The sequence below is a fragment of the Bactrocera oleae genome, chromosome 2 (assembly GCF_042242935.1).
Source record: "Bactrocera oleae isolate idBacOlea1 chromosome 2, idBacOlea1, whole genome shotgun sequence".
In the NCBI taxonomy this organism is placed as follows: Eukaryota; Metazoa; Arthropoda; class Insecta; order Diptera; family Tephritidae; genus Bactrocera; species Bactrocera oleae.
The window spans coordinates 9,261,532-9,383,427 of NC_091536.1; the positions used below are offsets into that span (position 1 = coordinate 9,261,532).

Genomic DNA, 121,896 nt, shown 5'->3' on the forward strand with positions numbered 1-121,896 from the left:
GACTCTACAATGTAATATTTTACATTATAGTCGGGAAACTTCTAAAGAAATACATGAACTTCATACGAGGTCAAATGACCATCCGTGGTACGTAAGGTAGGTACAGAATTTTTGCTCGCTAGTGATCCTTGAATTGTTTAACTATTTTCAACTACCATCCAAAAAAACTGATTAGAGTTGATTGTAATATTTTGTGATACAGATCGAATCCGTCAGTACTGGTGAGTAAGACGGATGGCTATATAATACCATTCTACAAGATCATGGTATTCTCCAGAGATCAAACTTCTTCCTACATGTACAATATATGATTAAAGCTTGCTTTTTGAGGCGCACGTCTGATGTGAAATTAAATATATTATAGTTTAAAAAACTAAAAAATCACACCTTAAAGGAATTTTAAAACCTCCTCCTATTAAGCTCTTCCCTACCATCTCGTTTGTGAAAATTAATGCTTATGGCGCATTTATTTGGTCAGTTATCGCATTTTTAGTATATTTTAACATAACTGTTATATGGGAAGTGGGCGTGGTTATTATCTGATTTTGCGTATGAAAAAGGGCTAAAAGGGTTGAGTTAGCTTTAGCGGTTTGGAAGATATATACATTGAAATTTAGGGGCGGGGTGACGCCCACCTTTAAAGTAATGCGAAACTGTTATTAAATTATTGCATTGTCATCGGTCTTTGACACGTCTGCAAAGTTTCAAGTTGATCAGACTTCTGGAAACCGGTGAAAATTGAGCTCTAAGATTCCATTACATACATACAACCCAAGCTAATAAAAGCGTATCAAAAAAGAAATCGAATTTTTTATATTTGGATAAGTTACTGCATTAAAAATAACATACCAAAAGTTTAAATTGATACCTCATATAGTTTTTGAGTTACAGTCTATGTTCTGTTAATAGTTGTCCATAAAGTGTCGTACTAGTTTTTGGTCTGATTATTTTGGCAGGTCAAAAACGAGCAAACCTGTAGGTTGAGTTCAACTTTTTTGGCAGTGTTTTAGCCAGTTTCTTAATTTTTGTTTTTTTATTTCGACTTCAGATCATTGTACGGACAATATCTTCTTGTAGAGCAATTTCAGTTTAGGTTTCATGCACGGAGAGGGTCGGAATCACTGCTGCAGTGGAGATGTTTTTTAAAGCGCCGTCGAAGATAGCTTGTAACTCGACAAATATTTAATTTCTACTGTGTATTCTTAAATTTGTTGATTCTTACTTTTTTAATTCCCCAAAACCCACAACACTAGGTGTGCCCCTCAATAACAATTATCTCATTTCTCCAAAGTATATATATGCTTGTATTTTCATCTATCTTCTATCGGAGTACTTTCAAAATTTGGTAAAGCCAAAGCTTTGCCACTTGCCACAAAATTGTCACCACATTATGTCAGCTATGCTGTTTAAAACCAAAGTTTCGACAAACTTGTTGCAAGTCGTTGTCAGTTTGGCAACTGTTGTGGTGGCATTCAGCTGTTCTACTCTCTGGTATTTTAAAGCATTTTCTATGTCTCCTTTGTCACAACATCTCTACATACCAAAAATTGTTTGAACACAACTACATTTGTGTCTTTGTGTGTGTGTGGCGACTTTTCAGGGCACCCAACAACTTGTTGAACAACCGATATTGTCTAAAAGGGGCAAGTGGTCAACTAGAATGCGCCAGGCGCAGGCGCATGCAACACTTGTCGTATATAATTTATGCAGTTACATACAGATATATATATAGCTGTGTTTGTATTTGTTTGTGCACATTTGTGCAATGTATTTGTCGCCATGCACGCATTAATGCGGTTGTGGCAAGTTGGTGCTCGCTAAAAAACCAGATTTGCACATTGGGTCACCGCTTTGCAACGCATGCATATATTTTCGTCATAGTCATTACACACAACAACAACAACTGGAACAGGCAACAAACGCCGAATTGGGGATATGAAACATAATGAACTTCACGGAATGCAACAATAACAATTGCAACAGGTGTAGTGAAGGTAAAGCAGTTTGCGAATTGCAAAATCATGTAACGGTATTACGTGGAAATTTTATATATAGTATATATACATATATATATTTAGATATATATGCTTTCACATGTGTGCATTCATTTGTAAAAAATATGTGAGTTAATATAACATTTTTAATTCTGTCACAGTATTTTATTTGGTGTGGCAGCAACAAATGAGATTTTTATTTTTCCAAAAATTTTTATAAGTTCTCAAAATAGGCTCCTTTCTGAACTTATGTTAAATTTTGTGAAGAAATACTTTTAAATAAAAGATTTTCCAAACACGTACCTGCTTTTGTTTGATCAGTTTGTATGACAGTTATATGCTATAGTAATCCGATCTAGTTAATTTACTCAGAGATTGTAGCGATGTTTGGGATAATAACCGGTGCCAAATTTGTGAAGATATCTCGTCATATGAAAAATTTTTCCATACAATTACTTGATTCCGATCGTTCAGTTTGTACGGCATCTATATGCCATAGTGGTCGGATATCAGCGGTTTTGACAAATAAGCAACATCTTGAAAAGTTTCAAATCAATATCTCAAATACTGAGCGATTAGTTCGCAGATATACAGGCAAACATTTTATGTATATATTGTATAAGATCGCCGACTGTTATTTCGGGTTATTACAAGTTTCGTGGCAAAACCTAACATAACTTGTTCAAGATATAACAACCTCAAGGCCCTTAAAATTTTAATTTGATTCAGTAATGCCTATCCAAAAGACTTACTTACCGATCATCAGAGAGTACGCCTCACAGCTAAGGTTGCTATAAACTTAACAGTGTCGTCTTCGATTCGCCATTTCGCGCAATCGTGTTACGCTGCTCTTAACAAAGTTAGTCAGTTGAAATTGATACAAGAGATGATAAACGACTGTCAAAAATGAAACTTTAAATATTTTTTATTGCCTTTAAACACTTATGACTTAAAACTACTGTATATGAAAAATGTAAGTTATAGAGTCTGGTCGAAATCAAGGGGTTACCAAAAAGTTATTTGGTGAGGAAAGAAGCATTTCTACAGAAAAAACAGAGCGCATCGCAGTTCATTGGAGAACATGTTAGCAAGAGGTTGCTGGCAGTCTGTTTAAAACGTGGGTATAGTTTGTAAGATTCGGTACTTTCTATCGTTTGATAATCGAAGACATGTAATGTCTATATAATTATCAATTCAGTCCAGTGGAAAATCGGCTACATAATACCGATACATATACAGTACAGTATAAATCACTCCTAATACGTTTGACACAAATGATCGTGGTTTGTTAGTTGAAATTACTTGGATTTCTCTTTTTCGTCCATTAAACTTTGAAACTAAAACTAACTTAACTTTATTGATTTTGAACTATTCAAAATAGTTAATCGTTAATGACTTCTTTCTACAATATATTTAAATATTCTCTACAGTTATCTGAATGGATATTTATGGCTGGAAGGTTTTCTGATCAAAATCTTATCTAATCCGGTTACAGTTTTATAGTCAGCATGATTGGACCGGACCAAGTCTTGACTTTCTACAGTTTCTTTTTTGCTAATGTAACTAACACATGTAAGATTTAAGATTAAGATCAATTAAAATGTATGCAATATATTGTCTGAAGTCCTTCATATATCGCCAAAAATAAAATGGTAGCCATTTCTGGTTTTTTTTAGTTCTTTCAGAGTACTCACCATTTTATGCTTCTCAGTTAAAGAATTTTACATGATCTGAGCGATCTTACGACGATCTTGAAGTGATTGGATTTTGTTGTTGCTCTACGAATGAAAGAGTTTATTTAATTATTCGGACGAAATCAGAGGTTAGGCATATCTTGGATTTTAGAATTAATTCAAAAATTTTTATGTTTATGGATTTTCCTTTCGATTGGGTTCGAACTTATCCCCCACGAGTGGTAGTAACTCATTGAATGCAAACATTGGGATCTTCCTTGGGCGTAAAAAATACGATATGTGATCGAGTAGAGATATATTTATAAAAAAAATGAGAAAACTTCTATTCAAATACTTAAATTCCGCTTTTAGATTCTGGATTCCTAAGCGATGCAGAAATATACTTTAATTTTCCATTCTTTCAAATAATTTTTTTCATATTTCTTTATAATATTTGTATTTTTACATACACTGTTATCTTCTGCGATGCTTCTTCTTCTGTTTCTGAAAAACACGCACTTATTTCGCCACTTAAGCGACGATTTGCTATGTGCGATTAATGTTGCTGCAACCACCACGCGCACAACAACAATTATATCTACAATAACACAGAAGCTAGCCACTTCATCGTGAGCAAAATTTATTTCAAATATCGATTTTCTGCTGCGGCCTCCGCAATTTTCCGATCAGCGCGCGCATTCGCATTTCGCTTGTCGCTTATCGCGGCTGTCAATCATGTGTCCACATGGCCTGCCGATAGAACGACTGTTATTATATGCGCTGTGCTGCGTGTGCGCATTTTTCTCTGCAACGCGAACTTGTATGCGTTTATGGATTGGCTTCTGCGACAGTTTACCGATAACGGAGCGCATGCATTTTGCGGTACGAATGCGGCTAAAAATAATAACACGCGGTTGTAAAAGTTTATGCAGGTTTGTATTGCAACCAGAGAGACCATTTTTCATAAATAGAGTATCCATGAGGTAGTCTATTAAAGCATCAACTGGTGAATCCGTAATAGAACTATAGAGATTTCATCGTTTCATCATTTTAACTTTACATGTGGAGAAATATAATGAAACATGCTTAAATTGTCCCAGTAATTTTTTTAACTGTGTTTTTTTTAGTGTAATAATAGTGTGTGGTGATTTGAATATAATTAGAATGTGTGAAAAGGAGGCTATAGGAGACGCAGTGTAGTCAAGGTTATGTGAAAGTACATTACTGTTGATTCGGGGATGCTTTGTTACGTGTTTAAACTTACAATTTCGCGAAAAAAATATTTTCATAACAATAATTTTACTCAAAGATAATCCAACGACAAATGGACGGACCACTACTGATGCACTTTACGCCAGAAAAATTAATAAGATAGAAACTAAATATCTCATATCTTATTTTAACTATCATAAACCACCAAATATTATTAATATGAATACAGCGCCCGCTAAAAGTGAGAATTAAATTAAAAAAACTGGTTTGTTGAAAAAAAAAAAATTTGTGTTTGCTAAAAATAGGGTGTTATAATAACATTGATTTTAATCCTTTCATGTTTCCGATTTGCCATCATGGAGTTTCACTGCTTCCGCGCGGAGGGACTCCACGTACCTTGCTCTAACATACTTAGTAGTATGGCCCTTAAGAAACTATTTTTATTACGAATTAATTTAAATAGTTTCTACAAATATACTCAATTACTGCTGAATGTAAGCAAAAAGAAAGAGAGAGCAGAAGTCACTCTACTATTTCCTTATAGAACAAACCGCAGTTAGGTAACGTTAAATATTTCTGTTAAAGAAAAAGCTTAGCTTATTCTTTCCAACATTTGTTAAATACTACCTGTATGACACTTCTCAGTCTGCCTGAGTCTCAGGCATATTAAACTTTTTAGTTGAAGTCGAAAATAGTTATAATAGTATCCAGTTCGTATTCTTCTCTAAGAACTTGGAACTTTGTACGAGTGGTTATTTCTAGTGCGGATGGTCGATCTCCTGTTCCATCTGGCAGCACTAAAAGCAATACTAGGTATATTATACTTCGGTATATGTTCCAATTTTCTATATGAATCTGTTAGATAGAATCCTTCGAAATCCAAAACCAATGGAAATTTTAGACTTTAGATATATTGTTGTTGAGGTCGCATCCTGCTCATTATATTAATCTGTAAACTGAGAAAAAACATATATTATATAAAAGGCTACTTTTGAAGCCTAAACATAGTTACACTTTTTTTTTCTTTAGAACGTTTATTGGGCTTAAAAAATATACTAACAAGAGGCGCAGATACTAGACTATATCGACTGGGGAATATTATATATGGCATATTCTGAACTAGGGAGCAACAAAAACGTAAACGATCGATACATAAAGTTGTAATCACCATAAAATTACTCAATTACTTCCTGTTCAATTAATTTTTACAATATCTAGTATGTATTCGGAATGAATTTTATGCTCTTATAATGGACAGAAGATAGTGCTTAGTTTGCGTGGAAAAAAATTAAAACTTTAGTTATGCATTTTTATATAAGTTTTTTTATTACTGACATCAGATACGCTTCGTTTTGAGCGATTAAATAGTTTTAATTATATACATTTGTATTCAAGTATATAAAATATATGCGTATGTGTCTGCTTACTTAAGCTATAAATTGATGGTAATCAAAATAAATTGAATCACGGGAAAACTGCCTTCACACAATATGTGCCTGTTTAGAAGCATTTTCGTTATTAAACCCTGTAAGAAATTTCAATGATTTTAGTAGCTCCCTTCTGTTGTCGTATAATGCATATATTCTTTCGTAATATACATTTTGAAAATGGTTGTTTATCGCTTGGAAGGCTTGACAACGAGTAAACTGATTTTTTGAATTTTTTTAGGGATTCCTGATGTGTTTTTAATATAAACATAAAGATCAAAATTATTCTGAAGAATATAAAATATACTACAAAACTGTCAAAACTGTTCTGGAAATCTTTAATTAAGGTTTCATTTTAAATAAATTGACACATATTGGAAAAGAATATTAATTCGATATATTTTAAGTTTGACAACTTTTCGAATGGGGTTGCCACCTATTGGAAAAAGTTAAACTTATATGTATCTAATTTTAAGTTGGAAAAGTATTTCTGAAAAGTATTCGTGTGTCGAATAAATTGGACATATATGGAGAAAGCTAAAACTGAATAATAATATGTTACAATTTCCTTGCCGACATATTTAAAGAAAAGTATTCGTAAATTTGGTACAAGTGCTGAATTAAAAAAAAAATTTCATTCTTTATCTTTTTTAAAATATAAAAATCGAAATTATATCTATACGACGGTTGCTTTTTATACATCGGGATTAGAGAACAAAAACAAATATTAATCATCGAAATGGGTTTAACGCTTGATTAAGGTATCTCCAAAACATGCGTTCTGAATGCATCAACTCTTCAGGTGTCGAAACACGTTATCTCCTTAGTTTATTCACTCGACACGAACCTGTGTTTGAGTGATTGACAATCGGAATCCAACGTGAATAAATTTTTTCTGCAATCAAATGTTTATGCAATATTGAATGTATGCCTATAGTTGTCTCAATCTCACGATAGGTCACATGACGATTATTGACGGCCTTCACAAAACCCGTTTCGGAGTGATCTACGTCTTCGATTGAATTCACCATATCATCGATAAACCCAGGTCCTTGATGTAGCTTCATCACTAAAAATTTGATTCAGTCCATTGATGCACTGTTGCTGAGTTAATCCACGTCGAAAGTTGTAAGAAATAATCGCGTAAATTTAATTTTTTGAATGAATGAATATTTTAATTTACTGTAAACAACACAAATATCGCTCGTATGTCAAAATGTTCAGAGTATGTTTAACATCAAAAATGTCATACTTTATGATAAGGTTGTGAGCTGCGAGATTGCAACACTAGAGTTGCCAAATTCCAAAAGCAAATCGAATTTTAATTATGAAGGAGATTATTGAAATAAAAGTATAATTTTAAGAGCGCCAAGCCGACCATTCATTTGAGAGGGTTTAAACAGGGCGTGAGTAAATACTGATGTTAGTCTAACTATATATTCTCAATTGAGTTCTGTTATGAAAATTAAATTAAATTTTTCTGTAAATATTCTACATACAAAAAGGCCACGTAGTTTTAAACCATATATACATAGATCACATTTTTGAATTTAAGAAATTGATTTTAATAAATATTTGCTGAAATTAAGAAAAACTATAGTGATAAATTTTTGATTCTAGTAAAATTTCAAAATATTACTAAAATTTATCCTGGGATTTGAGAACAATGCCTGGCGCCTATTGGATTAAGGCTCTGCGATTGCCATTAAATAGAAAATTAATTTGAAATTTTAAAGAATACCGACGATAATACAATATATAATAAAGTTTTTTGAAGAAACTGTGCCGAATCACATTCCCTTCGCAACAGCTTATTCAAATTTTTTCCTGCAGGGCAACTTCATACAAACTTGTACATACGTAATTACATACCCATGTTAAGTGTTTGGGTGGTCGCATCTCATGCAAGTGGCAATCCATTTCTATACTTCTTTCGTTATCCACCTTTCATTCGCTGGCGCGCTGTGACCTGCACTGCAGCTGGCTTTTTATCTCTCAAATTTGTTTGTTTATCTCACATAAATTACATATTTTAAATGGATTGATATTGCCACGTTGTTGTTTTATTAGAAATCTTAGTGACAATATTAATCATTAAGTAAAACTAACGGCATAGACGCTTTAAGTGACAGTCACAAAAAGCATTTAGTGCCATTGGCTAGTCGTGCAATGAGCGGCAAGCTTACATTTTTCTCGACTTGATGCGCCTTTGAGGGAAAATGTATGCAGATGAGTCAGCTGGTCGTGGATTTGATTGATAAGGACTAACGTGCCATTAGCTTGACATAATGAACGTCATACAGTGTCGTCGATATATTAGTATGTGTATTGCAATTAATTTGTTTAGATGGAAATTAATATATTTTTAAACTAACTGTGTTGGCTACTAAGTCCAATTTCATTTTTATAATGTTATAATTAGTTTTCAAATATTAAAATTAAATACTGGTAGAACTTTAGTCAAAACCAAATGATTTGAAATTCAATATCCAACAAGAAAAAACGTTAACTTCGGTTGCACTGAAGCTATAATATCTTTCACAAATACAAAAGATTCCTTACAAGAACAGCTATATGCTATAGTGGCTCGATCTGAAAAATTTCTTCGAAGATTTCCTTGTTGCCCTGGACAGTAACTTACACCAAATTTGCTGAAGATATCTCGTCAAATGGACAAGTTTTCCATATATGCTATAGTAGTCCGATATTGGCCGTTTCAAGCAATGAGCAGCTTATTGGTGAGAAAAGAACGGATGAAAATTTTCAGATCGATTTCTCAAAACCTGAGGAACTAGTTCGTATATATACAGACGGACAGACAGACCGACATGGCTAAAACGACGCATCTCGTCATGCTGTTCAATTATATACAAACAAAGTAGGTGAAGTCACAACGATCAGCAAAGAAGGTTATGGCATCAGTTTTTTGGGAAGCAAAAGGAATTTTGTCGATTGATTATCTGCAGAAAGGTAAAACAATAAACTCTGAATATTATTGCAGCCTTTTGGATCAGCTGGATGAACAAATTCGTGAGAAAAGACCTGGTTGGCAGCACAAAAACATCATTTTTCATCAAGACACTGCACCTGCTCACAAGAGTGTTTTAACAATGACAAAATTCAACGAATTAAAGTATGAATTGCTTAAGCATCCACCATATTCACCAAATTTGGCTTTCAGCGACTACTAGCTCTTCAGAAACCTGAAAAAATTCCTTCGTTGACAGCGTTTTTCGTCAAATGAAGAAGCTATTATAGCCGTAGACAGGTATTTTGTAGCGCTTCCGGAAAGTCATTATAGAGATAACATAAAATTTTTGGAGGGTCATTGGAATAAATGAAGTTAAGAGAGATTATATTGAATAAAAAAATATATTTCGTACCAAAAACAGTATTTTTTCATTTCGAGTGCAGAAACTTTTCAACCCACCTGTATATATTGTATGGTGGATACTAGTATATCCCCAGTGGCAAACCCAGCTTTAGTACCTCAACTGTGCATATATTCATATTATATTCCTGCAGATCATTGGTTTGATGTTCTGCAGTTATGTTTCACGTATATTAATAATTTTATTCCAGTAACTTAAAAATTTGCGTCAAACACCGTGGTATATGTCTAAAACATGAAAACCTACTACTTATGTATGTCGCAACTATGTGATATTGTATGTGACGTCTGATTCTCCCTTTAAAACTAACACATACCACATAGACCCCATATTGAAAACATCGATAATGTGAGCTAAGTGTGTACTTGAGAATCAATCTCTTTTCAACAAAATTTATATTTGAACACAGTTATCCATTTTTAGTCAATAGAAGAGAGTGCCGTAAAAGTTCCTCTTTGTCGTGATTTAAACTCTTGCTATGCTTCCTGTATGTAATTATGCTAGTGCATAGTTTTTGATAGTTAAATGAATTGTTCGATTCGCCACTCCATAAGGTTTGGCAAACTGGAGACAGCTTCTATTTAATTAAGAATAATTCTAAGTCACCAATAAGCGGTACAGAAACTTGGACACTGGTAAAACTATATGACTTTAGGACCTAAATTTTAATTTGGTTTTAACATATATATGTCTGTATATATGCGAACTACTCCATCAGTTTTGAGATCGGAATTAATTGCTTGTACAAAAAGCTTTATAATTTGATGAGATATCTTCAAAAAATTTGGTGTGGATTATTGTCTAAGGCAGTTGTGTAGTCTCCGGAGAAATTGTTCAGATTGGACCATGCTATAGTGGTATAGCTGCCCTATAAATTGACAGATCAAAATCGAGATATAGATCTTTTTGTACTCCCTTATGCTAAACAAAAATGCACCTGTGGAGGGTATTATACCTTATACTTATTACCGAAGTTAACGTTTTTTCTTGTTTTTGCTCTCTCAAAAGAGTTCAACTAGATTCTAGATTAATTTCAAAGTTATCTTTGTTAGTAAAGTCAGTATTTTTTAGCAAAGTACAGCCTTTACTCTCTAACATCACAAATGTACTCGATTAGGGTTCCAATTAGGCCAATAAAGGAAAACAGGCTAATCGGTCGGTTAGCTGATTATATACGTATAGTTACACAAGATCGTTAAGGTCTGCGGGAAATATTCGGATGCAGACGAAGGCACAATATACGTGACTGATCCATTAAAATTGCACGCGCAAACCGAATCGATAGAAAAGTTTCGACAAGCGAGGCCGCGAAAGACATTCTTTACAACTTAGTTGAGAACCGTAGAATAATCAAACACATCATTACTGTTGACGAAATGTGGGGTTATGAACATGACGTCGAAACTGTCCAAATATCTAGCGAATGGTTTCCAAAAATTGAGACTTATAATTTGTGTATGGAAATTTAGATTAAGCGTTAGCATGTTTGCAATGGCTCAAAAGGAACCTATTTAAAAGGAGATAATAAAGGTTTGTATTAAAACATGTGAAAATGTGAGTTCTTCGTCAATCCGGGTCACAACTGATCAGATGGTTTCGACATCGGTTCTCGAAGTACTAAAAATCTATAAAAAAACATACATTTCACCAACTGCATGTTCCTTTTATGCATTTTCTATGAAGAAAAGCATACATTTTGCAATTTGCCAATCGTGTGGCATCCTCGTTGCACACTGTGCAATAATTGTTTGTCTGCTGGTGGCATGTACAACGAATGACTGTTGTTGCTTTATTGTGACCGTTGCTTCATGCCGAGCAAATAACTACATTGTTAAGAAGAAAAATTAACATGTAGGCAATATAAAAAGCAACAATATTTATACATATGCGAATACGTGAGTGTGTGTGTGTGAGTATTTAGAGGATGCGCGTTAAAGATACGGCAAATCAAAATATGCAACAAAACATAATAACAATTTTTTAACAAATACGTGTAAAGATAGTGAATACAACAACAAATGCAACAACATCAAGCAGTAGATTGCGAAAAATTGAGATTAATTATGATTAATTAAATAAAATCGAGAGGAAATACATGCATTACCTGCAGATGAACAGTTATCGCTGTTGTTGTTGTACAAATTACAACAATTCTCTAACATACATATGTGTGTGTGTGTGCTTGCGGCGTCTTGCTAAGCAAATGTAACTTTGTTAGCGCTGACGATAAAGTTGTAGTCAACAGTGTGGCAATAAAAGTGCAGCAATAACAACCACAAAAACAAAAATAACAACAATAGCTAAGCATCTAACAAATTTTCAGTTGTTGCCTAGCTGTTGGGAGAAAACCGAAACAGCAACACAATCGCGGTGAAGGTGTATTGTGAAACAGGTGTTGCATGCACGCCGGTGGCATGCCACACTGTCAGTTCGCAATTGTGGCGTCTGCTGTATACTTGTATGTATACCTACTTGCCTTTAGGCATTTAGCTCCCTCTCACATGAAATTCGTGTAATGGGCTTTTTCAGCTTTATTTGGCTTTCAAGCGCATGCGCTCGACAGTAACTATCATACATATGCTTGCTGGTGTGTGTATGTCTGGTTCTAGTAGCACATAGTTTACACAACGCTGGCGGCTATAGCGCTTGCTTGCGCTACCTTGCCGGTACATACCCGCCAATTGCCACACCATTAGCCACGCCACCGCAGCACTGAGCTTCGAGCGCCACTCAGTGAGGGTCGCAGCGACATGATCAAAAGCTATTAGCAACAACACCAAGAACAATTGCCGATTGACGTTAGGCGCATTATGTACGCGGCGGCTGGTAAGCGCGCAGCGCCTTCTAATCGTATTGCCGAACGCTGCAAGAACTCGGCGCTGACGCTTTATTTGCTTATGTCGCTTTGCGCCACACAGCTAGCTATCGCGCCGACTGGCTGGTTAGTTGCCGCCGTTCGCCTTGCGGCAGGTTCCCGGGGTCACGTTTTTAGCATGCGGCCAAACGGAATGGAAAATCCGAAGAAGCCATGAAATAATCCCGAAAGAAAGCCATGCAAAAAGCGCAATTTTTTTAGACGTGCATATGGTGCAAGGTAGGAGCACAGCATCGCTGTATTGTGAACGCGCACAGCCTATTTTGGCTCTAGTTACTTAGTATCAGCTGCATGGCCAACTCGCGTGTGCGCAACTTGCAAGAACTGCTTGGTTCTACCACATTTTACCTACCGCTTCACGTTGCAACCACATTTTGTTGATAGTGCTGGCGCTGTTGATGGCGCAGACGCTGATGCATAGTCAATGCCGAAATGCAGAGAAGACACCCACAAAAAGACTTGCCTCCTTCCGCACGGCGCCAGAGGCACGCGCGTGCATGCACAACTGGCCGTTGCATGGTTCGTGCTTGATATGCGTTCCGCGCGCCAATTGTTGGCCAGTAAATGTTGTGGGGGTTCGGTGTTAGTTGGTTCATACTTTTTTTCCGCGACCTTAGAAAATAAATAAATAATTTGGCGTGAAACGGAAGCTGCTTGCAATTTGCATGCCTTCCTCTGCATCCTGCCAACCGCTCATGCTAAAGCCTGTGATTTTGCCAACATCGCTCAAATGCTGTTGTTGCCTTAAATTAGAGTTGCTTAGTGTAGGTGTTTGCTTGTGTGTGTGTGGTGTATATGTGTGTAGCACAAGAAAATTGGCAGTTAACACAGATAAATGAAATTAGTTGCAGAAAATTGCAATCATTTTGTGGCATCCGGCAGCAATATCGACAAATGCGTTTCTTATACGCCGAAAAATTGTAATGTGTGGTAAAAGTTAATAATATACGAGCAATTTTATATGTACCTATGCATATGTGCCAAATTGTTTAGGTTTTTTCTATGTTTTATTAAGATTGTAGAAAATTTAACGGAGGAGTAGAGAAAATTAATTTTTTTCATGGGTAGTTTCATAAATGTGCAACCTTTTGAATAAACAGTATAAATATTCGGCAGCTTACACCTTAGATGCAAGGCTGAACACATTCTCTAATTTATGATGTACGGCTGATGGATTCCTTGGGACAACCTCCTTCTGTAATCATAGAGACCTAACGAGTTTACAACGAAGTGCCCTGGATGTGTTCACCCTTTTAAACCTTTATACTGCTATCGACAATAGCAGCCACCGAATCGTTCTAATTTAGTAGCTTTTCATCCCGATATATATAATATATAGGGTGAACCATTTTGATGTTTTCTACTTTTCTGTAAAAAAAGATGCAGAAAATTCAAATTATATGTGGAATAATTCAAAAGAACATTCTTTGGCATTTATTTTTTGAAGATTATCTTTGGGATTGTCCGCATAAACTTTAGACTACCCCGCATCATTTTTGAAGAAATATGGACCGATGATTTCACTGGCCAACAATCCACACTAAACCGTTGTTTTTTCTGGATGAAATGAAACCTCTTGAATCTCTTCAGATTGCTCTTCGTCCCACTATCCATGGTCTTCGCGTAAACTCTCAGCTACGGCCGCTATATTTTCTTCACTGCGTGCTCAAAACACATTCTTTACAAAACTTGAATTTTCGTAATACATCTGAACGATTTGTAAATGCCAAACAATACTGGATACAAATAACATAACAGCTTGACACGACTCACGAGTGATCTGTCAAAAAAGGCAATTGAAAAAAGTATCTCTATTTGGATCACCCGTTAGTATTTGCTTTTCTCTACTTTGCTTTGAATTAATGTTGAACCTGCCCCGTAAATTCACAATGCAAGACATTAATATTCATATCACATTTTTCAAACTATTAGGACCAATAAGGAACAAATGAACTGAAAAAAATTCGACACTATCTTTAAACCTGTTAGGAAAACAGTATGTTTTTCATATGAACCTTAATCAAGAAAATTTTGAAAACGCTACCTATGAAATGTCATCTGAATGTCAGAATGAGCCTGAAATCTAGAAGTTAAAAGAGAACTTTTCGCAAAACGTATCCAGTCTTAAATGCCAAATGATTTTCCAAAGAAAGTTCTGGAGTACGAGTTGAAGGAAGGGTATCTCAGCCTCATAACTAATTGGGCGGCCGGAACTCAGATGGTTTTATTTACTAGAAGATACAAGATCGCGGGTTTTAAGCATGTGCCTTCAATCAGTTAATACAGTGAAGTATTTAGGGCTCGTCCTAAAAAGAAAGCTTTCATGGAATTACCTTATACTGTTGCAGAGGAGCAATTGGCAAAGGTGAGGTATCTTACCGAAAATAGTTCTTTGGCTCTACGACACTAGCACTTAATGGTATTTTGCATATAGTGCCCTTAGATATCGGCGGAAGGTGGTTGGCCGCGAAAGTTGCTATCAGACTCAGAGAATATGAGCTTGTAAATGAAGGGAGTTGTGGGAAGGTTAAAGCCGTTGGAGGAGAGGGGCAGAGTCTTTACAAATGGGTTAAAGCTTGGTGGGGGTTATATTGTCAGGAACTGCCTATTAACTTCAGTTTCAGACTTCCTGACTCCTGCTGAAAAGTGACTATTCACTCTGATAGCAGGGCGGCGATACCAGCCTTGAACTCACTGACCGTGCGTTCAGAGCTGTTTGAGGAATACCTAAACGCGAATGGAACGGGTTCCGGTGCTCCCCTCTGCTCGTGTGTTCTACATAGATGGGCTACGCGGCAACTTTCCTAACGCTGGACTACCATCGGTTCATGTGCTGTTGCTAGATCTTTTTGGTCCAAGATTGATCGTAAGAGAACAAAGTTATACACTTTTTCGATAAACATGTTCACTAAAATATTATATATTTATATTTATATATTTATATTTATATAAAAAAATATTTATATTTATACTTCAACTTTTGTTTCAATTGTTGGACCGGCGATTAAGAATTAGAAATTGAAAAATAAATAAAAATTAAGTTTTATACTTCTAACATATTTACAACAACTAAAGCATATTCCATGGTCTTTTAACTTCTGACCAGTGAACAACCTTGAGTCCATTTGCAACAGTATACATGTATGCACATGTCTACACGAGAGTGATGGCGGCCGCTAAAAGTTTTGATGAGCTCGCGGCAAGCACGTAACAAATTATTTAATTGACTAAAATGACTAACAAAGAATGCGCGAGAAATGAAGAAAAATGTGCTGGCAAATGGAAGGAGGCAAGAATCAGTCGTTAAAAACAGTAAATTCCGCCAAACATTTGATGTGAATGTTCATGTGTAAGCACGCTATATATATATATATATATATATCTATGCACATGTGTTTGTGTTTGCGTATGAAATGCGGCTGTTTTCAACGGAGCCTCCGCTTGTTCGTTACATATGTGCAAATTGTGCGGCTGATCGGGCGCTTTCAGCCTCTAATGATCCTGCTGGTGTGGTCAATATAAAGCAAAGAAGGAAATTAAATAAAAAGTAAAAAAAAAAACGAAAAAAAAGTGTAAAAAATTGCGCTGAAAAACTTCAACTCATTTTCCGACAGCTCAAAAAGAAACAGGAAAATAAAAACAACAATATATACACACACACATATACACATACATAAATATACAGCCATACATATGTGTATTCTGGAAAAAAAGTAACAAGTGCTCTAACAATTGTTGTTGTTGCAATAACAGCCAGTACATCAACAACAATAACCGGAGTAGTTAGTCCAACCTGTTTGTTGGCGGTGGACCGAGTCGAGGCTTTGCTGAATTGGCCGCCTTGCGGTTGCCTCCTGATTTCCCAGCAACAGTTGACCATCCATCGAAGTGGTGAACGAAAACGAAAAAAATGAGCATCGCAGCTCCTGCAGACAACAACATGTTGCTGGCGCGATGTGGCTGGCGATGGCGGCAACAGCAAAGCAGCTGGTGGGGGCAAACTGTAATCGGTGTTTGACTCTTTGCCGGCATTAGTGTGGTTGTTGTTGTTATTTTTCTCATTGTGGTTGTTCTTGCTAGATTTTTGTTGTTGTGTTGTTGCTATTTTACTGCTTGTTTCTGTTATTGTTTTTATTTTTGTTGTTGTTGGCTATTTTGTTGTAGTTGTTGGTGGTGATTTCGTTGTAGTAAGCGCTGATCGTAGGCAACGTCGACGTCCGTTTATTGCGCTAAACACTTTGAACTTGTTGTTGTTGTTGTTGTTGTTGGCTACATATATCCGTACATACCTGCTCGTACACATGTGCTCGCACAGAAAACACCGGCGCATTTCTCATGAGAAATAAATAGTCACATTGCCTTTAAAACGCCGTTAGTTGTGTAGCATCACGTAACTAGAGCTGGAGCCGAGGAATGATAAGATGGCAATAAAATAGAGTAAAGTAAAGTTATATAGAAATATGACTGGGAGCAGGTATTATCAGTTGGAGGAAACAATAAATAGTCGATGTGAAGAAAAGGAATACAGTCAACACTCCTATAACGCTATACACTCAGAACGCGGTCTCCGTCAACAGCATTCCATAAGTTCCTTCCAGTACGAGCAGGCAGTGGGATCTCATGGTAACTAGATATATTTATATAAAGATTATCTCCGGCTTATCTCATCATTTATAATTGTGTTATTTATCCTGGCAGTGAAAACCCATACGATGGAAAAAAATTTGTATTTCAAAGTTTTATTGGTTCTTGATAACGCTGGTTGCCACAACATACAACTGGATCATCCAAATGTAAAAATTGTCTTCCTTCCTCCTAACTGCACGTCATTAATACAACCTTTGGACCAAGGAGTCATTCAAACTTTAAAAACGTATTACACACGCTAAGTTTTCCAAACCATTTTCGACAGATTGGAAAGTAGTGAAAATAAAACTCTTACCCAAGTTTGGATGGAATTTTCTATTTTAGATTGTATTACAACCGTGTCATCGGCTTGCGTGGAAATTAAACCATCAACGCTTAATGCGTGTGGGAAACCCCTTTTACCTGAAATGGTTCAAGCAATACAAGATGATTCTACAATTTCACTCCCAGTTACAGAAATAGTAAACATTGCTTCTCATTTAGGCGATGAAGAATTTACGATAAACCATCAGGAGAACTCGTACTCGGGGAAGAAATTTTAGATGAGGATGAACTTATGGATTTAATTGCTTAAGCTATAATAACTAAATTCGCTCGAAACAAATCGATGATAACGATTAAATTTCACCTCCGAGATGGTAGGTGAAGACTTTAAGGCCGCGGTCAAAATTGGACGATTTGCGGTGAAATCACATATCTCGGGACCTGCTTAACCAATTTCAACCAAATTCGGTACATAAAATTCTTCTGATATTCCTATGTCACAAATCAAGCACCAATAAACCGTGCCACCTTGAGACCAAAACTTGTCGAAATCGAACCAAAACTGTTCTAGCACTTTGTGACCGGATGTGTGGATCCCAGTAAATGTAGTTGATAAGTAAGATGTATGAAATTCAGAGAGTTTCCTTTCCTGATACTAGTATGATTGTGTGTCAAAAATGGGTTGAATCGGGTCAATACTTCTCTTAGCCCCCATATACCTAATATAAAGATTTTTGAACTTCTGTGTGATTTTATACCGTATATATCGGCGAATATGCGAGTTATCTCAATGAAAATGAGGGAGTGTGTGTTACTCATAACAAGGTATCTTTGTGCCTAAAATGGATCAAATCGGGTGAAAATTTTACTTAACCCTCATGTATTGTATAATTAAAATCAGGATTTTCGAACATTCGTCTAATTTTACTCCATATGATTGGTGATGATATGTGAGGTACTCCCATGAAACCCTAGGAGCATTTTATTAATCTGTGGCATGTTAGTAGTATGTGGTATTGGCACAATTTGATAAAATTGGGGCAATACTACCACCAACTCCCATATACCCATACAATGATTTCGGTCTTTCCACCCGTCTTTTAACAGTTTAGGTTGGTCAAAATGTTTGATATTATATTTTAGTGAAATTAAGTGGACAAGTTTTCTTCAAAATTGTGTGGATTAGCGTTAAATTACAATGGAATTGGTCTATACCTTGTTCTAAACCTCATATCCCTCATATATTGACTTCCGACCTTCCGGAATAAAACTAAAACTAAAGTTATCGCCTTCAATATAAGTCAAAAAGATACTAAATTTGATTGTAATTTATTCACGATTTCATCGAGTAATGGATATTTGGTTATTTCGCAACATTTTTTAATATAAAATTTTTCCAGTACCTGAAAAAATTTCCCGAGCCTTGGTTGTTGAAAGTTGCAAACGTATAAAATGTTCGGTTTCATCCAAGCTTGACGCTTCCTTACTTGCTCCAACTACTTTTTGCAACTTAGATAGATTAGATTGTAGATATTTACCCTAGCCGAGATTCACCTTATTCTAGTGCTGTTTGCTTTAATGTTATTTATTGAAGGAGGAAAAAAACTTTTTCCATGACAAAAATTAGACTCAGAGAATTTCTATTGGCTATTGGGCGGTGACTATTTCAAAAAACACGTTTAAAATTAGTCACGAAACAGAGATGGATCGCACGTTTTACTGCTTGGTTTGGCATATTTCTAACGTGGCCTTATGGGAGTCAACACTGGCAGTATCTTACAAATATATTCAGGAGATATCAGAGCAACTAAAGGCTTTTTACCAGCAACTTTTAGATTAGTCCTTCTCTTTTCTCTGTCGCAATGAAAGAAAGGAGCAAGAGAGTTTTATGTGTCTACCTGTAGCTAACAAATTTTACCAGAATGATCCCCAGTGATCAATTAAGTTATGTTTTGGCTTATTACATGCTTTGATTTGAACTTAAAGAGTGAATAGATTAAGATTTAGGTTATGGGTTGATTTAAGCGCTCAGTTAGAGCACTTTTCAGAACATTCGAAGGGTGCGTACTAGTCGCAGCATAGTCGATTTGGGTTTGCTAGTATTGTACGAGTTAAGAAGTTTAACATATTCTATTAAGTTAAAATCTATAATCACAGATTCAGTATTTTTAAGCCGCCGCTTAAGTTTCTTGGGTAAAGTTTAGAATAGGAAGAGCCTTCAAATACGCCGTTAGTTTACTACGACATTGTATTTGTTGTTCTTTCAGCTATACCTGTTTCATTTAGTAGCGTTCGGACGTTGCCAATTTGACTTGTCGCTTGATTAATTGCCTACTGTGCGTAGCTACAGCGCAACATGTTGCTGGCCATCATTTACGCACGGTAAAGAATCTAGAAAGATGACAACAACCGTAAGCGGGCACAAGCGCCGAGTGGTGGCATATAAATAAGTGGGTAAAGCGCAAAGGCAGCAAGCAAAACAACAAAAAAAAATAAATAGTCAGAACAACGCAAAAAACAGGAAGAGGCTAAAGTAAATTGTAAATAGTAACCGTTACATAATCTCAATCCGTAAGATATGCCAGCGAGTGACATTTGTCGGATACGCAACATTGCCAGCTGCAGCAACAGTGAATGTCTCATCATCTTCCGGCAGCAGTAACAGGAACAAGTTGTGCCAACAACAACAATAACCAATCAACTATTGATAACTAACTGGCTGGCTAGAAGCCAGCACCTAGAAGGCGAGCGGAAAGAAAAATGAATGACAGGAATTCATGAAATCGTTGCCAATGGTGAGACTAAGCGCAAATAAAGGCGAAGGGATGTGCAAAAGGGGCTGCGCGCCGCAAGGTGGGAAAAGGTGAGTAACAACCATTGCACATTAAGCACCTGAAAGCACGTGGAACCTGTAAATGAGAGGCAGAGTGCTACGCAGCGACATACGTAAATGGACAACAACGGGTTAACAAGTTGAACAACATGAAAACAGCAGCGCAAAAACGAGAACTACAGCAACAAGAACGGTCGCAACATTACTGTTGACAATGCTGCCTAGAAAAAGGAGCGCAGAAAGGGGCCAAACTGATGACACGCAACAAGATGCGATGGCGTCAAGTACCGAGTACACGAGAACAACTGTTGGCGATTGTGGCCAAAGCCCAAGGCAAGAAGCTGCGTGAAACATGATATCAATAACAACAACAAAATAAAATTAAACTGAGCAGAGCAAAGCAGCTGCTGCAAATCTGACATGGCAACATCATTAATATTTGTTTACGACAACGACAACAACAGCAGCAAGAAATCATAAGTACAACTAATACAACTTACAAGAGTTTTACAAACAGCGCAGCAGCAAAATTCACTGACAATACAGCGGCGCCAGCGATATCAGCAACAATCAAGCATTAAGTGATAAGAAACATTCACAAATTGCTTGCTCGCGCAGCGCAAAAAGAGCTGAGTATCGCTGGATACAAGAGCGCATCGCAAAATTACAAGAGTGACCCAGCAAAGAGCAAGTGAGTTGTGCTCTAAGAGAGGAGATGTGTACGGAAGAGAATAACCGACTTCATTGATAAATCATGGAGCCAACATTTGTTGTTAAGCAACATGGTAACCGATCGTGTGTTTAGCAACATTCAAGCAGAAGGGAATTTAACTAACGGGAATTCGGGTGCTTTGGACGGCAGTTGTTAAATATGAAAACTATTATTTTCATAGGTTTACTAAAAATCCTTTGACTTGACATAATTTTTCACAACATAGAGGAAATGGTTAGCAAAATTCTTTCTAATTAAGTGAGATCAAAATTGCTGTTAAGAAGGTCGTGAGGTTTGCTGCACTTTTGCCATCCGTAAAAAGTTTCTTTTTATACTCTAAACTGGGTATATTAAGTTTACCACGAAGTTTATAACACCCAGAACGGAATATCGGAGACCCTATACAAGTTAAATGTACACATATATGAATGATCAGCATGACGAGCTGAGTCGATTTAGCTGTCTGTTCTTCCGTCTGTCTATATATGTATTGATCTGAAATTTTGCACCCATTTTTTCTCCTCAAGAAGCTTCTCATTTTTCAGAATCGTCGATATCAGAACACTGTTGCCATGTAAACTGAACGATTGAGATCAAGTGCTTTTATAGAAAACGTTTTCATTGGACGAGATATCTTTAAGAAATTAGGCATGGATTATTTCCCCAGTTATCGATGCAATCTCCGCAGAAATTGTTTACATCGGATCACTATAGCATATATCAGAAACAGTCTTTCATTGTGTGATTCCAAGCTTTTATAGGTATACTAGAAGAGAGTTAGAGGTTAAAATAAGAATTGCTAAAAAGACCACTAAATGCTGCATGAATATATCGAAAATTCACTTGAAAAAGCTTCTCATATATTACCTATGTGTGGGCAGTGGAGATGAGTTGCTTTATTTGGATACTCAATTGAAGTAAAAATTCCGCAAATATTAGTTTTATATAACTTGTAACAGGTCGTTGTGGGTTATTATCTCAGTCAGGGTTGCGGAGTGATTTTTATAAATGCACACTGCTTATATTACAATAGTGGTATAATCTGATTGATGACATTAGACTAACATCCATGGTTATTTTATCGATAGAAGAACATTTAAAATTCCAACAGGTTGTCAGTTCAGCATACAATGAGTATTGAAACATTCTTGAAGTTGCTGCAACCGAAATTAATACAAATATATCTTCTGTTACAATCACTCTTTCAAATAACTTGTTACCTTTTCGAAGGTAATTTTATAAGCTTCTATTGAGGTGAATATTTCACCAACATAATGATTCACCATAGCCATTCATCACTTAGTGCCACGTCCAAACTATGAGATGAGTGCATACGAATATTCCAACCAAGCTCTCGGAGCTTCTGGCGAGTCACTATCGAAGGGTGTGACCTGGCGTTGGTTTTGCTCCAGTAATGATGCAAAAAAACTTTATAGGAGCCAAGATCAAAATTGGGCAATGGGCGTGGCACCGCCCATATTTAGGCGAAACCCCATATCTCGTGACCTGCTCGACCAATTTCAACTACATTAGGTTCATATTTTGTCCTGACATTCCTATATTACGGTGCGAAAATGAGCAAACTCGGACTACAACCACGCCTACTTTCCATATAGCACAATTTTAGACTCCATCTGATTCTTTCCCTTTCCAGTATACAAATCAAGCTGCAATGAATGTGTTAGGATAAATCTTTGCACGAATAGTGCCACCTGATGACCAAAAATTGTCAAACTCGGTCTACAAATATTCAGGAGTCAGATACCGAATATGTGGATCCAAGTTTCAATTGCGAACTTTTTATCAAAAATATCGGTCAATTTGCGAGTTATATTATTGAAGTTCGGAAAGATTGCAAGAGTATGAAAGATTCGATTAGCGAACTTAGCTCTTACTTGTTTATTCATTATTTTCAAAAATTGGTATGCCCGAGCATGGTGTATTTTGACATCAAAATTACCGGTACGAAATCGAAGAAACCAAAATTGCGCATGATTGACTCATACAGAACCATAAACTGTATTCTTATCTCAGCCGCTTAGCTTGCGTTTTCGCTTTTATTGAAGAAAAATGTAACACGAGATAAATATTAATAAAACCATCTATTGTAGAAATAATGCATTTCTTTTTTCCAAGCCTAGTATTATATATTCAAAATTTTTTATTTTTTTTTCAAGTCATATATCAAAAATGATTCCTGGTGACCATAAGCCATGTTCAGACGATTTTTCAATACCCGTCAAAAAAAGAAAAAGCCTAATGGATTGAAAAATTTGAGTGAGCTTTGAGATGAGAAATATTAAGCTCTGCGTCAGGTGAAGTAACCAAACTATATACATAAGCAGCGAAGAGAAACAATCCAGTTTACTTCTGGAAAAGACTGTTACGAACAAAAAAAAAACTCCACAAAAGGATTTTGGATGACTAAAACGTAGAGTTCTTTCAATTAGCTGACACTCTAAAGTTATTAAAGGAACATGTTAAGCACATTGTTCATGAATAATAATCTATTAAAAACACTAGCATTAAAGTAAATTGCAATTTAAAACAGTTAACCCTTTAAAATAGACTTAAATTATGACAAACAGCTGCTAAATTCACTTATAATTATGGCAACATTTTAAAAAATATATAAATATGCGTAAATGCTTCTGTGCGACAACAACAAAACAATAGTTTTCATACAAATTACCCTTACATAATCAAAACATCTCCACAGCGTCAGTAGTATGCTTGTTGACCTTTGAAAACTCCCGCGACTAATTAAAAGTAATCATTTGGCAGTCGAAAAGAGCATTTTTATGACTCAACTAACTGGCTTGCGCGAGTCATTGAACCACCTTTATTGTGTCGTTGCAAGCATATCATAACTCATTAAGTGGAGCAAACAAGAGATGACTAAACAAAACACAACACAAAACAAGCGAACAACAACGATAAGTATGTAAGCAGAAAAAAAGTAATCAGCCCATTTCTGTTGACCTTCTGCGTTGGGATAACACGCAACCCAAGACCAAGCCCAGCATAAATATGAAACAAAGGCAAGATGTATAAAACTGAAGAAAAGCGAAGGAAAAAATCTGATTCTTTCAATTTGTCGCTATTAACTTGTTAGTGAAATGCGTATAAAGAGTTGAAAGCCCTTAGTGAACAATAATTATTGTGGCGGAGGAGAGTAAAAATATGGCTGCAGAACAAATAATAACTAAAACAAGAAAACACTTTAACTTTGGTTGCACCGGAGCTACAATACCCTTCCCAAATGTACTTGTACCTATATGTATAAGACCCTTCACAAATACAAAATATTTTTAACAGGAACTTAATTTTTGTTGATGTTTGAGTACATTAGGCTTACTTATTGGCGAATAATCCCTCGAGACCTTGAATGATTTAAATAAATTTTTTTTACGTTTATTTCATTTTAACATCCTGTTTTTTATACCATACCGCATACACCCCATTTTATCACTTTTAAACATTATATTTGAAAGTTTTGTTTTTATTGTTTTTGTTGCTTTTGCATTCTAATTTTGTTTTAGTTTATATTATTGATGTTTTGCTCTTTGAAATAACCTTAGTTTTTAGTTGTTAATTTCATTGATCCTTTCTGAATACTTTAATACAAATTGACTATACTAAAGACTTAAGACACGAACGCGATATTTATTTCTGTATAGGAAATATTCAGACCAAGGTAGATCATATTTGAAAACAAATAAAAATCATAGTAGGATGAAACCTATTGCAAACGAGATAAATATAATCATTTACGGGCGATCTGAGTGTGGGAAAAGGAAGGGGAGGGGCTTGTTTGAATTCGTTAAAGGTTAAAAACAGTTTATGTCGATTTCCGGTAAAACTACGAGTACCATAGTAAAGTAGTTATATGACACTGTTATTGGTAATGATAAAATCTATAACTTTTGTTTCGTGACTTTTTTCACATAATCATTTTTTTATGTGAAAAATGCAAACAACTAAGTTTTTGCGGTTTTTTTATTTTTAACTTGTACAAAAAACTGTCGTTTTTCAAGAAATTTGGTGTTAACTTACAATCTTATGCTCCAAACACACTGTATTTCTTTTAATTTAAAAAAATTAATTTTTTCTCCTTATATTGAGCTAATATCGAAAAAAAACTATAATTTTCTATCAAAACTTTTCAAGTCAAAATATCAGATTTTTTTTAAAAAGTCAGTGCTATTTGCTGAAATCTCTTTATTTTACTTGTACAAAAGTTAAATACATTCCTATGGTAAATTTTCTCATAAAATGCAAAAAAAGACGCCATCGGTGCTTTGTTTTTACCAAAAATGGCTTTATAGTAAAATCTGCTAAAATTTATTTGCAATTAAACGCCGTTAGTCAACTTTTTCATCTAAAGCATCTCAACAAACGCAAACACATATGTTACACATACAAACTCGTATACACATATATGTGTATAATAAATATTCACTTTCAATATTATTTATACTTCGTTGCTTCAGCAGTGCATGAACCTATGAACCAGAAGCGGTATGCCACACAAAAGCACACCAGTTCATCCTACACACACCTAAAGAATAATTAGCAATATATGCAATACATGCAACAAAGCAGCAACCTGTCGCGCTAGCGCGCCACATCCATGAAATTGTGCAGCAGCATTTGAAGTATTCCGCGGTTGAACTGATATGCTACGTACATATGTAGCTATAAATAACGGTATGTGTTAGCACTTTTACTGTAACGCCTTTTTTTCTCATAACAATTTTGAGGAACACTTTTCATTTTGTTGGATCACGCTGTGCTCATACAAAGCAATTAAGCGGACGCACATCGGCGAGAGGGGGCCGATCTATTTGGGCAACGCATTCACGGTAGCAAACGTAGTGCGCCACATGACGTTAATGTAGCGTTGCGGCAGCAGAAATCGCAACAGCATTACAAGTACAATGCAATGTTGTGGCAGGCAATCCTTTACGGCAACAGTAGCAAGCGCAGTCACTCCGCGTCAATTGTGGCAACTCTCACCTTTCATAGCGCGCTAATGATCAGTTATGCGCTGTGCCTAAATGCTGAGCGCGCGTTGTTGGCCAAAGTGTGGCCGCTAAAGCGTTGATCGACATTGAAATTATACTAAACGCGCATACACACACATATACATACATAGTGTGCACGCATACATGAATACGATTTGGTAAAAGCGCATGAATTACCGTTTTAGTCCTGATCTGCTATTAATTATAAAATCGGACTTCTGCTTATAAGTTTTATTCTTTTGCACCTCACACACACACACACACATACATACTCATATCAACAATTGCTGTTAGGTTTGTATGATGTTTGTAAGCAATAACAACTTGATTGATAAATTTGAAAAGTAAAATTACTTTCGTTGCTTTTCTTTAGCACAAATATTTGCTATTAATTCGATTTCGCCCTTTTACAACGCATTTATAATCGCCGGCGCAGTACTACTAAAATATGAAAGCGTAAATCATTATGGTGAAATGCAACGGTTAAAGTTTATTTACAAAATATAACTGGTTTTTTATTTAGTCATCATAGAGTAACGAAGAAAAGAATGGCTGAATTTGAGTGAATCGTATATCTTATATCTTATGGGTCATTAAAAACCAAGCGTGTATTCTGATACCTTCTACCACGTAAAATTTGGCTACTATCCCCTTTCCCACAAAGTTCGCAGACCCTATAAAATATATACATAAATAAAATAATCATTTACCTTTATTCGGTATATGTATCTATTAGCGCCTACTTGTAAAAATGGCGAAAGCGTTCTAGTTCTGAACTCCATGCCGAGCAATTACTTTAGTAAAAACAAAACTCTGCACCCGTTAACTATTGACGTTTGAAATGTGCAACAAAATCGCCAAAGCAAAATTTAGAGAAAAAAACAACAATAACATGCTAGAAAGAAGTAAAAGTATCGTTAAAGCTAATAGAATGTTCCTTTTCACTTTGTGAATGGTAAAGTGCAGCAAATTGAGTTAAATAACTGTATTATAAATATACAGGAAATGAAAGAGAAAATTAACAACGAAAAAATGCGGGAAATTCCGAAATGCATAAAATTGATGGAACCGCACTGCAGCTGCTGACTTTGAAAAGTGAGTGAAATGTGCGGCAAGTTGTCCGTGTGCTGCGCAACGCATGCGCAACAGCAGGTATACTGATATGTACCAACAAATGCTTAATTATGGCTACGCACTTGGAAAAAGATTTTATTGCAATGACGGCGATGTGGAGCGATTTCAATTCCTTGCAAACGGCTGTAGAATGCTTAACTCTTTCCCCAAGTTGATGCAAGTGTATGTGTGTGCGGCGCGTTAATGATTCCACAGCTACCGTTAACTGGTTACTATATGACTGCACACATAGTAAAGCAGAAATATGTATATTCACATATGTATTTACGTGTACATATATATATATATAAATATCGTATGTAGATGATAAAATTACTCCACTTGCCACATGCCACAAATGTGCCATTCAACGCATCCGTTGGCAATTCATTAGAATCGATGCGTGATTAATTTTACGAGCGCAGCACTGGCAGACAGCTGCTGATTAATCGAATGCGTAAGTCCGATATCCAGCTTGAATATGCTCGTCTCACGAAATACTTTTTACGCGTGTACATATTCTTCTACAAGTGGTTTATAGAAAGTTAAAGAGAATAGTTGTGCAAAATCTCCTTTGTTTTCAGATCAACAGGTGGCTTGAAGTGTTATGTCTCCAAATCTGAATTCAATTGAGGCGTGGTAAAACTGGTCCTTCCGAAATTGAACTTCCAAAAAATATAAAAAATCTAAAAAAAAATTATTATTGTCAAAATCTTATTACTTTGTTCAATATCCGACAAATATATTTAAAAAGATCGTGAGAAAATTTCAAACCAATGGCTCCGATTCGGAGAAAATATTGCTCATCGAAACACCGTTACGAGAAAAACGCGTTTATAGGTTGGGCAGCCAATTGCGCAAAATTAAAATTTCGAGAAATCTCACGGTCTTCGAAACTGTTTGCCTGATCGACTTAAAACTTTCAGAGAATACTCAGATATATTTGTATATTAAGGTTAGAAAGTTTTCGAAAATTGTTGGCCCACAATTCCGGCCGTTTACGACGGATGTTATCGCGCAAACGCCTCAAAACGCTCAAATAATACTCTTTATTGACCGTCTTGGAACTAATTCATGATGAACGAAACCGCGAATATCGCAATAAAACTTTCTGTCCATGTTACAACATGTTGCTACAGAGTATAATAGAGATTTTAAGACCAAAAACTCATTCAATACCGTCGATCAACCAACGGTTTCACCGGAATTGGCTCCATGCGACTTTTTTTGGTTATAAAACTCAAGTTACCACTTCGTAGAACCCGTTTCGACTCGATTGATTCCGTAAAATAAAATTCGCAGAGGGAATTGACGGCGATCGCGAACCCGGACCTATAAGGCATGTTTCGATGATTGGAAAAAGAGGTTGCAATGTGTTAGAAGGAATGTTGTTGGCTTTTTACAACAACTAGCAATGAATATTCTACAACATCAAATAGTTGATTTACTTACAAGTACATCACCCAATGGTCGAGGATTATCTAAAGATTGATTATAGCTAAAGCAAATTTATGTGGGTACTGTGACCAAGAATCATCAGGGTCGCTAAGAATATAATATATACTCTTTTTGATTCGAATCGTAATTTGAAGAAGACTGTATAACATTTTATAAGCACTCTTTGCATTTGCGAAAAATTTCGTTTAGTTCAAAAATAAATCTATATAAAATTACGCTAACAAAAAAGTTTGTGTTCCCTTTTGACTGTGTTGTCGCTGACATATATGGATAAAATTTATACCTTTGGAAAGAAGAAGTCGTGCAGTTTTCATTGGTCGATGTTGTTTCTCTTTTGCGCGTCACACTTAACACAGTCGTATACAGAAGTTCATTTCGTAGCTGTTCTGTATAAGTTGCAAATACAATTTCGATTTTTTTCCACTTCTAATTGTGCTTGGACTTTGCGTGTTGCAACACTGAATTCTGTTACAATAACATTTTTTACGCACATTAAATTTCAAGTGAAAAAAAACACTTTGAAGTGAAATAACATTTGATACCATTCATTTTACTTTGATGAGTTAGAAATTTTTAGGTAAATTTCAAGCGCATTGTTTTATAGTTAAATTTGTTACCATTTATTTCCAAGGTTAATTAGTTGGTAGAATCGACATCAACAACACTTCAATTCGAGAGCTAATATATTTGTGTGTTTTGACGATATCCCATTACTTCTCTTATTATTTTTGAGTTTATTTTTTTCTTTACTTTCAATTTGTAAACAAAATTGTGAACATAATTTGTCTGTTCGGCAGGCGATATTTATTGCTAATCAGTCATTTATTAAATTAATAAAATTTTTTTTTGGAAGTGTAGTGTCAATGCGCACACATACATCTATTGCGTAATGCCTTACCGTAAATCGCTTACAGGAAGAGTAAGAAGAAAGATAAAGAATTAGAGAAAATATCAATAAAATTTTAATAATATAAACGTTTTTAATAAATTTTAATCTCTGTTGGTCGAATTTTGAACACTGGCGATCCTAGTATAATTTAATGAATAATTGACGTAGTGCATTATATTAAACAATCAAAATATACACGTTGGCAGTACTAACTATTTTTATCTCTCTCATTCCGTTTGAAGCATGATGCAAATTTTGAATGGAAAACCTCACCTGGAATTTGTTGCTGTGTACGCTGCTGGAAACGATCTTAAATATGGAAATATAGGCAATACTAATAATCATAACTATCTTTTTAAAACATGTGATTAAAAAATATTAATATTTTCTACAATTTTAAGCGGCTCTATTTTTTCATTTTACTTCCCTATTTATATTTTTGAAAAGAAATAACTAATAAATAATTGCTCACGAAATATCTTCTTTATCTACCAATCAAAAATCTATGAGTTTTCTGCTCCGTATTTAAATTTGCTTGAGTTCTAAAAAAGTATTCCATACAAATAATTGAAATTCAAAGAGTATTTTATTAGCCTTATAAGAATAATAACTCATATTTCATTTATGTTATGCAGAAAATATTTTTTACAAGTGTTTGCGCATGTAATTTAATACAAATTAACATGAACATTTTTTGGCAATTGAAGCAGCAAGTAATTCCCTTTCAATTTCAATAACTTTCTCTGAAGAATTTCAAATTCTCGTAACTGTGGGGATTATTGACACCTGTCACTGCTCTTAATGTAAGTAAGTGTTGGAAAGGTAAAATATGCTAAAAAAGAATCCACAAAAATAGTTGTCAAAATTCATAAATGCTTTTAAGCAGACATATGTATATTCATACACACACACGAGATCTCTGCAACATTTCTCCAATACTTTGCTTTGTTGCTCGTTGACATGACAAATTTGGTTGAATTTATCGCTGTCATAAACTGAAATATCTTGGTGTGAACAAGCTTAAATTTGTAACGAAATATTTATGTAACTTTCACACCACGAAAAAATGTCAAAGACAGATTTTTTTGCGAGCAAAATAGCTTTTCTAGTGGAATGATAAATTTCATTACAATAATTGTATTTTTGTTGTGATAAAGTTGTCGTTAAAAGCAGTCACGTTGCCGCTAATTGAATGAATTTTGACGAACGTGTATTTGCCATTTACATATTTACAGTTTTATGTACACACATCAGGTCTGGCCCCTTGATGATTATCACCACCATTTGCTGATTTTAATACATGATTTGATTTCGAAATTACTATGCTTTGATTTCTAGCTCCACACGGTCTAACACGACTGCCTTAACTATGCACGAATGAGTGGCAAATCAAATTTTGATTGTGAAATACAGTGTTTAAATATTGGTTGACAATATATTTAAAAAATAAATATTTCTCAAAAATTTTTCATTTCTGGTAAAACTGGAAATGAAAACATAAAATTAGAAAGTTTTGTGAAACTATTCTACATATTTAGTGGTCTTATCTTACATTATGTCTTGTTATAATTTGAATTTTGTGAAATTTGGCAACTTTAACCAATTTATATATGCCTGAGATACCTTTTATTAAAATTTCAGTGTACTCGAATAAGTGCTAAAGCGGATAAAAAATAGTAGTTTTCATTATATCCACAGCGCCAAGCATTGGTTTTCACTTATACCGGAGTGACTTTTACAGGCGTACTCGCTAGGAGATCAAATTAAATAATGCAATTATATATATACAAGTAGATAGTTTTAAATGCATATTTGGCCTTTGTTCCATATATATTAACTTGTAAGTAATTTTTTTTTAATAATATTGTTGAATTTTAACATGTTGACTATTTTTTTGTTCTTCACTTCCAATTTTCAAAGATATGACAATATTTGTATAACCACGCATCTTTAAAATTTGACAATTTGTTGCATATATTTACGAAAAATTGGATTTTTTAAAATGTGGCAACACTGCTTTTATTTTGTTTTAATTTTATTATTATTACTTATAATTTAAAAAAAAATATTATATAAACTTTCAAAAATGGCAACCTTATATATTCTTCGATTCTAATTTTCGATATAAAATTGTATAATTAAATAGTTTTGAAATATAGCATTTCATTGTACATATATATACTGCATAAAATTTTTCAAAATATGGCAACGTTCTTTATACCCTGAACAGGTTATATTAAGTTTGCCACGAAGTTTGTAACACCCAGAAGGTAACGTCGGAGATCTTATAATATATATACATAAATGGTCTGCATGATGAGTTGAGTTCATGTAGCCATGTCCGTCTGTCTGTCTGTCGGTCTGTCTGTATATATACAAACTAGTCCCTTAGTTTTTAAGCTATCGATCCGAAATTTTACATCTTATCTCTCCTCGCTAAGAAGCTGCTGATTTGTCGGAACGATATCGGATCAATATAGCATATAGCTGCCATACAAACTGAACAATCGGAATAAAGCCCTTGCATGGAAAACGAGCTATCTTCACGAAATTAGACCGAGATCAAGTTCTTTGTATTTGTGAAGGGTATTATAGCTCCGGTGCAACTGAACTGAACGTTTTTTATTGTTTTATATAATTTATTATTATTACTTAAGAATTTTCCACAAATATATTATAATATTATTTTATAATTATTTCAAAAAACATTTTTAATGTTTTTGAACAATGCCCACATGAAATTCCAAATTTACCCACTGTGCAACCTTTGCTTATTCATACATACATCCATACGCATCTGCATATCCATCTAAAATCAGAATTCAGCACCACGATTAGGCAAGTACATATGTTTCCACACCTACACTTACATACGCACACATGTCCCACACTCGTGCTGATTTAAGACAATAAAACCCACCTAATTCGTGTGTTGTTACGCTTTAAATGAATTGAAGCTTCCTCGTACGCTTAAAAATTTTTGCGCTACTTTTGACACTTTTGCATACGTTTTCTGACATTCTTGCTCTCTGCACATCTTTGCATTATGTCTGGTTTTCTTTTTTACATTTGCATGTCATGTGTTTTTCTTCTTCTTCTTCGTCTTTTTTGGTGGGTCTAATGAACTCTGCATTTTGTGGCAAATGCTCGTATAATTTAAATAAATTCAACAACAAACACAAAAATAGAAGTAAATGCGCGCTGATTTGTTGCTTCCTCACACACGATTGGACTGGGTGAGTTTAATTTTTAATTGAGATGGATGTGTGTGTGTGTTGTGTTTGCTTGCTCTAAACTTGGCTAGATTCAAATCGATTTGCTATGCTTGTAGCAATAAAAATGCGCGTGCTTCTTGTTATTGTTGTTGTCTTTGGGGCTTTTTTCCTTGCGCTGAACTTATCCACCGTGTGAGCAGCGGTGAGAAAATCTTTGCTTAATTACTGGACTTAATACAGTATTATAACGGCTCGACGAACATTAAAAGTTATAAAACTGTGCAAAAATAACAAAAACAAAACAATAGTGCATAGGAAAAAATAAAATTCTTGAATGACAACAAAGACAAATGCAAATTTCCCAGCACTCGCTCTCTAAATGAATGCGAGCAGTTTTGAAGTTGACTGGTTGGGTCTGGGCGTTCAACTTTGTATTTTGACGACGTGTTTTCATTAATGGGTGGGTTTATTTTTTATTTTTGTTTTGGGTGTGTATGCTAATGTGTGTGCAGTAAAACAAATAAATTGAAAAAAATTCCATTTAGCAGGAAATTCTCATAATATTTGTAAGCGAAATAAAATTTGTTAATAAAATGAAAATTTTAAATTCAATCTAAACAATGAGTATACGAGGATTATTACTATAAATTTCTTCAAAGTCTAAGTTCTTTATAACCACATGATTTAAGGTCAATTTACTGGTTCATTGCTATAAGAGATAACGTCAAATGAGAGCAAAGGATCATATTCACTAAAATGTTGCTTCATATTTTTCCAAAACCAAAGCAAAGGTGATTGCCGATTAAGAGTGTAATTTATGCGCTGAGCTTATTTTGATGTTAGGGCTTAAAAAAATAGATTTTTTAATAAAATTTTTGAAACAAAAAAATTAAATATTTTTTGAGTTACACGCGATCTCAGTAATTCCGGCCTTTATGTGGATGAAACCGTACAAAAAAGTAGTACTACTTGTAGAAGATATTGTTCGTAAAATGATCTACGGGTGAAAAAAGTCAAAAATTGACAAGTCTAGCTTGTCTTGTCTCTGATGTACAGCAAGATATCTCTAATTAGTGTTAGCTATCCTGGTTGTCACTTATTTATTCCGTAGAACTTATTTCGAAAACATCGGAAGGTATTGGTGCAGGTATCCGATTACCAAACTTTCCTTACCTATACAACGTTTTCCGAGCAGACGTCTTTGCTATAAGTCGGTATGTAGAGTTGAACCGTCAACGCAACTTTTGCAGTGAAAGTATCGTCCTACTCAGCAATAGTCAAACGGCACTTGAAGCGATAACAGATTTCGAGATAAAATCGCTATTGGTGCAGAAGTGCATAGCACAGCTGCATTGTCTATCAATTCGCAATCAAGTGCACTTCAGCTGAGTGCCAGGTCCCAAAGGTATAAGGAATGAACTGGCTGATGAGCTTACCAGCTCTGCAGCTATTACTAGTATGGTAGATCCGGAACGTTAAATAATGGCGGTATTAAGTTTTTTCTTTAGTCTTCAAGCTTATCAGTTCTTCTCCTGGTTCCAGAGATATTTTGCCAAGCCAAAAATGATCACTTCGGAGAATACTTAATGGGTTATGATAATTGTGAAATTTATATATTTAAAAAGAAAAGCTGACTATATTAGCTTCAAATTAGATATATTTGAAAAAAAGCTGTTTGTTTCGTTCATTAGAAAACTAAAAAATTGCACCATATACCAATGTGTTTTGTAAGATTATAGAATGGCCACTAAATCTTTCTATCCAAACGCTGCTTTCCCTTCACCTACTCCGGCAAGCTTATTTATTACAAGATATTACCAAAACAGTCATACTTCAGTCGCTTATCTCAGCTAATTATTTTTACTAATTTCAACCAAAAATCGTTCGAATTTATTTATTTTGTGTATGTTTTTTTTTATCAATTTCAAAATCGTTGAAAAACAAATCATTCGATAAGTACCGCATTAAGAGTCATTTGCAAATGTCAAAAGCAACGGCAAATGCAACAACAACTACTAAGAACAGTTAAACTGTTTGTTAGATAACAGTTAAGTGCAGAGTTAACAAGCAATAAAAATGTAAGAATAATAATAAAAGGAAATAAGAAAAATATACCAATAATTACAGTTAGTTGGCGCACAGTAGGTGGTAAGCTATTTTGCTGAGCGATTTATATGGAGATCACATAAATTGTTGTCAATATATAAATCAAAAGTGACGCAAATGTGCGCTACTTTAGTGTGAACGCATATTATTCTGATAATGAATGCCTGCAACCACAAAGGCGTGGCGGCAAAGTGAATGGTGAGAATGAAATTTGCTGAATTAAATTTGATAGGCGAAATATGTAAAATTATGGAAATTTTTTTATATAATACGCGAGAAACACATATGTATACACCTGTGTAAATGTCGGTTGTAGAGGAAATGCTGATGGCTTGACACAATTTGGCGTAAGGAGAGATAGCAGTTGTTTAAAATACCGTCAAGACTAAAAGAATAATAATTGAAATAATAAATGTGATATATAAGAGTTGAATAAAGAACACTAACAGCAAATAATATAGAATAAGAGAAAAAAAATAGATAAATGAAACAAGTAAGGAAGTGCTAAGTTCGGGTGCAACCGAACATTTTACACTCGCAAGGTCAAACGGTATACTCGTTTGAAATTTCTTTATATATTTTGCTTGATTTGCATAGTGGAAAGTGAAAGAATCAGATAGAATTTGAGATTGTGTTATATGGGAAAAAGGCCGATTTCGCCCATTTTTGCATTATAACACAGAAATATAAAAATAATGTTAAGTACCGAATTTGGTTCAAATTGGTTAAGTAGATCTCAGGATATGGGCGGTGCCACGCCCACTATCTAATTTTGAAGTCAGTTCCTATAAAGTCATCTCATACCATCCCAGAGATAAAATTTAATGTCTCTGACTTGTTTAGTCTTGGTTTATCGCTTTTAGTAGTTTTTAACAGTACCGTTATATAGGGAGTGCGCGGCGTTGTCATCCGATTGCGCCTATCTGCAATATCAACCGTTTTATGGTTCTAAGAAACATGTATACCATAAAGTTATCTCAATTTTTACTCAAGTTATAGCTTGCACAGACGGGCGGACGGACGGACAGACGGACATACAGCCACCCGAATTACAACTCGTCTCTTCATCCTGATCATATATATATATATAACCCTATATCTAACTCGATTAGTTTTACGTGATACAAACAACTCTTAGGTGAACAAAACTATTATACTCTGTAGCAACATGTAGCAAAAGTATAAAAATTTTGCGAAAGAATTAAATATCCATTACTCGATGAAATCATGAATAAATTACAATCAAATTTGGTATCGTCTTGACTTATATTAAAGGCCATACTTAAACTTAATTTTATTGCTATATATTAGTTCGCGTCAGCTAAAATTATATTAAAAACACCTTCAAATGAGATATATGTATATGATATTAACTCCAACGAAGAAGCTAAATTTAATATATTGAGTTGATGTGAAAAACGTCAACCGTAGGGTAGGAATTCATTATATGAGGCCCAAGGTATAGAAAAATTCCATTGTAATTCACCGCTAAACCATACAACTTTGAAGAAAACTTGTCTACTTAATTTCACTAAAATATCACACAATTTGACCAACCTAAACGGTTAAAAGACAGGTGGAAAGACCAAGATCATTTTATGGGGTATATTGGTGATAGAGAAAGGTACGGGCTGATTGCATTAATTTTGAAAATTTGGTCAGATATACTCGAGAAAATAGTTTGAAGAGTATTTATATATAAATAGTGTGTATTATTATACGGACATATTAAGTATAAAACTTGTTATAACGGAAATCATTATAAGTAGTATATGGAAGTAAGCAATTATCGAGTATATCCACTTAAGGTGCAAAGATACACTGTTAAGAGTAAAACACGCTCTCTAATTTTCCTTGGGATAACGAATAATGGATATTTTATAGGCACATAATTTTTGAAAACAAAAAAATCATAAAACGATGAAACCCAGTACAAACGAAAGATAAAGTAGCCGAACATTTCATGCTCTTTCAACTTGCATGGAAAAAAGGCGGAGAATACCTTTAGGTTTTGGCAAAACTTTATATCAAACTAAGCAACATAATGTCGTGATTTTATCCATTTGGCTCTGAATTTCATTAAGATTTTTTATATACAAGTATTGACCGATAGATGCGATATAATGTGAACCGGAGGTTCGAAAATTTTTATGTTAGCTATATGAGGAAGCAGTTCAACACGCTTTTACCCATTTTTGGCACAAATTATAGTGCAATTTTGACAATTTTTGAACGCAACATGAAATACTTTGAGAGCACTATTTGGGCACAGTTTTAATCTGATAACTTTATTGATTTTTGATTTGTATAATATAAAGTGAAAGAATCAGATGGATTTCAAAAGTTTGTTATAGGGGAACTAGGCGTGGTTGTCATGCGATTTCGCCCATTTTCGCAGTGGCCCAAGGAATGCTTGGGCAACCTCACACACCAAATTTAGTTGATGGTATAAAAAAACTGAGCAAATTTACCATAGTAATGTATATATTTGTTAAACCATCAGAAAGTAGAGATTTCAACAATATATAACCAATTGATTTTTTAAAAAATTCGAAACTTTAATATAAGAACTTTTAATTGAAAATCAGGATTTTTTCGTTTTTAAGTCGAAATAAGGTTTCCTCTTTAATGTGTTAAATTAAAAAAATACATTATGTTTAGAACATAAGAAGGTAAGTTTACACCAACTCTGACAAAAGAAAAATATTTTTTGTACATTAGCATACATTTTAAGGTTATGTGAAATTATTTTCCTATAAAGTGTGCTATTCTATCTTTAATTTAATAATATCCGATATGTTTCAACCTAATATGAATTTCTTTATTTTTTAAAATTTTCAAAGGCTTTTGTACTAGCCTAATAAAGTAGTATAGTATAAAGAATTCAATTCAAATAAATATCGCACATTTGTTAATTTTTAAATGAAATAAATAAAAAACAAGTAATAACGAAACAAATACTGTTACAAATATTTACTTTTTTAAGACTTCATTCAAGATCCTAATTAATTTCCGCGAACTCGTACACAGCAAATCAGTTGACAGGCAAGTGAGTCATGAAGTAAACCATTTGCTTAATAAGCAAGTGAAATTTGTTGCAAAATCTTGCATTAGCTGACATTTCCGATTGCAACATTCGCAAACAATAACAAAATACAACAAAGTTGTATAGTCATAGCCGTACACACGCATACGCTTGCGCATAGGTAAATCTATAAAATCTCTTAACAAGTCTGCGGCGGCGGCAGCGACGACGACATTGAAAGTTTCAAAAGTGTAAACAAATGACGCAGCGGCAGCGCTGAGCGACGTACAGAGCAAACAGTCAATAGCGCTTGTGATAATCAAAGCGTCAGCAACAAAAAAGTTATAAACAAAACTTATAGCGGCAAACGGTAAATCGATAGGTAAATTATATATAGACGGAATTTCCGAATTTACGTTTAATTGCGAGTGACGAAATTTCTTGCTGTAGTGCTGCCGCCAATTGTATTGGCGTTGGCATATAAAAGACTTAAGGCACGAACTTGCTTGTGAGGGAAGTAAATAGTTTAGGAGTTGGAGGGCGAAATTTTGCTATTTAAATTTTGATGTCAAATTTTTTTATAAAATGTGTGATAATAATTTATTGTTACATATTTTGTATAGATAAGTATATTTGTATATTTGTATTTGTGATTTCAGGTAAATAAAATTGTCGGTTGTATTGGCAGTGATTGAATAAGACAGCAGCTTCGAGAAATATTAGCAATATACTACTTTTTTAGGCAAACTATTCCGATATATGTTATTACTTTTCTGTTAAAAAACGCGGCAGGTCATGCTAGCAACCAATTATTCATAAGGATAGCATATATAATACTCTCCGATTTTCTTTCAATTTATAATTAATTTCTCAATTGTTTCGAAGTATTTAAACAAATTTATAGAGAAAGGCGGCAAAATGGTGTGCGGGGTCTCAAAAATCTTTAATAGTTTTAGCAGGGTAGATATAATGATCGGAGTACAAAATATATTATGAAATGCAAGTGATTTGTTTACTTCGCTTAACATTTACTTTCTACAACCTCCTTCCAGCTTACATTATCTACCCACAAACCACTCGACTCACATAACATATTGACTAAGTATTCGAAATCATAACTGTTTTAGATACATCGATTTTTAAGATTTTCGAAATTTTTTATATTTTGGCAAAACATTTTTTTTACCATGCTATACATAAATGAGAAAAATTAATTTTTTTTTTTTTAAATACTGAGCCAATCAATCGAAAAACTGTCAAAGACAAACTTTTAGCGCGAATAAACTCATTTTCAGCGCCGTATAGTATGACATGATGCGACACGCAACACTAGTACTATGGAAAATAACGTCATCTGTAAGATAAAAACCGAAGGAACTTTTTACTTTACCTAATATATGAGAAAAATTAATTTTTTTTTTTAAATATTTATATATTATATGATTTTTCCAGTTCTTGAATTATAACAAAATTTTGTCGAACATTTTTTAAAAAGTATATATGTCATAAATTATTTAATACTTTTAAGACCCGAAAATATTTTTCTAATATTCTAAAATTAGATTGGCATTTTTCTACGAAAGCCTCACTTTAGTCTAGTAGCCATTATAAAACTATGCCTATACCTCATTTATAACCACAATGGGCAAGTGTACACATAAATCAGTAACTCAGCGTGTGAAAAAAGTGATGAATAGTTAATTGTAGGTAGTTTTGATACATGCACGTACCGCCCTACGCTCCCAGGCGTGGAGTAGAGTGACTAGCAATTTGTTTTCAATTGAGCGCAGATTGTCTGCAAATACACTAAATGATGAGCAAAATCAGTGATAAACCAAATGTTTGCTGCTACAAAACACACAGCTGGGAAACTGGCAGCATAAAAAAAGAGAAAAGTGAGTAAAGTGTTTAAAGAGAAAACGTATATTTTTAAGAGAGTTATTTGGTGGCAAATATTCTGTCCTTAAGTTTGAGTTTTATTTCGATGATTGAATTTTGACAGGATAATATAAAGAAGGATTAAGAGTGTCGTTGTGAAAGCTTTAGTGGTGCTTTCACTGTAGAGCTTGCAAAAGCTGCATGAAAGCTGCAGTGACTTCGAACACCATTTTTGATATCTTTGTTTCTTAAGGAAAGGACTGGGATAGAATAATAGAAATATAATAGCAAACCTAAATACTTTAGAGAAGAACTTAAGGAACCTTAATATGCTAATTTTAGAAGGTAACTTTACTTCCTACACACCATCAAAAATGTCAAATTTTCTCTTGCATTCTATGTCACATGCTTCATTTCTCTTGCACTTTGAATACATACAACTATTGCGATCACTCTCTCACAATCTCCACAGCAACTCTTTCATTAACTCTTTCTCGTTTGCAATCCGGCTCACGGAGGCGCTACGCATTGCCGCTTTCATTCACCGCTCATATTTTCTTACCAGTCTTGCAACTTTCCAGAGCGTCTCCGTGTTGGTTCAGTTTTTCTTTGCAGCGCACAATTTTCGTTGCGCTTACAAAATCTGCCGAAGCATTTTCTAGTCGAGACTTGCTTTCGAGCTGGTTTTATGCACTGCGCCGGCTTTACCAATTGCCAGTTCCAGCTTGAACGCGCCAGCGTGCGGTACACTTTCGAGCGTCTCATCCGATTTGCACGGTTCGCATTCGCGTTAACCGCTCGGCTTAAAGTGCTCACATCACATTGTTGTGCGTTTGTTGTTGTGTCTGCCAATCGCGTTTATTATTATTTTTTTTCATTATTTTTAATTACATGACATCGCTTATGGTTTTGTGGAGCATATTTGAATAAATGTCTTGATAAAATACTTACGTACATCTGCAGAGACGCTAATAAACGCATAGCTGGTTAATGAAAACTTGCTACAGGTGTCACAAGCAGTGCTACAGGATTCTCTATGCTGTTCGAATTGCACAAACAGGTGGGCAAGGAACGAGCTTTACACGTTGTTATTGTATTTTCTATGTGCAAAATTATAAAAACTTTTTTAAAGGTGTATCTGCTGTGCTAATTAATTTTGTGCGAAAAGCAAATGTATAAAGCGGCAGCATAAAAAGTTGAAGTGTTTTTTTTTCAATAAAAGCAAAATCATAAAAAAATTCTTAAAAAAGTATTAAGTTTTTCAGAAAAAGTTAATTCTCTGAACTTCTAGTAAAACAATAAAAATGTTTAAAAAATGTAACATAAAAAATTGCTCAGTTCAGTGAAAATGACTAAAAAAATTTTAGAGTTTTGATAAAATATTATAAAAAATATACCTTGTGCAATAAACAATTTACTAAACTTAAATTGCAGCAAAAAACAAATAAGTGCCACTAGGTAGCTCCACTTTTTAATTTTCAAAAAAATATATATATATATTGTATATAACTTGAAAATATTGAGATAAATATTAAAACCAACATATTATAAATTATGCAATACAATTTTTAAGATAATAAATTACACAGTACTAATAAAATTAAAAGGGATTATAAATCATATAATAAAATTAAAACCGATATTCCAAATTATTTGAAAAAATTACAGCTAATAATAAAAATATTAAAAATATATGTCATATTATAATAAGGAAAAATAAGAAGAAATATACAAAATTTAAAAAATTGCTGAAATATTTCTTTTTAACATAACATAAATTATATACTGTGAGTTCGACATTTTGTCGAAAGTGATAAGAATATAGCTAAACAAGACAAGCAACTTTAATTCAATTGTATCGGCTAAGAAGATTAAATACGACAAAATAAAAATAATAATAATCTTAACCAAAAATGGTTTAAAAAGCAAAAAAATTGTTATTTGGGTTCAGGGTTGCAAATAATGCATTAAAAACTTATTGCATTAGCATATGAAATAAATGTTTTTTTTATAGTTTGTAATCCCAAATACGGGACTAAAATGAAAAAAAAAAGTTTTATCCCACATACCGGAGTGAAAAATAAAAAACATTTTAGTTCTAAAGTTTACCTTAATTTTTAATCCCAACTACCGGGTTGAAAAGTAATAAATAAAAATTTTAATCTCAAGCATATAATTAAAAATTAAAGCAAAAAATTTTTTTTAGAACTAAAATTTTTTCGCGTTCATTAAAATCAATAAATAATATTTTAAATTTTTAATTTTTAATCTCAAATAACCTGGATTAAAATCCATAATTTTTGAAGTAAAAAATTCACAGCCCTGCTGGGATTTAATACAAAAAAAATATTTATTCAAAACTAATAAATAAAAGATATATAATGTATAAAGTTTATACTTTACGTGTAATAATAAAAAATTCAAAGAGTTAAATAAATTATTATTGAAATATAAAAAAATTAAGAATTAAGAAATAACGAAGCTTCGCAAAGTTTCCATACATATTACGAATATATTTTATAGAGTCTCTGACGTTTCCTTTTGGCTGCTAAGCACCTTGGCAAACTTAATACAGCCTATTCAGGGTATAAAAATAAAAATAGCTTGGAAAGTTTGTAACGCAAAATTAAGGGCCCTTTTCGAAAATTTTTTTTGATATAAAAATTAAAAATTTGTTTCCAAAGATATAAAGATTTTGTGAAACTTTCAAGAAAAAATATTCAAAACTTGGCCATTACGAATTATGAAGTAAAAAAAAAAAAAAGTGTTATAATTAAGACCATAAAATTGTTTTTGAAGGAAGGAAAAAAACTGTAAATTTAATTTATGGCAGATTTTTACGTGCGTAATGCATATTTCATGATGTTTTGTTTTACTACTTGTAATTGAAAAAGATTAGCCTTCGTTCAAGACCTTTTAAATTGTATATTCAAGTACTGTGTAAAGATTCATTAAGATCGTTTGAGTAGTTCGCGAGAAATCTTGACCACCGACTTTGAAAACACAGTTTCACACTCTTACAGTTTGAGATGACTATATAGCTGACCTCGAGCGCGCAACTTTTTAAGTCTATATCTCCAAAACTATTAAACGGATCAACTTGAGCAGGTACAACAATATTATGGAAATGTTATAGAATTAAGTAAGACAAAAAAATCTATTTTTGGACGCCGTGAAACCCATTTAACTGCTTAAGTTCAATTCATCAAACAAAAAAAAAATATGTAAAAGAAGAACAATTAATAATATTTAAATAAATTGAAAATTGAAATAAAATTAAATACGTGTGCTAAAAAATTCATAATATCAATCAGCGGAAGTACATCTAATTAAAAAGAAAATAATATACTAGTATGAAAATTAACTAAAATTAAAAAATTAACAGTTGCAAAAAAAAAATTGAATAAATAAATAAAATTGTATTTGAAAATTATAAATAATAATAATAAAATAATACATAAATATATTTTTCATATTTTCTATATAGCTTATACTGAAATTTAATATAATATTTTAAATATTGGGTAATTATTACCATTATTTTATGTTTTAAAATTGAAATAAAATTATCATAATAAATATGTTTAGAAAAGTAATTAACAATAATAATCCGCAATAATTAAATAATATAAATAATAATAATGAAACATATATAAAAATTTAAAACACATTTAAAAAAAAAAAATTTAATAAAGAAATAAATAGGATTTGAATATCAAAATAAATTAAACAAAGCAAGAATAATATTAAAAAAAAATGGTACACAAAAATCCTCACTTTGATATAATATATGAAAACCACAAAATTAAAATTTAAGTATTTAATATACAGTTTTCAGCATTACAAAAAAAAAAAAAAATTAGAAAAAATTTATTGAAAGAAATTAATAAGAATAAATAAAAGATAAGCGCACTGCCCAATGAAACTTTAAAATTACAAAACAAAATGTTATAAAGTGTTATTAATTTACAACAGTTCCGCAAGAAAATGGAATAAACACAAAATATAACAATTAAAGCACTTTCTACTTCAAAATTAATGAAAAAAAATTTATATATAACTCCCCGTATTACATTAAAATTAATATTTGATATCTTAATATTAAAAATATATATATTAAAAATAAGAGAAATAAATAATTATTAAGTATTGTATTAACTAAAAAATAAAAAAAAAAGTAATTAACAATTTGATTTATTATAGAATCATAATATATACAATGTAGTTAAAAAATTATATTTTTAACAATTTGAGAAATCATTTTTAATATTGTATAATAAACAATTACTATGTGGTTCGAAAAATATTGTAAGATAAACAAAAAATTATTTGTTCTAAACTTAATTAAAGTCTAATAACCTTCACGTATAAAAAAGTTTCCATTCTATATTTTGATCGGTCAGTTTGTAATACAGCGAGATTATAACGTTGCTCTGGACAAGAATCCATGCCAAATTTCGTGAAGATATTTCGTCAAATTAAAAAAGTGTTACATACAAGTACACGAGTTTGATCGTACAACTTGTATAGCAACTATGTATATGTTTTAGTGGTCCGATATCGGCGGTTTCGACAAATTAGCAGCGTCTTAGGAAAATTGGTGTGCTACGTATACGTGTGAAAAAATTCTCAATTTTTATAATTTCACCAATTGTTAGTTATTGCTCGCATTGTTAGCTTTAGCAATTAACTTTGCAAATTGCGTGCTCATATGACACTAATAAATCGATACAGAGTGAGCTATTATAAACAACTTTCATCATTCGTAGCATAGGGCCATTGCTCACCTTAAATTTGACAAAACTACACTCAGAAGATCATCGCTGCTAATTAAACATTTTTTTCTGGTATAAATTTCGGCTCCTCTTGATTTGATCACATGATTTTTAATTCAATTAAACATAGATATTTAAATTTACATGCATAAATTATATGTCAATAAAATATTTTTGCTTTTATACACAGTTCTCTGTGAAACCTCAATTTAAGAAAAGGTGTTTTAAATTATTCGCGACGCAACTTGCACTCTTCGGCCGTAAAAGAGCAATAAAAAGGCGCATTATGATAAAAAAAGATCATAATTAACATTGAACAAGCCCTATATGTTGTTACGGCTACTTTGTAAATAAACAGTGGTGCTCTTGTTGTTGTTGTATTTTATAGCCACAGCTGATTAAAAAATCAACAAATGCGAAATTCATTAAAAAGTGAGAGTTTTTTACACTTCCTTTGTGTGTACGTGTGCTTCGCCGCGCTGTCGATCAATATTGTGTATGTATTATGTATGGGTGTGTTTTAAAAATTATGTGTGTCTGCGTGTGAAACCCCTCATTGACTGTGTAGAGCAACAAAAGCTGCTTAATATTCAAATGTATGCTGTAGAAGGTTGCGCGCCTGCATAGTTGACTTAGTATTACGATGTTTGTGTGTGTGTATGTATGTAGGTGGCACCCGTAGCCAGAGCGTAAATGAAACTCGCAATCAGCAACAAATTTATTATGTTTGTTGTTTTTGCAGCGCACAGCGTTTGCTTAATTGCGTATGCGTCTGTCGCCTGCGATATATAGTCCGCGCATGCGCACATTAACGTAACACTTACAGTATACATATGTAGAAGTGTAATCAGCATCACCAAAAACAACAACAACAGCCGTGTGCCACTAAGTTTTACTTGGAAATTGGCATTGGCTTATCAATGGCCACTGCAACTTGTTTGCAACTTACTTACGAATATGTTTTATTCATTCTTGTTGTTGTCGTTATTGACGCTTTACACTATTTTAAGTTAGCATAAGTTAGTTTGTTGTTGTTGTTGTGATTTTTTTCAATATTGTTCCCATTTGTTGTTCTTATTGTTTTTGTTGCTATTATTAGTTTTGTTGTCGTTTTCATTATGTGTTCTTGTTGTTGTTATTGCTTTATTTTGTTGTTGCAAATTATTCATTTGTTGGCTATTGGTGTTGATTTTGTTGTTGTTGCTATTAAACTTGTTTGCTCTTGTTTTCGTTATTAATTATTTGTTGTTGTTGTTGTTATATATTATAGTTGTCGTATGTTCTATTTGGTTGTTATTGTATGTTGCATATTGTTGTTGTGCGTATGCATATCACGCATGCACGCAACAAATTTCCATAATTACCAACTGTCGACAAGCGAGTCGCGGCTGCGTCGCTTAGTTGACTCCCTACGCTTAGCTCTAACCATGCCGATAGATAAGCGCGTATATGTGTGTTAGTAATCGTAGTAGACAAAGGAAGACGCTTTACTTTAGCTAAGGTTTGAAAGACACATTGAAAGCCATGTGTTGACGCATGATTCGCGTGCTTGGCGCTGATAACCTTGGGAACATAAATGGATTAGCTATTAAGAAAGCAAGTGAAGGCAAGTGGAGTGAATTCAATTAGGTGGAAAGTATATACATTTGCAAACAATTGTGTGGCAACCAGTAGTAAATTAGCATCAAATCTCCAAGTGTCTCTCAGATTTTTGTTTTATTTTGTCCGAGCCATCTTTTCATAATTCTACAAGCCAGTGATCATCAACTGTTGACTTATGTGATCATTATATAGATTTATTGGCATAATTAGCAGCAACATCTTCGTAGAAAATAGGCTTTTCTTCTCCTTTATGGTGTGCGTCTTGTTGTTGTCTAACAAGTGAAGGATACTAAAAGTTTTACAAGCTTAATTGCAAAGCTTGCTATAACAACTGTGTTCACGTATGGAAATGGTTTCTAGTGACCAATTTTAGTGTTGATGTTTGAATATCTGAACCCTGGGCTCAATTTTAGTCTCCATGTTAATACAATGGTTTTGAAATCTAAAGTTTCCCATAGTTGGTTTGAAGAATTTAGAAATGAGTATGTTACTAAAACTCTTTTTACAACTTTGGTTGAGTCTATATTGCAATATTTCTCTGGAATATGGAACTCTAGTTACCAAATTGATTCTAACAAGTTAGAGTTCATTCTAACACACTTTTTACCTTTCCTCTAAGACATTTTCGATGGGATTCTAGATTAAGTCTTCCTCCCTCCTCAGTTTAGCGCTTAGTGAGTTCCGATATGAGCTGCTAAAGTGAGGGGAATTAGCTGATAGTAGTAAGACTCGCCTCATTCTCTACGAACATACATTTCTGAATTGGTTTCACACGGAAAGTTTCTTAACGTGTATATATATATGTATATACTAAATTTGTACTCAAATTTAAAATAAATTTTCTTGACTGTATATTATTAATATATATTCTATATGATGCCGTTGGCTACTCTGATGCTAATAATAAACTATTTTGAGTTATATCCCTCTTAAGCATGCGCTTGATTAATATTCTGCTCAAATATAAACGAGACTTTATCCATAACTCGACAAGGACATGACATATGGCCATACTTTTTTTTTGCTTAGGTTGGCAGGACTGTTATATGTTTACATGTCAAATTTGAGCGCGATCTGTCACATAGTTTTTTTTTTTTTACGGCACTATAAACAAGTCAACCTCGAGTGTGTTTTTCGAATTTTACTATGGAAATTAACGTTGAGCAAAAAGTGTTTGTTTGAAATTTTGTTATTCCAATGGAATAAGTGCGACGGACGCAATGAAAATGTTGCAAAAAGGCATATGGGGATTCTTGCCTATCACGTGCACGTATTTTTGATTGGTATAAGTCGTTCAAGGACGGCCGTACATCGCTGAAGAACCTGCCCCATGATTGTCGTGCAGCAACGTCAATAAACGAAGAAAACGTCGAAAAAGTAAAGAAAATTGTGTTGGAAAATCGTCGTGTGACTGAAAGAGAGATAGCTAGTGAGCTCAACATATCAAATGGATCCGCTCATAGCATTATTTACGATGTTTTGGGCATGAGACGTGTGTCTGCTCGACTTGTTCCAAAATCCAGCTCATACGTCTCGTGTTGTACGCGATTATTTGACCAAAAACAACGTAAATATTGTTCCGCAAGCACCGTATTCACCCGACATGGCACCGTGTGACTTTTTTCTTTTCCCTAAACTCAAATTGCCGCTTCGTGGAAAGCATTTTCAGTCGATTGAAGTCAAAAAAGAGAATTCGAAGAAGGAACTGAAAGCCATACCTAAAGCGGCCTACCAGAAGTGTTATGAAGATTGGAAAAAAAGGTGGCATATGTGTATCGCCTCTAATGGTGACTATTTTGAAGGGGATAAAATAAATATTGAAAAATAATTAACCGTTTTTGTTTTATTGAGCTAGTCTCGTTTATATTTGAGCAGATATTATATATAATATATATTTTCAAACACTTCTATGCATTTGATATTACAAAATTTTTTTTAATAGCAAATTTTTTTATTTATGTGTATATGTATATTTCTTTTAGCAGTACTAAACATGAGTATATTAATAAGGGTAAATGCCCCTGAAACATTTTTTTTTCGTTCTGTGTACTAATTTCATATGCTTCAGTCGCATTTAATTTCAAATAAAAGTAGCAGAAAGCTGCCTTTTACATATTTTTATGTGATTTTTTGTCGCTTCTGAAATTCACATTAGCACCTCTTTGGTATCTTAGCTACAACTTTTCTCCCTATTAAGGTACCATATGTGTTTGCAAACAATCGAAAATCGCCAATTGAATTAGTACAAATTAGTCATGCTTTAAATACATAAAGTTTGATGAACTCCACATACCTTTAATTGTTTTTCAATAGCTTGAGAACTCATAGAGAAGTTTAAACATAATTTGGTATTGAAAATTAATATTTTATTGTTGGAAAAGTGTAGTTGTAAGTTTTTAGCTTATTTGTAATTATTGAACGTAAGTTCAATGCACCTGTGAAAATACTATAAAAAGTGTTGGGAAAGTGTTGAGAAAAGCAAAGCATATATATGTACATATATATATATATATATGTATGTTTTTTAATGTTTCCACTTTCTGTTTCAAAATTATGCTTAGTTTTTTTTTTAGATGCCTCAAAATATTTAGTTAAGGTTCGAAAATAATAATGAAAAATTTAATAAAATTTAATGAAATATACAATTATAATTCTCAAAAAAAAGCATGCTTATTTTCAAGTAAATTGCTTAATTTAAACTCTTCAATACAAAATTATCAAGTTTTTTGCTTAAATCTTTTCTTTGTACTAGTAATACTTTAACGTTCGCCAATAAAATTGCCAGGTTCGTCGCTTAAGTCTTTTGATTATGAACCAATTCAACCAAGTTCGTCGCGTAAGTCTTTTGTTTCAAATTGCCATTCAACTAAGCTCGTTGCTTAAATCTTGCATATTTAAGTATTTTATTTGCTCCAGTTAAGTAGCGCAGTTCGTTGCTTAAGTCTTTTCATTACTCCAATTAGCAACCGCGCAGCAGCATTGGCCATTTTGAACGACCCACAATCAATCATGATTTCATGCTATTCTTAGCGGCGTTTAACAACACCGTGTCCGGTTGCATTGAAAACGGCATTATTTGTGTTGACGGGCATTTAGTGCAATCTTGTTTATGGCTTCAAAGGCGGTAATTCGGTTTAGCTGCCAAGTAGGATATTGCTCTGAATATAATTGCAAAGCACACACGTTGATGCACACATACACGTACATGAGTGCAAATGTGTGTATGTGTAAGTGCATTTGTGTTTATGGCTAGTGATACAAATATGGCGAATAACAAGCGCTGGCATAAGGAAGCGGGCAATGAAGACGTGCCTGGGTGTTAATTAGAAAATATAACATTGCAGACACACACCTCGATATGGTTATCTGTAAAGTATCCACAGATGTATGTACGTATACAGGCAGCTCATTATTTCACTCTTTTAAAGTATGGGTTTTAATTAGGTTTCAAGAGCGCAAAGGCATAAAAAGATATTTGTATTAATTGATCTATTTTTCGTTAAGACCAACATTGCTACACTAATTACAAGACCAGAGTCATATTTTGATACATAAACTAAAACTATAACTTATATGTAATCAAATTTATGAAACCTGCTGATTTCTAACACACACGTTACATACCAGTCAAGTTCGTTGCTTACGTCTGCTACATTTTCCTTTGTGTTTAGTTTGTGACTGTGTTTTTGAACATGTGTACTTTTATATTATTTTAATTACTTTCATTTATTATGGTAAATCAATTTTTTGTTTAACCTAAAAATTTCAAGAAAGAAAAAATTTATAGTGACATTTCTATAAATTTGTAGCCTCTTGTGAATAAGTACTAGAATAAATTTTTTAAATTATGTAGAAAAAACTTACCGACTCTTTGCATTTCCAGTTGTCATAATGGATCTATTGTTCATCACCAAACACATTCCAATGCAAAAACGACTCCAGTTTGTAGCGATCACTGCTTTTTTGCCACACAAAATCTACATTCAGCGTTTCTTGGCTTCAATTCATACGACATGCAACATCTTTTTAAATGTCTCCGAATGTTTTTAAACGTTTTGATATGGTTGCTTCAGTGACTTCCAAAGACTCTGCTAGCTCTTTTTGTGGTAAGCAACCGTTTTCGTGGAAACAGAAAGGTATGTAGGTAGATAGAAGTGACACACTCATGGACTCACGATGATGCCCCTTGTGATGCCCTATCATAGGACCTTATAATATTTCCACCCAGTTTCATCATTGCGTTAAAACCATTTGGTGCTCTCAATAAAACTACTTATATACGTTATTCTTCATGTGGACAGTCTTTCAAGGTTTGGTACCTGATGGATTCCAAGTATTTTGTGTAGGGTTTGTGATAGAGCTGAGTATTCACAGAGGAAGTGCAAGACAGCTTCCATATTCCCTTTTAGCTTGCAGATGGGGCAAATTAGGACCTATTTATTAAGTCAATGATTCTATTCCTGTCACATTTGAGCCATATTGTTATCTTGCAGCTTGTTTTTGATTTCCATCTGCTCTGAGCCAAATGTTCAAAATGCACATAGATCTCTCTATTGACCGTTCCCAGCGGGCATGATATTAACTCCGCCTGAGATTCGTCTAAAGAGGCTCCTAACATTGCCAACGAGTCTGCCTTTTCGTTGCCGAAAATGTTTCTGTCACCGGGAATTCTTATTATAGACAAGTTGAGTTGACCTGCTAGTGAGCTTAAAGCCTTCCTGCAATTGTTTAAAACACTGGAATAAATCTGTGGCGTTGACAAGGCCGGAAATGCCGCCTGGCTATCGATCCATAGGGATACCTTCTGTATCCTTCTGTATTATTCATTGAATTTAACATACCTTCTCTATATCTAGTACTTCCGCTTCGAAGATGCTGGCAGAACTTGGTAGATGGATAGAAAGAGAGTTGTCAAGTTCATTACAGTATATCCCCGACACCATTCCTCAGTTCATTTTGGATCCATCGATATAGATAGAGGTAGTATTCTTCTCCCCTACTAAACCTCTTCTCCATTCACGTCTAGAGGTTAACCTCACCCGAAAGTGACTATTGAAATCTAACCTTGGAGGGATATAGTCTAACTTACTTAGGTTTAGTTAGTTCAGAATGGCGCTATGTCCGCATTATTTTTATAAACACGTCTGTGGACAGTTGATGTAGGAGCATATTAAGCGCCTCGGTCGGACATGACTTAATATGATATTATATTGTTTCTTTAATGCTGGTCTAATGACGGTCGTATACATCCGTAAAAAGTGCGTTCCAAAGTAAACAGTTAAAAAGTAACAAGGTAAACTCTAGTGGCGCCATCTATATGTCTGTTATCCTTTATCGACTTTCAGTAAAAATTTCATGACATTTCATCTATTGGAAGTGAATTTATTGCGTTTTAAGTGTCAGTATGTTTTTGTCATCGGTGCGAAAATGAGCTTTGAACAAAGAGCCAACATTAAATTTTGTTTTAAAATTGGCAAAACTTTTACCGAAACGTTTCAATTGATGAAACAAGTTTATGGCGATGATTGCCTATCCCGTAGTAGAGTGCACGAGTGGTTTCACCGTTTTCAAAGTGGTTGTGAGGACATAAATGAGAAATGAGCCCTAAAAATCGCGCCTGAAGAAGTCAAAAGTGAAGACAATGCTGATTTGTTTTTATAATTCCTAGGGTATTGTCCACAAAGAATTTGTTCGACCCGAATATCCCTTGTGGCCGATTATTTGACCAAAAATCACATTTTAACAACCAACCACTCCCCGTATTCATCTGATATGGCACCGTGCGACTTCTTCCTTTTCGGAAAAATGCATTTGCCAATGAAAGGAAAGCGTTATGCAGACGTGGAGGCTAAAACACTCATTCGACATGCTTTTAGATCGTGCAAAAAGCTGTATTAAAGCAGAAGGAGACTATTTTGAATAAAATTAATTGATTTTGCCGATAAAACCATTTGTTCTGTCTTTTTTTTTAAAGTCCTGTCTACTTTGGAGCCCACCTTCTATGACAAATTTTGTTTAAGGCCCAAGCTCCTGCTAAGTATTCTTTTGCAGATTTTATAGGCCGTATAAGAGTTTTTCAATGTAAATTCAGTTTGGTAACGATTTCTACCACTAGTTATTTTGCCCTGGTGGACAGTGTTACACTACTGTGTGAGGGAAGATTAAATTGAGATATTTTTGTTTTAACTCGTGAAAATCATTAGTTCCGTTTTACTAGCGTTTATACCTATTCCGTTGTTCGCGGCTCATAGGTGTAGCCTTCGTAGCGCTCTTTCCATAATTTTACTGATTGTGGAAGGAAACATCCCTCACACCATACACATTATGTCGTCTTTATATGCTACTGTTTTCATCCCTTCTCCATTGAGTTGAAGTACCACTCCATTCAGAGTCGCCGCCCATAGAAGTGGGGAAAGGAAACCTCCTTGATTATTAAAAAAATATTATTGTTGTTACATATCGAGTAACGGAATTTCTTGGCTAAGTGCAGTTTAGTAAAATAAATACATTTTTTAAAACAGGAAATCAGCGCTCTCTTTATCAAAAAATAATTAGCGAATATCATTATTTAAAATGCAATATATACAACCATACAGGTGTTTAATTCGATTTGTAATACAAGTGGTAAATATCATAGAGAAACCGCTGCGCTGCTTAGCGCTCTCACTAACGCCTATTTACTTTGCCAACTGCATAGCATATATGCTGCGTGCAACACAGCCGAAACACACACTGACACACCCAGCTTGAAATTAGTTTCATCGCAGTTGTCTAGCATTTGCACTTAAAAGCAATTGATTGCTTGACGCCTGAGCTGCTTTGATCGGCTGAATTGCTTTAAAAAAGAAAACGGAGGAAATAAAGAGAAAAGCAGAAACGTTGTGCGCATGTGGCCAACAGTACGACAAGTACAGCGTTGTTATAAAACAAAACAAAAACAAAAAGCGCAAATGCGAGGAAAAACTCAAACAATTTTAAGTGCATTGACAACAAGCGCAAAAACAACAATTATTTACTATGTTTAGCTGTGACATTTAGCTAAGTAGCCGCTGCTGCTCTTGCAATGCCATTTACCTTCGGTTGGCTGTCGATTAGCTGTAGTTCTCTGTGGTGGCACATCGAAGCGCTGCAAATAGTTGCTCGCATTTGCCATATCAGATAGCATTTTTTTTATAATAATTTTTTTTTGTTGCTTTTGAAGTACCAACTACTTTGTTTTATTGCTCATAAGAGCTTTATATATTTTTATGTGCATTAGGGTGGTTCGAAAAAAATCAAAATATCTCATACTTAAGTACAAGAGTGTCAGTGTAATCGTAGGGGACAATTTAAAAATGTTTTTCCATTTATGCATCACCCTAATATCCATGCACTGCTTTCGAACTACCAATAGGTAAGCAGATGAAAGCACTTTTCTGGATTTTCATTTACTTGGCCGTTAAGTGCTTGATTATGTGATCGAGCTGATGACCTGGGCGGAAATTACAATTATATTAATGCATACATATTTATATATATGAAATATATATTACCTATGTGGCAACTCTGCCAGCACTTCTTTAATTTCTGCTCAGATTTTTGCTCGCTTATGACTTGAAGATATTAATTTTTTTAATGTGAAACCAAATTTAAAACTTTTTAGAATTCCCCTACGCCTACACCTAATATAAGCGAAGCAAATTTTGATTGTGCAATAATTTCTAAGCACAACTTAAAACTTGTACTAATCGCATGCAAATTCTTCACAAAAGCACATTAACATTTCTCAAAATGAACTATGTCCAGCACAAACTAGTTAATTTCAAATAATATTCATAACTTTTTATCCAAAAAACTGTCACTTAAAAATCAGGTGGCAACACTACCTATATTATAATATTTTGTGTAACGCAACTAGTTAAAGCCAACTTAATTCGAAACGATTTTATAAATTTGTAAATAATTGTTTTTTTAATCTTACTTGTTTAAAAACATATGGCAACCTCTTTTTGAATTTATAGAAATGAAAGTTTGCTCAAAAAGTATTCCATTTAAGGAATATTGTAAAGTATTTTTATTTTTTCATAGTCTAAATTTTAAAACATGTGGCAACCTTATTTTAAAGTTTATTAAAGCTTTTGCAGCTTTTTCCAATTCAATTCAATATTTCAATTCTACTTGTAGTTATGATAAATGCTGTTAAAAATTTTAATTTTATTATTTATTAAAAAAAATCGAGTATCATCTGGTAAGGTTAGAAAATCGATGGTATGATGTGTATCAATATATGTATGTACATATATACCTATATGTATGTATATAGTGTTAAGAAATGTTTGACTAGATTTGCATCTAAAATCCAAACAACAAAATAGTTATCCTAACTTTTCAGCCATATTTTTGAGCGAGACAGCTTTTTTAGCTAAGCTTTTAAAGCTCTTTTTTCTAAAAGCTTTTCTCATAGATGTTAACCGACAAATAGAAGTTTTCTCAAGATTTTTATAAGAAGTTTTTTATGGAAGGATTTTTATACAAAAATTATTGATAGTTCGCCATTATCTGCTGAATCACGCATAAACAAATCGTGAGCCGAAAGCTTGAGTAGCTCTCTTTTTTGCAGGATAAAAAATGTTCATGTTTTTTCCTTTTTTTATCTGGGGCCAGTTTCTATCTGATATCACAGCATTTGGTATCTGCAGGTATTCTCTTTTAAAATATAGCGCTTTATAATATTTTTTTTTATATTATCAATATTTAGCTTCTGGCAACGAAGCCATTACGTATTTGTGTATATTATGAGGTCGGCTAATTTAAGTTAACTCATACATGTATAATACGCAGAAGTTACGGATTTGATATAAATATTTATTAACTTTAGATTTTTTTTGTCAAGAAAGTCTCACAAACTGTCTATACTTTAACTCTTGAATCCCGAAAGCTAATAAATTAAACTCAAATGCTAAATAATAAATTATTTCTTTTGAATTTTCCTAGAGGTCTATCACTCTTTACTATTACATACACACACTTCCTTCTGTCCACATTTATTGCTTTGCCCCTTGAAAATGTGCTGTTAGGCCAATTGTGCTTTTAAGCGTTAACTATTGGCAAACAACGACATGTACACTAATTAGTTCGACATCTAAACCATGTTTGGTGCCACCACAAGCCACACTACATACACACATACACATACATAAATATATATTTATAAACACCAGAGACGCGCTAGTTAAAAGGAGACAAATCCTAGACTAAAGATGCAACCACTAAAGTCAATAATATCACTCAGCCGGTAGAAGCAGCAGATTAGCTACCAAGCTGAGGCCAGTGATTGCTAGAGTGCTGAAGTTATCCATGATCGTTGATATATGCATGTGTTTGTTTATGTGCACTTTTGTATATACAAACACACGCATGCAGCATTCTGTTCTTGTCTACTGGTGTTCGATGCCCAAAAGCGTCAGCGCAGCCCACAAGAGGCATGAAGGCATGAGTGGAGGAAAGATGAAATATAGAAAAGCAAAAAAAAAAATAATAATAAGAAAAAAAAATAGCTTGAAGAGGGCATAACGGGTGCGAGTAGCTAAATTATTTATAGGTACCTATCACTTAGTCATTTGGGATTGTGGTAAATGTGGATAATATAACTAATGTATCCAAGCACTTTATCGCATGCTTTCCATTAAAGTTTTGTGATACTAAGTAATGCATTGTGCATATAGTTGCTGCAGTGTAATTACAGAGTGTAAAAGTATTTTATTGAAATTTTTTTCTCTAAACTTTTTGCAGCGTCCAAAGAAAAATTGGCTTACTACTTTCAGCCTAATGGTAAGCATGAATGTTATCCAATACTTTTAGCTACAGTTTTTTGATCTATTGCTGTTGAATTGAATATTTTGTGTCTAGATCTTGAGCTTAGTTTGTTTTATTTGTACGGTCTAAAGCTCTCACCACGAAAATGTCATTGGGAAAATAGTCAAAAGAATTTTTTTCATAGCTTTCTATTCAGGTTATTATGCAGTGCGGCCCAGCTATGAAGGCAATATCATGGTCCATTAGCCTTTTTTACTAGAAAGTCCTTATGAGAGAGTGTTTTCAAGACATCTTCCTATTACATAGCCTGTATTATATACCACCTGATTATTCGCAGATTTTAATGCGAATAAGTACGTATCTACTTAGATCAAAACACTTATGGTCTAGCCAAAGCATATATTTCTTCGTATTTCCTGATTTCTAAAACGAAGATATAGCAGAGAGCTTTCGATAAAAGTATCTTGTATGCTCATTTATCTTAATTTGATAAATTAAGCCTGAAAGAACACCACCAGCTCAGCCAGAATTAAACCCTTTCGGTTGGATATCCAAAAATGTTTAACGAAGTTAAGTTCTTTCTATTATACAATCTATGAAGATGACTGAAATCGGTCTGAAGGTGCGTTTCATCGACAACTCTCTATATAATTGTGTCTAATGTCAATACAACAATGGAAATATTCTCAGGTCAGTCAGGCCATGAATATTATGAGGAAGAATATAATTCCTTAACATTTACTTTGTACCGCTTGCCATACAATCACTTTATTCTGATTGTTCAGTTTTTATGGCAGCTTGGCTATAGTTGTCCGAAATCAGCGGTCCCGACAAATGTGCAGCTTCTTGGAGAGAAAAGGACGTGTGCAAAATTTTACATCGATATCACAAATATGAACTTTATAGGGGTTTCGACGTTTCCCTGGTCAGGATATAACAATTATATAACAAAGAGTATTACCCTGGATATAATTGGTTTACAAAATGTTATTTCATGCAAAATTCGATATCTGCTTTGAAGCCTTCTACAGTCATTTGACTACGATTTCGATAATTTTTCTACACATACTCGTTCTATGCCTGACTTATACCTGTTTTGTACTTTTTCCTTACCTATATTATACCTGATTCCATATTTTTATACCCTGAACACACACAATATTAAGTTTGCCACAAAGTTTGTAACACCCAGAAGGAAACGTCGGAAACCCTATACAATATATAATATATATAAATGATCAGTGGGATGAGCTGAGTCAATTTAGCCTTGTCAGTCTGTTTGTCTATATATCTGCAAACTAATCGCTCAGTTTTTGAGATATCGATCTGAAACTTTACACACGTCCTTTTCACCCCAAGATGCTGCTCATTTGTCGGAACTGCTGATATCGGATCACTATAGCATATAGCTGCCATATAAACTGAACGATCGGAATCAAGTGTTTGTATGGAAAACTTTTTCATTTGACGAGATATCTTCATGAATTTTGGCACCAGTTATTATCCAAAACATCGCTACAATCTCTAAGTAATATAACTAGATCGGATTACTATAGCATATGCTGCCTTACCAACTGAACGTTCGATATCAAGTGGTTGTAGGGAACTTTTGTATTTGTAAGGGGTATTATAGCTACGGTGCAACCGCACTTAAAGTTTTTTCTTGTTTATTCTATTTTTCATTTCCCCGTTTATTATTTCACCTCTACCTTTCAATGCTTTTCACTTACTACTCACATTTGCTCTACATTCACCTACACAGCGGCGAATGCACAATATTTATGAAGTCAAATAGCAGCTAACAGACCATTGCCACTTGTTGCACTCACCTCTAGCTCAAGCGCGGTGGCGCACAGGTCATGCCGCATAATAATCACCAGTACCCATATACACAGACGAGTATACTTAAATGTGTAAGCAGGTGTGAGCGCGTGTGTGTGTGCGCGCGTGTGTGGTGCCCTGGCAACGCAACTGTTCTTTTACAGTTGCTTCTAACTTTTAAGTAAACACCCAAGCGATTGCAGTTCTCATTGCTGGCATTGTTGCTGCCGTGGTGCACAGTTGTGACTGGCAGTAGGCTGCGGGCTGTTGACTATCGGTTGCTGGCTGCTGTCTGCCGGTTGCCAGTTGCCAGCTGTTGTCCATGTTGCAGTTGCATTTGTTATGCCGCAGCAGCGCTAATGTGCAGTTAATTAATTTTTGCGTTATCTTTTCCGAACGTTTGTTGTTGTTGTGTACGAGTAGACGGTGTTGTTTATTACTGGTTTGTTGTTGTTACTGCGGCATTATCTTTTTCGTCGATCGGCGCTAATGGGTGTTGTTGTTGTGGCGCTGTTGTTACAACATGTGTACTGCAGCAGCAACTTGCCGCTTACTGTTCTTTCGCATTTTGTTTGTTTACGGTAAATCATGCGGCAGCGTTTGAACGCACACATGTATGTATATATGTATAGACCTACAAATATGTATGTGTGTATTTCATTGCGTGTGTTGTTGTTATCGTACGCACTCTGCAGTTGTAATTGTTTTACTTCTCATTTTAATTTTTTTCCGAATAACCGTTTTATATTACTGCCACTCTTGTTATTGTTATTTATGTTGGTTTTAGAACTGCGTTGCAAGTACCGTTGTTATTTCTTGACTGCAACTGCATTTTCGCAAATCAATTGCGCTGCTTTTGCAATATTTTTGCGCCCATCTTCGGGTTACATTTGTTGTTGTTGTTATTGTAGTTATTGTTGCCGCAATTTTATTGTTTATCTATTATAGACATACTATGTATTTATTGATGCAGCGGTATTTCATCGGTTGCTCTGTTCTGCAAATAATGCTGCCATTGTTGCCACCCGGTTTTCTTGGTATATCGCTACCCACTAACCAGCCGTCGTAAACCAGACCTACAACTGATCTGCTCTTGTCTCTGTGGCAAATTCGTTGCCGTCACAGGCGTGTATACCAACACAAACATATTTTTAAATTAAATAGAAATTTCCATTTAATTAAAACTCTCGACAGCTATATCATGAAAGCTGCTCTCTAAAAAATTTGCCAACAATTTGCGATTTCAATTTGTTTTATTCGGCAAACATTTTTTAGGTTAAACTTCCGAAAACATTCCCCCAGCAAGCGTTGTTCTTGCTGTATATTTGTCACTGCACCGGGTGTTCTCCTATAAAAGCTGAGCTCATAATACATAAATCTTAGATGATTGTGTGCAGAGAGTTGGCAACTCTAGCACAATGCTCTCGTCTGTCTAGTTAATTTATTTTTGTTAAGAGTTGATCACTATATTTTTTAAATAGGTCTTCATTAAAAGCTTTCCGAATATTTATATACTGTTACAAGTATTTATTTCGATAGGATGTCTTAAACTAGCTTCTTTTGATATACATTTTATAAAATTTTGTTATGCTTTGTCTGAACTTTTAATGAAAAGTGGCAACTCTATTTTAAAATATATCTACTTTTAATACCTTATGAATATTTTTTTGCAAAAACGTAATAAACGTAATATATGTCTCAATAAAGATTTCCAAAATTCTTTCCATTTGATTACCATATTATGACAGAACAAGAATCCCGTATAATATTTTTAAAAAATATTTTTTTGTGAGTAATTTTTTCAGTGAGCGTGAGAGCAAGATCAAGTTTTTTTTGGTTTTTAGAAATAGGTTACGACTAAAAAATTTTGCCTTCGGCAAGTGCCCATCTTAGCGTTGAAATTTCCAAACTCATTTATGATATTCCCAGCTTTAAATTAAAGATATTTGGCTTTGAAAAGCTTTGCTTCAATTAGAGCGTGGATGCCGAAGACATCGAAAGACTGTATTAAGTTTATCGGGCTCCTACTCATATAGCATTATACAAAAAGTTTTCATACGTTTTTAATTTTCCTTGATACCCAATTCAGGTATTTGTATCCAAATCAGAGTCTAAGAGTTTGAAAAATCTAAGAAATCCCAAAGTCATTGATGAGGAGGTCTGTCATCAGATATTTCTTAATTTGAAGTAAGCAAGAAGCGTTATTGAGATCGATAATATCTTGTCGTGCTTCAATGTTTAGTTGGAAGTCAAATTTTTGCAAAGGACAAATATTCGTATTTTCTTCTAAATTGCACTCATTTATTATTTATTTTGTATTTAAAATTATTCTATATTATGAATTAGTTTGTTGAAATTATCGTTCACGCATAGATTAATAAAAATTAGAATTAAAGAGAGCGGAAAAATTATACTACTTTGAATGTGGGTTGTTGTGATGATCAATAATCTTGAAGCCCACGCAAAATCTGAACAGCAGTTTGTACAATAAAGCGCCAAGATGATTTTATGAACGGTTATACATTCTTTTTTATTTATTTCTGACTGATAGTGAGAAAAAATTTGTCAATTTATAAAATCATCTATTGCTGAGCTCTTTTGGTTTCAATCCACCGAAGAGAAGATATCATTTTATAGGTAATATTATGATCTTCACAGTTTCTATTCCTAAGTCATCTCTGTCATCATTCTGAATAACCCACATAAAAGCGTAAGGCAAGTAAGCTTTTTATTGACTACTCACCACCCCATTGATAAACAATTAAATGAAAGCTTCCATTATTCTATCCTCTTCCACCTGAAAACCCTTTAATAATAGGTAGTAAGAACAAAAAAACTAATTTATTATGTGCTCTTTACACATTGTCCTTAAAACTATATATATTCGTAGGGATTTTCTTGTGTTTGACAGCAATCTTCATCGAGTTTTGCATCTTTAAACTTGTTTGACCGCCCACCACGTATTTCGTCTTTGAAGCCAAACCACTTTTAGCAAGGTCGCTGAGATAGCTCATGTTTACCATAAACTTTCACAAAAATATGGTGACTTTCGGCTGAGGTTTTCTTCATATTACAGTTATAAAGAATAGTTTACCGCCGTAACACTTTTCCAGGAATGAAGCTCGACATATATGAGTAAAAAAAAATTATTGGTGTTTACGGTTTATGCGAATGACATACTACGCAACACTAAAAAAGGCGCAACGCATGGTCGAAATATTTAATCAATAGCGTATTAATCAAATTTCGTCCAACCGCAAGAATATACATAGCTATAGACCCAATGATAACATTAGATCTTATTGTATTAATAAAACTCAATTTACAAAAAGTCAAGATTCATAAAAAATTGAGCGCTGACACGCTCATTTTCAAATATATTTTATAAAAACTTTTTTTTTTTAAATTTGCACCGAAGCTATAAGCGTATTAACACAAAACAACTATATGCAATAGTGATCCGATATCGGCGGTTTCGACAAATGAGCAGCTGCTTGAGGAGAAAAGGACCTGTGCAACATTTCAGATCCATATCTCAAAAGCTGAGAGACTAGCGTGTAGACAGACGGACATGGCAAAATCGACTTAGCTCTTCAGGCTGATCATTTCATATATCTATTTTTTAGGGTCTCCGACTTTGTTTTGGGGCAATACAATCTTCGTGGCAAACTTAATATGTTATCCCCTTTTCTGTGTTTAAATATATATATAAGCATACATACATCGATGGATTTCAATATTCATATTATTCCAGTTGTTTTTGCAATTTATGTGCAACTCAACTAATAATGTTGCTATTGTGGTTGTTATCATAAGTAAGTACAATTAAATTAATGCTCTTAAATGCTGTGTGAAAATCTGAAGCATTGGAAGTGTTCACCAACAGTGATTGCAAGTTGAATGCGGAAACTGTGGCAAATGTCTGACGGTGAGTTAATTGCAACAGCGCCGCCTGATGGTTGCAACACGAATGCAACATTATTTCAACACCTACAAAGCACAAGCATATACTTATAGATCTGTGTGTAGTTATGTATATTTGTTTGTATATACACTTATACAACTGCATATATATATACATACATAGTATGCCTCAAAGTATGTATGCATGTCTGTATTTGTGATTGCTTGCAATTTTCCGACACTACAGCAATGGCTGCCTATCTGTGACGATTGCCAATCGTTGTTGCATAGCAGCAATCGATTTGTTGTGGATTTTTCAGCAATATTACATTGTTGCCACAAATATTGCCACAACTGTTGCTGTGCCTCCTGCTGCATTGGCATGCCGTTACTATGCGTAATTTGCATATAAATTGTTTTTGTAATATGTATTATGTTACACGCTCGCTCTTTCTCTAGCTTCGTTGCTAGTCAGACACACACACACACACACGCACGCTCACTATGCAGTGATTAGCTTACAACAGGTGAATGAATGGAAAACGTTTGCGGCATTAGTTGTATTGCATAATTTCAACAGTTTCGTCTCGTTTTTCTTATTCTTGTTATGTTGTTGCTGTTGTTATTGCTGTCGTGCATTTGGCGCTTGGGAAGCTGCAACAGTGGCAACGAGCGGCAGGTCAGGCAGTCCGCTTGGCCCGAAGGCAACCTAAGCCAACAATATATGCAACAAACATTGTGCTAAATGTAAAAACAACAAGAACTTACCACAATAACAATAAAAAATTATTTACTTACTTAGTTCTAACGGTTTGCTGGAAATACTATAAAAAGCACACGCTAGCAAAGTAAATATGACCGTCAAATGAGTCGAGTGTCTTTTCTGTTTCTCCCTAGTCAATTCTTCAGTCTTTTTTATTGTTGGCATTCATTTTATGTTGTTTGTATTTGTTATTGCGCTTGTTACTGTCGGCTGTCACGGCGGCAAATGTTGCATCTCATTTGCGTGCAACACAGTTGATTCACTCAAGAAAAGTATGGTTAGGATGAAAAACTGTGTATACTCAGCGCCACTTTATGGAAACTGTGCTAAAGCGTCACTAACGCTCGTATTGTTCTCTGTTTTTATGCTAAACGGCCAAATAATGAAAGAAAAAAAAATAAAAAAATTCTTATTAGAAGCTGTCAACGGACTTCAGAAGTAAAAGAAAATTGCAAGCTGAGCGTAATTTATGTGAAAAACTTAAAATCAATTAAAAAATTTACAGATATTTATTTATTTAAGTAAAGTGAGTAATTTCAGATTTTGTCAATTATCTAAAACATTGGGTCAAATAACATTTTTATATTTTATTTTTAATTTTAAAATGACGATTAATTGCATGATGATAAAAAAGCGAGTTTTTTAGAAAAAAATTTTAATCAATTTCGGAGATTGTGCCTATGCCTTGGGCAATAAGCTTTGCGAAATTTTGTGACAATATCCACACAAGAACATGACAGCTATATGCTATAGTAGTTCGATCTTAGCAATTTCTTCGGAAAGCCTTAGATAATAATTCATACAGAATTTCGTGAAGATATCTCGCCAAATGAAGAAGTTTTCCATACAAGCACTTGATTCCGATCGTTCAGTTTGTATGGCAGCTATATGATATAGTGGTCCAATATCAGCGGTTCCGACAAATAAGCAGCTTCTTTAGGAGCAAGTAACGTGTGATTGATTTTATTCCTTCCAAATACAATAATTCTGGCGATATCACTGACACCTGATACCTGACTAAAGCGTTATTCTTTTTCTTCTTCTAAATGGTTGAAGAGGAGTTCCAACTTGATGCTTGTGTTACATCCTAGTCTCTGGAAGTGCAAGATGAGCTGCTCAATAGGTTGAATGTAGTTTTGAGACCTTTTACTACCTAAGAAATTTTGCACAACCCTAATAAATTCAATCCCCGCAGATTTCTTCTTACCTGTCATACAATCAGTAAATTGTTGGTTCTTTATTAGTTCCCTGACCTGAGGACCGACAAAAATACCAGCTTTAATTTTTGCGGTACTCAATTTCGGAAATATTTAACTGATATATAATATTTAAAATATTCCCCATCCCTGTTACCTAACTTTATATGTAGAGGCGGTAATATAATACGGTCTCTGGTTACGAGAGGGGCGTTCATCACATTCATACTAGCCGCACCAAATTCACTCTCAAAGATCAAACGTTTTTACTGCAATGATCTGTCTTGGCTCGGCTATTTGGTATATCCTCCTTGTTGACCCAAAAGAAAGTTTTTAGATCGACGCATATCCGTCAGTTATGTTCTATGTATTTTATTCTCAAAGTAGTTCAAATAGGCCTTTTTATAGAATCAGACGCATTTAAACGACATTCTCTAAGCGCAGTGTTATTAATTCGATTTGGAAATTTCATATAAAATGTTTTTATCTTATTATCATTTTTATTTCTTCACTTATGATATCTATCCAAAATTATAAAAATAATTTTTAATAATTTTACTTTTTTGTGCGTTTGCATAATAATTTTTTTTACTGGCAAATTCAATTTACAGCTAATTTTCATGAAAAACTATATTAGGATAGAACTTAAATTGTGTAAAATTTTTAATGTATTAACATATTTTTCTTTTCTCTTTTTAATTACAGTAAATTTTGCCGTACAATCGGCTTTTTCGACTTGTCATTGCGGAGCAGCCAATCAGTGGAAGTGTAATGTAGCGCAACTCAAGTCAAGTATACTTAAATATATAAGTTTGTATGTATGTGAACCACTCAAGCATACAGTCAAATGGTAGATGAGTAAAGTCGACCACATTCGCCGACTGTTTCTCACTGTTGCTCATTCACTTCGAACAATATCTCAAGTAAAAGTGAAATTCTCAGTGCTATTATTTGGTGCATAACAAAATGAATAAGCAATCAGTAATGGATAAATAAATAGTGTCAATAAAATTGTATGCAAACTGTGTGGGCAACAAAATATAAAAAATAAGAGTTGCCAGTGAACCAGTAGAGTGAAGCGTTAATAGCAACAATAGCACAAGAAATACAAGTGGAAATGCAAATAAATAAATAAATGAAGTTACAGTGAGCTGATTATTTATGTGTATTTGTGTGTGTAGATGTATGTACATATCTAAAGGGGAGAATATTGTGCAATAGAGCAGAGCGCGCAATACATTAAAGCGAAAAAAGGCAATATCATAATAAAGCGATATCAACGCACACTTGCAAGTAAGTAAATATACCGGCATTCTTAATTCATAAAAATGTATGAATAATTACTTTTAAAAGTTCATAATAATTTTAAGAGTTTGAGTGTAATTAATATATTTTATACGTAACTTCTAAATTATTATCTGTGTGATGTTATTTTATTCATTGCAAAGATCATCACTATTATTTTTGAATTCAAAACGCTACAGTTGTGTGAAACAGTTGTGAAAAATTGATTTCGATTGCTTTTGAATGCAACGTGGACATACAAAAGCGTTTCATGGATCCGGAATATTATTTTTTTTTACTTTATCTTACATTCTAGATTCGGATATACCATAAACATATCTGACTCGCTAATCAATAGGTCGAAAACAGCTTTATTCAGTATCTAATTAACGCATCAATCGATTTTCTCCATTCTCAAAACAAACAAATTAGGTTTTTGTTAAGATATATACTTATAAGATATATAAGAGCATATGCATTAGTGGAGATCTTAAAATAACGCCAAGTCAGGCATCAAATGTCAAGGATCGAGCAAGGGTTTCTTGACGATACACGGATAAAGCTATTAGTACTGATGAACTTCATCAGAAGCACGTGGTGGTTCAGTGTTCAGAGAGTACGCAAAAGAGTAAGTGATTTTAGTGCGGGTGGTTTAACAGGCCTAGGTACGTCGTCAGAAGAATACTTTAACGAAATACGAAGAATATTTTAACGAATATGTAATAAATCGAGGGTAGAGAGAAGTAAAGACAGCAGAGATCGAGAAGCGGGTTACTTTCTATGCCAGGGTTTTTACGATTATAAAGCATTATACGCATAGTAAGCGCGGCTATTGCCAGACTTACTAACTGAATGCAAATGTTACAAACAAAATTTGTTCAAATAGCGTGTTTAATATAACATATTATGTAAAATATTATTTTTAAAACATGATCGTTCTTTTAATTAATTCGAATTAAATGTATACAAGGTGAACGTTGTTATTACTCCAATTCACTCATTTTACTCTAATAGCATGAAATGTGTCAGCATATAATATAGTTGCGGTAGCTTTAAGACTTTCTGAGGTCCGTACCTTTGAAGTCAGGGTCACGCCCACTCTTCAAAAGCCACATATGTATATATACTGGTACACAATGTATTAAAATTAATTTTTTTTAACTTAATTAGTGATTAAATTATGATTTTTTCGTGGGACCTGGATTACTCATGATGTATAGGAAATCGTCTATAAAATTCTCACAAAAAATCTCAGTTTTTATTAAAGTCATGGGTTGGATAGATATACTGATAGACAGACGGGCAGACATTTGGATAATAACTCATATGGTCACCCGGATAATTATGATATATATAACTCTCGCTAAGGTTTAGGTGTTACAAACAACCATTAAATGAACTAAAATGTTGTACATGATATTGTTCTATATATATATATGTAATAATATATATATATACATTCTATTTTTTTATATTAATAACATTAATATATGTATATGTATAAATAATTATGAAAAATAATAATTTTAAAATAATTTTTTAATTGTTTCTTTACAGGAAAATATTTGAAAAAAAGTTTAATAAACAAATAAATAAAGTCGTTCGAAAATCACATGCAATATAACCAAAACATAAATAATATTGAGGTAACAACAATAACTAACTACAAACAAAGTAGCAAAAATTTCGCCAACGAAAAGTGCAACTTTTCGATTTCTTTTGTCGAAAGCAAGCAGCGCTAATTAAACGGCAAAAACAAAGCAAACAAAAAAATCAATTTGCAACATGCCTCCCACAGCTTGTAAAGTGCCTACGAAGTTGTTGTGCAACAACCGTTAAGCGTAAAGCTAAGAAAGTGTGCAATAAACAAGCGTTTGCCGGATTTTTTGAGCGATACGCCTGACAACTACTACGCCCAGCAACCAGCGGTATCTAAGAAAAGTGATAATTAAAATTTTCAGCAAATAAAGAGGAAAGAAATAATAATAATAATACAAATAAAAAGCTGAGAAGTCATCAACCGCGTAGAGTCAAATGCATTAATTGCGTCGGCGTAATTGCAGCAATTGGCGCTTTAGTGCAGGCAATAATAACTCGTTGCAACAACATACGTGAGCATCGGCGACACTTTGCAACATAGCGCCTACTCATATTCGTCACAAACGCCGTCAAGCTTCTCCGATTGGTGTAACTTTTTGTCGCTTACAACGCGCGCGCGTGTTTAAGCGTATGTGTGTGCATGTAAGTTAGTGTATTTTTTAATTGTTGCGTGCCGTGCTGCTGTCGCACTGATTACCTTACCACACACTGTTGTCACAAGTTTTCGTTGTAATTTTACAAAAAGTCACCATTGTAATGGCCACATTTGCTTGAGGCAGATTGCGGAGCTGACGATCTTCCTTTTGGTGAGTATTGAAGCAATATAAAATTAAATGTTATACCAAAAAGTCTTAAAGAAACATTTACTTTAAATAAAAAGTGTAGCACAAGCACTACATCTCTTTTAAAAACACTTACTTCATAGCTTAAATGTAAATACAATTATTTCAGTCGCTTAGTCCGCTTTACATTTTGAAGACAAGAGATCTAAATATATCTCAAAAAGTATCTCATGCGTTCGTCGTTTTCGAAAAACTTTCAGATCTTGCAGATTGCAACATAACTTGGGCATAGTTAAAGAAATAATTATAAGTAGAAGTAAAAATAAAAGTATAAGTATAAGTATAAGTATAAGTATATATATAGGTATAAGTAAAAGTATAAGTATAAGTATAAGTATAAGTATAAGTATAAGTATAAGTATAAGTATAAGTATAAGTATAAGTATAAGTATAAGTATAAGTATAAGTATAAGTATAAGTATAAGTATAAGTATAAGTATAAGTATAAGTATAAGTATAAGTATAAGTATAAGTATAAGTATAAATATATATAAGTATAAGTATAACTAAGTATATAGGTACTAAAGTTATAGGCTAAAAGCTTTGAAGCTTTGTTCCACCTCTAGAAGGGGTCTAGCTTGAAATCAAGTTTCCGAAAGTTTCCAACTTATAAGAATATCACAAGTCATGTTGTTGTTGTAGCATTAGGCAATATTTTCAAAATATTTCTGAGATTAATGTCGTATACGGTTACGTCGTGCCGTGGGTTCGCGTACGGAAGTCATGAGGACGATAACTTTAAATAATGGAATAAGCTCGACCAAACTTATGGAAGAGGTTTTTATTTTACACTTCGATATCTTACACTTTTGGTACCATCCACACTGTTAAAAGATAAAAACGATTTTATAAGCATCTTTAATGCACAAATAAGCAGATTTGAACTGAGTTGTCATATTTAGCACAACGAACGAAAATTTAGCCTTATAACCAAAACTTTTCGACTTATTATTTAATTAATTTAGTACACGAGGAAATAATTAAGGTCATTGGCATATTAAAAGAGCTCATTTAGTAAACATAGAGGAGGGAGTTTCTACCAGAATAGGGAGATTACTTAAAACATTATCTTTAAATTATTATTTTCATTGTACTCAAAACTATTGATAAGCACTTAAGTACTTATAGAATATTAGATGTCTACGCTGTTCTTTTGCGTCAACTCTATTGGCCTCATTAACAAAACTTTTAGTTGACTTAAACTGGAAATTAGGTTAAGGGCTCAAAAGTGGACTGGCGTAATATTCAAGTTTTGTAATTTTAACACTCAACTTGTGCCATTAAGCAGCAAAGCCAGCAAAATCAAAAGCCGCATAAACCCATTTCTATTTCTTTTTTTTTTTATTGATTTTCGCAATATCGCTCAACTTTGCAATGGCAAGCAAATTTGTTAAGGTATAAACCATTTTGCACAGTAATAAAAGTTTCATAAAAATATTACAAATTTAATTAAGTAGACCCTCAATAAAGATATTTTTATGTTTGTGTGCCAGTTACCACATATAAACTAAAGCTATAGTAGGTGCGAAAAGTGCTTAGCTACTTGAATAGTTAAGCGCATTTATTAACATATTACTGTGCGCAGCTAAAGGGCTGTGATGTGTGGTCACCTAAAAATATATTCTAACAACTTAGTCTTTTCTATTTTTTTTATATATTTTTGTATTATTTGTGTATTTTTTATGTTCACTTTGGGCTGTAAATGAAAAACAGCTGGAAGGTGCTTGTCAGCTTTTTAGGCCACTGGGTTGTGCAGATTAATAGCTATATCCTGTTTTATTGGAAGTAGACGGATGGTAGTTAAACAAAATGTAATAAAAAATACTCGCTAAAAAATGTTTTTAATAATATCGTAAAATATTGGGAATGAAAAGCTACTGTTTTAACTAAACTTTTTTTTAGTGTATTACCCACTTTTTATTTTCGGTGAGACATTTTAGGTACTAATTAGAATAGTTTGTAAAAACTAAGCTGGAACACATTTTAAAATATTATAAACTCAATTCTGCTATTAACTATGAATTAAATGTTATTTTGGCGCCAAATTATAGATATAAGTCAACCAAGAAGGCTGTATTTAAAAGACTTATGCGACCAACTCGCGTCTATTTATTTCAAAAGATTGCAAATTAAAACGTCAAAAATACAACACCTAAAGTTATAATATTATTATCATATTATAGGATATAATTGGAAGCTACTTAAAATATTACAACATTGAGTTTCAAAAATAATTTAATTTAATTTTAATTTAATAACTATAAGCGTAGAGACCTTCATGGGACATAACTTTAAGCATGACAATTACACCATGGTTAATATAATATCCACCACAAAAGAAAATTATTCAAAGTTATGTAAATTTCACACCACAAGCTGTGACTGTTAATGTTTAAGCGCAGTTAATAACCACTAATAGTCATGAGTTCAAATTTAAAAATGTTAAATGTTTTGAATCTTTAAAAATGTTTGCTATTGATTTGAAATAAAAATAAAAAACTTCTAAGGTTGCCACGTGTGAGTTAAAAATATAGATATGATAAGAACACACAACAATATAGTTATCAAACTGTAGAGGTGTACAACAAACTTATATATCAATATAATTTTTTGTAGAGTTGCAACCTATTAATTTTCCAATTAATTTAAACCGATAATATTTTTAATAAAATAGGAATTACAAACACTTACAAAGTTTAATACCCATATTGTAGTATGGGTATTAAACTTTGTAAGCCTAAAAAATTACAGTTAAATATATTTTTAAGCAGTGCTGCTGCACTTTGACTTACAAACAATTTAATTCTATACAATTTTATTGATAAAAAAAAACTGTAATATAGATATCAAATTGGAAAGGTGAAAGGAAGCTAGTAATTAAGAATACTTGTTCAGACTGGTTGCCACCTATTTGAAAATGTTAATTCGGTAGAATCGGTAAGATAAAAGAAAAATGGTAATATGGATATGAAATGAAAGGGTCTTGGGTAAGCTTTTAGTTGAAAATATTTTCGAGCAGGGCTGCCACTTAGTTACAAATATGAATTTGATAAAATCGAAAAAATAAATAAATTATTAAAATTTATGAACATATGTAGGTAACAAACTAAGTAGGTTTATATTCGAAGATATTTTCGAATACTAATCTATATAAAAATTTTAATACGGCCAATAGTTTCGAACAGTGGCATTCTTCTTCTTCTTTCTGGTAAAAAACTTTAGTAAGATTAATTAAATTTTAATTAGAAAAATATAATAAGGTAAACGAACTGTTGTAGTGTGGGTATCAAAATAAGAATGCTAACAAGGTTTTTAATGAAAATATTTCGGAGTAGAGTTGACACCTGTTTAAACGTTTTCATTCAAATTGATAAAATATTGTATATGGAATATTATAATTTTTATCGTATTTATATTTTTTGAAAAGTTGTAATTTTTTGAAAGTTATAAAGCAATACATTTCACGAGAAAAAGAAGCGTCGTAATATGTTGTAAAGCTGAGGAGATTTGAAAAAGTGTGCAATTGATAATAAAATTTAAAGAGAGTTGCCACCGGTTTCAAAATTTAGTTCAATTGAAAGTTCAAAATGAGCGAAAGTTGAAAATAATGTAAAGAAAAGTTGCCACCTATTTTTAAAAAGCAAAAAATGTGTTATTTTAATACTAGGGAAAAATTAATGGTATGCGAGAAGTCTGAAGGCTAAATATAATTGTGAGAAGAGTTGCCAACCTTTTTGTAATACACAATTTATTTTATATATACAAAGAAAAAAAGTATTTATTATTGAAGTATAAGTAAAGTTGCTTTGATAGCCATTGTAAACTAACAAATTAACATATGTAGTAATAAAACAACAACTATACACACAAACCAATAGCTTGTATCACCATTAAGTGTTACATGAAATTTCAAATTATTTCCAAATGAAAATTCTACCAACAAAAAATGCTAATAAAAATTGTAAAAATCTTACAAAAACACATTTACATACATAATCACCAGTTACATAGTCGCTTCGAATCGCTTGAATTTCTACAGTGTTAAATGCATTTTATTGTAAGTTGTTGTCATTTAGCTGGTGACATCGAGCAGAATAATTGCACACAAGGCGGAAGACAGAGCTCGAAACACAAAATCCAAAATTAAGAAAATAAAGAAAAACGAATGGTGAGGCGTGTTGTGGCAGTTAGCTAGCTTCAAATTACCAGCGCTACTGACATAACTCATGAACAAACAACAACAAACACATAAAAATCCGTAAAAATATTACATTTAAGTGTCGTTTCGAAAATTAAATAACACTGCATAATAGTTAAGGTATGCACAACTACTTAGTATATACATACCAACATACATATATATACGCAATTACATAGATAAATAAGTGCATAATGGGTGGTGCTATTGCACATAAATAACTGAAACACTATGTGATATACGCATGTGTCACAGCTTATATGACAGCAACTGCAATATTTCGTCATAATTTAGCGACTATCGGCGTGCAACAACGATTCCGCACCGCCCCCGCTTGTCATGTCATTGACTTAAACGTTAACGTAATTTTATTATGCGCAGGCGCATGACACTCGCCGCATACTTTATGATGCGCACGCACATACAACGCGTCTAGACCGAATAATATGCATGCAACAACAACAATAGCGCCCAACAATATCAGCAATCGTTTGCAATTGAATGGCAGACAATAAAAATTGCCAGTAGCCCACCGATGCGCCACATAAAAGCTAAAATGTCAAAGCAATAAAATTTTGTAGTGATGTTTTTTTTTATTGTACCACACACATAAATATATTGAAACCGACGAACACACACGAATATGGTGGTGCGCTGTAGTTAGTGAAAGGTGGAGATGGAAAAGCGCAGATTGCTGGAGAGCGCTGCTGCAGCTGTTGCGTGTGGCGGCGTTGACACATGTGGCATGCAACATTGCGCTATTAAAATTTTCCACATTGGCAAACAGCAATGTTGGCGTAATTATGTTGCTTTACATTTGTTGGTGCATAAATCGTTGGCTTCGGCCATGTGTCGTATTTGTTGTCATCGTTTAAATGTTGCACTACATTTTAAGTGTTGCTGTTGTTGTGATATGATGTAATATGATGAAAACTGAAGTGACACTCATTATGGTGATTCCATAAACACATAACTCTTGCTTTCCTTAAACCGGTAGTTGTTATTGCATTGTATAACTAAAAGTTTTACATAATAAGCTGAAGGTGGTAAAGGTGCGGCAACAGTTCGATTGGAAAGTGGCTTGAAATGATAAGCAATCAAACACTGTTACGAAAATATCATACCTTGACATCTACAGCAATGCAATGCATTTTTGTTTTGCGTTTGAGATTATGTCCCACTTTGAGGTTCTGTAGTATTTTGAGATTATGTGCTACATAAATTTCATATGACAGCTATTCATACACAACTGACTCACAAAACTGTCGAATTGAAGTCAAAATCACTGTATTATACAAAGTGAAAAATGGCATAAGCACATACGAGTATACCACAGATATTCCAATTATGTAAAACTTTACGACTATTAGTCTCATTAAAAACTTATTCCCGAGTAAAATGAACTGCGATAGTACAATAATAAGTACTACAAAATACGATTTTCGACTTTGAAGATATTATTCTTGTAGTCAATACCCATGAGAATAAACGAAAAAGATTATATAACCATAGATTTACAGTGGAATTTTTAAGAGTTGTAGTAAAATAATCTGATATTGTCCGAACAAGCTTTTTAAAATGATGAAAGAAGCATTTGGAAATAATCTTCAAACTTCAATAGCCCAACCTTCTTAGAAAACCGCTGCAGCAGGGGTAACAGTAGTTTGAAGTTCGAAGCTGGACTCAAAGGCAACTCCGCTACGAACGTTAGTACTATTTTTGAGTAGCTTTTTTGGCAAACCTGGGAATGTTTTCAGTCATAAAACCATATCAGTCGTTTTTGGCCGACTTCAAACTAGTCTTAATCTCTCTATTTGTCGGATAACATTTAGACGTATATCACGAGTTGGAGAAAGAGTTGTAAGTGATAATTATATAAATATGTATATGCAATTTACCTTATTAAAGAAGAAAGACGTTAACTTCAGCTGCTTTGAAGCTATAAATAAATAAATAAATAAAATTATATATAAATGATCAGCGTAATGAGCTGAGTCGATACAACCTCGTCCGGCTGTTTGTCTGTCTACATATATGCGAACTAGTCACTCAATTATTGAGATATCGAACTTGCACCCGTCCTTTTCTCAACCAGAAGCTGCTCATTTGTCGAAACGGCCGATATTGGACAACTATAGCATATAGCTGCCATACAAACTGAGCGATCAAGAAATTTGGCATAAATTATTATCCAAGACATCGTAAAAATCTCCGAAGAAATTGTTGAGATCACTAAATCTGAACTGAAGTAATCGTCAAAGCCTCAGCAATGATAAAGACTAGACTAAAATAAGCCTTTAAGATATTTGTAGACCTCGGCTGTTCTGGTGAGACGATTGAATTGAAAATCCTTAGAGCCACCAATCATCACTGACATTCTAAAATATAATTTCTTAATAGTAACTTACTTGTTATAATGCTTTTTCATAGCTTAAATATCTTCTTCATTCTTCTTTACGTTTCCTCAAAATTACCACCAAAGTCCGTTTTAAGTACAGCGACTTGGTAGGTCCGCATCAACGCTGCTCATTTGTATGTATTTACGTATGCACCGCGTGTACTTTACTTGTACTTAATGCTTTACGATGCGCAATGAAAAGCGAATTTTAATGCGCTAAATTACGAATTAATAGTCAACACCCAGCTGCAAAAGTATTCGTCTACACGGATATTAAGCTCACGCCTTGCATGATTTTCGTCTAAGCGGAAAATAAAAATGCAGTTTCTAGGTATTGCTGCTTTAAAAATAATTTTTTTTTTAAATTTTTAATGCTCGAAACGAAATTGAAAGTTTTTTCTAAAATTAAAAATGTGATGTAGAAAATATTTCGCATGAAAAATTCCCGCTGTGAGGTGTTGGGTGAATGAGCTTCAGCAAAAACGTGTATTTATTTGTGCGTCACATATGTACAAGTATGTATGTGTATATATGAGTATGCAGTTATTTTATTGAATTGTAAAAGCTATTCGCACATAGGTATTATGCTTTTATCAATGGTGTATCATCACACCTACACAGTAGTATTTCTTGGCAAATTTCACTTGCTATAATGCTGTTATATAAATTCGCCAAATCTCCAAAACTCCTACTAAAAGTCTGCTACTTTAAGTACAATTGTCGGCGTCACCGCAAGCGCTGAATACACAGGCAATAAGAAAGTTCCCTCAACCGATCTGGTACTTTCAATTCTACAAACGCCCGTCAGCCAAGCATCAACGAGTGTACACCTGAGTGCCCAGTGGTATTTTCATGTTTTTTTTTTGTTGTTTTACTTGCACTCAAGTGTCAAAAGCTTATTGGTTAATTTTCACTTAAAACTGTCAAAGTGTCAAAAACATGTCTGGCTGGGAGGAGAACAAAAGGCGGCTAAGCGCGATTTTTGCTACTTTAACTGTAATGTATGTACATTTATATAGATACTATATTATAAATATATATATATAATTTTTTGTAGTGTATATGTGTTATATATATACGTATAACACTATGTATATGTATGTATATGGTATATATATATATATGTATATGTACATTCAGCATTCCAACGCTTTTCACTTTTGCCTTCACCGCATCACGTGCGCACAAATTATTTATAAATGGCAGTATATATAAATACATATATATTTTATAATATATACTTAAATACATACATATTAAGGTGTGCCACTTTAAACAAATTTTTTTCGATTCTGAAAACGTTATATAATTTTGCCACGAAGTTTGTAACACCACACGTCAAAGACCCTATAAAATATTATATATACTTAAATGATCAGCTGACGCATTGAGTTGATTTATGTTAGCCATGCCCGTCTGTATATACGTGAATTAGCCCCTCAGTTTTTGAGATATCGATCTGAAATTTTGCACACATCCTTCCCAAGAAGCTGTTTATTTGTCGGAACCGCCAATATCGGATTACTAGTGATCGGAATGAAGTTCTTGTAAGAAAGATTTTGTATTTGTAAAGAGCATTATAGCTTCGGTAAACCGAAGTTGATGTTTTTTCTTACTTTTGTAGTATGACATTTGGGCATTGTAAATTTCAACTGAAAAATGGATAGAAATTGAAGGCCCTACATAAAAAAAATATAAAAGTCATAATTCATTCACACAACTTTAAATTTGCACATCTTCAGAATGGTTCACTGTATAAAAAAATGTATCATAGTTCTATACATAGATCGTTCAATTACCAGTCAGAAGCGTTTTCCAGTTTATTTTTACAAAGCTCAAATGTCAAGCTACAAAATAGGACATAAAAAATGTTACCCATTCAATAACTGAAAATTGAGAAGTTAGAGATGCCTCTTATCTTAATAAAAAAAAAAATTAAAATTTAAGAGACTTCCTGTTACCTTCTTAACAGTGGTTTGCTGATTCTTTAGTTGAAAAAAGTTGCCTAAAATGACACACCCTAATACATACCTGTCGCCACTAATGAGTCGTTTAACAGCCGATCAAATGGTCAGTAGTCGCCAGCCGTTTAAGCTCTTAAACAAACTCTTCATTGTCATCTGCGCATCAAAGCGCAGCAGCTCATGACCGACACACCGCAAAAGATGAGGCATTCACTAACAACAACAACTAGGTGATTATTTACGGCATACATAATTGTTTTGATCGGCACTTGTACGTCTTTTTAATTGTGTCAATTGTGTGCTGAAGTGTGGCGCGCGGCGACAAATGAAGTGCGCAGAAATAATTGCTTTTAAAATGGAGAATTAAAGCGTTTTGTGTTGTCGTGCCATTGTTTATATTGTTATAGTTTTTTCCTATATGCCGCAAATAGTTGGCGGCTAATGATGCACACTTAAGGCAGCATTGTATGGAGCGTGTGAAATAAAAGTGTGCGTACATATGTATGTACATAAGTATATATGTTTACATATTTATATTAATAATTATTTTTTGTGACTTACAAAATATTTTAGCTTGTCCCGCGATTAACTCCTTTTATGTCATATTTAACTAATTAGTTATAGATATGCTTTATGTACATAATCTCGTTCAAATATATAAATCCTTTTTCATTCACATGCTTTACGCTGAGCTTTTTTCCCGACTTTTGCACGTGACTCTATGTTACATAGTTAGTTTTCTATATGAAATCCATGCTTAAGTGAACACTATCTACGCATTAACACAATACTCAAATATTTAGTCTCAATATCCTAAGGTACTTCAGTGCGACCTAAATTTATTTTATTGCATGTGAGTTGTGATGATGACTTGTTAACGCCATTTTGTTATTTTTCATGAACTTTAGAGAAACTAAAAATTTTTTTGTTAAAGCAAAACAATTATTTTGATAACAAGTTTCAAATAAAAGGAGAAACGTAATTAAATAACAAGTATAGAATGGTAAAATTCAAGCAGCGTCGAGGGTGAAGTCCTCACAAATATCGAGCAAGAAATATTTATAAAATAAATAAAATCATTTATAAAATGTAAGGAAGAACTAGTTCGGGTACCATAGCTCCTAAAATCTTTGCGAGTATTGCGAGTGGTTCCTCATAAATTACACTATGCACTTAGTCAAAAAACCATGCTAAATTTTCTGAAGATATCTCGTCAAATTAATAAGTTTTCCATGCAAACACTTGATTTCGATCGCTCATATTGTATGGCAGCTGTATGCTATAGTGGTCTGATATCGCTTCCGACCAATGAGCCGCTTCTTAGAGAAAAAGAACGTGTGCAAAATTTCAGGACGATATTTCCGAAATACTAGTTCGTTGATATACACACTAACAGACAGACGGATATGGCTAAATTGACTCAGCAAGTTATGCCGATTTTTTAAATATATATTTCATAGGGTCTCCGACGTTTCTTTTAAGTTGTTACAAACTTTGTGACAGACTTAATATATCCTATTCTAGGTATAAAAAGGGTGTCAAATTTTTCGTTGAACAAAATTAAGAATCCTTTGTAAGAAATTTTTTATGATATCATATATAATGATTTTTACAAACCTAACCACTTTAACACCAACCACTTATCATCTCATATATCAATACTGAACGTCTGGACGATTAATATATTATTTAGTTTTGGATCTTTGTGAAGATATAGACCAATCTCTTATATTTTGGGGGAAACAATTAACAAACTTGCAAAACTAATTTCACAACTATTTGTGCTGAATTATAAAACTTTTAACACTGAACTTAATTTCCACCCACCAGCGCAAAGTTTTCCTACAGGGTAGCGTGTGAAATGTGCGCGCGTTTATAAACAATTGGTGGCGTGCTAAGCGCGCGTGGCAAACGGAAACGAATTGATTACTAAATAACTGTTATTATTTGTGGCAAAATGATTTTATTTTTCCTTTGCAAATATTTAACCTTTGCTGTATAGCTCTACTGCGTGTGTTTGTTGCTGCTAAATATTACTGCAATACTCGTATTCAATTGCAATTTCTTTACTCTGGCTGGCAAATCGACGCAATATTGTATTTGTATGTCGCATGGCTCTCGGCTGCTGCAGGTATAGATACAAATGTATATATTCATATAACATATATATATGTATATATGTTTGGTCAAAAGCAAGTTCGCTGCTTATGTCTTTTATTAAAAAATCATTCATACATTTGTTTGCGTGTGTGTGTTGGCGTTTTCTTGCGCATACAAAGGCGATTTGTACGCTTTTTACGCCATTCACGCTTCTGTTATGCTTGTCGGCATGATTGTTACGTGGGATAATGGGAAATTATTGATGATGTGCAATTTTCACCAATCACTATCACCGGCATCAGCAGCAGCAGACTCAACACCGGTGCGTGCGTACGCTACGTTTTACAAATACAATTATGTATTTGTGCAAATAAGGAAAATGTAAATAAATAATAAGTAAATATAAAGCGGCGTGAAGTATTTAACGGTCTTATTATTTTTGCACGTATACTTAGCGTTGCTGGCGCACTGCGGCCAGTTTACGTTTGATTTTATTTTTTCTTTTTATTTTTAAATTTTGTTCAAATATTTGCTGAGGTATTGGCGACATTCACTTTCTAAATCTAAAACGGAATGAGTGTACCGCTAACATGGCATGCGTAGGTAAGTGCAAATTTAATGAGAAATTGAAAAGTTCACTTGCAGACACTCTTTTTTTATTAAATGAGTAAACAAGTGTATTGTTGTAGCTGTTGTTGTTAGGTGTTATATATTGGTAGGTCAAAAGCAAGAGATATGGGAGCAAGTATTCCAGCTGATAGAATTATGTATTATACTATATAATTATGTAATAATTTTCTTTATCAATATTTTTTTCTCTTACCCTGTATTTATATCAATTTAATAAATAATTTATTGACAATAATATACTTCTTTAAATGTTTTGAATTATAATTTTCAATACCTAAAATGCTTATAAATATCCAAATATGTGTTTTGGAATATCTAAAACCATTTATCTATCCACACGTGTACATATACATAGATATATATGTATAAAATATGGTTGGTTATTTGAAAACCTTTAAGGTTTTACCAAATATATTTAATCAATAAATAATATAAAAAAAATAAATTTCTAAAATTGACCCCGAGAAATAGTTTACTTCAAATATTTATTTTGCAGAGTTGCCATTTGACCTAAAAAGATGAAAAAGCCTTAAATTCGGTTGCAGCTATAATACTCTTCACAAATACAAAAGATTTCTTAGAAGAAAGTCATTTTTACCGTTCAGTATGTAGGGCAGCTATATGCAATAATGATTCGATATCGGCGGTTCCGACAAACGAGCAGCTTCTTGGAGAAAAAATAATGAGTGTAAAATTTTAAATCAAATATACAGACAGACTTTCCTCTGCCATGGCGGACATGGCTAAATCTACTCAGTTCGTCATGCTGATCATTTATACAATATATACATTTTATATGGTCTCCGACGTTTCTTTGAGGATGTTGCAAACTTCGTGGCAAATTTAATTTACCCTGTTTAGGGTAATTTTGAACGAGGTTGCCACCTTCATTCTATATAATGTTACGTTCGATTTTAACACGTCCAGTTTTTTCAAATCTATATTTGTCTGAGCCTGAAGCGAGATTTTAGTTTGGACAGTTATAGTCTGTTATCCAGAGTCCACTCCAGTCAGTTCAAAAAAAAAAAAGTTAAAATATTACTGACATATTCTTAAATACTCACTTATCCTACTCATTCCATTAGAGTGATATTTTCTCTATGGTTGTTATTATTGTTTTTTTTTTTGCATTTAATTTGTAGACACTTCCGTCGCTTGTGGTATGCCTTATCAATACCGCCCACTTATTTGATCTTCAGCATTGTATTCATTCTATTCTATCTTCTTTGTATATGGCTTAGTTCAAGTGCTGCCGCTAAGCCTTCCTGCAATGTACAATACAATAATTGGTTTAGTTTTATATTTTGAGTAATGTTGATGCATATAACATCTGAGGGCTTAGGTACAGTGTTTGCTGAGAACATTTAATGAATACGTATACCAACAACTACTCGGGCTTTCTTATCTACCAGATTATTCTCTTCTACTTTTACATTATTCTGCATTAATTGTTTTAATCCACTGCTTTAGTGTTGTTTAGCAATTCGTTCCTTTCCTACGGCTTCCTGCTTCTTAGCCGCAACCAACTAATTGTCTTTGATTTGACTGTAATTACTTTGTGGCATGCCACAGCTGGGCCAGCAATAGCTTTATATTGAGCAGCTCTGCTTGTTTGATTATTTTTCGATTTTTTAATTTTCTTTTGTGTTTGCATTAATTTACTAAATTTGAAAGCATTTGCATAATTTTAGATGTCAATAGAGCAAATCGCGCATATATATCTTGAACTATTTGCTATGCAGCTGAAAGTGCATGTCTTTATAAAATTTCAAATTCCCTAATTAGGCTTAATAAGGTTTCAACTACGGCATTACAGAATAATCGTGAAGATTCTTTTTTATATTTTTCTTATTTTTTTTTTTTATTTTCCTACTATAAATCAATTTTTAGAAACGCCATAAATATATTATAATTATATCACTTGCGTGCTTAGCAGGTAAAATAGAGCTTGGTAATACTTAGCGCAGTTTTAGTTTAGGAAGAAAAAAATCTTCGAGAGATAAAAACAACGGATCTTGAGGACTGAACACATATTTTACTTGCTATTAAGTTTTTTGTATATTTAATTGAAATGCTCGAGAAAGTCGAATAGAATGATAAACTTTTTTTGTGTAAAAATATGCATTATTTTGTTTGTAACAATTGAAATATAGCGTCTTCCATTCGCCAAATTTCTACACGTTATGAACCTCTTCAAAAAAATTATATGGAAAAGCAACAACAGTCTTCAATGCTCCCAAGCTTTTCTTTTACCTATTGTATGGTACACCAATTTACTGTTCAAATTAAAGTACGAATATTTTTTTCATTTACTATAAAAACGTAAGACTAGAAATCAAATCTGTTGGACTTGTGTTAGCGTAATGTTACACAGCAAGTGTTACCAGTTTATTTGAAAAACTGGTATAGCCTGCTCGATACGCTACTCTTCAATGTTTGACAATTCGAAGACATCAAATATGTATAAAAAAATCTTAATGTGTTCTACTATAAATAGTATTGTAGAACAACTAATAGCCAAATTGCATTTAACTCATTTAACCCTTAGTAGCCTGATTTACTAAAGTGATTTATTTTTAATATTACTGTGTTTGCTTGAGGGTCTAGATAAAGGAAAAATAGCTAAAAAAAATCACAATATTTACTTTACATATTTATTTAGAAAAAAAAACAGGTATCAATTTTGATACTTCAGGTATTAACACCATAAAGAAATCAATATTTAATATGCTCTCAATCTCTTCTGGTCGCATTTTTGATAAATTTCTATAATAAAATAAAAATAAAAGTAATCCCAACTCCAAGCTATGCAGAAAAATAATGAAACGGAAGTTCAAAAAGTTTTTATAGCTAAAGAATTAGTAGGTGGGTTTTATGTAGGGCGGAATGCCTGAAGTATCATAATTGATACTCACAAATATGTCATAGATAAAATAAAACAATAATGATATTTGATTTTTTTTTTTTAGTTTCGTTGGAAAGAATTTTATACAACAGTAAAATATGTACAGCCAACCTATAAAAAAAAACTAATCGTAATGTGAACATTCGGTTTAAAAGATTGGTATCAAAATTGAAACTCTATGTTATTAAGGGTTAAAAAGTGAGAAAGTTGTATGTCACTTTGAATATGGAGCACGCTGTGCTTTCTCGTAAATTCTATGGTGATGCAACTTTTGAAATTTTTTCATTTTTATACCCTAAACAGAGTAACTTTGCAACGAACTTTGTAACATCCAGAAAGAAACGTCGGGTACCGTATTAAATATATACCTATATAAATTATCAGTATAACGAGCTGAGTCGATTTAGCCATATCCGTTTGTCTGTCTGTATATACGCGTACTAATACCTCAGTTTTGGAGACATCGATCTCAAATTTTGTACTATAGCATTTAACTGCCATACAAACTGAACGATCGGAGGCAATTACTTGTATCGAAAACTTTTTTATTTGACGAGATATTTGCAAGCAATTAAGCGTAAATAATTGTCTAAAGCATTCGTGCAATCTCCGATTATATTGCTGAGATCGGTTTACTATAGCATATATAGCTGTCATACAAACTGAATCATCGGAATCAAGTTTCTGTAAGGAATATTTTCTATTTGTGAAGAGTATTGTAGCTTCGGTGCAATCGAAATGAACGCTTTTTCTTGTTTTAACTAAATTAAAAACCAATATAGACTGCGATTTAGTTCTTCATTTTTGAATTTTATCTCGCCCGAATTCATTCCCCTCATGCGCTTAACAGCGATTTATTTTAATTTATTTACGCTGCACTAAAAATCGATTATAAAAAAGTGGCTGAATCTGAGCGATGAGTTTGACTTTAATCTCGCAAAAGAGGATATACTAAACTAGGCAACCTTCAACTCATCGCGGGAGATTTTGTTGATGTATCTTTTATTTTACTTTTTTGGATCTTTGTTTATCGGTCATTGTCAGTAGGGTTCTTTGTTTTATTATTTAATTTCTCAAAACGTTTCTTAACACCACTAAACCCTAAAGTGTTAAAGGTTTGGATTGGAATATTTCTTCAGGTTCATATAAAATATATTAAGAACCCTATTTTTAGAACACATTCGGCTTCACGCGTTATGTAAATTTCTCACTATCTAGATGATGGAAAAACAAGACAAGCATCTGAAGTCATTATTTAAAATACTTAAGTAAACACTTTTAGCAGTCTTCAAATCTACATTTTCACACCTGTTTTCTTATTTACCGGAAAATGTATTGCCGTACTTAAAGTCTTCTTTTTGGTTTTTCTCCCCTAACGTTTCTTATTTTTTGATATCTAAGCTTTTCTTTTTCGCCAAGTAAAACACGTTGTTGAGTTGTTATTGTAAAATTAGCATCTATGAATTTAATTAACCTTTTAAATTGTATACAACACCTTTCTTCGGTGTTTCTGTTGACCCAGCTACCTGACCGCCACCTTGAACAAGTCTGCCTCTAAAATGGGTTAATGTTGTTATTTAAGTGTGAAGTTTTTCACGTCAGGTGTACATATGTATGAATATGTATATATGTCGGTCATTTCTTTTTTGTAATTTTGTCTTCTTATGTAGCACCTCTCAAAATTGGCTCACTTTTTTGTGGTTTTCGTTGCTGTTTTTGCTGTTGTTTATAAAAGTATACATGATATGGCTATTAGAGTGCATAATTAAGAATTAAGATGAATGAAGGAAATATTTAAAAAACAAAAAAGGAAATAAGTTAATTGAAATATTCCCACCAATGCCATGAAATAATGAAAAATAAATGGATTGAAATCATAAAAAACAGCTTCATTCATCACGCAGCACTGGCAGCAGCGTATATAATTCAGCCTGATTGCGAAATAAACAAATTCAGCGTCTAGTTGTTAGCTTATTATCACATAAATTGCTATAAAGTGGTCTATTCTCACTGTGAAAGTTCAGTTAATACTGATATTTGTAAGTTTCTTTAAAAATATTAGTAAGGAGTTTTTATGTTGTCGAATGACAAGAAACATTTTACTTTAATTATTAACCTTATGTTTTGTTAAACTATTTCTATACCATGCAGTTTTGCACGAAGTTTATAACGGAAAACGTCGGACTCTACAAAATATATATATAAATGATCAACGTGAAAAACTGTGACGATTCATTCATTGCTAAATTGAACGTCTGTCTGTATATATAAACAAGTCCTACATCGATGTGAAAATTTGCACCACCCTCTTGTCTCTAAAATGCTGCTAATTTGTCGGAACCACCAATATCGGTTCAATATAGCATATAGCTGCCATACAAACTGAACGATCAAAGACAAGTTATCGTTTGGAAAACGTTTTTATTTCACAAAATATTTTCACGAAATTTGGAATAAATTATTATCCAAGGCAACGGTATAATCTCTAAAGAAATTGAGATCGAACAATTAAAATATTTTTCAGAGCTCATGTACCTTATAGTTGTTTTCGATTCGCCACATTTCTGCTCGCTAAATTCAATTTTTTCCTTCTTGTGAAAAAATGAAAGCAACAACGATTTTAGCTACTTAAGTTCTGTACAAGACAGCTTGTAGACATCTCATTAAAGTGGTTTAACGACTTGGCTCTATTAAATTATGCCAGTTTATGCGATTTGTACCGCTCGTTTGTTCGATTCGTTATATTCTTCATAAACTCAAGCATGTTTAATTTTATCAAAAATCAACCAGTGAGGATCTCTGTTCTTACATTAAATTGTACTCGAATATCGTATATTCTCAATATATATAAATATATATATTATATTACGATCAAAATATTAGTAAGGGTTTTCTGCTTAGAAAATATTCGGTCCGAATCAGAAGTAGCTTTTCCTTACTTTTCTGACATTTCATCTAACAGGAGAGGAACTATCACAGAATCTCTCATTTCTTACTAAAGGTCTAGATCAAAAGATTGAGGTAATAAGCTAAGCTCACCATCCAAGTATCGAAAGTTCCGTTATGGCGGGGCCCTTTATTTGTTATTTTATAATGTATTATAAAATAGAACAATGGCTTTAATTCAGAAATTTACTTAAATGAAAGAAACAAAAATATTTCAATGTTTCGAAATATTAGAATCTCAAAATAAAAGTGAAATTAAGAATAAATTCTGTTCAAACCGCCTAAACTAAATGAGAGAAATCCACCATGCTACAAAAGTTATCGATAATATCAAAAACACCAAGTGACAACAATACCTTCTCCATTTAAAATTTACAACAATACTCTTAGTATTGGATGGTCTGCATTAATAGATTGAGATCTGTCGCCGCGTTGAAAGTCCTTGTCCAGATAATAATCTTCGTTCGTTCCGGTTTAGTAGACCCAACAATCGTGAGAGCAGTTCAAAGGGATTTGTCCTATGTTAGTCTACGCCATTGCAATTTAATTCTGTATAATAAAAGAAGTTATTTCCCCATATTCTTTTCCTTCGCCAAAAGCAAGCGTTTCTCTCTTACTTCGAATAAGCGAACCTAGAGCCAAGGGCAGGCTCTTAAGCTATGAAGCTATGAATAGTATCTGAATAAGTCAGCATAAGGAATATCTTTTTCAGCCTAAATGTATTTTACACAACTCACTTCCTTCATTTCGAATACCCATGTAAACCAGCATAATGCCAAATGTCTAATTATTCCTTAATGCGCCTCTAGTTTGTTGTAATCTTAAATACTTCAAAGATATGTACTCTGTTCATTCGCTTTCTTTTGAAGACAGTTTTAGTAACTATTTTCAGAAGCTTCCGCCACTTTGAAGCACCGACTTTAATACGGAAATCGCTTGCTTAAACGGACATTGGCCTGTTCCAGTGTTGTTGTTATTTGATATGTATTTATGTTGCTTGTTCCTGCTTTTTTTCTCGCTTTAATTTTTGCTGATTCCACTTGTCAGTTGGCATTCGCAGCAGCTTACCGTCATCGTTGTCGTCGCAAATTACGCAATTATTTTTTGCGGTCGGTGGTCGGCGGATTGACGTTCGGCATTTGGCCATCATCTAGCGTTTCAAACGGCCAGAGCGTTGCATATCACAGTCGGCGACTTGTTGCAGCAATGACAACACTTGTCGGAGTCAGAGAGCAACTGGCGGATACGGAGTCCAATTACCAGTCAGCGAGTGCGAGTCAATCAGACAGTTAGCCAGCCAGGCAGCGGACTAGCCAACCAGTCGGTTAACAGCCAATCATGACGCTGGAATGTCAATTGCTGACATGACCGCTATTTCTTGAACGGCAGCTTTTTTCGCATTTTGTGGCACATTAAATACATATTTGTGTATCTCCTCAGTCAAATATTTAGTTATCTTTGAAGTTGATTCGCTCCTGTTTTGTGCTCTTAACCTTTGTAGCCCAAATTATTATTATTTTTATTGTATTAAATAATACCCACTCCTATTATTATAAATTTCTTTTTGGTGTTAGCATCTATATCACGCATATACGTGCATGTGGCACTGGTGATTTTTAGGTTGCGTGCAACTTGCACGGTCGCTCACTTGTCATTTGTGTTTTTTCTTCTTTCTCCTTTTATTATGCCTTGTTTATTTGCCAAACTTGTATCACTTACGAAATTATTATGCCTAATGATGATGGGTCATTAGCACGGCGTAAAAGGTAACCGGTCGGTCTACATTATTTTCTGAATGAATTGCTTATTAGCATGTTTTTTTATCATATTCAAGAATTGGGTACACTGTGCAGAATAACTCTAAATTTGGATTAAAATTCAAATTGTCAATGCAATAATAACAAAAAATAGTCTATTCGGCCTACGTTCAGGCGCAATGTAAACTAGCATAAATCTATCGAAGACGCACACCTAATAAAGCTTTGAATATGTACATCAAAGTTTATTAGAAGCCTTGTAGCTTTCGCAATTGATCCACTTCATATATGGTTACAGCGAGCAACTTTTCATCACAGTACTTGAAGAGTTAAGACTGTTCTTTGGTTCTACTATATTTATGGTTTTTTAGCATGCTGTTTCCTTCGGATCTCACCTTCTCGATTTGCTTCGACAAAATCCTCTACAAAGTCCCTTTTTAGCTAGTGTGGTTTTAAATCGCAACGTAGATTCATACCATAGAAACTATTGCTTTTACTGGCTTGTTGTCGTCTCGTGAAAATTTATTATTAGATTATTTAGATTTGATCAGAATCTTTTGGTATTTTTTTATGGTATTTATATATTAGCACAAGATAATAATCGGCTTTCTAATACTTGTATCATGACCACCTTTCATCAGTCACTTCGTTCTAAAGACAACCAGTTAGCTTGATTTATCTTCCTATTCTGGTCTTTTAGTTACAAAAAAAATTATGTTTTCCTTGACAATAAGTTATTCTCAGTGTAGATCCATCCATTCACATATGCAGTACAACTTTTTGCCGAATTTCACCGAAAAGCTCACAAAAAGTGTATACTTAGAAAAGGGCGATAAAGATATACTCGTATTATTTGCTTAATTTTTTTGCTTTGTTATACCCTGAACAGGGTAAATTAAGTTTGCCACGAAGTTTGTAACAACTGGAAGGAAATGATCAGCATGACGAGCTAAGTCGATTTAGTCATGTCTGTGTGTATCAGTTTGTGAGATATCGTTCTAAAATTTGAAACAATGCTTTCCTCTCCAAATTGCTGGTCATTTGTCGGAACCGGCCTTATCGGATCACGATAGCATATAGCTGGCAAACAAACTCAACGATCGGAATCAACAATATTTTGTATTTGTAAAGGGTATCATAGCTTTAGTTTAACCGCACTTAATGTTTTTTTTTGTTTTTATTATAAATAGGTTTCTTTTATTTGAAGGTTATTTGCCTGTGCTATTGCTGTATGACGGTAATTTCAAGTTCGACGCAATTGCAAGTTCACTGCCATTGGCACACAATAACTTTAATGCCTTCGAAAAACTAGGCAAATATATTTGCAGATATACTTACCATATGTATTAGATGGCAGTTATAGAAGATCTAAATAATTATATACATATGTAATCACTTAAAGGAAAGAACAACAAAAAACACTGAAAAGCTGCAAAAGCTTCAGTATGTAACTTATACTTATAACTTTTTAAAACAATTCTTTTTATTTGGATTCACTTGAAAACTATTAAGATTGATACGGTAATGTAAAAAGTGTTGCCACATCTTTTTAATTGACTTCTTGATCATAGATTAGGTTATGTTCTTGAACTTAAGTACTTTTAAAATTGATTAACGCTTTCCAGTATTCGTTTCTAAATCATTTTAACAAATGTTATTTGAAAAAATTATATTCTATATATAAATTGCCATCCTTTTCAAATTTTATGCAAGTTTTAGGTAACTATTTACTAAAACTTGCATAAAAGTGTGTTTGAATGTCTTATTCTTTTTGCGATCCTCAAGATAAGTTAATGATATTAAAAGAGCGTCTTTTTATAATAATTGTCGGTCCTTGTGCCGAAAATGGCTATAATAGAGTCAATACATCTCCAAGCTCCCATATACCTAATATAGTCATTCCAGTCGATTTAAACAGTTCATTTAGGTGATGCATAATATAATATATAATTAATATCGATTATATGATTACATGACCTATAGTTTAAGTTAGATACCAAATACAATCATATTCACGATTTCATCGAATAATGAATGTTGAATTCTTTCTTCACACTTGAAAATATGCACCGGCTTCGAGTTTTGAAAAATGCGGGTGTATAAAATAATCGCTTGGACTCGAAGTTAGCCCTTTCATACATGTTCATATCAAATATGATTGAAAAAGATTTAGTTGAAAATTTGTATCAATGACTTAAAGACGTTAGCGTCAAAACTAACTACAATATAGCAAGGAGTTGCCACACTTATAAAATTTTAAAGAAAAAATTGATGAAAAAGATTTCGTTGTAAATTTTAAGACGTTAACATCAAATTTTATTAGAATAAGCAAGGAATTACCACACAATTATGAAAGCATTCAAACTAAAAATCTGTCTCCAATATGTGACCACTCCAGCTCTAAGGTACAACTAAGGTTTAAATAAGGAATTCCTAATATACTAGGAAACAAGTAGCTGGAGTAATATCTAAATATTCATGTATTATATATGTAAATAGTTAAATATTTCAGTTTTATTTTATTTTTTCCTAATTTACATATATTGAAATTTTTTGTTTTTAAGAATTAGCAAATCCCAAAACTGCTTATTTACAATAAAACAAAAATTCATAATGCATTTTTTAGCTTCAACATAAATAACTAAAAAAACTTTAATTATCTAGCCATCTACTTAGAATGGCAACAAGCCTGCCTTCCAATTAGTAAACAATAAATTTGAAACTAAAATTTAATTACTTCATAACGACTAGATGTGCTAACAAAGTAGGAAGCGCGAGAAAATTAATGATGGTGATTAACTGGCAGTTAAGACAACTTAAAGAAACCTAAACAAAACAGTTAAATCTGAGTTGGTTGAACCAAACAGAGACATTAAAAGTAAGTGTTGACGATAAAAAAAAATAAGTGCTACTTTCTACGCAAAATGGAATTCGCCGAGTGTAAAAATTTGACACATTTTGCTCACATATACATTCATCAAATTTTTTTCCACATTTGTATAAGAATTTTCTATTGAAATAAATCTATTTTTTATTACTTAATTTGTAACACATTAAATTTTCGGCGACTGCTTCTGTTACAATATACCGGAAAATTAATAAAAGTGAATAACTTATTATCTACATTATTTTAAGGTGACCATATTTTTTCATTTTATCACTTCCACAACTGCTAGTGAAACGTTTTATTTGCGGTTTTTCGATTTTTGATTTTGATATAACATTCGTAATTTTTCATTTCATTTGCCATAATTTGTAACATTTAACGGTTTTGTGGTTTTAATTGAAATTCTCTGTTTTTTCTCCGAAGCACTTTAATGGGTTTAGAAATATTTGGGTCAATTAAGAGGTGTTATTTGCTAGAATATTTAAAAAAAAGTGTAGGCAACAGGTGATGATATTCTTTAATGTAATATATACAGATATACTTAGGTCTATGAAAAGCTGGATAAGTAATGTGGAAATATTCGAAGAGTATCATAGCCCGAGTCTTCCCATGAAAAAACCCATATAAAGGACTCGTAAAAAAAGACTAAGTTGTTTTTAGAAACTTCAGATCCCATAGTACTAGAATAACTAAAAATAAAGAATTAAATTTAGAAATGATGAGATCACGCACTGCCAAATCCGAGTATAAATATTTTGGCAATAATTTTATGGGAGTTAGTTCCAAAAAGAGCTCAACGGTTTGAAATAGAAATATAAATTTCAGAAGAATATTTACTTTAAACTTATCGTCAGCAGAAAAGCTTAGTAATTTTTAGGAAAGCCTATTTCTATACCTTTTTAAAAGTCCTATTCGGGCTCCTTGTTTTCCCAAAACATGGATTCAAATGGAAAGTATTTTGAAAAGCATTAATTTGACATACTTTGAAATGGTGCTTTCACTATTAAAATCAAGTTAGCTGAAGATATTAAAAATATTCGATATGATTTTGAATAAGACATATTTTGAAATAAAGTTGTCATTAGAATTTAAACTATATAATATAATATACACTGTTAAATAGGAGCCCAACGTAAACAGTTTAAGAAACCTTTAGAAAATGCTTTGTTGTAAAAAAACTTGATATAGAGTTGCCACTTATTACTAAAAAATTAAACATAAGACAGATTAATATTATAACATGTACTTCATGTAAAAAAATTTGATATAGAGTTGCCACTTATTACTAAACAAATAAACATAAGACAGATTAATATTATAAAATGCGCTTTCCATGTAAGGAGTTTTGGAAAGCTTACAAGAAATTACTTGGTAATCTTTTAAATTAAAAATCTCCGCGAATATGATTGCCACATATTGCAAAAAGTGAAATTAAAATAATATAAAGAGAACGATCTTACAGAAAATCGAGTTGCCACCTACTACTAAAAAAATATACTTAAGAAAAGAAGGTTAAATGGGTGTCAACTCTCTGCGAATATAGTTGCCACAGTGGGATTAAATAATATAAATGTCCAATATCTGAATCCAAAGAGTTTAAGACGATATTGTAGAAAGAACTCGAGTATCTCAAGTAAAATAATTTTTGAATTCGGAAGGGTCGTAATGTAGAAATAGAGTTGTCACGAACTAAGGGAAAAGTCACAAAATAAAAAGTTTACGCCTTTTGAAAATTAATTTGGAGAGAGCTTAATTTAGGCGTTTTGTAATATATTATAAGAAATTGAACTCCAAAGAATATTTGATAATAGGAAATTTAAGCATGTCTCCAGAGAAATTTTTTCATAAAACTGCATGCATATTGGATATAGTTTAGAATACAGATAATATAAAAGTGTAAAAATGCATATATAAAAACTAGAAATTCCGATTTAATGCTAAATATATTGAAATAAAACTGGAAATAGTCATTCTCCAAGCAATAGTTGCAAAATTATAGTATTGTACATACACATTTGTATTCTTATATATTTCTATATAGCCATAAAGATTTTAGTATAAAATTAACATAGAAAAGCAACATGAAAACAAACACTATTAAAGAATCTCATATTAATAATTGAAACTCACCATAAACTCAACCACAAAATTACGAACTTCTTAAGCTGAAAAAAGCAAAAAACTAAAAAATCAAAGAATATTTTAGTAACTATAAAAATATAAATGGCAAGGCAATTGCTTGCAACATACCAGCAGATCGTAAAACGGTACATTTCGCGCACCTCTGGTGGTGTCATATGAGTGCGGCAGGTAGTAACCGCAGGGATCATTCGCCATTAGGCCATTTGGTCATTTGGCCAATGTGTAAAATTAACAACAAACAACAGCAAAAATACAGATAAAAACATACTTACATACTTACATGAATTTTTCGTAAGTAAATAAAATTTTTAGAAAAAAACAAAAAAAAAAAAACAAAAGCAATAATAAAAAATATGTAAAGTGTTATTGAACGAATTCTGACCCACTTTCTTGATGTAAGCCAAACGGTATAACACTGGAGGGAACGAATGGGTGGATAATGGAAAAATTATACGAATGCTTAAGTGGTTAGTGGTAAGTAGTCAATGGTGGCGGTGGCGTTGGTTGTTGGACCGCTGATGGCGGCATTATTGGGTTGCTGCAGCAAGTTCTTTGCCATATGTATGTATATGAGTGTTTGTTTTGGGCGTTGAATGCGTGCAAACAATTGCAATCAGGCAACAAATAAAATAACTATGATAACAACAACAATAAAAGTTAGTAGTACCAGGCGTGCATTTATTAAATTCACCAAAAAGTATAAGCAAACAAGTTTCTATTGCAATATATACATACTTACATACATCCACTATTTACTACATGCTTTTATTTAATTTTTTTTTTGGTTTGCCTTTAAACACACAACTACGGTGAAGCGTACGAATTTGTTGCAAACACTATGCTAGCATGTAACGGCGTGTAAATAAACACAACTAAATGGCGAAAAATTGATCACTTTAAGATAAGAAATGCGGCGTTCGCAATAATCAATTTAGCGCGACAACAGCAGCAACAAAACAGCATGCACATGCGCATTCGCTACTTACATACAATTACCGCACATACATGCCTTAAAATATATATGCGGTTGAGGCATATTTAGCAGCAAACACTAGTTTTAAACCACTTACTTCATAACTACTCTTAAACTAATGGAAAATGGGAGCAACAGACCTATAGTGAGGGGTAAATAAATGGAAGAGAGGTATGCGATGTATTCAACGTAGACGTGTGCAAGATTACTACTCGTGTTATCGAAGATTTGTGGGCTACAATCAGTACCATAGACCAGAGAATTTCTGATTTCTCATGTTCCAATCGCTGAATCTACTATTTCCATCGGAGAATTATACTAGAATGAAGCTTTAGCCATTTTGTACCATTTTGAAATGGGTGTTATACGATGTCACAATCTGAGCAATTTTTGCAGCTGTTCAATTGTAATAAACTCGAAATGTTATAAAATGGATGAAAGATGGCTCCATCACGTTGCTACCGAGCAGAATCATCATCCATCCACGTGTACTGCATTTTCGAATACAAAGCGGAGTTTACATTAAATATCATAAAAACCATGAAGAGCAACTATTCTATAACTTTATTGGAACGTTTGTAGGACAAAGTCGTGGAAACCATTAAAAATATACAAAAATGCAATTTCATCAAGACAATAAACCGCATCGCAAAACAAAAAAAATTATGGTAAAATTGTATAAATTGCACTCAGAAAAGCTTCAAGCTTCGGCACCCACCGTACTATCAGAATCTGGTTTCCTATTCTTTCTCATATTGAACAATCACGTATTTAATACTGAATTGTTCACATCCTTATGGAGCATATAATATCTGTCGATACCTTCTGCACCTCCATTTGCATTCTATAAGCTTTTATTTCTACTTGTACGAGGTCATTTTGGATGGATTCAACTTCTTATAACTTTTAAAGGAATGTTTTATGGATAAAATTAATAATATATTTTTTGTAGAGCCGAAAATTTTGTATTAGCTTAACGCAAAGTATCAAAAAATACTTTCTTTTATACATGGGAAGGGAAATATAATTTAGACACGGTTTGAAATTGAAAATAAAGCGCTAATTTATATACATTGGATCCTTGTTTTTACTACAAAAACTAAAACTTCAGGGGGTGTTTGGAAAAAATTAAAAGTACCAGGCGTTGCCCCAAAGCGATATTAGAATACTCTTCACAATTAAAAAAATTTTCCTTACTGGAACTTGATTCTGACTTAGCATATAGTTGTCCGATCTGAACAATTTCTAAGGAGTTTGTACCATTACCTTAGACAATAACCCATGCTATCCCAGACACACAGTCATGACTAAATCGGCTTAGCTCTTCATGGTGATCATTTATGTATACATCTTCGACGTTTCCTTCTGGTTATTACAAATATCGTGGCAAATTTAATATACCCTGTTCAGGGAATAAAAATAAACTTGGGAAATAACGGACACCCTAATATACATTTATGCATATATAAGCACAAGTATGAGTATGCATATGCGCTCGGTTACAGATTTTATCTTAATGGTGATATTTTACCAAATGCCAGTAAAGTCAAATGGTACAACTTTGGTGGATGTCGCTGATAGTGGTGAGGACTTACAGTGGTTTATTATGCAAACAATTTTTTAAAATTTAAATACATATATACTTTACTATTTGCTCACTAGAAAATGTTAAATATAGTTATAAACAAATTACTATTTTTTTAATTATAAATAAATTATATTTTCAAAGTGTCAAAGTATAGCATAGCCAAAAATGTTGTACATAAATTCATGATATTTTTTAAAGCCGTATGAGTAACCAATATGTTTATAAAATATAGAGGATAAGGAGGTATTCTTTATAGTTAAAGCGCATAATAAAGCAGCAACGAGTTAATATTATTGAAAAAAACCTTCCATCGAAACTCAGTGTAAATTATAAAAAGAATGATTGGAAAGCCCTTTAAGTTCTTCTTTTTTTAAAGTTCGACACCATTCCACGCACATAACAATAAGCTATACACTGTTGTTAAAAAAAAAAAACGGTCTGCTTGGCATTTTCAGCGAAACCTTGCAACTGCTATAAAAAAATTATATTTTAAAGCAATAAAATCATAAAAACAAAGCTCTCTAACTATCTCTATAACATTGAAAAAAGCGATCGTACCACTTTAAAGCGGCATTTCCATTCTCCCATTATATCGTTCAATTTGATTGTATAAATAGAATAGTCCCACTGTGTCTCTTGTTGGGAAACCAACCGGCCCGTTGCTGATATAGATTTCCTTTTGTTGTTAATTTTCTTATTGAACGTTTGCTGTCAATAATGTTGTTGCCACTTATGTACCATTACGAATACTTAGAGAGTGAGAGATAAAAACAGTGAGGGACGCTGCAAGAGTTTTGATCGACTGCAGATTAGTTGTACCCAAGCCAAGCACTGTAAATAGCTGCACTCCAGCATTAGGCGACGCTGATCGATGTCAATAGTGTTATGCTCACGTTTTGGCTATTATTTATTAATATATGGACATATATGTAAGCTTGTATGTCTGTATGTATGTAAATAATATATATGAAGGCTTGCATAGATTAGGAAATACTTTTACATATAGTAGAATCAAATATATACATATAGTACATACACATACAAGTATATGGCAAATAGGAAAGCAGTTGCGAATACAAAAAATATAGGAATAAATAAGTATGTATTTTCATTTATGTATTTAAATATATAAGCTCATAAACAAAGGTATAAACGTCCTGTAGCATTTTCCGTTTTATCTTGTGTGCGTACATACATACGTACATATTTATGGTGCACATACTCTCTTGTGTATCAAGTAAAACCGCCTGCAGAGTTGTGAAAATTCAATTAATTGAATTTTGCAATTTAGGCTGCTAGATGCTGTTAATTCTCATATATTTGTTTGTATGTATATACAATTATATGCATACATATGCGTATGTATGTGTGTGTGACTTAGATGCATCAAAAGTGAAACTGACCAAATCAACATTGTCTTTATCTGCACTGGTTTCTATTTATATACCTATATGTAAGTATGCATGTATGTACATAGATATACATATATACCAGCTTTCAAGCCAAGCAGAGTAGGGCAATGGGTTACTGCATCTACGACCGATTTTGCGCTTAACGCGCGAGCTTAGTGTCTTAAACTGCATTTGGGTGTGGGCAGAAATTTCATTTAAAATTTATATATTTATATATGTATGGTATATACGTGTGTGTAAATCTCACTTTTTACTAAAATATAATTTAATTGCATATATGTATTACTTTATCTTTGCAGATTTGAGCACGCCGTGGCACTAATGTGCGCTACACCGGCCGAAATAAGGTGAGTTTTGAAGCTTTAATGAAATCGGCGTGAATTTAATTTATTTAGAAAACAAAATTGCAATTTGAAGATAATTTTGTAATAAAGCGAAGCAGGCACTTAGGCGTTGAACCTATTTGTATAATTAGGAGACGAAAAAATTATGGCAACACCACTCAAGTATGTTTCGCAAATCTTAGATCCAAAAATTTACCTTTGATAGTTTCGTATCATTAGAGACTTTGAAGAGAAAAGTTAAAGCCTCAGGATTTCGAAAGAATTCTAATTTGATGTCATTATTGAATAAATACTTATCCGTATATTGAGGCATACCTAACCTAAGAAATTGTAAATCATTTGAGATCGTATTTTGTAATATAAATATTTTTATACTCTTGCAAAATGTTGCTACGGAGTATTATAGTTTTGTTCACTTAACGGTTGTTTCTAACACCTAAAACTAATCGAAATACTTATGGAGTTATATATACATATATAAATGATCAGGTTGACGAGGCGAATTGAAATCCGGGTGACTGTCTGTCCGTTCGTCCCTACAAGCGATAACTTGAGTAAAAAGTGAGATATTATTTGGGCGGAATCGCACCTTGGCCACGCCTACAAAACGCCATTAATTAAAAACTTATAAAGTGCCATAACTAAGTTCCAAATTAAGCTATAAAACTGTAATTTGGTACAGCGAATCGCAGTAGTAAGGGGCACCCCGTGTCTGAAAATGTTTAAAAAGTGGGCATGGCCCCGCTCCCTAATGGGTTTAATGTACAACAAAAAGTGTAACAAAATTCTCAATTCCATCGGATTCTTTCACTATAAAGTATACAAATCAAGCAGCAATAAATATATTTGAATACAATTTTGCACAAATAGTGCTTTTAATGTAGGTCACCTCATCGGTGAGATATATTATTGAATTTCAAAGAGAATATTTTTACGATAACAGTATGTTCTTGTAGAGTCAATACTACCGTAGCAAAAAAGAGACTTAACGTCATAATTAGTGGAAATCTGGTTATCCAAGCAAATTGATAATTAATTAACCAGACAAACCCATTTAATATTTTCACTTTTCGGCAGCGGCAAATGTCAAATGCTGCATACACGTTATTCACACATACTTATACAAACGTGACACTGACACCTCATAAACCAGCTGCTGTGTTGTGCACCACGGCTAGTTGTGTTCCTGGCGCTGATAATTTATCGGCGCTGCTACGTTATAGACAGACAAAAAAAGCGAATAAAATGTAAACACTAATTAAAAATGTTGAAATGTGAAACAGAGAGGGGAAAATGCATTTTAAAATAAGTAAAAAAAACACGCAACTACAAAGCAAAACCAAATCATTAATTTTCTGGCAAAGAAAACTAAAAAGAAATAACAACAACGACACCGTGGTGCATGGTTGGTCATAGGCAAAGGAAGAAATAGCATCAACAACAATGAAAGGGGGAATGACAAACTGGATGAGGCAAAAAACAAAATAACAGACAGACAGCAAAAGCGCTTAGTTGCATAGTTTTGAGTCAATAATTCACTGTCGAGAACGGTGCATGCAACAGGAACGACAGCAAATTTAAAAAAAAAGAAAAAATGGTAACATCGGCTACACCGAAGCTATAAAATCCTTCACAAATACAAAAGCATCCTTACCAGATCTTTGATCGGTTTGTATGGCAGCTATATGCTATAGTTACTCGATCTGAACAGTTTCTTCGGAGATTGAATTATTACTTTAGATAATAATCAATGCTAAAATTCGTAAAGATATCTCGTCAAATGAAAAAGCTTTCCATACAAGCACTTGATTCCGCTAGTTCAGTTTATTTAGGAAGCTATATGCCATAGTGGTCCGATATTGGTTCCGACAAATGAGCAGCGCTTTGGTAAGAAAAAAACGGGTGAAAAATTTAAGAGCAATATCTCAAAAACTGTGGGACTAGTTCATATATTTACAGACGGACCAACAGACAGAAAGATCGGGTTTCTAAAGCTCTCTTTTGGGTGTTACAAACAGCGTTTATATACCCCCTGTTCAAGGTATAAAAATAAAAATAAATTAAATGGGTTTCCAAACATTATGGTCGGGGTATAAAAAAACCAACAATATAAGTGGAAGTTAGGCAAAAATAAATAGTCGTTTTAGCAATAATGTCGACCACAAAAATAATCATTATTTCTTCCAAAACAAAACCAACAAAAGTGAACTTGATATACTGATTTCTTCGATATATACGAGGTTTGTTTAAAAAGTATCGCAAATTTTGTATTTCTTAAGAAAGTGTTTATTTATTTATGAATATATATTTTGTCTCCTTCAAAGTAATCACCCCTAGACATAATGCACTTACGCTATTAGGTAAGTAGATATAGGTGAAGATGCGATACACGTAGCCCGAGAAAATTCAAAATTCGCGATAATTTTTGAACAAACTTGTGTAACAAATCGGTTTAAGGCATTCTTCAAGAAGTTTAGAAAGGAATCTCAAGTGAGACAAATAGCTCAAGAAATAAAAGTTAGGGGCAATATATACAGCTGTTTTTATAAAGTTAAAGAAACAATGCTGAAAATCGTCAAGTTGGCATCAGAAAGATAGCAGAGGATCTCAACATCTCTTATGGATCGATTCAACACAATTTGCTTAATGTTTTTGATATGAAGTGTGTCAATGTTAGACTCGTACCAAACGCCCTAAATCTTTTGCGAGAACGACGTAGAGTAGAGGTCGCAAAAGAGAGGACCCTACATTCAAAAAACGCATCAATACTGGTAACGAGACGTCGGTTTATTAACAGACTGCAGAATGGCGCATTCAAAACTGAGCCGAATCCGAAAATACCAAAATTCCGTGAAGCCACTAAAGTCCATCCCAGCCGAAGCTTATATCTAGTGAAGTGATTTTGAAAGTGATGAAGATTTGCATTGAAACGATTTATTTTTGTCAGTCCGGGTTAAATCTGCTTAGATTATATTTACTAGGGCTTACAGGTTTTGAAGTACTCAAACATTGCTCGAACTTATGCATAACGATTTCTCTATCCTCTATGTTTTTTCTCGGTACGTGTTACCGTTAGATGGCAATAGCGGCATAGAATGCTGTTATTAATTTTATTTATTATTTTGGCTTATTTTGTATTTATATCTGCAGGTTGGATTAAACTTTTAAAAACGGTTAAAAAATTAATATTTGCTTTAGAATTTTAAATTTGAACTTTATGCAAATATTATTATAAGTAACATTATGTAATCTACAAATAAAATATAAGAATTGACATCATTCACGTTAACCTCACGTTTCAGTCTTGTTAACCATTTTTCGGTCAAGCTAATATGACAGTTGCTACAAGGGGTCAAAGTCAGACCTTCGAAAAAAATAAAAACATTTTATTTCCAAAATTCCTGGCTTCATTTTTGAAATATTTATAACTTCGAAAAACGGAGAAGTCAGTTTCTTACTTATGACTATAATTCTGAAAGAAATGGAGTTCGTCCAACATCCAGTCGAGTGCTGTACAATGTAATTAGTTCAATTCAGCTGTTTTGAGAGATAATCAGCGGCCAGCACAATCTCTTCACTGTTTGTTTGGCCTTGCTCCTTACTTTCTTTCTGCACTGAAACCCTATCAGCGTCCAAACATCAACCATTTTTACTACATATAGCCTGTCGTGTCTGTTAAATGTATGACTACCATTTGGCAGTGCTTTATCGACTTCTGTCTGTTGCAAGTGTTTTCAATGATGGTTATACAGATATTTTAAGAATACCAGGCAATGTTCAGCTAAGAAGAACAGTCTTATTTATTGTTGATTCGGCCTCCTTGAACGTATGTGCCCCTTCTTTAAACAATTAAATCCAAGTGGTTCACATTTTGTTGAAAATGAACTTCTACATCACACTGTACATCTTCAAAAAGATCTCCGTTCGAAATTTAGCATCCTCACTACTTTTTATTATTGCACTAAGTTTACACTGTTGGTGCGATGTTCTATTTTCATTCGGTTGCATTTGTAATTGTTTTTCGTTTTTTTTTTAATTGTTGCTATTTTGCTTTCCGCTGCAAGCCATTGTATGCAGTCGGAAAAGTGAAAAGTTGCAATTAAACCAGTCAATGGTTTTGTCCAACTCGTCACTTTTTCCACATGAACAACAACAGCAACAAGCATTTGTTTGTTAATGCCGCTGTTGCCGCAGTTGATGTTGTTGTCCGTGTTGTTTTTGTTTTTGTTGGTGCTGCCACACTCCACGCAGCAATAATGTTTACTTAGCTGCCTTTTTCTATCAAGTTTGCTGAGTGTTGCTTGGCGATTGCCTTGTCTGCTGCACCGCAACAATCACTGCACTTGCCACATGCAATAACAACAGCAACAATAAATGGAAATGCAGTGTTAAGATTTGTAATGTTCAAATGCGTTGCAGCTAATTGCCAGTTGGCAGGTTTCGCTCGTCTGATCAATGCCAAACCCTGCCAGTCGTGCCCACCCGGCTGATTTGACTACCCGCCATAGCCCGAACGTCTGTCCGTCTGCCCGTCCATCTGTGTGTATGCCCGCTTGGCATTGTCTTGCTTGTCCTCCTTTCAGCGCCGCCTCAATGGGAGGGAAAAATCTCTATGACAGACGACTCAGAGCTTGCAACGCTGCGCGCTTTCTTTCTTTCCTTCTTTCTTTATTTCTTTTTGCCTTTTTTCTTTCTTTCTTTCCACAATTCGTCCATTCATTAATCAGTGTGTTTGTTTTAATTTGTTTTCTTGGTTTTTTGAATTACGTTTTTATCACACACATATGTATGTATAAATATGTATAAATAATGATTTTTTTAGATACACCATCTAAATGTATAACGTACATGTAACAACCACCTCACCGACTAGCTTGCCGACCTCCTATTAAATTGACAACTTCGTTCATTGTCCATTAACTGGAAAAGCATTTGACTGCTTCACCGCTTAGACTAACTGACCGCCTTCTGCCCTCCCATTCTCTCATTGTCCGTTGTCTATTGCCCAAGTGACTGACCACCAATATGTACGAGTACAGCTGACCAGGTGGACTGACTGGACGCTCGATCGCGAACTTGATTGTCCAGTGTCTGCCGTTGAGTAAGCTGTCTGGTCTCGCTTCGGCTACAAGCGTTTCACTTGACTTGACATGTTTTGATTGCCATCATGTCTTATCGGCATATGAAATACATTAATTAAATATTCAAAGCACTTTCTATTAGAGACCCATGACCCTGCTGGTATTATTGATACTGAATGCCTCAAAAGGGTTGAGAGTAAAAAGTCCGAAAGTAAATTATGGCATCCGACAAAAGTCAGAGATTTCCCCTCCCAGATTTCGTACGAATTTTACAACCTTTCAGACCCTTTTAAATAATCGCTTTTCTGGAAGTCCCCCAATTATAATTTCTCACGACAGCCGGATCTAGAATATACACAAACTACACAACTTTTTCGGGACCAGGTCTCTTTTCAGCGGCCTAAATCTCTTTGGAACGCTAACTATTAGTTGTAAGTGATGTTTATTTCATTTAATCTTCGAACCCGTTCGAACCCGTATCACTGTGATTCGGTTCTAAATTCAGACTTCGCTACACTAAACTTTATGGACTTTTATCGCCATTTTAGGGTCTATAATCTCAGTTAGTCACTTTTAACGAACGTTGTTACCACGTTAAAACATCAGCAATATTCTGTGCAACATTTGGTTAATGATAGAAACTTGCATAATTATACTCTTGCAACATGTTGTTACAGAGTATAATGGTTTTGTTCACCTAACGGTTTTTGTATTACCTAAAACTAATCGAGATAGTTATAATGTTATGTATATACAAATGAACACAATGACGTGACGAGTTGAATTCCGAGTAACTGTCTGTCTGCCCATCTGTCCATCTGTACGTCCGTCCGTCCGTCTGTGCAAGCTATAACTTGAGTAAAAATTTAGATATCTTGCTGAAACTTGGTCGGCATGTTGCTTGGCCGCCCTCTAATAAGTTTATTGTACATATTTTCTCAACCAGCACAAATATTTTTGGCATCGCACCATGTGAAAATGTGTGAATTATAACTCCGGGCACTCCCCATATAACGGTTTCGCTAAAAACTACTAAAAGTATGATATATCCATAAGTAAATACGTCAGAGACACACATTGGAGATGGTTTCAAATTTGGATGATAGGCGATTGATTTGGTAGGTAATATTACCATGAAATCAGCCAAAAACCACGCCTACTTCCCATACAACTTCCATTTGTTTCTTACACTTTCCAGTACACAAATGAAGAACCAATCAATGTATCTGGATAAAACTTTGTACGAGTAGTGCCTTTGAGTTGCGCCACTTTATGAGCAAAAGTTGTCTAAGTTGAATATGTGTAATATACGCCAGTTTCTATTGCGAACTTTACACCGAAAATATCGGTAAACTGTTTGATATATTATTGAAATTCGAAAAGAATTTCCCCTGACTTTGAATCTTTCAAGTTGCGAGAGTATAAAATTTTCGGTTACTTTCGAACTTAGCCTTTCCGTATTTGTTTGAGATTAGGTAGTATACTTAATTAATAATAACTTAAATCAAAATAGTTCCTGAAGTTAGAGAGTAGAAATAATGTATAGCTTGCAGATCTACAACTTATGCTTCATCCATTTCTGCAAGATTTGAGTTTGTTAGTCACTTTTTTTTTTACATTGTGAATCGAACAAAAACCCGGTATAAATTAAGCAGTTAGGCCAGTTTTGTAGTGTGTTTACATATTTTTTTCCTCTTTTTGGATTCAAGTGGATAACTATGTTTTTGCTTCTCGTGGTAATATATTTCAAAGTAATCGTTAATTTGGGTTAAATACATATCTAACATGACTGCTATTGAAATTATCGATCTTCCGGTAACTAAAACTAAGTAACTGAGAGAATAGGTTCTCAAGAATTGATAGAAACTTCAAAATGGGTATACCCCTCAATTTGTGTAGCCTTTTATTTGTCAATAGGAAAAGAAAAAAGAATACCTCAACGACTTCCGATCGTTTATCGAATCGAAGTCATTAATAAGTCATAAAGCTCTGTTATGTTTTGCTTATTCATTGCATTTAATCACTATCACCCTCCATAACTTTCTTTTACAGAATTTTCATATTTGTGCAACATGTGGAATAGTAATAATTGTTATAGTCGAAGATGGCTAGTCACTGACACGAGACAAGTGGGTATAGGAAGCAGCAGAGATCGGTATCAACTATCCAATAGACCACAGAAATCTACACAATCGCTGCAAACATCAGCGGCGTCGACTTTACAACAACCGCGACATACTAAACGCAAATGCCGACGATTATGCGACGCACGCGCGAAGCATTTTGAGCAGCCCGAGATATGGCAACCGCAAATGTCAACCACGGCGTATGCGGCAGATATAAAATCACTGCCGTTCAGACAGCTGTCGTGGCTGCCACGAATTGTGACACATACAACCGCATCGCTACGGTTGCACCTAAAGTCCTCAATAGCGCCCGCACGGCGCACACGAGTCAACGCTTGCCTAAACCAAATAATAGAAGTATTACTAGCCTTACTATTAGCCAATTGTCTAATGCAGCTATGCGGAAAACTGCCTACAGCGACAGCCGCATTCGGCGCGCCAACGGCGAGTGATGCACTTGCCGAAGCGTATAACTTCTACACGAGTAGCAGACTAAGCCAACGCAGCGACGACGACGATGATGAGTATGCGGACGCTTATAGCAACAACTATCGTCAACCGCACAGCATCGGCGGCAATGCGGCGTTTGCTTTCAACGCATTGCAACTGACATCGGCTGCCACGCTGGCTGCTGCTGGCACTTACAATGTACCAGATGGTGGTGCCGGGTTGTCGGTGAATCAGCTGCAACGCAGTCAAAATTTCAAAATCAGTCAGAAGCCCTGCTCGATTGGACGCATCGAGGGCACTTGCATGTTTGTGTGGGAGTGCATCAAGTCGGAGGGTCGACATGTGGGCATGTGTGTGGACTCGTTCATGTTCGGTTCGTGTTGTGCGCACAATTATACGGAGAATATTGTAATGCCGCAAACGTTCTCCTACACGCGTCCCACAAAACCGCTGGGCATTGGCGGTGTGAATCATCGACCTCGACCGCCGCATCAGCCTCACAAGCCGAGCATAAGGTGAGTTTAGGCGGTGACGTACGCAATATAATATATGCTTAGTTTTGTTTGCTACTCATTGCAGTGGAATGACTACTATTGAGCGACCGCATGGCGCTGGAACACTGGTCATACGTCCATCTGGGCCGCATCATCAGGGCGCTTTGTATAAGCCACAGTACATGAAACCCTCAACTGTGGGCACAACCACATCTTTCTCCGCCTCTCATTCAGCAGCGACGACGACGACGACGACAACCACTTCAACAGAGGACTCCAATGCGTTATGGACCTCGAATGCGGTATTGCAAGATTTACAGCCGGCAGCGGCCACCTCGTCAAGTGAGTACTTTCTATTAAAGAATGTGTACATTAAGGATATCCTTTATAGGAAATTTCTTCTTTGTACCGTCTTTAATGTGTGAATTTTTTCTAAGTTAGAACTCCATAAAATTGGGACGACGGAACCTTTTAAGCCAATTAGAAATTATGCGAAACGTACATAAAACGATCTGCTCCAGCAGTCAGTGGCAACCGCATTAGAGAACATATTAGAAAATTGTGAGTTCACAATAGATCAATAGACGGTTTCCTATTCTTCAACCTTAACCGTGATGCATAAATTGATTCCAATGCTTTAAAAAAAAATCGAAAGTTGCCACCTATTTAAATAAATAAATCATATTAATTTTTCAATTAAAGAAATACTACAATATGATGCTAAAATGAAGAACTTGACACTACAGAAAAACCGTATAATATTTACCCGAAAACTGATTTTGAAGCCTGCTTACATACCTACGTGTGTCCCTCATATAAACTCTTGACTTTCTGCAGATCATTGGAATACATCACCACAGCTGACAGCCGTAACGCAACACCACTGGCACATGACGACTGAGCCAAATTTTATTACCAAACCGCGACCGCCCAGCTGGGAGAAACCGACTGCTATGCGTCCCTCGAAGCCATCAAAGCCAACAAAGAAACCCATTTCGCCGCAGCCGCAACTGCCCAGCTTCCAAGTGACGCAGCACAACACAGCGGGTATTGTGTACACGACGCGAAGACCAGTGCCGCCGACTTTTACGCAGCCAGCGACAGTCAAACCGTCCGCATCGCCTTCATCAGCGGCAGCCAATGCACCAACAACGCCAATATCGGCGCTATCGTTGACGCGTCCACAGCCACCATACACCTCCTTCTTTTCCTCTGTTGCTTCCGCCACTTCTGAGACTTCGTCATCGTCAAGCACTAACTTGTGGCAACAACAACAACAGGTATGTGTTTATGCACTTATGTAAATCCCTACACATTGTTCTCGGGGTTTTAAACGGGCTACCTCTGGCTGGACCACATGCCGAGGTCATTTACTTAAACACTCACTCACTGACAAACTGACAAATTTCTACCTCAATGTTTGCATACTTATGCGGCATGGGCGGATTATCGCGCACACAACAACAACAACAACAACGGCAACAACAAATCAACTTTGTTGCGCATGCGCGTATAAAAATGTTTATCTAGCCTTGGGCGACATTTTATTGTTTGAAAATAGCTGATGAAAGATTGCCCGTCATTTGGGTGTGGTACGGCTAAGCTTTGCTATGCTATGCGTCCACTTGTGCTGTGCTGCTCGGCCGATTGATCCGCAAAAGTGTATCAGTAACTGAAATTGCGACGTCTATTTTGTGTGTGGCATGCAGCACGCGGCATTTGGTGATCACACAATGTCTCGTCTTTGTCTATACGTAAATGGTTTAAGACAGCATAAGGGCCTAATTGCATGTGACAGTAGCGCCAGTAACTTGCATTGAAGTTAAGTATGTTCCAAGCTTATGGAAATATATTAAAAGTGACGTAGTTTGGCTATAGAGATCTTTACTATAAAAAAAAAATTTACTTAATCTACTTGGTCCTTAAATGAAGACGGGTTTGCCAAGACGACCTCGACTGATCTCTAAGGTATTTGCATTTTAAAGTTATTTATCCGCTTCTCCCTAATCTGCGTGATCGCAATTGATCATTTTCGGCTCGGTGAATATTTATACATCAGTCGTTTATTTTTTTATGAACCGAACAGCTATTTGAAACATGAACCCAGACTTTATAAGACAGCATAGTCCTCCCTTTTAGATAATCTCTAACATGCTCCGCGCAGCTTCAATTATAACCGCTTCTTCTAGTGAAAGTTAAATTGAAACCGGTTTTCAAAACTGGCCTTATTTAAATTTGTTTAACAGATTTATAGACTTATATATTTCTCGTTTCCACGCATTATCTGATTCGACTTTCTGAATGTTTTCGTCACTCTAAATAGCTACTGGACTAAGTCTACATTTAGTCTTTCAAAGGCAGACTACTATCCTCCGATAACCACCAAAAACTAGCAGGAATCTGAAAAGCTTATCGAATTATTGTAGCATATTTCGAGGGTACGCTAGCTGGAATTTTACTTTAGGTAACCGGCCTCTGTTCTAATGCATTCTACCGTTTCTCAAGAGCTCAATTTTAGGTATATAGCCGATTTGTAAAGGAAAGTGATTGCTCTAAGACGAAGTCCGCTTTTAGCAAAGTATTTTTCGATCTGGAGGGTAAATAAAACTTCCAGTGTGGTCGATACTTTTTGAAAATGGGTGTTTCGGAAAGGTCGTACTTTGTACGGTAATTGTACAACCGATAAAATTGTATTTTTGTTTTTGAATAAAAATTTTCCTAAAACTGCAAGCCTTTATAACTGACCACTGTGTGTGTGGCTTAAGTAAAGCGCCTAAGGACCTACTTACTACTACCTTGTTTTTCCGTTTTTGTAAGCTCATGTCTGCTGATGCTTGCAATCATTCACGGGCTAGCCACATGTCGCCACTACACGGTATTATCCAACGAATAAGTGCGTTCGCCTGTGCGCATATTGTTTTTGTTGTGCATTGAAATGAAAAATTGATTTCGGCCATATGAAAAATCTCCACCGACATGAACACCGTATAGACATAAATAACATTGAATAATTTCAAACTCATAATTTAAATTTGCAGCACCAACACCAATACCAACACCACCAGCAACAATATCGGCCGCCGCCTGTTTATGCGAAGCCACCAATGAAAGTGCCAGCCACATCACTGGCCAGTGCGACAACAACTACAACGGGTACAACAACGACAAGCACGCGATTACCAAGCAGTACTACGGTAAAAACGACAACGCGTCCTTACACGCGCCCAACCACGCCCAATTGGGTCATTAGCGAAAGTGGTGTGCCCAGCAGCGTCGGTGACGGCACAATTTATCCATTGCACTCGTCGTCGTCTACAGGAAAACCAACAACAGCAATAACGACCACAACAACAACGCAAAAATATAAACCCACTTCGACATCATCCACTTCGTCAGCAACATCATCATCATCATCATCGGCGCATACATCCGGCGTAATGTCACCCATTAGACCCACTCAACGGCCCACTTGGTCAAACACGACACCAACGCGGCGCCCACCAGCATCAACCACCTCATCATCAGCAACTTCAGCGTCATCCTCTACATTATCACATTCCTCTTCCACTTCCTCATCATCCTCGCTATCACCACCCACTTCACCATCCGCATCTGTCACTACACCGCTTAATATGCCCACTTGTGGACATTATCCGCATCCGAAGCCGCCGTCACAGCAGCAGACATTGTCGCCCAACAATCTTACGACGATCGAATCGAATGAGATCTCCGATAGTTTGACGAATAATAGCACCGCTATTAAAATCATCACGGCCGCACGTAGCGGTAAGTTTTACAAATTCACTGGAACCCAAAATACTTCTACATACATATATTTTATTTATGGCTTGAGTTTCGGTTCATTTATCACTCGTTGCGATATTTGCATCGTTGATCTGCGTGTGGTGTTGCTGTCGTTGATTGACCGCCAGACTATTTAAGCCATCATTTAACTGCATTCAATCATTCTCGGGTTGCCTTGCAATCCCATAAAGATTTTATGTGTTTTCTCGCTTAATCTTTTTACTCAATGTGGTTTCTGTTTTCGTTTCTTCCCAACATTTTCCATATATTTTTGGCGGTTTTGTAGAATGCGGTATTCCGGTTTTGGCGCGTCCGGAGACACGCATTGTGGGAGGCAAGAGTGCGGCGTTCGGTCGTTGGCCTTGGCAAGTGTCGGTGCGTCGTACAACATTTTTCGGCTTCTCGAGTACGCATCGCTGTGGTGGCGCGCTAATCAATGAGAATTGGATTGCAACTGCGGGACATTGCGTCGATGAGTAAGTAATTAAATAACCGTTAAGCAATGTAGTCTAAGAGAATATAGAGAATTTATATAGCATAAGCTGTTACCAAGAAAACGGTGGCATGTAATAAATCAGTACTTGGTTGATATGAGCTTAGAACATCTGTGATCTTGAGTCATATCATCATATCGTGTCAAAAGGTAAGATTCAAATAAATCTGCTAGTAAACACGGATGTGCTAGGCGTCCACCTGATAATATTTCTTTATGAAGCACGTCAATGGGAGTCGGGAAGTCAAATTTTCTTGTAGCTAACTCTTTTGTGTGAATAGAGTATTTTAGGTGTCACAGTAAAGATAAGACTTAATAGTTATCTTTGGAATTACTCAAATCAAAAATATTTGATTACTAAGCTAAGTTGCTTATAAAAAAGAATTGAGAGTTGCTGGCATGGACTCTTCAACGTTCGAGCTGTATATATAAGTATCTTGTAACCCCATCTACGATTAGAAATAAATACTAATTGGGCAAGTAAATCGACGTATTCTAAATAAAAGACAGAAAAAATAAATATACAAGAAAATATAAATAAGTTAGTTCCGCATATATAAGTCCTAAAATTATAAACTTAACCTCCACTCATAATGCCGAAGGCAATCGAGTTTCCACGAAAGATACGGGCTTCATAACCGACAAAGAACTGGTACTTGAAAAGTCATAGCACCATTATATTGTTATGCAGTTTTCTTATAAATTTTTTGTTTTTAGAAATTTCAATTAAGAGTTATTAAATTTTGTCTCATTTTCATCATTCCATTACAGTCTACTCATCTCTCAGATGCGCATACGCGTCGGCGAATACGACTTCTCACACGTGCAAGAGCAACTACCATACATCGAACGTGGTGTGGCCAAAAAAGTCGTACATCCCAAATATAATTTCTTCACCTACGAATATGACTTGGCTTTGGTGAAACTGGAACAACCAGTGGAATTTGCGCCGCACGTTAGTCCCATCTGTCTGCCACAAACGGATAGTCTATTGATTGGCATGAATGCGACAGTGACCGGTTGGGGGCGTCTGAGTGAGGGCGGCACACTGGCGTCCGTGTTACAAGAGGTAATTAAATGGTGGAATTTTAGCAAGGTGAACATATATTTTCATAATTTTTTCTATTGTTAATTAAGGTATCGGTGCCGATTGTGAGTAACGGCATTTGCGAGTCCATGTTTGCGCGTGCTGGTCGCCAGGAGTCGATACCGGATATATTCGTGTGTGCGGGTTATGAGAATGGCGGGCATGACTCGTGTCAGGGTGACTCTGGCGGACCGTTGCAGGTGGGTGTGACGACTTTTTGGTTGCGTGATAATGTTTTTAATATTTTTTTTCTTAAAATTTTTTTTTTTTTTACTTTTTTTCTTATGAAAAGGTTAAATCCGCTGACGGCCGTTTCTTCTTGGCTGGCATTATATCATGGGGCATTGGCTGTGCGGAGGCGAATTTGCCCGGCGTTTGCACGCGCATCTCGCGTTTCGTTCCATGGATCATGGAAAATGTATCGTGATAGACCTATCCAGTGACAAGGCCGGCTTGCAATCACTTCATAAATGGACTGTAAATATTTAGGAATTTTAGTTTTATTCGCATTATTCTAGGCATTACTGTGTTCCGTGCTTTCCTAAACACTTTTTTACTATTCATAAGCATGTTTTCATATTTATAATTTATCTGCCGTAGTTTAAAATATAAAAATAAAATAAATATTTACACTGTTGAAACACTAACTAATTTATATAAATTATGTGATTTATATTTATGCAAGTAATTAGTCGCAATTAAATGATGAAATAATTTTAAGTAAATTTAAATCAAATGCAATGAATTTAATAAAATAGTTATAAAATATATTTTTTTAGATTCAGTAAAACACGTTAAACGCTGTATAACTTTATTTCTAATAGCGCAAATTTATTATGAAGTGAATTATATAATAACTTAATATTAATTTATTTTTAAATGCTATAATTATTTACTAAATTTTAATTTTATTATTTATTCACATTTAGCAATATTTCAATTTTAGTATTTTTATTTACATATTTCACAATTTTTATTGCAAATTATTAAGTATGTATGTAAGTAGCATGACAATATTGAAAATTATTAATTTATTTAATTTTGTACATAGTAAAAGTCATTTCATCACACTGTTGTTATAAGCTTAGCATATTCGAAAGTCGAACTTTACATGTGTATGTATGTGTTAGTGAAGAATCAATTAAAACTATAATAACATGTTTCTAATATTTGCTGCGCATAAATCATAATATGCAGGCAATAATTTAACAACTAAATAAATAAACTAATTAATTAATGAATAATCTTGCCCAAAGAAGCAAATAAAATTTAAAGAAAAAATATTAAAATATTAAAATTTTTATTTTTCAATTTGTATTTGGTGTTTTAAAGATGGTGAGCGAAGATCTATAGTAAAAAGGTCTCAGTTCTTATCTTTATTCGGAATTAAGGAGATGAATAACTTCAACATATACAGAAACAAAAATGTTTGCTTCCAAAATGCAACACGAAACAACGTTACCTTCGGTTGCGCCGAAGCTGTGATACCCTTCACAAATACAAAATATTACTTACAAGAACTTGATTCCTATCGTTCAGTTTGTATGGCAGCTATATGCTTTGGTGATCCAATCTGAACAACTTCTTCGGATATTTTTTTTTTTGCCTTAGATACATGCCAAATTTCGTGAAGATATATCGTCGAATAAAAAAGCTTTCCATATAAGCACTTAATTCCGATCGTTCAGTTTGTATGGCAGCTCTATGCTATAGTAAAACGATATGGGCGGTTCCGAAAAATGAGCAGCTGCTTGGTATATATATATTTTTTTGAAATCCTCTAAATCTCAATTAAAAATAATGGTAAAATTTCTAATCCCAAATACCGATTCAAAAAATTAAAAATAAAGGTTTAATCTGATTTTGGAATCCGACTTTGGAGATTAAAAATTAATCTTTGAACAGTAAAATAAAAACGTTAATTCAATGTTAATCCTTAAATATTAAAAAATAAAGAAAATAAATAAATTTTTAGAATTTGCGAACTTCGTTCTCTACCATTTTGGTTATTGTATAGCTGAACGATTGCATGCTTGTATGAAAAACTGTTTTATATGTAAATGTGTATGTACATATTTCCCTTTAGTCCCTTATTATTCCAGCTTTTGATTTGTAAAATAACTTTTTTATTTGTTATTGTAATTTTTTTTTAATACAAATCATTTTTGAAATTTTAAATTTAATTTAAAAGAATGGAAAATTTAATTTTTAATAGCAAAATTAAAATCAGAAATTGAAAATCTAACTTTCAATTCATAATTTTTTTGAGTTATGAAATTCACGACCGTGTTTAATATGAAATATTCATTAAATGTTATTGATTAATCAAAATTACCCAACTTAAAAATCGATATATTAAAAAAAACTTTTTTTAATAAAATAATACTTTTGCATAAAAAGTTTGCTAAACTCGTCTCTGCATTTTTCTGGTTCATACTTATTTTCTTTTAGTTGATTTAGATTTTTTTGCATCAGCTGATGAGTGTCAAACTGTGTATAGCTGGTACATGGTTTCCTGAGCTTTTATTGTATTACACATTGTTGTATGAAAACCATGTCTGTCTTTAGCATTAGATGTAAATACAACTTATTCATTAAAATATATTTTCATTCAGTGTGAATACACACCCTGTTTAATTTAAAGCATACAAAATTACCGATAGTCACATCAAAATGATGGTTGGTAATTTCAATTATTATAGGTATTTAACATATTATTGGAAATATAAAAAACGTATCCACAATAAAAAAAAAACTCAACCATCTTCTCCACGCTTGTTGGCCACTTTTTTCTACTGTTTCATGCTTATGAATGACGGAATGGAGTGTAATGAATAAACGAAAATAAGGTGTGCAAAAATTAAAAAAAAATCAAAAATCAAACAATTCATTTTTTTGTACATACAAATATATAAATAAGCTATAGGATGGTGCTGCATTGGCCTATTAACAATCCCATAGAAATTTAAATTTCACTTTTTCAAAAGCGCTGCGCAACACAATTGAATACATTTTTGTTATGACATTTGCTGGCCTCTTACCTGCTTTTTAGATTTTTTGGATATAGTCTTCAATTGTTGTATTGTTTTGCGGCTCTTTTATTATTTTTCTGCTGACTACTTTTATAAACATTTCTTCATTAAATTAAACTTGCATTCTGAAAGATATTGCTAAGCAGGGGCATTGAGTGCAAGACGTTACTCAGGCGGGACATTAACATGGATACCTTGAGGCGGACATATGTACATATGTATAGTATATCCGCGGCAATTTCTATGAACCGGGCACGTTCTTAATTGAAATCCTGCGTGTGAAATAAGAAGGCTGCTCCTAAAAATGTATCATCTATTGTGAGGAAGCTCTTAGGGTGCTCTTCATTTATTGGTTAGCCGCCAATATCGACATCACAAATAAGAGTAGAAGTCCGACCAATCAAAGTGGTTATCGCCAAAAAAAAAACTTGTTTTAAAAACCTTGCAACAAGTGTGACACAAAAACCTGAATAGGTACATATATGTATAACATTAAAATTACAACGTTTTTGGAATGCCTTGAATTAAATTCATGCTTAATTCAGCATCAGAGTATTGAATTTAAACTGTTTATACAAAAGAAGACAGGAAAACACAAAACTGGCAGCAGAATTAATAACATCTGTTAAACGATTAAATTCACAATAAAAACAATATTCACAATAAGCGATCAAACCGGATCTCAACAAATCAGACTTGATTTCCTAATCGAGTTGAATTGCAAAAAACTGACTTCCGTTAAGAACAAAAGAAAATTCGAAATTGCTTTGGTATTTGATTCTATCTCAATATTAAATTGAACATATAGGCTGTTGTTGTTGTTGTTGTTGTTGCAGCGGCAGAATTCTGCCCAGTTGACAGTCCTTAGCCGGAATAAATCCGGGTCCGTTCCGGTTACGTAGACCCGACTGTCGTGGGAACGGACATATAGGCTGTATTTCTTACCGGTTAGTTTTTAAGATAAGCTTTACACTGTTTAGCTGTAACATTTTATACATTACATACATTAAGACTTGTTTTATATACATATGTATGTACCCATCTTGATTTGTGTTTCCCAAATGAAAGGCTTTGAATAACTCACTCGTCTTTCGCTTCGCATTTATTTTGTTTGTTAATGGCATAATTGGTTTGCTATTTAATCTTTTGAAGTATTACATTATTTGAAATTTACAATTATTTTATTTTATTTAGACAAAAAGGAGCTAATTATTGTAGCGTTACAATTATTTTGCAAAGTTGCCTAAACTTCATTTTCGTGAATATTAACATTGAACGAAAGCTGCTTTTGCACTCTTTTATAGCATAATACAAAATATTGTATTATACGCTATTTTCCACTACTCATAGTTCACTATAAATTTTGACCCGATTACATCCATAAGTTTCGCTTTCGTTATTGGACTTACTTTGTTACTATATCCACTACTAGTTGTGTTTATTGCTTCTTGCCAAATATCGCCTCTTTCGCTTCGTCGTACAGATCTAAGGCTAGATATTTCAAGTCTTCCATGCTTGTGGGGAATTTACTAACCGGTTCGGGCGTAACTTCATCGCCTGGTTTAACACCCTTTACGAAATTGTAAGCAATATAATAACCTTTGCGCGCCTGTACCAGGGCATCGCGTGCAAATATTTCCGCTTGTTTAGGATAGCAAAGGGAAGCCACTGTGCCAGCACCTATGGTTGTGTACAGCACTTTCTTAATGAAACCACCACGCGCAGCAAAAATGAAGCCAGATAAACCACCGACAGCGATAGCACCACTACGTGGCAAAATATTTTGCGGCTCATTTAAATAATCGATAGTGGATTGGGTATGCGCTTTGGCCGTTTCATAATAGTGGTCGAAATGTGCCTTCTGTTCAGCAAGCACATTAAGACCGGCTTGTACTTCCGTGCGTACAACGCTTATTCCACTTTCAATAGTTTGACGTGTCGGCGAGTCTTTTGGTGGATGCGATTCCGTCTTAGTACTAACAAATGAAAAATGTATTTACATTTGTAAACATATTTTGAAAAACAAAACCAACCTGTGTAATTCATGCAAGGATTGATAAAGTGGCAAATCACTTGGCTTGCACGTGAAATTAGTATGTGCCTGCACTTTTTCAGCTGCTTTCACTTCCGATTGCTTGACAGGCACAGCAGCCAAAAGCACAGCTGTAGCTGGTGTAGCAAATATAACTTTTCGGAACATCTTTAACTGCTTGGATGACTATGGAGTTTACACCTAGAATTTGCCGTTAAATGCTTCTAATTAACGTAGTACGCGAACGTGGTGGTTTCTGCTTCACCTTCTTCTCCTTTTACAGCAACCTACAAAAGAACTTTTAAACATTAAGATAAATATTAAAACAAGCAAATGCTTTAAAATTGTTTCACCTAGTTGCCTGACATTGCATAAGACTCGTTGTCGATTACAAACACTGACACTTGATTTGACAGTTTACAAACAGCTGTTCGAATTCGCTTTGAGCTTATATTGTGGTGTCGACGGGTGGTCCAGAAGCACGTATCAGATTAAGTTTAAGTATTATATATATATATATATATATATACATATTTGTATATTCATATAAATGAATTTATTATAGTACCGAATAAATAATATAATGTTAATTAGTTTTTCGTATTAAGTGCAAGTATCCAGTACGATATTATTATAACTACATAGAAGTCAAATAACGAACGACTACTATATACTATACTTATAAAAATGTGGGGTCAATAAACAAGAAGTATTTAGCATAGAAATGTTAACCAACGAGGATGTTAAGAGCTGCCCTACTAGCTCTCTTTTTTTGACATTTGTTTCGCCGCAGCCGCAATTGACGTAATTTTTTGCAGAAATGTGGGTTCAAAACAAAATACATTTGCTTAGATTTTTTTATACTCACTGCGAAAAGGTGATAGAAGGAAGTGCGCGTTTGTGTTTATTGGCAGGTGATGGAAAAAGAGTAATTATTATAAAAATAAACAATTTTATAGTATAATACTTATCAAATGAACAACATTTGATGACACGCAAAATTATAACTAATATAACATATTACAAAAACTCATTTCATTGAAATTTTGGAAAAAGGCGATGTGATAAATATCTAAAAAATTTGTAAAAAATATGTATAGAAACAAAATATAATATTTTCGATTTTCTAATGATGTGATTAAAAAGTGCATGGTGTGAGTTTAAAGTAAAACCTTTAGCTATGTACCATTCAACAATTCATAGAAGAAACGAAGTCAAAGCATTAAACGCCCCCAGAAACCGAAAATAGAGGCGCTGACAACTTTAGCTTCAATGCCGTAAAAAGTAGAAGAAAGCTAAGAACCGAAGTAAGAGGGATTCAATTAAATTTCTTTAATCTCCTTATCAAGCATTCATGCGCTAAAACTGCAAAAATTGGAAATGGACTTACACCTGCTCCACTTGTTTTGCTGCTCAAAGTTGAAATGTCAGGCCATAATTATATAGACCCAAATGCAAGGAGTTCAGTTCGAATAGACTTTAATATAAGTTATAGTTTTAAAACTAAACAATTACAAGAAGTTCTATAACCATAAACATACCCACATCAATAGCCGTTTAGTACCAACTGTGTATCTTTAAGAACACTAGAATAACCTGCGGACGCATAAAATTGCAACTTAAATACTTTGCACATATGTACATACATATGCATGAATGCAGATGTATGTATGTAGCTAAATTGCTGGCTAATTGGTTCGTACTGTTGGCTTAAATGGGGAATGTCGATAAACTTACGGTGAACAGCTGTGGTGGCATCAATTGCCGCCGGTCTTTTTAAATAAATATATTTGTAACAAATGTAACAATTGTTCTAATGTAGAGCAGATCGTATCAGATATGTTTAATACTTTATATCAACAAATTTATAAATATAATTTCACACGCTTTCCACAGATGTTGTGACTAACCGTTTCACGCGCCGAACTATTAGCATAGTTTTTTGCAATTATGCCAGCAACTCGTAATAAAAACGTTACAGGAAGTGGATATAGTATAAAAAGTTAATGCTCATTGAAAACTAATGTAGATATAAAGTGTGAAGAAGTTGTATAAAAAATTAATAAAGATACAGCGCGCTAGTTTTAAGCCTGAAGCCGGAGTTACTACATTTTATAACCTACTGATAAAAATATCTGCGCAAATTTGTGGAGATTTAACGTGTATGCAGCGCTAATTGCAAATATCTGACCTTATGGATTTAGCAACCAGTAGTACTTCAAAATTCAGGTTAGTAAATAAATATTTTCATTCCTTGTAAAAAGTAGGCATTTTATTTGTAAGCACATACAGTTAATTATGTTATAATGCATCGTAATATGTAGAAAGTTTATAAATATATACATATTTATGTTGACATATTTTTTTATGTATATGGCATACGTATGTATGTATGTGCATTCATTCATTATGTGTAAAAAATTACTTTTAAGTTGGAAAGTACCTCCAACCACGCGCCAATTAAGCATTTTGTGTTCACACATATACACATACAGATGAATGTAGATATAAATAAGTTTGCAGTACATAGTTTCTAAAGTGTTTTATGCTGCCACACCTTGATAAATAATAGGGTCGCTTGCTTATATATGTATGTATATTTAATATGTGCCTGTAACTCTCTATGTACGAATTATGTATGTATGTATGTACTAAGCGTACATTACGTCATGTATAGTACAAAGTTCTGTTGAAGCACATTAACCAAGCCGCAGCTGTCCATCAACAAGTCAACAGCTCGCTTTTTTTAATTTTTGATTTACTGGCTCATGTGCTTTCCCTTAGCAAACTGCAGCGCTAAACATTTTAGCTGCATTAAGGTGTTGAAACGAGAAAATCATTAATTTATGCACGTATGTACATACATATGTATGTCCGTACATTTCGAAATGCGCTGAGTGGTTGCACAGCTAAAGTTTTTACACAAGATTTTGAATTTTTTTTTTATTTTGTTTCACCCGGTAAACATAAATAGAATTACTACAAACAACTGTTATTGTCTCTTAATCTCGGATGTACAAATGTAAATATTATATGTTAATTATAAAAATAAATGAATTAGCACTAAAAATGCGCTGGAAATGTGTTCAACATTTATGTTAATTGCAGCAACTCGTGTATAAATTTTGTATTTTAACAATTAAATAAAATGCCTTTTGAAAGTACAATCGGGTATAAAAACAAATAACAAATACTACTTCTTAGTGCTTTTCAAAATAGCTTAAAGTGAAAAGTCAACAGCAGAAAATGCAATCAACGAAAAACCAAAAACTCGCACGCATACATCAAGTCAATGCAACTGACAGTTCTTTCATTAAAAAAAAACAACAAGTGGTATGAAATAATATTTGTAGCATAGAAAATATTTCGCAGCTCAGCGCATTCTTTATATGTATATATATTTACTATATTAAAACAGGAAATAGCATATATGCCGTTATCTTTATCGTGGGTATATAATTCAATTTTTAATTTTATCTTGCGCCAAGTCCTCAGTTAGGTTATAATAAAGTTCATGAAAATACAAATAATTTTTACAAACTTTGAAGAGTGCGTTATGCTAATTACTCTAGTGCTATATCCTCTCAGCGTGTTTAAGTGTAAGCAAAGTTTGATAACAAATTTTATTCTTGACCCGATTTGATAATTGCCTTGATTAATTATACATGTAGTGTAGAGTGTATATACATATTTACTGATGAATTTATACTCAATACTACCGATTGAATGTTGTTAAGACTTACTGAAATGGTTAAATATTTAGACTTAAAACTCAGTATAAAAGCCAACTTGCGATAAATATGATAAGAACGATTTAAAATAGCAATAATTGATTTGAAGGCTTATCAGTACATTGGTTTTTTTCTACACTTTGAAATTTCTCAAGCAAATTGAGTGTAAATAACCGCAATAAAGTACATGAAACGCTTTTACAATATTTCAATATAATTTTAAAAACGCTTAACCTCTTTATGACTAAAACTTTAGTGACTATTACAAATCTCAACACTATATTTTAAATAATTTTTTGTTTTTATAATTTCAAAAATAAAATTTCGTCAAAAATGTTAAAAATTTTAATGTTTTTTGAAAAATCCGTTGAATAGCTGAATTAAATTATCTTTATTACGTTTCGCAGCATTTTGCATTTAGTTATTACTTATCTAACTGGCCAACTGGTGTTATCTCATAAATTACTATCACCGTGCTTATCATTTTCACTAAAATATTTGCTTTTCTACGTAATATTTAACTAAAGTTTATTTGTTTACTTGCCGCAGCGATGTTGACGAATATGGCTTTAAGCGCTCGGATAATTTCGATTATCGCAATTATGAGCAATTTATGTCCGGTTACCTGAAGACGCTCACCAAGCGTCGCATGAAATGGGAAGCTATCCTGCAACGCAATGCTGATCTCACCACAATTGATAGCAAATTGAAACGCTACATACGTAAGGGCATACCAGGTATTATCATAGTTAATTGAATTTTATTTATTTTTTTATTTAAACACATTATCTACTCCGGCAGGTCCATTTCGTGCTGATGTTTGGATGAAAATTTCCGGCGCTGCTAAACTACAACAACGCTCACCCACATTATATAACAATTTGTTGGGTGCACATTACGAGAAGGAAATCTGCGATTCCATAACAATTGATCTACCTCGTACATTTCCCGACAATATACACTTCGATACGAAAAAAGAACGTCTCTTCAATATATTGGTTGCATATGCGCATCACAACCGCGAAGTGGGCTACTGTCAGGGATTGAATTATATCGCAGGTATGGCAAATGAGAGGAAATTTGTAAAAAAAAAAAAACAGGAAACAACGTTTATTGCGGTTGCACCGAACCTTAATAATACCCTTCTCAAAAAGAATTTTTTCCAAAACAAGAACTTGATTTTGTTTGTTCAGTTTGTATGACAGCTACATACATATATGCCATAGTAGTCCGACCTCGGCCGTTCCGATAAATAAGCAGCTTCATCTCATGAATTTTTTTCGATGTTACAACAACAATAATAAGCAGCATTTGCTCAAATTCTAACAAGCTCATAATTTTATACACGTATGCTGTCAAAATTTTGCTGAATATTTATAATATATTGTTAATTTTCTAATATCCTTTTTATTACTCTTCTTTTAGGACTACTGCTAATTGTCACTGACGATGAAGAGAAATCATTTTGGCTACTAAAGCATATTGTGGAGAGTATTGTGCCGCAATATCATACAAAGAATATGGCTAATCTACTACGTGATTTGGCAGTATTCAAAGAGATGATTATAAGAAGAGCGCCACAAGTCAATCGGCATATAGAAAATTTGGGTAAACAATTACTATAATATATATAGTTTTTTAGCTTTACACTTAATACAGTCGCAAAAATAACGGCAATTTAAGTAAAAATTGTAATACTTTTTCACCCAAAAATATATTAATTTCACAAATTTCTTCCAAAATAGGCTTACCGTATACTGTGATAGCGAGCAAATGGTTCATTTGCATTTTCGCTGAAGTGCTTCCTGTGGAAACTGTGCTGCGCATTTGGGACTGTGTCTTCGCGGAGGGCTATAAGGTGCCTTAAATGCATATTTCGTAACGTAATATAAAAAAATTGATCACATTTCTTTATATCTCTTTTCGCCGCAGATTGTCTTTCGCGTCGCATTAGCATTATTCCTCACACATAAAACAGCAATACTCGGCTGTGATGACATCGCAGCATTGGCGAACTTATTTCGTGAAAAGATGATGCAGGGTGACATCGTCACCGACTGCCATAGTTTTATAGAAGCCATGTTTAAGTTACGTTTGAAACGTAGCGAACTGGAGGCATTACGTAAAGTGTGTGTAGGACGTAATAATACCTAAAGCACTAACAAAAAACATGCGTAGAAAGCAAACTGCATATTTATGTAGTGTATTTAGCGCTAAATTTGTATAGCTAGAGACTGTATTGTATTTGCGGCTCAAATTACTTAAAACACACGTGCCGAATGGACTCGTGGGTGCCGTTGCAAATACGGTGCTTGCAATTTTGAAATATACCTTACTGCCTACGCCACGTACAGTTCATTCTGCACACACTAAACAAATAACACAACTACCTAAATGTGTACACACATACACATACACAACTACATACATATGAGCGTAGAGCATATTGCGAACAAATAATAAGCGAACTTAAACACATACGACAGACTTAAATGTTTAGCAATATTAAGTGTTACTAAAAGTTAGAAAACATGCAAATCAGTAGGAAAATCGTCTAGAGGCCACAAATGTGTGGAATTGCTTTCAATATGAAAACAAATAATACGAAAACTAATTATAATAAAACGAATTATATAGCTGTAAAACGATATTAAGACATAACATGCAACCAAACTACCAAATTAATACTAGCTTATATAAAAATAAGTTAATTTAAGTTACAAATATATATACACATTTTTAGTATTTAATGTACTATTATTATACTAAAGTGTAAATTATGCTATTTATTATATTTATATGTATCTAATATATATGCTTGTGTTAAGTTTATATGTGTGCGTGTGATGTTAATTAGTGTTAGTGTGCTTGTGTCGGGCCTTTAGCTGCCACAATTGCTGTTTTCATATATTTTATAGAGTTAATGTTAGTTATTTAGTTTCTTGCTCACATGTTGCATTATTTTTCATGCTTGTATTAGTTTTAAATAGCCTAAAAGTTACTCTACAATGGCTTTCATTCATGCTACATTTTTATGCATCACTATAGTTGTGTTTTATAGCTAAATAAAAGCGAAATTCGTTTGTAAAATGTATTTAAAGTTTGTGGAGCGTGGGTTTATCACAATAACTGTTTTTGTTTACGGCCACAAGGCTAACAGGAAATTTCAATTTAATGCAGTTTTGGAAAAAAAAGTATTTTAAAAATGTCTAGTAGTAACTCAAATTATTATTTTTAACTGCGCAATCATCTATTATCAAAGCATTGCCAAGTTTGGAGGTTAGGTTGGACTCGGCGGCGTCGAAATTTCTAATCGGAATACACGTTACAAATATTATAATTGGAATATAAGTACAAAATAGCTGCTTAGATTAAACATAATAGCGCTTAGCTAACTAATTTTGAAAACAATCGAGATTGATTTAATTTTTAAGCTTGTTAGCATTATGGTGATTCTTAAAAAATCCAATTAAATTTTTCTGTAATATTTCACTTTTTGAAAAAAAAGGTAGGCATGACTTTGTTTACAATTACTATAACAGTTTTACGTTGTTTTGTTTGCTATTATTTTTGAGCACAAAACATCCGCAACTTTGGATTTTTTTTATAAATAATTTGTTACCAATATTATTTGTTGAAACCAGGGTTGCAAGCAATGCGTTACGAAAAAAAAAAAATTGATTGAATTGACATTTGTATTAAATTTTTTTATTATGTAATCCCGAAAATATTATTTAAAAATGATTTTTAAATTTTCAATCCCAAACACCAGATTAAAAACGAATTTATTACCAAATAACGGAATAAAATATAAAAAAATTTTAATTATAAAAATCAGAAAATTAAATAAAAATTATAAAAAAGTCCCAAATACTGTACTAAAAAGTAAAATTTCAATGTAAAGCTTTTAATTAATAATTAAAAAATATTTTTTTTAGCATTTACATTTTTCGCGTTTGTAGACATACCATTTTGGTTAGTGTTTGAAAAAGCTAATTTTTA

At 33.7% G+C, this 121,896-nt stretch overlaps 3 protein-coding genes and 1 long non-coding RNA gene across 11 annotated transcripts; 2 read left to right on the plus strand and 2 right to left on the minus strand.

The window, feature by feature from the left end:
* The first annotated feature begins 40,470 nt into the window (after positions 1-40,470).
* Sb (serine proteinase stubble) lies at positions 40,471-109,880 on the plus strand. Its single transcript, XM_036373090.2, has 12 exons — positions 40,471-40,800; positions 64,301-64,888; positions 66,437-67,284; positions 95,520-95,567; positions 102,698-103,736; positions 103,801-104,057; positions 104,553-104,995; positions 106,754-107,501; positions 107,806-107,995; positions 108,784-109,081; positions 109,150-109,299; positions 109,392-109,880. The coding sequence occupies exons 5-12, from the start codon at positions 102,718-102,720 to the stop codon at positions 109,524-109,526; spliced, it is 3,240 nt and encodes a 1,079-aa protein (XP_036228983.2). The 5' UTR covers positions 40,471-40,800; positions 64,301-64,888; positions 66,437-67,284; positions 95,520-95,567; positions 102,698-102,717; the 3' UTR covers positions 109,527-109,880.
* Positions 62,946-64,115, minus strand: LOC118682937 (uncharacterized). Of its 2 annotated transcripts, none has more exons than XR_004978735.2 (3): positions 63,758-64,115; positions 63,553-63,652; positions 62,946-63,493 (listed from the first exon to the last, which is right to left on the minus strand). It is a non-coding gene; the product is annotated as an uncharacterized lncRNA (long non-coding RNA). The 2 variants fall into 2 exon arrangements; XR_004978734.2 differs by having other exon boundaries at positions 63,753-64,115.
* Positions 109,881-113,207: 3,327 nt separating the features above from the next.
* On the minus strand, positions 113,208-115,112 carry Mic26-27 (MICOS subunit 26/27). 2 transcript variants are annotated; one of them, XM_014239303.3, is made up of 4 exons: positions 115,032-115,112; positions 114,517-114,610; positions 114,165-114,461; positions 113,208-114,107 (listed from the first exon to the last, which is right to left on the minus strand). In XM_014239303.3, exons 3-4 carry the CDS (start codon positions 114,329-114,331, stop codon positions 113,570-113,572), a joined length of 705 nt encoding a protein of 234 aa, XP_014094778.1. In that variant the 5' UTR covers positions 114,332-114,461; positions 114,517-114,610; positions 115,032-115,112; the 3' UTR covers positions 113,208-113,569. The 2 variants fall into 2 exon arrangements, with proteins under 2 accessions (XP_014094778.1, XP_014094777.1); XM_014239302.3 differs by having other exon boundaries at positions 114,165-114,450; positions 115,032-115,111.
* On the plus strand, positions 114,995-120,996 carry LOC106620718 (growth hormone-regulated TBC protein 1-A). 6 transcript variants are annotated; one of them, XM_014239301.3, is made up of 7 exons: positions 114,995-115,077; positions 116,060-116,392; positions 118,444-118,631; positions 118,696-118,953; positions 119,320-119,502; positions 119,640-119,752; positions 119,827-120,996. In XM_014239301.3, exons 2-7 carry the CDS (start codon positions 116,358-116,360, stop codon positions 120,046-120,048), a joined length of 999 nt encoding a protein of 332 aa, XP_014094776.2. In that variant the 5' UTR covers positions 114,995-115,077; positions 116,060-116,357; the 3' UTR covers positions 120,049-120,996. The 6 variants fall into 6 exon arrangements, with proteins under 6 accessions (XP_014094776.2, XP_014094775.2, XP_014094773.2 ...); XM_014239300.3 differs by having other exon boundaries at positions 115,007-115,091; XM_014239298.3 differs by lacking the exon at positions 114,995-115,077 and adding an exon at positions 115,212-115,470.
* The last annotated feature ends 900 nt before the right edge of the window (positions 120,997-121,896 follow it).

What these genes read in the sequence shown, in the direction of transcription:
- Sb (XM_036373090.2), top strand. Translation starts at nt 102,718, where the DNA reads ATGTGGAATAGTAATAATTGTTATAGTCGAAGATGGCTAGTCACTGAC. An exon ending in GGCAGCGGCCACCTCGTCAA is followed by an intron (nt 104,058 to 104,552) that starts GTGAGTACTTTC and finishes GACTTTCTGCAG; the next exon opens with ATCATTGGAATACATCACCA. An exon ending in TGGCGTCCGTGTTACAAGAG is followed by an intron (nt 109,082 to 109,149) that starts GTAATTAAATGG and finishes TTGTTAATTAAG; the next exon opens with GTATCGGTGCCGATTGTGAG.
- Mic26-27 (XM_014239303.3), bottom strand. Translation starts at nt 114,331, where the DNA reads ATGTTCCGAAAAGTTATATTTGCTACACCAGCTACAGCTGTGCTTTTG. An exon ending in TCCTTGCATGAATTACACAG is followed by an intron (nt 114,108 to 114,164) that starts GTTGGTTTTGTT and finishes TTCATTTGTTAG; the next exon opens with TACTAAGACGGAATCGCATC.
- LOC106620718 (XM_036373092.2), top strand. Translation starts at nt 117,456, where the DNA reads ATGCAACTGACAGTTCTTTCATTAAAAAAAAACAACAAGTG. An exon ending in TTAAAAAAAAACAACAAGTG is followed by an intron (nt 117,497 to 118,443) that starts GTATGAAATAAT and finishes TACTTGCCGCAG; the next exon opens with CGATGTTGACGAATATGGCT. An exon ending in GGGATTGAATTATATCGCAG is followed by an intron (nt 118,954 to 119,319) that starts GTATGGCAAATG and finishes CTCTTCTTTTAG; the next exon opens with GACTACTGCTAATTGTCACT.